At 41.0% G+C, this 113657-nt stretch overlaps 10 protein-coding genes and 2 long non-coding RNA genes across 21 annotated transcripts in view; 6 read left to right on the top strand and 6 right to left on the bottom strand.

Annotated features, from left to right (window-relative positions):
- Window positions 1-1656: 1656 nt before the first annotated feature.
- Window positions 1657-5285, top strand: tmem39b (transmembrane protein 39B). Its single transcript, XM_031279180.2, has 9 exons — window positions 1657-1847; window positions 2519-2720; window positions 2877-3096; window positions 3300-3383; window positions 3655-3809; window positions 3924-4257; window positions 4347-4534; window positions 4630-4750; window positions 4909-5285. The coding sequence occupies exons 2-9, from the start codon at window positions 2590-2592 to the stop codon at window positions 5140-5142; spliced, it is 1467 nt and encodes a 488-aa protein (XP_031135040.1). The 5' UTR covers window positions 1657-1847; window positions 2519-2589; the 3' UTR covers window positions 5143-5285.
- A 1658-nt stretch (window positions 5286-6943) lies between these two features.
- On the top strand, window positions 6944-13707 carry ccdc28b (coiled-coil domain containing 28B). 2 transcript variants are annotated; one of them, XM_031279182.2, is made up of 6 exons: window positions 6944-7201; window positions 8398-8822; window positions 10000-10169; window positions 10414-10568; window positions 11810-11832; window positions 11962-13707. In XM_031279182.2, the coding sequence occupies exons 2-6, from the start codon at window positions 8587-8589 to the stop codon at window positions 12014-12016; spliced, it is 639 nt and encodes a 212-aa protein (XP_031135042.1). In that variant the 5' UTR covers window positions 6944-7201; window positions 8398-8586; the 3' UTR covers window positions 12017-13707. The 2 variants fall into 2 exon arrangements, with proteins under 2 accessions (XP_031135042.1, XP_031135044.1); XM_031279184.2 differs by having other exon boundaries at window positions 6960-7201; window positions 8442-8822.
- LOC116035837 (TOG array regulator of axonemal microtubules protein 1) lies at window positions 13679-28586 on the bottom strand. 3 transcript variants are annotated; one of them, XM_031279176.2, is made up of 23 exons: window positions 28267-28586; window positions 26486-27662; window positions 24654-24708; window positions 23679-23807; window positions 23196-23459; window positions 22797-23092; window positions 22465-22682; window positions 21376-21476; window positions 21118-21282; window positions 20932-20997; window positions 20426-20589; window positions 20155-20326; window positions 19563-19796; window positions 19022-19145; window positions 18591-18696; window positions 18119-18354; window positions 17126-17284; window positions 16180-16306; window positions 15966-16081; window positions 15636-15822; window positions 15247-15466; window positions 15029-15115; window positions 13679-14936 (listed from the first exon to the last, which is right to left on the bottom strand). In XM_031279176.2, exons 2-23 carry the CDS (start codon window positions 27515-27517, stop codon window positions 14683-14685), a joined length of 4512 nt encoding a protein of 1503 aa, XP_031135036.1. In that variant the 5' UTR covers window positions 27518-27662; window positions 28267-28586; the 3' UTR covers window positions 13679-14682. The 3 variants fall into 3 exon arrangements, with proteins under 3 accessions (XP_031135036.1, XP_031135037.1, XP_031135038.1); XM_031279177.2 differs by having other exon boundaries at window positions 20155-20323; XM_031279178.2 differs by having other exon boundaries at window positions 22809-23092; window positions 28267-28585.
- A 937-nt stretch (window positions 28587-29523) lies between these two features.
- LOC116035454 (kelch-like protein 28) lies at window positions 29524-38248 on the top strand. 2 transcript variants are annotated; one of them, XR_004101371.2, is made up of 7 exons: window positions 29524-29695; window positions 31308-31568; window positions 31670-32307; window positions 32445-32888; window positions 34076-34284; window positions 34874-36856; window positions 36891-38248. XR_004101371.2 is itself a non-coding variant. In XM_031278505.2 (6 exons), exons 2-6 carry the CDS (start codon window positions 31308-31310, stop codon window positions 35035-35037), a joined length of 1716 nt encoding a protein of 571 aa, XP_031134365.1. In that variant the 5' UTR covers window positions 29524-29695; the 3' UTR covers window positions 35038-38248. The 2 variants fall into 2 exon arrangements, 1 of the variants encoding a protein (XP_031134365.1); XM_031278505.2 differs by having other exon boundaries at window positions 34874-38248.
- On the bottom strand, window positions 37462-42250 carry c18h14orf28 (chromosome 18 C14orf28 homolog). The gene is made up of 5 exons (XM_031278507.2): window positions 41945-42250; window positions 41159-41683; window positions 40040-40129; window positions 39815-39949; window positions 37462-39665 (listed from the first exon to the last, which is right to left on the bottom strand). Exons 1-5 carry the CDS (start codon window positions 42028-42030, stop codon window positions 39482-39484), a joined length of 1020 nt encoding a protein of 339 aa, XP_031134367.1. The 5' UTR covers window positions 42031-42250; the 3' UTR covers window positions 37462-39481.
- On the bottom strand, window positions 37518-49791 carry LOC116035459. The gene is made up of 3 exons (XR_004101374.1): window positions 49648-49791; window positions 42884-42887; window positions 37518-37533 (listed from the first exon to the last, which is right to left on the bottom strand). It is a non-coding gene; the product is annotated as an uncharacterized LOC116035459 (long non-coding RNA).
- On the top strand, window positions 42456-56180 carry mthfd1b (methylenetetrahydrofolate dehydrogenase (NADP+ dependent) 1b). The gene is made up of 27 exons (XM_031278504.2): window positions 42456-42717; window positions 45518-45602; window positions 45896-45955; window positions 46054-46107; window positions 46247-46383; window positions 46554-46654; window positions 46785-46921; window positions 47240-47351; window positions 47474-47601; window positions 48498-48595; window positions 48822-48995; window positions 49084-49220; window positions 50463-50509; window positions 50598-50705; window positions 50803-50877; window positions 50969-51071; window positions 51170-51246; window positions 51464-51604; window positions 51698-51766; window positions 51880-51991; window positions 52205-52344; window positions 53102-53143; window positions 53274-53374; window positions 53941-54118; window positions 54457-54564; window positions 54701-54853; window positions 55398-56180. Exons 1-27 carry the CDS (start codon window positions 42680-42682, stop codon window positions 55485-55487), a joined length of 2805 nt encoding a protein of 934 aa, XP_031134364.1. The 5' UTR covers window positions 42456-42679; the 3' UTR covers window positions 55488-56180.
- Window positions 56181-56831: 651 nt separating this feature from the next.
- si:dkey-248g15.3 (kininogen-1) lies at window positions 56832-58413 on the bottom strand. The gene is made up of 6 exons (XM_031278508.2): window positions 58295-58413; window positions 58159-58209; window positions 57420-57430; window positions 57286-57333; window positions 57149-57172; window positions 56832-57051 (listed from the first exon to the last, which is right to left on the bottom strand). Exons 2-6 carry the CDS (start codon window positions 58166-58168, stop codon window positions 56914-56916), a joined length of 231 nt encoding a protein of 76 aa, XP_031134368.1. The 5' UTR covers window positions 58169-58209; window positions 58295-58413; the 3' UTR covers window positions 56832-56913.
- Window positions 58414-61661: 3248 nt separating this feature from the next.
- Window positions 61662-62653, bottom strand: LOC116035457. The gene is made up of 6 exons (XR_004101372.2): window positions 62513-62653; window positions 62382-62426; window positions 62222-62232; window positions 62098-62136; window positions 61967-61990; window positions 61662-61866 (listed from the first exon to the last, which is right to left on the bottom strand). It is a non-coding gene; the product is annotated as an uncharacterized LOC116035457 (long non-coding RNA).
- Window positions 62654-66087: 3434 nt separating this feature from the next.
- Window positions 66088-86627, top strand: LOC116035629 (coiled-coil domain-containing protein 9B). Of its 4 annotated transcripts, XM_031278821.2 has the most exons (14): window positions 66116-66142; window positions 72220-72327; window positions 72503-72607; window positions 72789-72944; window positions 74813-74962; window positions 77570-77632; window positions 79608-79786; window positions 81364-81413; window positions 81553-81588; window positions 81881-81977; window positions 82833-82866; window positions 82964-83552; window positions 83633-83715; window positions 84049-86627. In XM_031278821.2, exons 1-14 carry the CDS (start codon window positions 66116-66118, stop codon window positions 84073-84075), a joined length of 1704 nt encoding a protein of 567 aa, XP_031134681.1. In that variant the 3' UTR covers window positions 84076-86627. The 4 variants fall into 4 exon arrangements, with proteins under 4 accessions (XP_031134678.1, XP_031134681.1, XP_031134679.1 ...); XM_031278818.2 differs by lacking the exon at window positions 84049-86627 and having other exon boundaries at window positions 66088-66142; window positions 83633-84017; XM_031278819.2 differs by lacking the exons at window positions 66116-66142; window positions 84049-86627 and adding an exon at window positions 69263-69521 and having other exon boundaries at window positions 83633-84017.
- Window positions 86628-90510: 3883 nt separating this feature from the next.
- On the bottom strand, window positions 90511-93552 carry LOC116035632. Its single transcript, XM_031278822.2, has one exon. The coding sequence runs from the start codon at window positions 93007-93009 to the stop codon at window positions 92326-92328; it is 684 nt and encodes a 227-aa protein (XP_031134682.1). The 5' UTR covers window positions 93010-93552; the 3' UTR covers window positions 90511-92325.
- A 2961-nt stretch (window positions 93553-96513) lies between these two features.
- plcb2 (phospholipase C, beta 2) overlaps window positions 96514-113657 on the top strand; it is an 18195-nt gene continuing 1051 nt past the window's right edge. The window contains exons 1-31 of one of the 3 annotated variants that reach the window (XM_031278816.2): window positions 96514-96715; window positions 97022-97099; window positions 97754-97822; window positions 98716-98856; window positions 99306-99385; window positions 99509-99562; window positions 99672-99747; window positions 100026-100126; window positions 100591-100751; window positions 100846-100992; window positions 101107-101264; window positions 102909-102991; window positions 103174-103258; window positions 103687-103900; window positions 104005-104084; window positions 104185-104281; window positions 104628-104712; window positions 104876-105000; window positions 105303-105454; window positions 105997-106161; window positions 106303-106402; window positions 106539-106643; window positions 106808-106872; window positions 107032-107122; window positions 107251-107793; window positions 108000-108183; window positions 108739-108880; window positions 109159-109223; window positions 109881-109940; window positions 110156-110213; window positions 111604-111687. In XM_031278816.2, coding sequence (XP_031134676.2) covers window positions 96632-96715; window positions 97022-97099; window positions 97754-97822; window positions 98716-98856; window positions 99306-99385; window positions 99509-99562; window positions 99672-99747; window positions 100026-100126; window positions 100591-100751; window positions 100846-100992; window positions 101107-101264; window positions 102909-102991; window positions 103174-103258; window positions 103687-103900; window positions 104005-104084; window positions 104185-104281; window positions 104628-104712; window positions 104876-105000; window positions 105303-105454; window positions 105997-106161; window positions 106303-106402; window positions 106539-106643; window positions 106808-106872; window positions 107032-107122; window positions 107251-107793; window positions 108000-108183; window positions 108739-108880; window positions 109159-109223; window positions 109881-109940; window positions 110156-110213; window positions 111604-111687 — 3732 coding nt within the window. In that variant the 5' untranslated portion in view covers window positions 96514-96631. Of the gene's footprint in view, window positions 96716-97021; window positions 97100-97753; window positions 97823-98715; window positions 98857-99305; window positions 99386-99508; window positions 99563-99671; window positions 99748-100025; window positions 100127-100590; window positions 100752-100845; window positions 100993-101106; window positions 101265-102908; window positions 102992-103173; window positions 103259-103686; window positions 103901-104001; window positions 104085-104184; window positions 104282-104627; window positions 104713-104875; window positions 105001-105302; window positions 105455-105996; window positions 106162-106302; window positions 106403-106538; window positions 106644-106807; window positions 106873-107031; window positions 107123-107250; window positions 107794-107999; window positions 108184-108738; window positions 108881-109158; window positions 109224-109880; window positions 109941-110155; window positions 110214-111603; window positions 111688-113657 lie in introns of all 3 variants that reach the window. The other 2 variants (XM_035994586.1, XM_031278817.2) reach the window with 2 other exon arrangements.

The following is a 113657-nucleotide window of genomic DNA, read 5'->3' as shown; positions in this document are numbered from 1 at the left end:
ACTATTTTAATCAACTCTGTTCTCTAGTACGGACTTAATCTGTCACTTTTCACATGCAACTAGTGAGATTTACTAAAGACAAACACCGGTAGACCTGTTTTTAACTATCACATTTGAAGGCCCATGACAAGCAGGCTACATCTAACTAACCGATCCACACAGATAATCTATGCAATAATAGAGATAAAAGAGATGTTTGGTACAACAGGCCTTGTTTTGCACTATATTTGTCAGGAGGTTACACGTGCGTACACCGCAGGTGTTGAACCAGTTCTGAATTTTTGCCGACATGCCCGAGTCTGGTCGATTTAGAGAGCTGAGGCCTGTACTGCGAAGCAAGATTTGGCGTTAACAAGGTAATTTAAAGGTTCTACCCAGGGTTTGCTGTATCACGACGGTGGATTATGCTGAACACCTAACCTGGTCGGGAGCAGGTTATGTTGGAGATTAGAGATCAACCGGTGTAAAAGCACCGCCTACCGACCAATCAATACTCGGTTGTTAACGGCGTCACCGTTCTTAGAAGATCCGGTGGAGCTCGGTGCGCTCAGAAAAGTTAAAACATTTAGAGACCGACAGCCCCGTTAACATTCCCTGATGGGTATTTTTATGAAAGATATAGATTTCCAGCAGAGGGAATTACGTAGGCTATTTATCGGCTTGTTGAGCCGTGTGTTGCCAATGCGCACATCGGTTTGACTTATATGTTTTATTTGCTCTCACGATCGCTTACCGCTGCCAGGGTTGCTTGCAACTGAAATAATAGGCAAAAGCAACGGCAGTTTATGGAATGCACAAGCGTAATTATGGTCAGATCTTGTTCCTGCACTGATGGGGAAATGATATTGATAAGCGTTGTGATTTACGCATCTACAGCCTCGGCTATTTTCCCCAGCTTTCTTCAGGAAAGCTTAGGAAGCAGCGACTGTATTGCGTTTTGCCTGTAAAACCGCGTCTGTGTACTTCATATTTATGTAGAATTAGATAAAATATAATATAATAAAAAAAATATGCGGCTCAGGTAGATGTTTGCGATTGGTCGTGCTGTGCAAACACCGCCTGTTTTATGAGCGCCGCTGGATTGGGAAACCCTGGGTTGATTGAACTAGTTGATAACCACCGTCGTGTCACAGGTTATGCGGGACCGGGTAACTGAAAGAAATCCAGGACATGTTGATCTTGATTCGTAGTACAGGCCTCGGGTCTAGTGCTGTGATATAGTGGGCCTGGGGGCCTTTGGTGGGGCATTACTACAATTCTGATCTCTTTGTGTTGGCAATATAGTATTTCCAGACTTAAATGTGGCCCAAAACCATTCTGGATATATTAGGTTCCACATGCATGTCCCCAGTTTATATATTTTGTAGTCATATTTAATGTGAGTTAATTGTGAGAAAAAGTCAATAAACGTTTAAAAATAATGAATGAGAAACTGTACAATCAGTGCACAGGTTGCACCAAACCAACTTTCTGATACACTCAATGCATAATTGTATACACACAGTATACAGTTGCAACAGCCCCAAATAAATATAAAGGTGTAACGTTGAGTACGTTACCTTGTATCGTCCAAAACCCATTGCTTTCCCTTTTTTGTTGCGGCCATTGGCGGCATTCTGAATATCGGCGGAATGTCCCTTTAATAAATGACTCTCCTCCCACAGGTCGTTAACATATCCGCGCCCCCATCCACCCAGCGGATAGTTTCACATCAACAATGACTGTCTCCGCTGATTTCAATAGAAAACACGCCAATATTTCAATAAATATTCTGAAAATGTATTGCGTTTAACTTGTTATCTATGCAACAGAGCAGCGTCTAACACAGACAACAGAGACTGCCACTGGTAAGCTTACATTTTGTAGTCTAGCCTGTTTGGTAGGTTGGTTGGACGCTAGCTAGCTAGCCAGAGATACAGTTAGCCTAGGCCTCAATCTTTGTATTTAATCAAGCATGGTCCTGGCGGACAGATCGGTGTCCATCGCTCATTGTACAGGTCCACGTTGTTTTCTCCCTCTAACTCATGTCTCGAACTGAAACGGCTCTCATGAGATAGCTAGTTGACCAGGGAAGAGAGCAAATTATGTTGCTACTTAGCTAGTTGTAATGCAGCTTCCGCAAAACTTGCACCATAATTAAAAGATGCTATGCAGCTAGTGCAAACTAGCGATAACGTTCAGCGGTTTGTGATGCATATTTATAAATGTGAGCATTTTTGAAGATCGATTTGGCTTTGCACGTGCTTTGATTGACCATAAAACCTTAAGCTTGCCAACATGTATTTATGTTATGACTGTGCACCACTCCTTTTTATTTCAGTAAATCTAATCACTCACAAAAATATAACTTCATTACTAACTGTTTAATGCTGTGCCAGTGAATTATATCCTATGAGATGCATATCACATACTGATTTAAATCATTTACACCCATTAGTCAATAAATATTACTTGTTGGCTGTTCTTCATCAGCCTTCTCAGTCACAGTGTGTCTGACCAGTTCCCTTGTTGTTTACAGGTACAAATCAAGGAGAGAAATCATAAAACTAGACGCATAGCTGGGAGAAGTGAGCCGTGGGTGTGTCTGTGATGGCTGGTGGAAGGAGAGGGGCGAACCGTACCACGTACTGCAGACCTCCACTAAGCAGTGAACCAGGCTCTGTGAGCAATGGCAACCACTCGGCCAGCTCCCCGGTCACAGGGGTGCGATCTCGTACAAGGTAAGCTCTGATCTACTGCTGCCGAACACACTGTGAGAGACAAGAAATGAACAGTGCAGCCTGAGAGTCTAATCCAAGCTTCAGTAGTACACTATGTGTCTTACTCCAACTGTCCCACATTATATTCCTAATAACAAGGCTTTGTTTTGTCTGCAGGAATGGTTCGGGAACATGCATGTCCAGCCCCCCACTGGCTGCGCAGACGGTGGTTCCTCTGAAGCACTGTAAGATCCCCGAGTTATCTGTGGATCGTAACGTGCTGTTCGAGCTCCATCTTTTCTTTTGCCACCTCATCGCCCTCTTTGTCCATTACGTCAACATCTACAAGACTGTGTGGTGGTACCCCCCATCACACCCTCCCTCCCACACTTCACTTGTGAGTACTCAGTGGTCAGCTGTTGAATGATCACCATGTTTATTATGGTTATCAGGCATTATTTTCAGCAGTTGTTTTGTCTGACATTGATTAGTGTATCTCTATTGTTTTGGAATTTGCATATCTTTAAGGCTGTGCTTATTTATGTTGACAAAATAATGTAAGTGGGAGCAATAATCCTGAATCAATGTTATTATTTGCAGAACTTTCACCTTATTGATTACAACATGCTGGTGTTCACAATCATCATACTGGCAAGGAGGTTAATTGCAGCAATTGTAAAAGAGGTAAGAATTGTAGTTATGGCTTCTACCTTTTTAGAATTAAGCTTTTGTCCCTTACCTGTTTCTATACATTCAAATATGAAACCATAAGTCATGTTACTCTGTATTTGATGCGAGGGTCCAAAGTAAAGAATTTCAGCCACTACAGGTACTAGACTTCCTGCGCTTTGTTTCTCTGGCACATCTATTATTGTGTTTCTGTGTTGAATAAAGGTGTAATGGCAAAATTGTATTAATGCATATGCATGTTCTGTCTCCCTCCTCTCTCCTCCAGGCATCACAGAGTGGGAAACTATCCTTCCCTCATTCGATATTTCTAGTGATGGCTCGGTTTGCTGTGCTGACGCTGACAGGCTGGAGCCTGTGCCGCTCCCTCATTTACCTCTTCAGAACCTACTCTGTCCTCAGCCTGCTCTTCCTCTGCTACCCGTTAGTAACCACAGGGAAAACAAAGAGGGCTGTATTCATAGCATCTACACGCACTGCAGTGTTGATGCAGAGCTTTAGGTATTGTAACAGTTAATTGTAGTTGTTTTTCCGCAGATTCGGGATGTATATTCCATTCTTTCGGCTGAGCTGTGACTTCCGGCGGGCAGGTCCACTTTCCCCCATTGCCAGCATCGGCTCTAAGGAGGTGGGCAGCGTGGGCCGGGGCAGGGACTACTTGACTGTGCTGAAGGAGACGTGGAAGCAGCACACCAGCCAGCTGTACGGCGTCGAGGCCATGCCGACTCACGCCTGCTGCCTCTCCCCGGATCTCATCCGCAAGGAAGTGGAGTACCTGAAGATGGACTTCAACTGGAGGATGAAGGAGGTGCTTGTCAGCTCGATGCTCAGTGCCTACTATGTGGCCTTTGTACCCGTCTGGTTTGTCAAGGTAAGAAACGGTCTCAATTGTAGCTTTTCAACATGTAATATGATTTTAATAACATTTTCTCATTTTTCCGCCTGTATATTTCCTCTCAGAGTACACAGTATGTGGACAAGCGTTGGTCTTGTGAGCTGTTCATCCTGGTGTCAGTCAGTACGTCAGTGATCCTCATGAGGCACTTGTTGCCACCTCGATACTGTGACCTGCTTCACAAAGCTGCAGCTCACCTGGGCTGCTGGCAGAAAGTAGACCCCTCACTCTGCTCCAATGTTCTTCAGCACATGTATGTAGTGCTTGTGGTTTATTACAGGGCTTCAGATCCATTTGGACTAATTTGATTCAAATCCTAATTTCACTCTGCTGTCTCTCCTTGCACAGATGGACAGAAGAGTACATGTGGCCACAGGGAGTCCTGGTTAAACATAATAAGAACGTCTACAAGGCCATGGGTCACTACAATGTTGCAATTCCATCAGATGTGTCTCATTATCGCTTCTATGTGAGTATTCCGAAATGAACAGGTCCTGTATAACAACACTAGATGCCAGAGATTCCTTGAACTGCCCGTTTTGTAAAATAGTTGCGCTATTTTAAAAAGGCAGCAACTTGCGCATAATTTATCTAATGACTGCATCCTGTCTCTTTCCCTCCCCTTAGTTCTTTTTCAACAAGCCTTTACGAATATTGAACATACTCATCATCCTGGAAGGTGCCATGATATTCTACCAGCTCTACTCGTTGATATGTTCAGAAAAGTGGCATCAGACGATATCACTGGCTCTGATTCTCTTCAGCAACTACTACGCCTTCTTCAAGCTTCTCAGAGACAGAATAGTCCTAGGAAAGGCATATTCATACTCAAACAGCCCGTCAGACCAGAAAGTCAGTTAGACTTGACTTATTATTGGTCGCATTCACTTTGGAACAACACAAACATGCCGGAGAGCTCTGTATTTTTTCTACAAACTGCATTTTGTGTCACGTTTTTGTTCTGATCTGCCATAATAAAATAAATATTTTTGTATTACTTTGAAGGTTTGCTTTAGTTTTATTTGGTTCTAAAATGTGTTTCCATTCTGACCACAAAAGGACTGTTTAAAAAAAATGATACTCAAAATTTTAACTCTTTCTCAGCAAATAGGTGTACATTTCACCTGACAAGGTGCACTAATTGATTCTTCATCGTTGAGAACTTGGTAGTGTTTGATGTTGCACAATTGCTGAATTACAATATGTTGAGATTTTCCCATCTATTTAGTATTGATATGGATCAAAGAAAAGCTGTAAGGATTTGAATTTTTTCTTGCACTATAACTAACTTAACTCAATTTAAGTGGCTTGAGTTTTGCTCTTAAAAAAATGCAGTTGCTCAAATTAAGTCCAAATATAGTTTAAGTTGGATTGGTGTACTTTGGGCAGGTTTACTTTAATCTTGATCGCGCAGAGGTGCGGATGGAGTAAACTCGAGCAAACTACGTTAGCTCTGCAGTGTTGTGAAGTCACAGTGAGCCACGGCTATGTCGATAAAGTGGTTTCAAGTGTGGTACAGTTTTTCAAAACTTCACACAGACAGCGTTTGCTGCGATATGATATTAATGGAGAGGCGAAAGCAGTCGCGGTGCTGTTGCCGTTACACTTCCTCTGAAACGAGCAGGTGCTCCGGTTTAACGTGAGACGCACGTTGATTCCCACAACATGCACATATCTTGTATGTTTGTCCAAGGTGTTTTCATTTTTTTATTTTATTGGTTTATTTCATAGGGACCATGCATATATGAACATTGTTGTATAAAAACACCATACCGTAAATATGCCATAATTAGTAAAAATAACTACTTTTCATCTGCAGTCCCTAGGCAGGTTACATAGGACTAACTTACAAGACATACAAGATATGTGCATGTTGTGGGAATCAAATAAAATAAAGACAATTTCTGAGTAAGGGCAAATTGTCAGTTATTTGCATGCAGTGTGGTCACGACTTGATCTGGCTGCCTCCTGATTTTAAGAGACTCTGTGTGATGTTTGACTTCATATGATGGCATGCCCACCAGCTAACAATGCGACGTGATGGTGCAGTGGGTTAGACAGCTGAGCTGAGTATTATTTAGTTTCCCACAATGGTTACCTATAGCAACCCAGCTGCAACATTAGTTATGCCTACACATTAATGCGTCACTAATCATAATCAGTGATATATATGATCCTAAAATGGGCCACTCTGCATAAGTAGTACTTTGATGCTAATACTATTAAGATTTTGAATACAGGACTTTTTTTACTTTTAACATAATTTTTTTTACCCTGTTGTATTGCTACTTTCACAGGCTAAGTAAAATATAAGAGTACTTTTTAGTTGTTCCACCACTGGCTTTTAAAAAAAAAAAATTGACTTGGGAGAAGACATTGATGTTTCACCGGCAGTGGGCTTTTATGTGTAAAATCCCCTTTAAAGCCACTAATCGAGGTGGAGGAGTGATTGTCATATTTCAAGATGTCAGAGAAAGTCGATTGTTAATAAAAGATGGAGAACGTTGGCGTCACCATGTGGCCTGTTTCTTGTAGTATCATATTATTGTATTGTAGTATCAAACCCTCCAGGCTGTAATAGAAGAAGGATATTTGCACCATCAGCTGATCAGTGTTCAGCAGTACCCAGCATGCTGTGTGCACCTGTGACAAAGTAACCTGTAGGGGCCAATATCTGGCACACACAGCGGGGCGGACTGGCCCTTTAAGACGGATAAAGACAACAGCCCCGCACAAGCCGAGCGCATCGATTGCTGCCGCGCTTTACATCAGTGTTCACACCAGTGCTGCAGGAAGAATTCACCACCGTTGCGCTATTTAAAGGTTAATTTATATAAAGTGTACGTAAACGTTTTTAAATGGCGGGAGAAGAAATGTGACACTGCTCAGCCGGTTTGGTCTCTGGTGCGTAATTGATTCGGTAAGTCGTAACGTTTTTGTCTTTCGTTCGTAGACGGTCTGTTTACACGCCTTCTCTCACACTGAATTGAACAAATATGGTGTAAAAAAAAACAAACAGTTGGCTCCATATTGTTCTTAAAGCAGATTTTCTACAGGATTGATATAATCCAAATAAAGAAGGATTTCGGCGTATAAAGTTGCCATTGTGTATTACTGTAGTGGCCATCTTTGGATTCTACTTTAAACGGAGGCTGACGCAGTGTCAAGGAGATAACAGCTACAGTGATTTCATCCCATTGTAATGGGATAAAGTGTTATTTAGTCTCAGTGCCGAGACCACAATGACGTTAATGTACTTACTTGGTGTTTGGATATAACAACGCAACCACTCTACTGCAATAGTTTAAAGGTACTAATATCACTGAGCCTAATATAAAATACATGTGAACAACAAACGAGAGGCAAATGCAATCCAATACATATCTTGTAATTCTACCTTTTTAATTTATAGTAAAATATTTTTGATTTATTGCAGGCCATTGTATTTAATAAGATCACACTGTAAAGTGTTTTTCTGGTCACTCAACTGTGTAAAGAGATATGGGTATAAGACCTTTAAACTCCACCATCCTACCAGTCTCAATAATAATGCAGTAGGCTATATTGATTTTCTCCTTCAGCAATGTGTCTGAAAGCTGTGTACATTAGGTCCATTTGTATAATGTATAGCCTACAGTATGCTCCTAAGGACTCATGCTACCTGTCTTTGCATTTTAATTGTTCATGTAGTATAGATAAAAACAAAGCCTACTGCAGTGCAGCTTGTTTGGATTGCTTGATCATTTGTCTAGCATATAATTGGTTTGGTTGGTTGGTTGGTTGGAAAGTGTTTTCAAAACCGTAATAGAGGGTGTCCTTCAGTTCACACATAATCTCTAAGGTCTTCACTCACTGAAGCTGCTCTAAAAATATCTTTCTATGTTACTGTTTCACTCCCTCTTTTTACCCCAGGGAAGCATCATGAATAAAAGCAAGGACATTGCTTTAATTTAAGACTTTAATCTAAATGCAACCCCATTTAGGCAGGTAGATTAGTGGTATACTGACTGACTGATTTGTCTGTGACAGATATATTGTTGCGATAACCTGTGTGAATGCTGTTTAACTAATGAAAGCATCACAAAATGCTTCTTCTTCTTTTTTTTTTTTTTGCAGAGGGGGAGAATCTGGATCTGCAGCACTCATTTTGGCACAGTCAGAATCCTCCAGAGAGTCCTCAGGGAGGGGAAGGCTGCTGCTTTTGAACTTCCTACCTTTGTTGCTTCAGGAAGTCCTGTGCACCAGCCAAGCAGTGCCCCCCGCCTCCATCTTACCCCAGAGAGGTTCACTTAAAAAAAAAAAATAATGGAAGACAAACGCAAGAAGCGGAGCCCAAAGGTGTCTCTTCCCCAGCCACCTCCTCCCCCAATCAACCCCCGCAAACTCACCGTCCTGCCTGCCAGCAAAAGTGCCACCTTCTCTCTCGGCCTGCCACAGCCCCCCTCCCCCAAGAACAGAGGCAAGTACAAGAGATCTATAGGAGCGCCAGGACAGCCCAAAGAGGTGTTTACAGTTGTCGTACCTCCACCAAAGACCACCAGGTTTGTGTCTTACGTATCAGGAAAATCCTCCAGAAAACACCAACTACCGCAAATGTTACTTGCATTGTTTTGTCCTATCATCTCATTTATTTTCAAATAACATAACTGGCTTTATTAGATGATGTCAGATCACATACAGTGTGCAGTATCTCCACCACAACTACACCTGAGTATAGTAGAAAGTGCCTCAGAATTAGACACACCAGACTCACCACTTTGCACTGAAAATTTAAAATTTAAAAATATAGGGAAAAGTCAACTTTGATAATATATATATGGGATATTAAATCAGAGTTGTTCTTTAAACTGTGACTGTGTAACATTAGCTGAACAACTGACATGTATTGGATAATAGTGAATGCAAAACTACTGTTTAGCATTTAGCTAAAATGCTAAGTCATTAAGAGTCAGAAAATCAGCAAACTGCCTCAGTAATGTCTGTTATTCAGTCACATTAAAATGTTCTAACATTAGCCTTCATAAGCTACTAGTCATACCAGATCAAGTAAGGCTGTAGCAGCTAAGTGTTTTGAATTAATTTTCATTTGAAGTGTAAGAAAGCTAGTCTCACATTGTCTAAAGCCATTCTGGAAATAGAAGAAATAGACGAGTCTGGTCGAATGTCACCTTAAAATGAACAAAAGTAAATAAATACTTATAAAAGATACTTTGTATGTTACGACCCTATAAACCAGAGAGTAGCCATTGATGTAACAGTGACTGAAGGAAGGATGGGAGGTGCTTGTAACAAAATTATCAGAACAATTTATTAACAAAACAAACAGAAATGTGCAACGCTGCTCCACAGCAGCTGAGGACAACAACAAACAACAAAGGTAAGCTTGCCACGGTCAGGCAGAGGCCAATACATGCTCAGGACAGCACTGTCTGCTGCCAGCTAGCACAACAAAGAAATTGAAAGTAGTGAAGGGGGCCAAGTGGCGGGGTCTCCTCTCTCCTTTATCCAGGGAGCTGAACACAGGTGTGCTCACTCAGCAATCACCAACCTGGAAAGGAGAGGGAGGAGGCGCACACACACACACACAGCAACAATACAAATCCCTACGTAACAGTACTGCGTGCGTGTGATGAGGCGATTCAAGTTTGGTCTTTTTTTTAAAATGTCAACGAGTGCACCAACAGATTGCGTATGATCGTGATGTTTGTTTTTCCTCAGGCCCCACAAGGAGAAGCCCAGGGCCCCCCAGCCTGCAGGGCCCAGTAAAGTAGTCCAGTCTTCCCCCCTGCAGCACTCCTTTCTCACAGATGTCTCAGACGTGAGAGAGATGGAGGGAGGCCTCCTCAATCTTCTCAACGACTTCCACTCAGGCAAACTACAGGCTTTTGGTGAGATAACCTCGATTTAGAGAGGCCTCCAAGGGAATATTCTGTTACGTGCTGAAAATAAAGCCAGCTGAAAAGTGGCTTTGTTACACAAAGAAGACTGAAATCAAATAGCTGTCGTGCTATTTTTACACATCTGGTGCCACTGAAATATTTATGACTTTACTGTAATCGTCCTGCAACCAAATGACATGTTTTGCCCTTTAGAAAAGTTACACCTGTCTGGTTCAACTCATCTGTTTGCTAGGTAAGGTGTGCTCCTTTGAGCAACTGGAGCATGTGCGTGAGATGCAGGAGAAGTTGGCACGACTGCACTTTAGCCTCGACAGCCACGTGGAGGAACTTTCAGAGGACCAGAGGAAGTGTGCCTCCGACCACAACCTGGAGCACCTGCTCTGTAACGTAAGCACCAACCACAGCAGCAAAAGGTCACGCCCATCTGTGTTGTTTCTCCTGTAAAAAAAGAGATGCATGATCTGTTTTCACCAGTTCATGAACCTTGATAAATATTTTTTTTAAATTCAATGTCTTTACATTTCACCTTTTGCTTGCTCTCTAAATTACAAGAAATCGTGTGTTTCATTATTGTCACCCAACATTAGGTTGATTCTAATTTTTGTTGATTAATATACATCAGCAAACCTCTGTTATGTTAAACTATAGGTCCAATTTTGTAATGCACTTGATGGATTGCAAGCCATCAAAGAACATCAGGGAATTTTACAGCTGATACTTTACAGCAGTGTAACATATATTATCCAGCTCGTTACACACATTGATGGCACGAAGTCTTCTGTTTTCATCCTCAACTCTGGCCGAAGCCAAACTATTTATTTACCCTTTAAAGTGATAACAATATAAACCCAGGAGATAATCAAATGATTAGGTCATGGGAGCACTCCAGTTTAGTTATTAACTGCCCACAAAGTGTCTATTTCTATTTCAGGAATATTTCATCAGGGGAATAGTGAAACACTGCAATGGGCTTTCATGTTTGTTCTTTTTAAGTGCCTCAAGGATCAAGACAGTAAGACATTTATCACATGTATGCAGTGTTAATGAGTCAAGCTCGAGACACAGTATATTGTATACAAACATTTATTTATTTTTAGCTGTGAGCCTTCCAATAAAGCAGATATGCCTGTCTAAGATGAGATTAGTCATATAGCAGTATTTAAATGTTAAATATTATCCAGCACAAACAGTGACGTGCAGTCCAAGAATGCCTTGAAAGAGTTTCTATTGTTGGCATGTTGTGTGGCTCCTAGTTACCCACGCCTGTGGCTGGTATGCTCGCTCAGGGGAAGTTGCAGTGCTATGTGTGAGTGAGGTGAGGGAAAAAAAAGCCTTCAGCTCATGTTACAGATACTGCTGCCAGGAATACTTGCCAGCTGTAGCAGTGGTGGATAATTGTGTCTCAGAGCAGAGCAGAGCAGGGCTGTGAAGTGACTTACTTTTATGTGGATAAGAAGGGAAGTTTGCTTTTTGTAAATAAGGTAGTCAAATGATTGGAGTTTAATTCAAATACTGACCTGACTTACAGCGGCTGTTACGTAATACCATCAGTTATTAGTCCCCTGTACTACAACATCATGTTCTATTTTCGATACACCTCTCACCCATTTGTTTATTTGTTCCTGCAGCTGGAGGAGCTCAGCACCTCAATGTATCCTTTTCATAACTGAATGACTGTTTATTTATGCGAATCACCCAGCACTCCAGGCGCAGACACTGGATTTAAATAGTTTTCAGATCAAACTCCGTCTGTGTGAATTCTTAATGTGTCCGTGTTCAGACAAAAGCTCCACTTGGCTGAGAACCAGGACCTGCCCAAGACATCTGGTCCCTGACAAAGCGAGGTGCGGAGGATGGCGACCAAACACTCATCTTCTCCCAACATCTAACCAGTCCAAGTTGCCATGGCATTGATCCCGCTGCCTTAGTAACAGAATGGAAAGATCTAGAGGAGGAGGAGCTATTTTTCCATTTGGTCGTAGTAGCAGAGGGAACATAGTGACTCAAAGCAGCAGAGCGTTAAATGAACACTCAACCAAAACCATAAACCCCTCATTCATGGCACAAGAAATGATCAGATGGTTTACTGAACAGTTGTGTTAGATGAAATATGTTGTGTCTAGGTTATCAGCATGTTCTTGGCATCAACTAACTTGGCTCCAGTTACTAGTTACATCATTGGGAACAAATAATTAAATCCAGGTGTAATCTTTGGTTCTCTATTTGTGATCCCATTTTCATCGCAAAAAGCCAATTTCATGACAGTTTAAGAAGTTGTGCTGATTTCATAGTATGCCTTGTCTATTGCATCGTTTCAGAAGGCATGTGTCTCTGTTAGCAAATTTGAGTCATATTTAAGTAGCAAACATATTTGGCCCTTGTCGACAACACCACTGTGGTTAGCTGAAACTTTAAAAGGGAGTTTTCACTTTTGCTATTACTGTGAATAAGCATTTTTATAGCTTTGCTTTTAAAGTTTAATACTGGGAAATTGACTGGATTTAGTAAAAGTTGGGTGAATCTTTGATATAGCTGTGCATTTTAAAGGGACTATGTGAGAAGTTACAAAATGTATGTTTGATGAACTTACAAGTACAATGGTTTATGTTTTTGCCAATGTGTAGTCCAGCTACTGTATTTGTTGACACTGATGGGATAAATTGTGTCAGTGCTTTATCAGGGTTGCCTTTAGGCTTTGTTTTTGTGGATGATGGCTGGCCCAGTAGCAGCATCCCTCAAAGCACAAGCTAGTCAACCTAACTACTGAAATGCTGTAAAATCACCTACTGTAATACGGAGGTCACGGGGAGTCTGACACGACAAGACATTCACTTGTCTCTCATGATACTGGATACTGGATAGCACATTCACAGAGTAACGCAGCTGGCATAAATCTGTACAGTACAATTTAAAAGTGGCAGCTACTTTTATAGTTAAACGTTTAGGGGGTAAGATCATGATGCGCATTGTATTTAATTCTAAACTTGGCAGCGAATCCCAAGCCATAATATTTATCCCTGACAAGCAAGTTCAAGTGATAATGTTTTTCAATCTGAAACGTCAAAGCGTGTCAAATATTTGGTGCATTTGGTTATTAAAAATGTAATATGAGACTTTTTTTTTTTTTTTTATACTGCTTTCTAAGCCTACCTCTTTTCTAAAGGAATGGTCTAGATAGCCTCTACAGTCACATATTACATTTCTAATTCTGGTTCCACATCAGAGGTCAGCAATTTTCTGTTATTTTACACATTAAGAGGGATAATTCACCATTAGCTTTACATATAAAATGGGCGCAGTAAAAACAACATAAAACCTGTGAAGTGTTTATTCAGTACCTAGCCATTAATTAAAGTAAATTATGTAACTTAAAAGGCATAGAATGTGTGTTTCTTGGATAAAATGTAACGGTCAAGATTAGACCTTAACAAATGTGGTCAAAGCCCCTCAATATTCCTTTTCCAATCCCATTAATATTTGAATGAAGCACCTGGAAGTTGGTTTTACAGAAATAAAACTTTATTTATATATCAATCTGTCTTTGCTCTTGTTCACAAACAACTTCAATATAACTTAACAATAGATGCGTTAAAAGGCTACTTGAAGACTGGCACTATACTGAGACAGAATCAGATCTGGGCCTTTACGGTTTCTCAGGCAAAGGCTGGAGCGAAACTGAACTCCTTTTCCTTTCACGCTGTCCCCATCCAGAAGAATCGGTTCCAACCAAACCTTGATCTCGGCATCAGTGTACATATATATCTCCTTAACAAAAATATAAACAATTTTGATCCTGCCAGTAAATTTTGGTCATGCAAAAAAAAGACAGATGGTACCAACTTAGCACATCATTAACAGGACTTTCAAACCATTACACAATAGATAAATTATAAACTGTACCATTATACAGCAGACAATAACAGATTAAGCTAATACTGTGCAAATACACATTTGAGCTGTACAAAAGTATTTTGTACTATTATGGTTAATCTCAATTCACATTAGATCAACTATATAAGACGTCTTGAAAATATCACATCATATTTTGACGAAACAGCAAAAATATACACTTTTCAGGTCCCTGTCTTCTTCCCTGTCTTTTTTTGTGCATTTCAATCTTACATTCTGCAATAGTGTTTCTGATTTGTCTACAGTACATGTTTAGATTATGGAGAAAAAAAAAGCAATGACAACCATAGGATGGTAAAATGTAAAACTCATTAAGTCTATCATAATGAGCTACCTTTTCAAAGTGCAAAGAGAGCAGGTTGAGTATGTGTAAGACCTGATGTCGGTATGTTACAATTGTCCATGCTTCTGTACCAGAGGAAATCTCACTGAGATAAGATTAAGAGCTCCTACTTTTTAAAAGGACTTTCTCTTTATTGATATAAAAGTGCAGGCACTGTAAGAAATGTAGAACATCTCTGTCTTCAAGTAAGGTCAGTGTTAATGTTCTTCTCTTCCAACATTAGGTTGTGTTCTGATTCAGTTTTACCTTTTAGGATAAGGTCCTCAGGACCTCATTTAAACCTTTATAGACATTGGCAGACTGGGAGGCAGCACACTCAGTCAGATTGGGCCCCATCTGGACGTACAGGGCTTGGCACAGGTTGGCAGTAGCACCCCTCACGCTGCCGCCCCGGCCATGGATGGTACCACTGTGGGTAGAGGTGCCCAGGAGGTGCCAAAGCAAGGGAAGCACTTTCTGCTCCACCATCTGGGGCTTGCGAGGGTAGAGCTCTGTCACAAGATCTGGAAAAAAAAAAGTGAGAAAACGGTGGTCAGACTTGCGCACCAATCTGAGAGCCAAGCTGAAACGCTGGTCAGATTTACTACCAACGTACCTGCAACCTTTTCGATAAGATCCACCTTTGCTTTGCCGTTTAAAAACTGAGCTTTGGTGCAGAAAGGCTGAAGAAGAAGTATGTTATCTGTCATGGAAACAAAGAAAATCACAAAGTCAAATAAAGACAATTCTCCAGTTAGACCGAGCTGTATTTGACTGCTTCACTGACTCCAATTTAACCTCTACCAGAAATATTTGAATGCTCAAAATGAGTACCAAGATTTGAGACAAGTGCATTGATAGCTCCGATAGCAGCAGAGTAGATGGCGTTGTTCTTGGAGTTGAGGTGATTGTCCACGATTGCTGGGACTAGGAGATTGACTACTTGGGACAGGTTGTCCTTCAACAAGAGGATGATTTTCTGAAGAGACTCAAGAGCATACAGGTTGACCTTACTGTTGGACTCCTGCAGCCTGGCCTTGAAGGCATCAAACACCTGAAAGAAGGGAACCCAGAGGGCAAAGAACAAAATGTGAAAGAGAGACATTTTAGTGAGGTTTTATTGATGAAAACAGCATTAGATGATGGTTACTGTGAACCATGACAAAGCACGTGACAAACAAATATATTGATAGGATTTGGAAGGGAAAAAAACTAGTCCTAACCGGGAATATATTATTGATGACCATGTTGGGGTTGTGCTGGCAGTCAGCTTCTAGCTGGTCGATTCCCTTGATCCTCTCTCTGAAGTCCTTTGAACTCAGCAGGCCTGAGATCTGCGTGATGTATTCGGTCTTGTCTGCAATACTCTGTGTCTGAGATCTACAGCTGTGGCTATGGCTATTAGACTCCCTGTAGATGAGGCAAAATACATCAAAAGGTTTAAACCTGTGATTAAAGTATGAATAACATACTTTCTATATTCATTATACAGTTTGTGTTTAGCTACACCTCTGCTCAAAAGGCTCAATTTCATGTTTGATATTTACACCCACCTATTGGTTTGGTTGAGTGGCTCTCTGGTGAGAGATGAGGCCCGGACTGTACCACTGCCTGGGAGGGAGCGTCTACCCCTGGCTGACTGGGTGTCTTGGGACATCTCACCAAGAGCCTAAAAAAACCCAACAATCTCCAGGTAAGATGACGGTGTGACCTTTAGCAAAAGCAATATGAATAAATAAATAAACACAAACAGAAAAAAAAACGTACCTTTGTCTTGAGAATGATGACGGTTTCTCTGACAGTCGGCAGGTCTTTGGTGGGAATATATTTCTCCAGGATCTTGTCAAAGTCAGGGTGGGATGACAGGGACAGCAGCATTCGACGCCCAAAGTACCTGTGTGTTGAACCACTATGATAATGAGAACTCAGACACTAAGTGCAGATATTAACAGTCCCTGTCTTGTGTAAATTCTGGCTTCTCGGCAGTGATACCATCTTTGGCCTTGAAGGTGTCATGTTCATAAATTACTGTAAGCAGGAAAAGCTACTCTTGTTTTTCTTCAATGTTTTCAGATTTCTATCTTAGTGATAGTAAAGCATGCATCAACCAGAATGCAGGTGTATTTTATATGTTGAAATATTGGGTTGTATTAAACTGCATTATATAGAAAAATGTTTCCAATTTTCTTTCTATTCCTAATAACCTAAATGGGGCAACGAAATATTACATACATTCAATCCAATAGACAACTACAACAAGAGCAACAAAAACTGAACATTACAAGTTTGGATTGCATTTTTCTGGTCACAAAGTGGATTTTAATGGCATGCGCGAACCAGTGTCTGCTTATCTAATTTTCTTATATGGTTGACCGCCCCTTTCTAAAAAAACAGAACATGTTGAAAGCACACCAAATCTTGTGGAAGTTTTTATATTTTCTATGTTCCCAATATTAGTTGTGTTTTATTTGTTATTTAATGGCCTAGAATTCTCTCCAAACCATGATAAGGATTATCTGTGAATCAGCTGGTAGAACCATCCACTCTGTTTCTTTCCATTTTGTAAAACAGGAAATATGTATGAATCTCACAAAATGTGCACAAATGCAAAAGTTAAAACAAAAAATCTGGCCGTACAAACAGGAATGAGGCCCAATGGCTCCAACTTGTAAAAACTGAAAACGCATACAGCAACAAATGCAAAGTGGCATACCTGGGTTCCTGTGAGGAGTCTTGTGCGAGTTTGGTGACGGCAGGTAAGATTCTGTCTGTGAGATCTTTACCTCCAGACAGAAGACGGGCCGCACCAACCTTCTCGACCAGATTAGCCAGGTTCTGGGCGGTGCATTTTCTAACCACTGCGTTGAGGTGACTATCAGAAGAGGGGGAAACAATTCAGCAATCAAAGATTAAAATGATTTGGTGTTACAAATAGGGCAAAAGTACACACAAAATGTCAAAACTGTATATGTGGTGAAACAGCACCTTGCTGTATGTGTATGTAGAGATTAGAGATGCACCGATAGGAATTGGCCGGTTTTCAAGTGCTCGGCCATGACCGGCAGGTCAGTCTGACATATGCCGATTTCATGCCGGTCAACGCTACAACTAACTGACAACATAAGTTATACGAGTTACTGTTCTCAAGGACGCACGCACGGACGCGACAGCACAGTCTCTTTTTCCTTTCTCTCAACTTTTCCGCCGTGTGTCGTGCGTACCCGCTCGCGGTGTGAAGCGCGTGTCCGCGCTATTTTCGAACATGTGGGGAACCTCGTGAATTAACCTGCAACATGTCAGCTGTTTGGAAATTCTTCAGCGTGTGTGCAGAAGATAACAAGTTTGCAATATGCAACACCTGCAAGGAAAAAGTAGGGCGTGGAGGGACGACACCAAAAACCAAAATCACATTTTTTTAGTTGGATATTGGATGTGAAAAGAAGGAAATGGTTCTAACATTGCACTTTAGATGTGTGTGAATTTCTCACACCAGGAGTAATTTATATAGTTCTATTTTATAGTGATCCATTATCTGTTCAGAAAATGTTCTATTAAAGAAAAGATAGAAAATAAATATTTGTGTGTGCTGTAAAGTGGTTAGAAAAAATGAAATCGGTATCGGCTGGCCTAACTCAAAGAAAATCGGAAATCGGAATCGGCCTAGAAAGTTGTAATCGGTGCATCTCTAGTAGAGATACATACTGACCTGAGTCCCCCAGAGAGTAAAGCATTGATGCTACGAGTTGGTGTGCAGTGCTGGACCATGCAGCCCAGGGCTGCATCCACATCCTGCCTAATGAAGGCGTTACTCTCCGCGGCCTTCAGCAGTAAAGCTTTAACTGTCCCATCCAGCTCCTGGTCCATTGCCTTCTGCAGGTGGGTGTACAGGTCGCCCAGCGTACATACAGCAACCCTGGAGACACTTGACCGCAGGTTCTTTACCTGAATGAGTTGGACATTTTTAATACTGGGGAAACTGGGTCATTCGAGCATTCCTGGCAGTCAGTCAGTCAAGGCTGACAATATGTAAACTGCTAATTACTAAGACACTGAGAAATGATATGCAAAATCAGGTAGCAATATATATGAGGAGCAAATCAGTTCAAGTTCAGATGGAGTGAAGCAACAAAATGCAAAGGTAAAATGATGTGGGAGTGTTATACAACAAGTTATACTACCTCTTGAATGAGGGCCAGGCAGACATCATGAAGCCTGGCCTGGAGTGTGTCTGAGTGGTGGTGAGCAAGACTGCGCAGGATCGTCAGACCCTCGATCTTCTTCTCCCTGAAGTAAAAAAAGAACAAGAGTTCGTAGACATTTGTTGTAGATTATTTTGACAACATTTAAAGACACGGTTCAGTGGCTGCTTCTTTACAAAGGTATTTATTACAGTAATTGTAAAGCTAAGGTTTTTCTTTTGTTTGTAATTTAATATTTTTTCCATTCATGTAATTCTTAAGCTAATAAATACCAGTGAATGGATTTTTCATGCTATTCTATATTCTATAAATCTCTGGCCCCCGGGATTTGAGTTATCAGGATGATGGATCAGAACTAGTCTCCTCCGAAACAGTGCAGCTGAGATACTGTACATGCAAGTGTTTCTCACCAGTCTTCGGAGCTCAGCAGGTTAAAGCTCTGTGCCAGCGCCAGGTCAGGCTTGGAAAACTGAGACAGCTCCGGAGGCTCTGAGAGATTTTTCTTGTGACCGGTAGTACCAGGGGACAGCTCATCTAAATGGCCCGTCAGACAACACACAACACACAACACACACACACACACACCTCAATCAGTCTGAAAACAACCAGTGTGTGTGGGCGGCGGTGCATTAACAGTAGGTTGTCAAAACAAAGCATTGTGGCACATTACCCAAAGCAAACATCTTATTCACCCATGCTCTGATGGCTCTGACAGACTAATTAATGTTCCACCATTTTCTATAAACAAAGACCTTTGAAAGCACTGGTTCATATATTTATAATGTGTCGGAATACTGCTAAATTGTAAGCCAGTGTCAACTGAGAGATGATACATGGCAACATAATAAACATACACTGTGACATTTTTTGCTGGTTTAAAAAAAACAGATGATTGAGCTTGACATTTGGTGCAGCAGGTAGATGAAGTCGTAGGTTTTTAGATCCACTAACCTGAGCTGTGGGACAGCGATGGTCGGGTTCTGTTGAGGCTAGGGGCCCTCCTAACACGGGCAAGGTTTTTGGGGTTGGGGGGCACTGTGGGGGGGCTCGGCTGGTGGGGCGGAGTGAAGCACTTGATGGGGCTTTGGGGTCCTGGTGGGCTGACAGGACTGGTGGGGCTGATAGGGGACTCATCAGAGAGGTCTGCTCTGGTGGAAGTCAGTGTGCTGCCATTCAGATGCAGATCTACATGAGAAAAAAAAATGTCAAGTCTCTTGGTGCAAACATCAGGAGCTGCATATTTGGATGGTTTCATTTATTTAAAGAGCATGAGGATACAATAAAGTACATCATAGCAAGATCCAATACTGAAGTGCAATATAGCAACAACAAAAAAGTGATAATGAGTGAAACATGTATACCTTATTATGTGCTGTGGTATTTGCTTTTTTTTTTTTTTATAACTAATAGTTAAAATCAGAAAAAGTTGAACTAGCTAGAATTTAAACTCTGACTTAAACCCACATTATGAAGAAATATACATTTAATTAAAAAATAAAATAAATAAAACCAGTTGGTTAAGGTTTCCAAATCTTTCTCTTGCCTTGGATGATTAATACTCTGTTCTCCTCTGTGGGTGAGTCCGACAGCATCTGTCTGACTCTGTGGCGAATCTTATCTCGCGTGTGGTCCACTTGACTGAGCTGACCCTCTTGCTGATCCAGACACTGCAGCCGCATCTTATCCCGGCTAAACCTTGCATTCTTCACCCTTGGCTGCACATGCATTGGTAGAAAACACACCAGGTGGGACTTTGGTAAGTGGAAACTTTGTATGATGTACTATGATTCACCACAGGGCAAAGTGTGACTAACCTTAACCTCATCTGGATGTGGGCTGTCATCACTGTCTAGGGGACTGGCAGCATGGCTGTAGATGCCTGCTGAGGCATCAGTGGGGGGTTTGGCCACAGAATCACCCTGCTCAAGTGACGAGGCGACTCCTGGATGGCTGGAGGACACTGCAGTGCCAAACATGCCTAAGACAAAGCACGAGAGGGATGTTTGCAGATAATTTAAATAAATGATCAGACAGGTGGACATTAAACATCCTCAAATGCTAAAAGAATCAGTAATGAGATGTGTTTAAACTTAGAATTGTGACTGTGTTTGTATGTGGCAAGGGGATTATGGGGAAACTTTGCCCACTGAAAACTTTGGCTATGCTTCTACGTAACTCAGACAAGGCTTTAGGAAGCATGTCACTTGCCTTTCAATCTGTTGTAAAACAGCACTCAGCTAGAACATATTGGCAACACAACAGAATATTGGACAACTGAATGAAGAATTGTGGGTCCAAATCAAGATCTGCAAAGACTGACCTCTTCCAATGATTCCTTCAGCCATATCCGTGGCCGGTGAGTTCCTGCTGCTGTGGCTCTGAGATCCTAAGAATCAAAGGAGAGGAATACTGATTGATTGATTTAATTATTTAAGCCCAGAAATATATTATTGGCAGGTAAATCCAGGAAAAAGCTCTGTTCTGTTTGATATCACCGCTGACGGACCTTTGGCAGGCTTCAGAGCTCTGACTGATTCACGGAGGGCTGGTTTGACCAACGGAGGGGATGGTCCTGTTGTCTCTTCCTCAGTTTTGATTGTTCCATTGGAGTAAGTGACTCTCTGCCCAACAACACCCACCTCAGACGACAGTTCGTTTCTCTGAGACAATCCTTGGAAAAAAAAAAAACAGAAAACAGAGACGTAAATAAGATAAACTAAACAATAAAACAGATTGGGCAAAAATCACATTATCCCTTTTATACCTTGAAGGCTGCTGAAGTCCATGGACACAGAAGACCTCAGTTTTGCAGAAGGCACTCTTGCAATGCGAGGTTTCATCCCTGAAGAGGCAGAGTTTCCTGGGCTGTTGACAGATGTGACAAGTGAGAAATTAAGAAACACATTGTCAAACACCACCAGATGGGTACCAGATTATCACTGCTTTAACTTGTCAGCATGTCTGTGAAAACATTGACTCAATTAACTGACATATAATAACCTGACCTAAGTACCTGAGCTGACTAATGTCCCGGCTTACTGTAATCCTCATAAAATAATGCATTATTTGAAAACATGTTACAGTATCTTTATGCATGTGTTTACATAATTATAAATCCAACTTTTTTTGGTATTTATAATTTGTTTTTTTTAATAACTTTTTTCCTTAAAAAGGAGAATTCCGGGAGATTTCAACACATAGCTCTGTTGTTTGTAAATTTGGAGTGCTGTCAGTAGCGAGAAAAACGAAAACAATCGGTGTTACCTACACCGTGTTATCCTGCAGTAGATGTGAAAGAAATGCATAAAATTTGTGCTAATTCAGCTCGGTTTAGTTCCGGTGTTGAGACGGCAAGACGAGTGCTTCGGGACCGTCTACAAAGTACAACACCGAAAAGAGATACAAAAATATGTATTAATTTAATGATTACATAAGGTAGTGTCTCCAAACGTACCTCATTTATAACTTGTCTCCTGCTAGTTGTACTAAAGCACTTACTTTAAAAAAAATAAGCATATGCCTATTTTTGAAAATATTTTTTTATCTCTTTTTGGTGTTGTAGTTTGTACACGGTCCCCCAGCACTCCAAATTTACAAACGACAGAGCTATGGGTTGAAATCGATCGGAATTCTCCTTTAATATTGCTTATGAGTTTTTGCTAAAGATGCATCAAGAGCTAATCTGATCATCTAGTCTACAGGAGGAACCTATGGTGTACGCATAAAGCTTATATCACAATATCAAGTTATTGTATTTAAAGTATGATTCTACTCAAAGACAGACGACATGTACAATAGTGGAGGGACTTCTAAAGCAATAATTGCTAAATGAAGCAAAAAGCAGATCCTTTACCTGGTTTTGATGGCATTGAAGCTGGAGTTGGCGACTGAGCTCAGACTGGAAAGACCACTCTCACTGGCTGAGGTGGTAAGCATTGGAGAGGTGTGTGATGGTGAGTCCAAACCCAGGTCCAGCCTCACAGCTGAGTCAGGGCTGTCTGGATCTGAACTGTTTACTTTGGCCCTCTTCTTGGCAGCGCTGTTGCGCAATGAGCGCAGGGAGTTCAGCATCTGTGAACAGCACAGAAATTGGCACATATGAGCATGGAGAGAAATATTATTTACGGAGCCAAACTTTCACAGCCTGGACTAGCAGACTGTGTGTTTCTTTAAGTGTGCACTGAGTGTTTCGCTGACCTCCTGCATGTCCAGAGGATCATCCTCTTGAGGATCTTGCACCACATTGATGCTATCAGGGTCCAGATGAAGGTCCCTTTCCAACTGCTGATTCTGAGGGCTGCCTGAAGCATTGGACTTCTGGCCATTATGGGACTGGACCTGCTCTGCTGTTGGGACAACTGGCGAGATAGATAGGGTTGCCCTGGTGCTGCTCAGAGCCCGGCGGAATGACGAAGTGGAAGAAGAACTCACGAGGGAGGCGCGAAGAGGCCGGGGAGAGCATTTGCTCAAGAGATGGCCTCCTAAAAGAGGTAGAACAGGGAGGATAAAAACAGATGATTCAAAGAGGCTACAACATGTTTCTATTCAGCTGACAGCTCACATGTCGACTTTTTACTAAATTACCTTTTGCTGTGCCTGTTGTGTCTCTCCAGGGGCTGGTGTCTCGCTGATGAGGGGTGTTCTCTCTCTTGTTGGGCCATGTGTTGGACATAGAGAGAGAGGAGTCTGCATGACGGCGGGGCAGCGTTGGAGTAAGCATGCCTCCTGGGAGCGTAGCCAGCGGGTAGGAGGGCAGTAGGAAGGATCCGGACGTGGTGGGATTCGAGGGCAGGGAGAACGTGCGCTCAACACTGGGGTTCCTTGAAAGCATGCGTCCCTTGGGTGCCACTGTGAGACAGAGTATTCACATGTCAGGAACCATGAAATACTGAGCAGATAAAAAGTAACAAGATGGTAACAATATGCTTAATGACATGACAATTGTCTGTTTAAAGGACTCAAGTACTTGTTATCCTGATTTTTTTCTTGCCATCTGTATGTAAACACTTCCAAAAGGAAGCTTGTTTTTTTTAACAAGCAGATCATTTTGAGGTAATGACTTCTTACCAACATCTGGGTCAGAGAAGTTGGTGGTTTTAAAGATGTCTGGCTCCAAGTTCAGGCTTCCACTTCTTCTGAGGCGGGCAGGGGACTCCTTCCTTCTGGAGGATTGTGGCTTCTGAGGCTGTGCAGAACCTAGATGGAAGGTATATTTTGCTATTCACACTATAAAACTGACAGGGTTGCTGAGGTGAGAAACAAAATCCCACTTTGAAAACATAACATTTTGGCAAGAATAATTATGTAGGCAATAATGCCTTACCTCTCATAAAACTGACTGCGCAAAATCTGTCCAATCTCCATCACTGGGCTTCTTTTTACTGCTTTTGCCAAACTGCGGGGTAGTCAGCTGCTGGCAGGTCATTTTTAACTTGACAGCACTGACAAGCTGCTATAAACCTACGATCCCCTGCTACAGTTACAGCAGCAGTAACACGACCCATTTGCTAGGCTTGATTTTCTATTGCATTCGGCCAATTGCAAGAGCTTCTTGCCACAGATATAAACCCGGAGTATAAATTCCATGTAACAGGGCCTACTTTTTTATAACATGAGTGAGATTTAGGGGTAAATAATGCTCACATGAAACCGTTTACTGAATGTGCTACAGTGTATCTGTCCAAGTGAACTTCTTAAGGTAAAATTATTAGCGTTTGATGTCTATTTTATGTTAGGATTCCTTTTGTCCATGACATTCCAGCAGGCTACAGTTTAGAGAACTAAACAGATGGTGAATGTAATGGCCTCTTCTGGCATGGTGTGAGACTAGTATGACACTTCTCTGCCTTGCAACCGTGCTCATCTCAGGACTTTTGGTGACATGTGGCATGGTGACTCTCTGACTCAGCATGCTAATTCAAGTTAAAGCCGCTCTAAATTGAGCCCAGCTGAAGTTGACCATGACAACCAGTGGTCAGCTGTACTTTTCACCTCATATGGAATAAATATGAGGGCAATGTTGAGAGAAGTATTGGCACTTACTGAAACTGGGTATGTAGGTCTCTGGACTGAGCTTCCTGGACAGGGGAAGGACATCCTAGTAGGCAGAAAATTAGTTCCATTAACAGCAACAATAGAGGATGAAGTTCTAAGAACTAATGTAAATCAATCCTTAAATAAACAGGAGTCTAAGTGTAATTCCATCCACTGGCCTGAACAAAGGTGTGTTGCATATATTTTCCAGCTCAGACAAGAGACACTTGGGTGGCATTTGGGTGGATCTTCTGCACTGTAAACAGACTTTACTGAATATCACGCCTACTGTTCGCATGACACTTTAACTGCCTAACTGCAACTGTTAAATCGTAGTCTAAGATGAATAAATCACGTAGAGACAGAATTATGACAGATGTTTGCATTCAGTGCATGCATCTCAGCCTCTGAGAGAGAGTGTGGCTGAGGTTTAGTCCCACTGCCTACAATCTGATCAACACTCATTGCGGAACACTTGGTGTGATTGCAATCAACACCAGAGCAGTAAATAAGCCATGTTTTACAAGCATAACCCTGTGGTATTACCAATTATGTGTAACGCCCCCTTCACTAAGTGTGCTGTGCGGTAATAGAGTTGCTGGGAAACAGACACTGCTGTAAACAGAAGGTTTTTCAAATGGAGGCTCTAAGCTGGATAATAGTTTACAGAAAACAATAAGGTCAAATAATAGCTTATGAAACAAAGCCACTCATCTAAACTAATGGACATTATTGGAATAGAGCTGCATTATGTTTAACAAATCATTCCAGTTTGTTAGCTAATAAAATATGATTAGTATGTATTCCACATTACATACTTTAACCCAACAAAGTGGTAGGTTAACCTTGAATTGATTTTTATTCTCAAGACATTGGATGCTCATCTTTGCAGTGACAGTGTCACTGTGCAGGGAAATGAGTCACCTACTGTATTTCTTCCAGAAATAGTGTCTGTGATCCGGGTGTGCTCTGAGATTTTACCTATCTATTTCTCTTTGTTTATAATAAGAGCCATATAGTCAAGGATACAATTAAGCCTATTGTTACCCTGCCAAAAGACACAGATTAATTTCTAATAATGTAAAAAAAGAACCCCTCTTATCAAGCCTTATGAGCTGTCTAGACAATATGCAATTATATGCACAAGCAGAGGTTGATTGAGGAGGATACAGCAGAACTCTCTCTCTGCTGCACTCCATCCATACTGCATCATGAGAGATCGTCCTATATTTAGGTTTTTTCCCCCGCAAAGTCTCTCTGTGGAAAGTGCCACCTCTAAGATGTCTTTTTGGACTGCTGCCTTTGGGTGTGAATCAGCTTGTTCAAACAAGAAGTGTAACATTCTGAAAGCAAACAAACAACACCCCCGACTTTTGAAGATTAATTCTTACCAAGGTTTAGCTTTAGCATTCCTCTGTAAACTAAGCAAGACTGAAGGGAGGCAGAAAAAAAGCAAGCACACAAAAATAACCACTCCTTTCATGCTCTTTGCAATGATTGCACTTGCTGACTGATTGGGAGCAAATCAACATAACTGCCTCGTCACTGAGATGCTCTACTGATTAAGCCCCAATTGATTTGGATTTCAAAGAGTATTTTTAGAAGGAAAAAAAGGTGATCCCTGCTTGTTGAATCAATAGCTGCTACATTAATGTCAATCAATGGTAACTAAAAGGACACCGTTTCCATCTGTTCTCTGGGTAAATGAACCTACAATATACCAGAATATCCCTGAAAGCTGTCTTATTTTAACAGAGTTAGTAAAATCATATGTTAGATGGCTTAATTATCACAAGAGATAAGTGAGAATATTGCAAGTCAAAGGTGATGATGGACCCCACCTTTTCAGAGCACTTTCCATTCAGAGTACTGCACTGCTGGTCATTCTCAGTGGATGAGAAGCTCGACATCTCCCAGGGTAGTTTGTTCTTCCCTTTACCTGCGCTGACAATCCTCCTTTGAAGTGGAAGGTCATCAGTGAGGGAACCTAAGCTGCCATAGCCATGCAATTGGTCACAGTCTGGTTCACTTCTGTTGCTCCTGGCACTGCTTATGCGCCCACCATTCATCACCCAGTCCAGATCAGCTCCAGAACCATGCTGCAGGGAGCCCCGATGTCCTAGTTTCGGGACCACCAAGCCATACTCCACTATCCCCTCTGAGGAGAGTTTGGGAAGGACGTGCCTCGCTCGTCTCGCCTGCACAGCTGCCATAAGACCGTCTGCATCCTCATTGAGTTCAACCATGTCCACAGCTTTCATTAGAGGCTGCTTTTTCCCTGTGTCAAGGCAATAGTCAAAAACCGCAAACAGCTCAAGGGCGGCTTGGCGGACCTTCCTTTTGCTGTCTGCCAGATAGGGTGCAACCTCAAAACAAAGCTTAGGGATGTTGAAATCTTTTCTAGGATGAGTGAGCATAGCTGCCATAATGATGTTAAGGACATCTTCCCGAACCCTTGAATTCTTGTGTTTCAAGGTGCCAATGACAAGATCCAATACTTGCTGTGGTGCGACAGTTTTCATCAGCTGTCGAAACACATTCATGTATTCATTTCTGGTGACGGTGCGAGTATCCCCTAGGGCCTTCAAAGCCACTGAGACTATCTGTTTGAAATATCTGTCTACACCTGTATCTAGCTTCTGAATGAGTAAGTTTAAAACTTGCAAGGTGCAATACAACACTTTAAAATTACTGTCATCCAGAAGTTGAGGGAGAAAATGTATGAACTCCACAATACTGCCAGATGGGACTGATTTCATGTCCACTTCTGAGAGGATGTGTTTGAGCTCTTCCACCCCATTTGTGCGATTTTGGTAATTGGTCAGGTCCAGAAGTAGCTTGTGTAACTCCTGGGAGATCAATCCAGGTATCATTATTGATGGTCTTGTGGTTGTGGTCAAATTTGAGAATCCAAAGAAAAAAATACAATCCTGTGAGGACAATAATATTCCTCCTCCTTACTTCGTGCTTTCATCCTGAGTGGTTTGGTGATGGAAAACCACTCTCCTATTTGTCAAGCTGTGAATGCAAACATGAGAAAATTAACAGGGGTAGCCACTTACTGAATCAATTCCAATTGGCGATTGAGAGTGAAAAGGGGAGCAAAAGGTTTCGTTATAATGTATATAAACATGTTACACATAGCCACGTAACTGTACATATTTTAACTGAGGGAGTCTTATTGCTCCTCAACATTACGATCGATCTTCATGAACTACGTTAGATTGGAGCGAACTGACACAACCACTTGTGGCTGTCAAGCACGGTAACGTTAATTATCAGCAGAATGGTTGAGATGGGCTTTCCTGCTGTACGTTACATTATTCCCTGCTATTACAACATTAGTAAAAATGTGTGTTGATTGCAGCCGTAGCCAGTTAACGTTATACGATACTTAGTAATGCCTTCAATGGGTTTAACGTTACAAGAATCAATCCCTGACTACACCGTTACCGTTAAGCAGCCTAACGTTACATTAGTTAGCTAACGTTACATAGAACCATAGCTAACTGCAACATCACTCAAACGGTGCTAAGCTAACTTGCTACTCTGCTAAACTGTGTTAGTGGTTATTGCTGGCTGACTGGGCTAGCAAAGTTAGAAAAACAGCAAAAAAATAGACCTTGCATTCCTCCTGGTCCTCTTCCGTGACGCTCGATGAGACTATCTAATGTTACGTCGTCCAAATTTCCATGTCATGCTGCGGCAGCTACACTTCTCTAAATGCAGACGTTTTCCGTGGTTGTTCCAGTTGGTATGTTGAGTGTTGAATGTTTGAAAGCTACAGAGGTATTAGAGAGAAGCCCCCCCCCACACACACACACACACACACCGAGGCAGCAAAATGGCGAATACATCTCGCAAACTGAGCGCTTCCATGGTGACGCGAGTTCCAGGCTCCTCCAGGCAGGATCATCACCACAGAGCTGCAGCGTAGACTGTGATGAAAAGTCAGAGTCGAAAAATTAAGATATAGCAGGACTTAAACAACGTACATACATATCCTTCATATCTATTTGTGCACATGTCAATTTGTTTACTTATAGTTTTTAACCCTGCACAGTTATGTAGAAATATGACATAAATATCACTTAAAATGTAAATGTTTCTGTTTGTTTTGTTATTTGTGCTATTGGTATATTCATAAAGAAAAGTATATATTTTCTCACATATACTTATATATAGTATATTATATTAGCCACCCATATATCCACGGATTTATTATTATTATTAATATTATTTTTAAAAAAAGGTTACTGCCTTAGAATAATGATTTACAAAATGTCATCCAGAGTTGCACCCATGCTGTGGGGCACAAATTAGGTTCACATTTACTGTTATTTATGCTAAAAATGATTTTAACAATAAAAGGAACAATGAAAATAGTATATTTACCAGTAGTGTACTTAAGCACACTTGTACTTTATGTACTGTATGCCACTTTATACACAATACCTCTACAACCTCTAAAACACACACACACACACACACACACACACACACACACACACACACACACACACACACACACACACACAATGAGTAATTTAAAAAAAAATGTCATTAAAAATATGCTGCTAAAAATATGTTGTACTTTTACTAAAGTTAAGTTGTTAATGGAGAACCTTCATTACTATAAAATTATAACATTTTTAAGAATCTTTTTTTTTTGGGGGGGGGGTGTTCATAAACACACTACTGCGGTGTGCGTGCGTGTTGTTATAAAAAAATGTCTGTAGAATAGTGTTTTTATTTACTGTAAAAAAAAATACTGGAAAGTTCACTATCGTTGTAACACATTTTCTTGGCTTGTCGCTTGCTGACAACTCTTCCTTAGAAATAGCTGTGAATGTCGTTTTATTTTGAAAAAAGCGGAAGTGGGTGTGCTGCTCTGATATTATAAGAGCTCATCTGTAGCTTTGTGGCTAGGTTGGCAGTAGGTTGTTTTCTTGAAAGCCTCCCGAGGTTCCCACTCGTCGCCGCTGAACTCCGCCACTGCAAAATCGGTTATTACAGCGGCGCACCAGACGGACTAACGTTATAGGTTACAGGTTTGTCTTTCTTGATTTGACGATATACACATTTTATCTGGCAGCTAGCTATAACGTCACGTTTTGTATGTGTCAGCCATGTTACTGTATATCAATCAATGATGCAGCTAACGTTAGCCACAGTAACCGTGTTTATTTTTAGCAGCTAACCTGCGCCGACTGCAGTGCAATGAAACAGATTGGCACTGTGTATTTGCTGGAGGCGAACCTTGTTGACGAGACGATGGTGACATGGATGTTGATGTTAATATAAATATGATATCCGGGGAAATTTGTTTCTGCAAAATCTAAGCTGTTAGTGGGCTTTACAGTGTGTAAGCTAGCGCACTAGCTGTTTGCTGCTCTGAAGCTAAGGGGTAATGTAAACTAGCGAGTTTTGATCTGGCCATGCCCTCCGTTCAAAAATTAAGCCTAGGCCCCAGTTACACAAAACTAACCGTTCCCGTTATTGTGACTGAATGTCATAAAGCATAAATGCACCGCAGCATTTATGCAGTTGGCTTGGGTTAAAACATGGTATGCTTAACGTTACTAGCCAGTACGGCTGGTTGACTTTAAGTAGCGTTAGCACTAGATTAAGAAAATCCTCACAGTAGACTGCTAACAGTCATAACTACTGTATTACTACAAAACATCCCTGAATGCATCATACTACCCAGTGGGGATGTCACGATACCAAAAATATCAGCGGTGGAGGAAGGTCGGTCAAAGCGTGTCATGTCACTCTTTTTTTTCAGTGTCAGTTGTTTTGTTTTTTTTCTTTCAACTTTCTGTCACTGTTTTGGAGTGGAGGGGGCAAGGAGAGCATGATTTACATGTAACCTGGTGAAAACGTCAGTCTTCAGCCCGCTGCTCTGAAGCCTGGCATCACCACACAGTTAGCATATGGTAACTTCTTCCATGAGTTCACCTGGAACTCCCAGACAGCAATTATGTGTAGTAAGTCTGTTTCTCTCTGCCATTGTTGCTTTTTCACATAGAACCAGACTGGCTAAAGTTAAGTTAACTAACCTTTTATAGAGGTCTGCTAAAACGAGCGCTGAACTTAGCTAATGTCAGTAGCTATCGAAGCTAACGTTAGGCTGTGACAGACAACGGCAGAGAGAAACAGACTTAACGTTACTTTATGTTTGGGAGCTCCAGGTTAAGTCGTTAAAAGCTATTGCTGTAGATATACAGTGACTGCGGTCGAGCCGTCAGTGAGCGCCGTGCACGAAGATGAGACGCTTTGTTTTTCTGTGCTGATCGGCCTTCTTCTTCTTCAGCATTTAGCGGAATAATTGCATCCCCTGGTACCTAAGGTACTTCAAAAACGAGTACCGTCACGTTTTCAGAATTTTGGTATTGACTTGGTACCGAAGTACCGGTTCTCATGACATTACTACTACTCAGGCATGTTTTTTTGACACGTGCTGTAATTACGTGATGTTGCACAGCCCTGTGTTTAGTTGACTTTTCAGGCTTGTAGTCTCAGGGGCAAGATGACAAATGGTTAATTTACAGGATTTCCATTGGCTGTTGGCCAAATGTTAGTTATTCATAACGTTTCACTGCATCAATAGCCTTTTACAAAATGTCAACAATGCACTGATATGTGGATTCCTGCTCGCAGATGGAACAGCAGGACCAGGCCTATATGTTTGCCAGTCTGAAACGGCCTCACTCAGAGCAGCTGCTGCAAGGCCTCCAGCTCTTGCGGCAGGATCACGAACTATGTGACATTGTCCTGCGTGTGGGTGATGCCAAGATCCATGCCCACAAAGTAGTGCTGGCCAGCATCAGCCCTTACTTTAAGGCCATGTTCACGGGTAACCTGTCAGAAAAGGAGACCTCCGAGGTGGAATTCCAGTGCATCGATGAGACTGCCTTGCAGGTATGCTTGGAGCCAGCAGACACCTATTAAACAGCACTGATTAACTTCTAATCTGTACCATAGTTTTTGTTTATGTGACGCTTTTGCTCTTTTTCTTCTAGGCCATTGTTGAGTATGCATACACTGGCACAGTGTTTATCTCCCAGGAAACAGTGGAATCTCTGCTACCGGCTGCCGACTTACTCCAGGTTAAGCTAGTACTTAAGGAGTGCTGCTCCTTCTTAGAGAGCCAGCTGGATGCTGGAAACTGTATAGGCATCTCCCGTTTTGCAGAGACATATGGCTGTCATGACCTGTGCCTGGCTGCAAATAAATTCATCTGTGAGAACTTTGAGGAAGTTTGTCTAACAGAGGAGTTTTTTGAACTGACAAGGGCTGAGTTGGATGAAATTGTGTCCAATGACTGCCTTAAGGTGGTCACAGAGGAGACTGTATTTTACGCCCTGGAATCGTGGATCAAATATGATGTTACTGAGCGACAGCAGCATCTGGCTCAGCTGCTGCACTGTGTTCGCCTTCCACTCCTAAGCGTTAAATTTCTCACTCGCCTATATGAAGCCAACCACCTTATACGAGATGACCACGCATGCAAGCACCTGCTCAATGAGGCCCTCAAATATCATTTTATGCCTGAGCATCGACTCTCCTATCAGACTGTGTTGTCAGCACGGCCCAGGTGTGCCCCGAAGGTGCTGCTTGCAGTAGGTGGAAAGGCTGGACTGTTTGCAACATTAGAAAGGTAATCATTTCTGGATGATAATTTTAAGCATTATTGAACAGGCAACTTTCCAAATTCTGTATTATCTATGCCTTCTTTATGTTCTGTGTTTTAAAAACAAACTGACAAACCAGTTCATACCTGTCTCTCTCTTGCAGCATAGAAATGTATTTCCCTCGGACAGATTCATGGATAGGACTGGCCCCTCTGGGTGTACCCCGTTATGAATTTGGAGTAGCAGTGCTGAACCACAAGGTGTATGTGGTGGGAGGCATCGCCACACACATGAGACAGGGCATTAGCTATCGGAGACACGAGAGCACAGTGGAGAGCTGGGACCCCGAAAGCAACACCTGGTCTTCTGTGGAGCGTATGGCCGAGTGCCGCAGCACACTCGGGGTGGTGGTCCTGGCGGGCGAGCTGTATGCCCTCGGAGGCTATGACGGCCAGTATTATCTCCAGTCGGTGGAGAAATATGTCCCCAAGTTGAAGGAGTGGCAGCCTGTGGCACCCATGACCAAGTCCCGCAGCTGCTTTGCCACCGCTGTGCTGGACGGCATGGTGTACGCTATTGGAGGCTATGGCCCAGCCCATATGAACAGGTAATACCACTGAGAGTGGATATGATCTTTTTGTTTTACCTGTGGAAATGTACTGTATGTTATGGGCTGTTAAACATTAGGAATGGGAAATGTTTAGTTATTAATAACTGTCTTGTCCTGTAGATTGCCCAGTTATTAGCAAGGCTAATAAGCTGCTCAGTTCTGTGTATCATATGGTACATTTCTTTCTCTTCAACTGTAACCTCTTTCATTGAAGTTTCTGTACAATGTGAAGACTGCAGAATGCCACATAGGATCAATGTGGTGCTCTACCACACCTTTTTTTTAATAGTCTGTGATCTCAGTGAAAAGCTTGTAGCTCTTTTAGACCTCGTCCTAAGCTGGTGTTCTCTCTCTCAAGTCTTGTTAGTTATTTAAAAGAACTGGTAATCAAGTGAAGGATGGGACCAGTGCCCTGTCAATGCGTCAGGAGGAGTCATAACAGAAGTGGTTGCTGAAGTTTCATGGGGAGGGTGCCCGACTGTGTGCTGCTGGTTAGACCTCTAGAGAGCAACACAGTGTTGGCTTGTTTCCTTGACTCCTGAAACCCCTCAGGAGAATGTGTTTGGACAGAGAATCTTTGGGGACTATTTCTTTCTTTCCCCAATGGCTTTTATGTCCTTGCTTACTGCAAAACAATCCCTGATTGCTAGTGTTCATGTTGCTGTTGCTGGGTTCTTTTTACTCTGGTCAAATTTAGTAATTCACCACTGCCATTGGTTACTAGTTGCACTGCGTGTGTGTATCAGACCACCTGAACAGTTCTCTTTTGTAGCTTGAAATAATATTTAAATAACATTTAAATGACTAAATATCGGTCCAATTAAGTACTATATATTTCTAAAATAAATTTCCATGTAAAGTCAGTTAGCTGCTTTTCAACTGAAATGCAACTTTTGAAGGAGTACAGGTGTTTTTGTATGTCGTAGACGAATAATTACAAATTGCATATATGTAATATAACAATACTTCAGGTCATTTTCCAAAGCATACCACATGAGGTAATATTGTTTCACTTGTGCCTGTATAATATAAAAAAAGTTTCTTGAAACTGGTAAATCATTACAGCATTTGGCTGGGGGCCTGTTGAGGAATTGCAGAGTGCTGGGACGTCGGATCTTTTTACATTTGGACTTTTTAAACCATTGTGTGCATTTTGTTAACTGTGCTGCATCTTCTCCACACAGCGTAGAGCGGTATGACACCAGCAAAGATGCCTGGGAAATGGTAGCCCCCATGGCAGATAAGAGGATCAACTTCGGAGTAGGCGTCATGCTCGGCTTCATATTTGTGGTGGGCGGACATAATGGAGTGTCACACCTGTCTAGCATTGAGAGGTATGATCCACATCAGAACCAGTGGACAGCCTGTCGGCCAATGAATGAACCACGCACTGGTGAGTTTACATCATACTTTAGCTAAAGCCCCTATTTGTATGATTGGATTTTGGCGACCCCTAGTGGTGTTATCTAAGGCGACTACATGTAGAGGCTTCAATGAAAAGTGGTTTTGGCCTGTACATGCAGACTCTGTATCATTTGGTAGGGGTGGGGGGAGAAATCGATAAAGCATAATATCGCGATATTTTCCGTGGCAATACTGTATCGATACAGACGGCAAGTATCAATCTGTTATTATATATGTGTTGGGTCAGTTGGTCTGCTTGATAATCCCATTTTTCAGCAATAAAATTGAAGTGCGATGAACAAACAGAGAAATGTATCTTTTTAGATAAAACATGTTGACAAAAATTTGAAGTTGGAAAAAGGTAATAAATTGCAATACATAGCAGAATATTGCAATATGTTTAAAATTGCAATAATATCTTATCGTGACATAAGTATTGTGATGATATCGTGAGGTCTCTGGTGATTCCCACCCATATCATTTGAGCGTATCATTTGAAAGTATTGCGCTAACTGCAGCTACAAAATAGTGAGAAATTCATGTAATTAGCCACATATGACTGTGACATTGTTTTGCAGGTGTGGGATCTGCCATCGTGGACAACTACCTCTATGTGGTGGGAGGTCACTCCGGATCATCCTATCTGAACACTGTCCAGCGCTATGACCCCATCTCAGACAGCTGGTTGGACTCGAGCGGCATGATGTATTGCCGTTGCAACTTTGGTCTGACTGCCCTTTGACCCATGGCCCAGCCAGCTAGGACCCAATAAGAGAACTTGGACACAAAGACGTTTCTTTTTTGTTGTCTGCTCCTCCTTCCCCACATTCATCCTCCAGGTGCAGAGGAGCGCTGCACACCAACGTGAACACCAGAGGAGAGGGAGCCTACTGAGTGGATGGATGTGCCGGGCTAGCTGGCTGGCTAGAGGGGGACCACAGACATGGCTGCAGAGATGAGAAAGAGCTACAGAGATGAAGATCATTGGACAGCTGTTGTCACGGGCACGAGGAGACGACCGCTCTACTGCTGCTGGACCACAATGAGGACTCTGAGCCATTTCCCCAGAGGATTGTGGGAGAAAACTTGTCACTTTTGTTTTAAAATTCTGTTATGTTAGCAGACATTTTTTTTGTTTTCCTTTATGCCATTAATTGTGTCTAACACTCAAATATTTTTTTTATTAAATTCCCTGCTGCAACTGGAACCATGTGTTCAGATTTTGTAGAACACCGCAGTCGGCAGGTGTTTTTGTATGAATATGTGGTTGTTGGCCATGTAGTGTGTATGCTCGAGAGGTACATGCATGTCAGATAGGATTGTTTGTTTTGTTATGTGTCCGGGTGCAGAGCTGATGCTTGGGCTCAGCGACTCAGCGACGCAGGAGTTCTGCATCAAAATCAGTGCTTCACAAAAAAGAGAAAAGTTGGAATCTTTATATTTTCAAAAAGGGCTGCCTTTTTCTCTCTTGTAAATAGTTTAAATAAAATATATGGAATATATCCTCTAGTGCATTGCCTGTAAAATGTCTTTCTGCACTGGGTCACTAGTGTGCGTGCGGATGTGTGTGTAGTTTGATTCCGAGGTTCAGTGTAGAGTTGAGACTGTGACAAATTCTCCTGAGAGTGTTTATCACTTAGTTTCTGCTTCATCCTCGGAGCCATTTAAAAAAAAATCCCCATCTTCTAGCTTCTGTTACATCTTCCTAAGGTCAGGTCATGCACTTGCTACTCTTTAGTTGAAATCGACCGTGGCCCTTTTTTCACCCTTTGGTCTGTACAGTATACCAACTGGTGCTATATTTAGGATTCAGGATTCAGCTGTTTGTCTGTGTTGCCTCACACAATTAGCTCAACCTCTGTTACTTACTACTGCGTAAGATGGTAGTTATTTGATGTATGCGCATTTAAATGCGTATAATTGAATGGCCCCCAACCATGCAATAAATATAAATTCCTACTGCAAGGGAAGCCTGTGGTTGGAAAACCGCAAACTTCTGTCCTCATAAATATTTAAAAAGTCTGAAAATTGGCACTGTTTGGTTTGATTTTTTTTTTTTTTTTTTTTATTTAAAAAAATATATCCTAGTTAGCATTCCCCTTCCTTACATCGTCCCTGTTGCTGGATATGAGCATGCTTTGTCATTGTCTCCATACCTGTTCCTGGTACAATGTCACTCTTGGCTATGAACATGACTTTTTCTGCCTGTGATTGGGTCTAAGCCTGCTCTTTTCACTCACCAACTCGCTACCAAACGTGATTCTCATGTATCCATGGTCTTGCTTGCAAGCTCAGGTTTGAGGTAATCTGTTCACAGCTTCATGTGAAGTGCCAAAACATTTTTTGGTTTCGCATCTTTCCCACCTCCTGTGCTAGAAACAGCTTCCTTTGTGTGCCACGATTGAATTATCTTGTCCTTATTGCTAATGTATTAGTATGACATTCTTCTATGCTGTCATATGGAGATGGATGATAAAGCACCAAGGGCTGTGCCAGCCAAATCGGGCCATGTACCCACTGTCACCAGTCCTGTGTCCTGGGAGAGAGTGCTCCCCAGGCTGGTTGAGGGTGTCACTCTGTGCAGACTTGGGTTAGGCTAACGGATAGGTCAAGCAATGCACAGCAATAGAGGGCACTAGACTAGGAAAGGCTAGGTGTGGTGTGTCTTGAGTCACTTAATGTTCAAGTCTAGTTTGAGTTGCTTTGTGCACTGATGTTTGCACATAAGTGGAAACTTTAACCAAGCTCTGCGTTGCACTTACCAAACTATTTGATACATATTGTAATTTGTACATATGCTTTAATTTAGAATAATGGCATTTAGATAATGCAATAAGACTTCTGTTCTCTCTGTGGATGAAGGTTTTTTGTGTGTGTTTGTCTCTTTAAAAAGCCAAGGCATCTCATATTGCTGTAACAGAACATGGCATGTTTATTGATTCACACTGTTTTTCTGGTAATGTTGACATCTGATGAAGAAAAAAAAAAAAATGAAATTGTACCATTGACTTTGCCTCATCCTACAGGACATTTTATGTCGTCATTTTGTTGTGCATGCTGGTTCATTTGTACAAGGCATATGTTTGAGGCAGATTCAGATGGGTTGCTCACAATCATTGCATTAATTATGATAAATGGCCAAATTCGAGGTATACACCTTTTTTAAAAACAATTCAGCCCTTTCACCACATAAGTCTTGTAAAACCGTTACCTGTTAAACAGGACGTGTGCTCTTCCACTTGTACTCCGAACTTCATGCGTTTGTGAAATAAGGGAAACCATTACTACAAATGAGGACTTTAATGACATTTCATTGGTGAGACATTTAATTTGTTGCATCACTATATAGAGTACTTTCCTTTTACTTTTAAAAGGCATAAGCAAGCCAAGCGTATTTCTGCAAATATCTTTTTTTTTTAGAAAGATGTGAATTACTTTTTTGTATTTATAATTTGTATTATTTATGTTGTGTAACCTGATTTTGTTTGCTAATTCTGTATTGTACTAGATTTTGTTTGTCACATAACAGCCATGGCACAAATCACGCAGGCGTAATTATGTGCTACAGCCATGATTCCTCTAGCATCAATGTTATGTACAGTGTCATGATTTCTGAGGTGTATATTAACTACTGCTTTAATCAATTTTGGAGAGACTCTGAAGAAAATCTGCAAACGTTAATCTGCAAAAAGAAGGGATGTTAAAATCAAGTTTGTATGCATTTTCATTATGGCCTAACCAATGTCATGTTTTTGCCACCACTCTCACCAAAGTGCTTGTTCAAAGAAAGCAGATGGATGACTAACACCTTGGTCTGCAATGGACTGCCACTGTTTGTGTCTGAAAGAAAAATTCTTTGAAACTGATGTCAATGTTAGCCAAATGACCACTCTGCTTCTTTTACATTTCCCATTGTGTGTCTGGAGTAAAGGTGATGATCTTGAATTTTCTATCCTGTGGATTAATACTGGAAGTACAAGATAACCTTAAGTGTAGAAACAGTAGCTTTTCACATTTTATCATGTTTTGATTGAAGACATTTTACATACATTTTAGTCTGTTTGTGTGGTGCAGTTGTACCCAGTTTAAAATAAATGCCTGCCTTAAAAGGTACTGTCTGCTTTTATGTGGCTCTTGTTTTACACATCCATGCAATGCAAGTGCAACACAAATAAATCAATACCAGTGTACTCCAAAATATTTGTATTTGTATTCTGCATAGAAAAACAGCAATTGACAACTGATCATGATCAAGGTTTTATACTCGAAAGGATTCACTTTCGTAAACCTACCTTGGCAGAGGCACTGTGTGATACCAGTTATTCTTTAAGGTTAAAAAAAGAAAAATGTAATTAGACATTACCTGTTGTGACTGCAATGTGTGCTGAGCTAGTGTTAAAGTGCTTCAATTTGTTGGTATGGACAGTAATATTTAAACTTGTAGTTCAGAAAAGAGGCTGCCCTCAACCTTATATCATCTAAGAACTTGGTATTTTTTACATTCATTCACTCATCGTATTAAACGCTTGCCTCCAATTTAAGCATCCTAACAAAAAAGTTAACCTGACATAGGCGTTGGCTTTGTTTGGTTGTTTCTTATCCGTTCAGACCACATGTGACAATAGAAATAGCACCAATTTAATTTAACGAAAGGGCTGATCTGCATGAATGTAAAATTATACTGCCAAAATTGTACACTAGCAATTTTGATGGAAATGTGGTATACAGTCAATGTCATCTATTCAAGGCTGATTAAGAGCAAATGCACCCTCAGAGTGTAAATTAACCATGGAGTTTTTAAAATCATATCAATCTCCCTGTTTGTCGGGTAACTGTATATGCATACGATGTGTATTACTCACTGCTACTATGCATATCAACCCAGAACTATTATAGTCCATTATATTCTTGGATTCCAAGCATGCCCAAAGAGAAGTAATTTCCATTTTGCACAGTAATCGTTCTGCAAGCATTCAGGTGAAATGGAGCATGTGTCATGCAACTATTTTACAGGTAACAGAGAAAGCAACAGCTGACAGGAAGAAGAAAAACGAATGATGCGTTAAGTAGAGAAACACGATTACAGTAATGTAATGCCATCCATGGGGTTATGACAAAATAATCGCAGGAAGGCTGGATGAATGAATGCCTGCTCATCTGTGTATCCACTTGTGAGAAACATAAGTTCACTTGTCAGAGGCACGGATGTAGACCAGAGAGGACAGCAGCAGGAGCTCTGGGGGCTTGTGTAACAGGATCAGATTGTCACTCCTCAGACCGTCATAGTGCATCCAGCAGCCATCTATCTGGAAGGCTGCAGAGTAGTGATGCTCCACCTTGTTGAAGAGCGTGGCACCCTCTAGTAAGTATCTGTGGAGAAAGGAGTTATTACCATTTTCTTTATACTGTAGATATTTTCTTTTGGATCTGAGACAAAGAGAGGCAAGATAAGAAGGTGTAGAAGAAAAAGCAGTGTCTGGTCCCATTTACCTAGCCAAAACACACTGGAAGCTCCATACCTGTGTTGGCAAAGAGCCAGATGGTAAGGGACATAGGACAGCTCTTCTGACTTCCACTGCTGCATGTTGAGAATGACAAAGGGTGGGGGTCCATGGCAGAAAACCCTCTGAGAGAACTCCCTTAGACCATCACACCTGTTCAAAAAAAAGATTATCAATTTGTTAAGGAAGTGGAATAAGACTGGACAGAAATAGAAGATGATGTACGCTGTCCCTACGTCTCACCCCAGCTCTGAGCAGAGTAGGAGTTTGGGGCAGAAGAACTCGTCCACGGCCGACTGAATGGGGTCTCTGTGAGGCAGCTCATGAGGAGGGCTGGAGGAAAAATGTCACAGGGAAATCAGAAGAAATGAAAATCATGTATACCATCAAACAACACACATTTAATAGCAGTGACCTCCTTTGTAAAATGAAAAATATCTCCAAAGACAATTAAGAATCTTAATTGCATGCATAGACACAAATACATTTTAGGTGGCGATAGCGATGCATGCATGGTCTTTATGTGACCTCAATTAGACAGGTGGAGATTTTTCGAGGTTAGTATGTCAAGGGGTGAAAATAAACCCATTTTATGATGAAGCAGTGCACCGGCTAACCTGACCTATTAAAGTGGTGACAAGGGTGGGACAAAGTCCATAAGGACATTTGATATTTTTAAAAGGTCCCATGACATGGTGCTCTTTGGATGCTTGTATATAGGCCTTAGTGATCCCCTAATATTGTATCTGAAGTCTCTTTCCTAAAATTCAGCCTTGGTGCAGAATTACAGCCACTAGAGCCAGTCCCACAATGAGCTTTCCTTAGGATGTGCCATTTCTGTGTCTGTAGCTATTGAGGAGGAGAGGGGGGGGTGGCAAGGTGGAGAGTGGGGGTGTGGCCTTGACCAACTGCCACTTTGCTCGTTTGAAAGCCATGATGTCTCTCTCTCATGGGTGGGCCAAATTCTCTGGGCGGGCAAAGCAGAGAAAGGGGAGATAACCTTGCTCCTTATGACCTCATAAGGGGAAGATTCCAGATCGGCCCATCTGAGCTTTTACTTTCTCAAAGGCAGAGCAGGATACCCAGGGCTCGGTTTACACCTATCGCCATTTCTAGCCACTGGGGGACCATAGGCAGGCTGGGGGAACGCATATTAATGTTAAAAAACCTCAAAGTGAAATTTTCATGCCATGGGACCTTTAACATTTAATACAGAACACTAGATAAAGACAGCTGGTGCTAAACCTGTCCTGAGTTTTGAAAGACAGTCTCTGCTAATGTTCACAGAATGAAACGTTGGGAAAAGTTGGATAGAGTTCACTTTGTAGCATCATGATATCAAACCGCCTGTACGCAGTATACCTGATGTTGATTGTAGTCTTGATGAACTCCTGGAAGTGGGCCGGGCAGTTCCAGTTGGTGCACAGACTCTCCTGAATAGTCGACATTAGGTTCTCCAGGTTCTCTGTGAAGTTCTCATGCTCGTTACCAAACAGGTCAATCTCTAGTGCTGCCTGGTGGATCTTAGAGCGGTACTGTCTTTTAGACATCCTGTCCCAGATCCACAGCATCTTCACTGTGGTGTAGTCACAGGAGTCCATCAGGGAGAGGAAATACTCCACAAAGTGCTTGCCCAGGAAGACAGCCAGCTCCCTGGGAAAGCCCTGGTTGTCCCGCAGAATCACATACAGGATCATAAGGAAGCCATCGATGGTGCAGGTGTTTTTTAGGTTGATTTTGACGTACAAAGGGGTGCATGATATGGCTTTCCGTCCTGCCTTAATGGCGAAGACGCCCCCCCAAGGCAGCACAGGCCTCCAGAAGGAGTGGTCCTCTTCGTCATTGTTGTTGATGGAGGCACGGATTTCTTCAAACAGTGTCTTAGATCTAATGAGACATATATGAGTTAGCAGATGCTTAGAAAGAGGTGGTTGAATGTGTTTGTTGCACTGATGGATATGGACCGGATAATGTTGAGAGACTGCGGCCTTACCACAAACTATGGCTATGCAAATAGGTGTAAGCTAGCTCGCAATAACAAAACAAGCCACGCAATGACAAGTAATTAACGTCCACTTATCCTCCAGGGAATACACATAGACCCCAAAGCCCGCTAGTTTAACAAATTAGCAGCTGCTATCAATTTACCTTTCGAAGTGGAGATTGTTCTCAGTGTTTGAAATTAGCGTTTGGAGGTCTTCGGTGTCGCTCAAAACACAGAATCTACTCTCCATTGCTCTCTGTATTTCTTCATGTCTTACGTCGGACTTAAAGCCAGATATGTAAGTATAGTATTTTCTAACACTTTCTGGTGATTTCCTGAGTGATGCAGCTTGGCAATGATCAAAACAATTCCGATCAAACGTCAAGTTGGGCCCATATAAACACTGCTGTAGAGTTTTTGACGGATTACGGTGACGGTGTGTAAATACAGCGCTGTCCTCTGCTGGTTCTTGACGTAATTACACCCTCTGAAAACCCGCCCATTCCCCCATCTCTCGTTGGTGGGTTCATAGATATATATAAATATATATCTATGTATATAAATATATATCTATGGGTTAGCAGAACTGTGAATGCTATTGGTTTAGGGGTTCTACTAACAGGTTTTAATAGGCTGTCAAAGTTGACAATAGCCACGCCCTTCTCAATCGTCATGCCCACTGGCGAGGCCACGTTCTACGTTTGACGCTATTCCTGAAAGTTAATGCGCTGATTTTTAACCTTAGTGCTGGATTTGTGAATAGAGCCTGCGCCACCCCCTTTAGTCCCAACGCTTTTTGACAAACTTTAGTTTTTGGCACTACTCACCGCACTCCTCTTCTTGTTAGGCACCTCGTGTGCAGGCGACACCATTAGAAGACGGACTATCAGTACCAAAAGATGTCAGCTCAAATCATAAGCGGGAAAGAGGTTTCAGGGTAAGTATCAGATCTTTCAAGCACGTTTATTGATGCACATAGAGCCTGGAAACATGTGTCTGTGTAACGTTACTGGCTAACTAGTCAGCTAACGTAAATTAGCCATTTGAGTTAACGGTTTTTATACTGTTAATTGCGGATAACGAGCAGAGAAGTCACAGTGGACTCTCCTCAAGTGGCATGGGGTATTTGTCTCCTGACAGTTATATCTAAATGTGTCCACACTGAATGCACTGACTTGTGACTGTCGCATTTATAATATAGTGGCAATCCATAAGGTTAGCTAGATCATTGAACATTTTGGAATGAATAGTTGCAAATCCTGCAGCATTATGTAAGAAGCTGTGGGGTGGGATATGATCTTTGCCCTATTGGTCCAGTGACCTCAAGTGATGAGGCTAACACACACCACTTATGAAACTTAGAAACCCCAAACTAACCCCAAACTAACGTTTTAACAATCGTTACTGTTTTAATATTTGAGTACAATCTGCAAATGAGTTTCTTGTGTTTTTAATAGTTCAACGTTTGAATGAATCCAAATATTGCTCATACAAAAAGTTTGGGAGAATGTATTTGGCAAAGAGGCAAAAAAAACTTTGATTAGTTGCATGTGCTTGTCACAAGACATGACCGCCTGCACCCTGATAACTGCTCCTCACAGTACTCATTAGTTAAATTAAATCCACAGATCTGCTGTGCCTTTTAGTAGGGGGATTTACATTCATTATCCATGAAAGTTTATAGGAATATGGCCCTAGTTAATCAGTAAGCAGGAAGACATGCTGAGTATCATCAGATTAGGAGTGTTGTTGTGATGCAATATGTAATAATGATTGGTTTTATAAAGTCTGTGAATGATGATATTTTTACTGATAGCCCTTTGTTTCTCTGGACTCCTTTGTGAATACATAAAAAGCATTATCATGCAGGTCATATGTAAAATAATGTACCTGAATAACAGTTTCAACAGTAGGTCTATGTTATATATGATTTGCACTATATCGATTAAAATGTGTATTGTCATTGTTTCACTTTGCATCCTAGCCCTTAGAAAGGCTAAGGTGTTATTGCCATTGGAATGCCTGATGTTTTAAATTGTGCTTAACTTTAATATATATATATATATATATATATATATATATATATATATATATATATATATATATATATATATATATATATATATATATATATATATATATACACGCACACCTTTGGATGAAGCTTTTGGAATATGAAACACAAATTTTGTAAGGTTATCGGTTTAAAAACACTCCGAGTTACTTGAAAAATAGTTCCAATTGGTGTCACACATCCATAATCAATAGTAATCACGTGGTGTGTTCCATTATCACTGCTAATGAAGTTCATGTGATTCACAAAGACACCGTGCTTCAATCTAAATCTGTTTAGTCGGTCAGAGTTTTAAACACAATCGTCAGTGTATCTTTAGCAGGGGTGGGAAAAATAATTGATTCTTAGATGCATCGTGATTGTCTCTAGAAGGATTGGATGCTCGATTCTGATAAGTTAATAATCGATTACAATTTATTTATTTATTTTTTTAAATGTGTTGATTTTTCTTTAAAAGTTACTGTCTCCAGACAAGTACAAATCAGAAAACGGAGTAACTGAAAGAGGATGGGATAATGGACAACAACTTAGAGTTTAGGCAAGAGTGCAGAAAAAACACTCACAAAAATGGCCAAAAGGAAGAAATAAATACATTTTGTATATATACACATGATCTAATAATACATACATAAAATAATTAGGCAAAACACATATAGGCTGTTCATCTACTTTATCACATTACATCTGACCACCTCATGTTTCATGTTCTAAGAAGCCAATTCTCCACCTTTAAACATGACTGAGCCTCTGACATGGAAGATTACTGGGAGAGAAGGTGACTTTCACAAGCACGTTTAAGGCTTAAGCATGGAATGACTACAAAATAAAAACCTCAGTAGACAAAACATTTCATTAAAACTTGTGTGTGACAAATACTGTATATGTCAAAATCTAAGCTTTGTCTAGCTGCTTTGTCTAGGAAGTGATTAGCAAACTGAGTAGCAAACTCCGATTTATATGTATATTTTTAAAAATCACGCATGGAAATGTACATAGAAAAATTGTTGCATCGAGATGCATTGATAATCGGTTTAGAATCGAATCGTTGGCCTCTGAATCGGAATCGAATCGAATCGAGAGGTGCCAAGAGATTCCCACCCTAAGCACCTAATCTTTAGTGCTTCTTGAGTAACAGTTGATGAGATCAATAAAGGTTATTTGTTGTGTGATTGATTGTGTGAATAGAAAACAAAAGAGAAGCAGTCAGAGTTAAGCTTTGTTTAGACAGACATGCTAGATCTTAAAATAGATTTTGAGTGCTATGCTATGCTATGCTATGCTATGCTTAACTTTTTGTCACTGCTGTCTGTCTTGTCTGATTGGTTGAGTTGACTTTGCCTAATCTACTGTAGTATATGTTGATTGGGGACAGATACACCTCCACCCCATTAAACAAATAAAGATAAAGCAAAGACCAAAGATAAGACTTTCTATTGACCTGGCTTTGCATGTACAGTGGAGATTGATGGTTGGGGGATTGGAAAATGGTGACCAATTTCACAATGAGATAGCCACATCTGTAACAATTGCAAGGGAGGGGAATGGGTTAGGCATGTGGCTTGTGTACCATATGATCCTATCCCTTTCCCTTTGTTATAATGGCTGTCACTGCATAGAGATTGGAAATCCAGTTGGGTTTTATTTTGTTGTCTTGTGTTCTCAGGCAGGTGAGGGGGCGTCTGAAGAAGGATGTGGAGCAGATGAAGCTTCAGGACCCAAACTTCAGACCCGGTCTAGTGGTTTTACAGGTAAGTGTAAGATGGGAACTAAATTAGAACGTATTGGGGTAAAAGCACATTTTTGGTTGTTTTATTTGCTAATTTTGCCATGTGCTTTCTCGTGGCCTTCCCCTGGAGGCAGTCGGCAGGTAAGGACTTTGGTCACATGTGCCATTTTGTGCCCCTGCATAGAGTGTATAACTGTGTTCCACTGAAGTCCCCTTCTTGTAGATGGAGACATTTATGGAAGTGCTCTGTCATCAACAGTAGGATGGCCATTCCTTCATATAGGCAGGTGAAGTGATGCTTTGTGTCTTTTGCAGGTTGGAGACCGCGACGATTCAAATCTGTACATCAGCATGAAGTTGAAGGCAGCAGCAGAGGTAAAAAGATAATTTACATTCAGTATGTACACCACACTTCTACTTTATACTGTTTGCGATCAGCCCTAACTTCCTAATCTCTTCTTCTGTGTAAACAGATCGGAATAAATGCCACACATATGAGACTTCCCAAGACTGCAACGGAGGAGGAGGTGAGAATGGATTTGAAGTATAAGTTCAGCCCAGCTTTTATACACACACACACACACACACACACACACACACACACACACACGGCAAATAACAAACTGAGAGTACCTCAGAGTGTAAAGGCCGTCTGTCTGTCCGTAGGTTCTTCACAGCATCACAGAGGTGAATGAGAACTCGTCTGTCCACGGCCTCATCGTGCAGCTGCCCTTAGATTCGAACCACAAGATGGACACAGAGAAGGTCACCAACGCCGTGGCCCCAGAGAAGGATGTAGACGGGTAGGTACAGACATAAACTAAAGATCAGGGTTCTTCCTTCTAATGTTTGCTTATTTGTGTTTCTTTTCTTTCTTTGAGTCTGGTTAAAAGAAGAAAAAAAACTCTTGGATAATTTAAATTGTTAGACCGCTTGAATTTGCAATTTTCACTGTGTTCTGATGCATTTACAGACTGACCAGCATCAATGCAGGGAAGTTGTCTCGTGGGGACCTGGGAGACTGCTTCATCCCCTGCACACCAAACGGCTGCATGGAGTTGATCAGACAGACTGGTAAAGGCAACATTTAACACCCCAAAACATTCAATGCTAAGTAAAAAAAAAAACATCTGTGCTGTGAAAACGTACAACACAAAATTGAATAAGACCAGAATAAATTGATGGATCTACTGCTTCTCTACAGGTGTGTCTGTGGCAGGAAAGAGAGCGGTAGTGATTGGTCGCAGTAAGATTGTGGGCGCACCGATGCACGACCTGCTGCTGTGGAACCACGCCACCGTCACCACCTGCCACTCTAGAACCGCTGATCTGCCTGGAGAGGTACAACAGTAACCCCTCCACCCAACCCAGCAACATAGTTTCAGGATCATACTCCCATCAGCCATTATGTGTCCCCAGACCAATATGAGCAATGTGACCACTGATGTTTTCATGTTGATGAAACTCTGAAAACAATCGGTGATTACACGCAGGGAATTACAGATCTCTGCTGCCATCGTGTGGCATAAACAATAATCACATTTTGAAACTTTCTGTGAAATCATAAAATAAATGTCCACCAAGCCTAGCATCATTTTTACCCATGCTACCCCCTTATTCATGAAACGCTCACTAATGTCCATCGCTGTCTTTGCCCAGGTGGGCAAAGCAGACATCCTCGTTGTCGGCATCGGGAAAGCAGAGATGGTGAAAGGAGAGTGGATCAAGAAGGGAGCAGTGGTCATCGACTGTGGCATCAACCACATTCCAGGTTTGACTCTGCGTTCCTGAGGCTTTTCAGTCTGCTTTAGTCATGGCATTCTGGAGTTTAATTAGTTATTCAGAGGTAAAAGTGTGGTATTTACCTTAAAGTTTCTTTCTGTGTCTTTTTAGATGAGACTAAAGCAAGTGGGAAGCGGGTGGTGGGTGATGTCCACTACGCCTCAGCCAAGGACCAGGCCGGCTTCATCACTCCTGTGCCCGGTGGTGTGGGACCCATGACTGTGGCCATGCTGATGGCGGTAAGGTCCATCTGGAGAGTGTAATCCTCAACTAAACTCTATGTTGGCATTAACTGACATTTTCTAATTTTTAGTGCTGTCAGTTAAACGCGTTATTAACGGCGTTAACGCACACCCATTTTAACGGCGTCAATTTTTTTATCTCGAGATTAACGTTCTTTTTGGCATAGCAAACTTTGTAGTTTTTTTTCCACATGCTGTTGCAACAACTAGTAACGTTAGAAAAACAACACCACCACACCGGATCTAGCTAGACCGGAAACAAAACAGGCACGCTGCACACACTTGTTTGGGCTTGCGAGCCGGCCATAGAGCAGTAGGCTAACGTTACGTTTTGAGTGGATGGCGAGCGCGAGACGCCGAAATGGATGCCAATAAGATTCTGAATGGAAAGTTTACTTTTAAAAAGTTGCCAAATGGTTCTGTTGACAAGACCAAAGTGATCTCTGTGTTTTGTCGTTGTGAACTGAGCTATCATCGCAGCACGTCCAGTCTGAAATACCACTTGATGGCCAAGCACACAGCTGATGCGAAATCTCTGCCCCCTCGTCAAAGCCAGGCGACAAAAGCACAAAGCAAGCCAATCCACTTTTCCATGTTGATGAGAGCATTAAAATGAGAAAAAATAATTGGACAAAAAGAAATCTAGGTACATTTAGAATAGATAAAAATGTGCGATTAATTGCGAGTTAACTATAACACTAATGCGATTAATCGCGATTAAATATTTTAATTGTTTGACAGCACTACTAATTTTCAATGCTAGCATACTTATGTGAAAACACAGTATATAAGGCTAAACATTTACACTCTTTATCCAGAGGAGGAAATAGCGATTAATTATTTCTTTCGCCTCATGTACCCTAGATGTTAAAAGAATGACTGTGTGTTTGTAGAACACAGTGTTGAGTGCAAAGCGTTTCCTGGAGAGCCACCAACCAGGGAAGTGGAACATTTCTTACACCAAACTCAACCTCCAGAAGCCCGTGCCAAGGTTTGTCTCCTTATCTTCCCCTTCCCGCAATGATGTGCTCTGTTAACTTGACTGTCACTGAAAGATTTGGTCAATTTAATAATCCACACGCAAGAAGAGCGGGTTTAATTCTTCGCCTCACGTTAGAGCTCTCTGAATGCGCTCTTTGTCTTTCAGTCCTCAGCTGTTTCCTCCTCTGGTCAGATGAAAAAGTGATTTTGTGTGTTGTCTTTATAATTCCCAACAGCGACATTGTGATTTCTCGCTCCTGCGTGCCCAAGCCTATCGACTGTCTGGCAAGAGAGGTGGGCCTGCTGTCAGATGAGGTGGAGCTTTATGGCAAGACTAAGGCCAAGGTCCACCTGAGTATCATCAAACGCCTGCAGGCCCAGCCAGACGGCAAATATGTGGTGGTCACCGGGTATGCAGCAGAATTTAAAATTATCAATTGTTCATCTCTGACCCTGCTGATGATTATGTTCCATGCTGATAAGATTTTCTGTCCACAGCATTACACCCACCCCTCTGGGTGAAGGAAAGAGCACCACCACCATCGGCCTGGTCCAGGCCCTGGGAGCCCACTTAAAACTCAATGTGTTTGCTTGTGTCCGACAGCCTTCTCAGGGACCCACCTTTGGCATCAAAGGTGAGCTTTGGAATAATGTACACTCAGTGAAAGGTTGCGCAGTACAGAGCCCCCCTGGTCCCACTTTGTCAAAAAAATGTATTATAACTATCTCGTGGCTTCAAGATAGTAACTCGTGGCATCAAGATAGTATCTCGTGGCCTCAAGATAGTATCTCGTGGCCTCAAGATACTATCTCGCCGAACATCGGCATTAAGCCGGCCAGCGGGGGCCCTCCGATGGCGGGTCACGTTTGCAAATCGGTCAGTGGTCAGAACCGTAGCTGCGTTACGGTAAAAGCTGTCAAAAGTGTCCGGCCGTGGTCCCCAGAGGTCGGTCTCACTGCCCCGAGACTCCTCGGTGCAGTTCTCTGGAGGCCTATGTTTTCAAAAACTGGGTTTCCGAAATCGTGCAGAAGGTGGCTGGGAGAGTGAGCCGGGCTTCTTACCCATTTAAAGTTTGAGAATAGGTTGAGATTGTTTCGGCCCCAAGACCTCTAATCATTCGCTTTACCAGATAAAACTGCGAGACTCTGAGCGCCAGCTATCCTGAGGGAAACTTCGGAGGGAACCAGCTAGGGGGAAGTGGCAGACCTCTGCCCGCTTATGGTGCACCTTCCCTGGGGTAAATCGAAGGGTGCTTCGGTGGGATTTTCTTCCAAGTTTTTGGACCGGGGAAGGTCCTCCCTGAGCTCGCCTTAGGACACCTGCGTTACCGTTTGACAGGTGTACCGCCCCAGTCCGGCAGGGCCGGGCGCTTGACACCATAAGAAATCTTGTAGGCTGCATATCCATAGTCCTTTATAATTCTTCTTCATATTTTATAGGCTATATTTATACTTTTTACATGTGTGTGTATATACTTGTTTATTTACCAACTTCTATTATATTCCTTTAAATGTCTTGATGTGCACATCAAGTGTGACACAAGAATTGTCCCCCAGGTTATCAATAGCATCAATAAAGATCAATAAAGTATTTCTGATTCTGATTTTAAGTTAGCCTATAGTGGAGTGTGCAGACTGGTTCATTAATTATTGAAGTGTTTCACATTTTTGGGGAGAAAAGCTGCTCCATTGTGCATTCTCCTTTTTATATACACTTATCTTGAGGCCACGAGATAGTTATAATTAATTTTTTTGACAAAGTGGGACCAGGGGGGCTCTATAGCGCAGCTTTACAAGCCGTTGAAATGTAAATTTTTTTTCGAGTCCTATACTGGTGTGTGTGAGTCTATATCTGTAGTTTTGTCTTCTGTCTGCAGGCGGTGCTGCAGGAGGTGGATATTCTCAAGTCATTCCAATGGAAGAGGTACTACACTGCTGTGTCAAGTTAGAAACTAGGCAGCTAGAAATACTAAGGGAAGATTTGCATTAATTAACGAGTCTGTTCATTTTAGTTCAACCTCCATCTTACCGGCGACATTCACGCCATCACAGCTGCCAACAACTTGGTGGCTGCTGCCATCGATGCTCGCATGTTCCACGAGTCTACACAATCTGACAAGGTGGGTACTCTATTTTGTCAGTGCTATACAAGAAAATGCACTTTTTGTAAAGAAATGGATTGTGACCGTTATCTTTCTCTCTGTATGCATCCTCCAGGCTCTGTATAATCGCTTGGTCCCGCTCAATGGAGAACAGAGGAAGTTCTCTCCCATCCAGATCAACAGACTGAAAGTAAGTTATTGTGTCATGGACTTGTAGGTTTTGGCTCACATTGCAGAGTATGGCGTACATCTCACACATAACGTCTTCTGTATTTGTTTAGAAACTGGGCATAGAAAAGACAGATCCCTCCACTCTGACCGAAGAAGAGATTACCCGCTTTGCCCGCCTGGACATGGACCCAAGCTCTGTCACCTGGCAGAGAGGTATGAAGTCTCTTAATCCTCATGACATTACATTGTCCTTAATCTGCCATATTTATGTTAGCAATTGTGAGTGTATTGGTCATTGCGTGTCAATTTAGTGTTGGATACCAATGATCGGTTCCTGAGGAAGATCACGATCGGACAGTCACCAACTGAAAAGGGATACACGAGAGAGGTAAAGACATGAGATCCACAAAGTTTCAAATTTCTGTTAGACAGTTTCTTTGGCTCCACCCAGTGGTTGTGTCTAAATGACGCTGTAGGTAGCAATGCAACACACCCCATTTGAAAGTGAATTTCTGCCTATATACTGAATGTACCCTCTCCGAGCCCAGTTCGCTGCATTGCTGTTGATGATAAGGTGACATCCATTTTGTCTCTCTGTCCTCCAGGCCCAGTTTGACATCACCGTGGCCAGTGAAATCATGGCGGTGCTCGCCCTCACCACCAGCCTGCAGGACATGCGTCAGCGCCTGGCCAAGATGGTCGTGGCCACCAGCCGCGGCGGACAGCCCATCACCACCGAGGACCTGGTGAGTGGTCTGGACTCTCCTTCATGACGGGATCTTCTCTATAGGTATTGTGGAAGCAAGGCTCCTATAATGAATTATTGTTTTTCTTCATAGGGCGTGAGTGGTGCTCTAACTGTGCTAATGAAAGATGCCATCAAGCCAAACCTGATGCAGACCTTGGAGGTGTGTGAAACACGCATGCTAACTTGTATAGTTGCACTGAAAATAACTTTACAAGCTAAAATAGTTGCCTTCAGTTATGGGTTTTGTATCATGTGAGTCATTTGAATCCACAGGGAAACCCTGTGTTTGTCCATGCCGGCCCGTTTGCCAACATCGCCCATGGCAACTCCTCCATTCTGGCTGATAAAATAGCTTTGAAGCTGGTTGGACCCGAGGGCTTTGTAGGTAAGTGGAGCTAAGAAATGGCTTTATGGAAGCATGTTTTCCTCAATATTCACTTTTTTGGGGCTTGATCTGGTACTGGAGTGCTAGTAGATTGTTTGCTGTGTTGATGGTACAAGTGATGGAGTAGCAGATGTGATATTACCCAGTATTTCATACAGTTGTGATTCTGTTACTGTTCTCTTTGTCTCACAACCTCCCAATTGTGCCCAACAGTGACGGAGGCAGGCTTTGGTGCTGACATTGGCATGGAGAAGTTCTTCAACATCAAGTGTCGCTACTCAGGCCTGAGACCCCACGTGGTGGTGCTGGTGGCCACCGTCCGAGCCCTGAAGATGCACGGAGGGGGACCAACAGTGAGTTTGCTTGAGTTTTCCGCAGCACCCCAATAAGAAGAGAATTACTGATTTTTTAATTTGAAATAAAAAAACAAAACCACTTTTGCTTTTACATTTCTATATAATTTTACATGATGGTTGAACAGCATCCACACAGTCACAATGAATATTACCTCTGCACACCCTCCCTCAGTGGACGTCACAGAGCAATAGCTCATTCAAATTCTCCTCTTCATTCACACAATTGTTAGCTTCTTAACCCTCGTGTTGTAATCGGGTCAAATTTGACCCATTTTTATATCAGAAATATGGGTTTCTTTGAACCAAATTGCCCCAAAATAACATGAATGCGTGGATGTACATCGTATGGAAGCCATGTAACATTCTTGGCAGGTAAAATGAATGATTATTTTCATTGAATTGTGGGTGTTTTGTTTTTTTTTCAATTTTATAGCATTTGAAATAAACTGTTATCCACTCAACATCCCCTGATCTTAACTATCAGTCAAAATAATCCACAATATCTTTTTTTAAACCAAAAAAATAGGTATTATGTCATTTAAATTATGTTTTTTGACCATGTATCTAAAAAATCGTCAAACGTTGGAAAAAGGGCCAAAAAAAGTTAATTTGCAATTTTGACGCGGAGGGACAACAACTTCACGGTCTACGGGAAGACAACACAAGGGTTAAAAATACTGAAGGAAACACTTCAAATAGTCTCTGCTGTATAAGATTTGGTTGAGGTCATTCTTTCATTTCACTTTTTATTTAGGTCACTGCTGGGATGCCACTGCCTAAGGAATACATTGAGGAGGTAACGCATAACAGAAGCCCACCAAAATGTGATCTTTATTTGAAATGAAAGTTTTCTGTCGATGAGCTGTACATTACTATTGGGTATCTTACAAGCTTATTTAAAAGTGTGTTTGTGAACCCGCATGTAGAACCTTGAGCTGCTGGAGAAGGGCTGCAGCAACATGAGGAAGCAGATAGAGAATGCACAGCACTTTGGCGTGCCAGTGGTGGTGGCTGTCAATGCTTTCAAGTAAGTGGTGAATGGCGACACAGTAGCCAGTCTATATGACCACAATAACAGATTCAGAGAACTTGTTCTGTAACACATTGTGCGGTATTTAGCTGCTGAAGAGTCATATTTCTTTTCTAAGGAGACCAATAACAGAGAGAAACAGAAATTGAATATTGGACTTAGATTTATCAGGAGGCTTTAGGTGAGGGTGAAATATGTCCGTGTTGTTTTTACAGCTTGTTGTGCTGCCCCGAGGTGGTCAAGTCAATTAATGCATCTTTGAAGCAGGATCAAGAGACTGTAAATCTATTTCTTTTGTTAAATTATTTTTTTTTACAAATAATGCATTAGGGTCGACAGGCTGAATATAAGCAACGGTAAGTGTTACCCTTGCTCGAGGCAGAAAGGTCCTCAAGGTCAATAAAGAGGTTAAATCATAAACAATGACACAAATGTGATATAGTTCAGACATTTTTCTTGTGTGTTCCTGCATTGTCAAAAGCCTGTCTATTTCTCCGCCTTGTTTTTGGATGGTTGTGTCTGTTTATCTCTAATGCCCTTTGTTGTTCTGACCTATCCTGCAGGACAGACACAGAGGCTGAGCTTGACCTGGTCTGCAGCATGGCCAAAGCTGTCGGAGCCTTTGACGCCGTGCGCTGCTCCCACTGGGCCGAAGGTGGAGCCGGTGCGGTGGCTCTGGGTCAGGCGGTCCAGAGGGCCTCTGAGGCCCCCAGCAAATTCCAATTCCTCTATGATTTGGAGGTATGGGCCATCACATTTTCTGTTTTTCAAAAATAGTCCAGGTTAAATATGTGAATGAATTTGCCAGAAAAAGTGCATGTTATTATATTAATTTGGTCTGAAAAGGGAAATAAAGATGTCAGCCATACTGAAGATAAAAATAATGTTTTCACCCACAAGAAATGCCCTCTTGCATATGTACCAAGTCTCAGTGAAAATACATAAAAAGAGTTTGAAAATGTATCATGTATTTGGACCCTAAACTCAATCAAGCACTGAAAATGTGCTAATTTTGTCTGGTTGGCATTAGTGGGCCAACATATTGATAAGTTTTATTATAATTTATAATTCCTCTCTAGCTCCCTATTGCTGACAAGATTCGAATAATCGCCCAGAAGATCTACGGAGCGGATGATATTGAGCTTCTCCCAGAGGCTCAACACAAGGTGGAGCTGTACACCAAACAGGTCAGCATCTGTAGTCGATTTGTTTTCTTTCCTCTCTCTCGTCAGGCCTGTTTGTTGTCCGTGGAAATTATCCTAACTGGGTGGAGAATGCTTGATTAGGCCTTGTTAAAAGATCTAATACCTTTTCTCCCCTCAGGGTTTTAGCAATCTGCCAATCTGCATGGCGAAGACTCACCTGTCGCTCTCTCACGAGGCAGACAGGAAGGGTGTGCCCACAGGGTTCATCCTGCCAATCAGAGACATCCGAGCCAGTGTGGGCTCTGGCTTTCTGTTCCCGCTGGTCGGCACGGTAAGCTTTCATTAAACAGTGCCTTTCTTTTTCAATGTTTTGCTGCAGGTTCACGCCTGGTCGGTATTAGGGTGTGACTATTAACGGCTCTGCGTGTACGCACCATCAAACCACATCCCAATGTAACCTCATGTTCTACATTCATTCAGCTGTCTTTCTTATGAAGTAGTATTCTATTAATAAAAACATGGCGGGACCTGTAGCACTCTAATGTCTTAATCTTTTAATGTGTGTGTGTGTGTGTGTGTGTAGACATTTGCCCTTTTTGTGACATGTATGTTTACTACAATACTATTTGTCTCATCTTGTCTCTTTTCCGGTCTCTCTCACTAAATGCATTATCATCTACCTGTTTTTCTGCACGCTTTAAATTTGTGCATAACAAACATTTTACAAACGCTAGAAAGTCGAAATGTCAAATGTATGGATTGAAATGGCGGCTGACCTAAACATCAGATCTGTTTGGAGCGAAGTGTGTGTGGTTGTGTGTGTGTGATTGACGGTGTATATCATTAAAACTGCTTTCTCTTGCTGTTCCTCCTAGATGCCCACGATCCCTGGTCTGCCCACCAGGCCTTGTTTCTATGACATTGACCTGGACCCTGAGACTGAACAGGTCAACGGGCTCTTCTGAAGCACGTAGTAAGGAAGGTAGTTAAGACCTACAGATTCCAACCTCATACTGCATTTGGCAGACACTGAGCCTTAAATGTGATGGACTAATAACTGGAGTGCCATGAGCATGTCTGCTAGAGCTGTTCTTGTTTGTTGTTTTTCACTCAGACACTGACATCTGTAAATAATTGATTTGCTTTGCCCTGAAGGCTGCAGATGGTTCATTAAAGAAACCTAATTTATCACCGAACAGTTTATCCCCCTGAGATTGTCAGTCTGTGATGTATTTTTTGCAAGAGGGAACTGTCCTATTGACAATTCTTTCAGTTACATTGCTCGCTGCACATAAACAAGCCCCGCTTGTATTTCACATCCCATAACCCCCAATGACAATAATAAGCCGAGACTCTCAAATTTGGACTCTTGTTTAAACTACTTGTGTATATTTTGTGTGCACTACACCAGGGGCATCCCCTCCAGGCCACTGTCTTTAACAATTGTGTCTGTCTTTGAGATACATACATTTCTTGAGATACATAAAAACTACTTTTTGTTTTATTTTTGAGCAATCTTGTGACTATTGTCCTATTTTGTCTGTCCTGTATTCTAATTAATATTACTAGCATTGCTGGAGAAAACGGATGTTGTAAATTAGTGGCTTCAACTTTTCTGTCAGAAAAGATCAAATAAAGTGTCCTTGATGGAACGCCCACGTATCAACCCTTTTTTTTTTTTTTTTTTTTTTAAATATCTGCTTACATATGAGAAATGTGCCACTCTTACACATTAGATTGCTATTAATCTTCGCATCTAACTCCTGACAGGAAAGCACAACTAACTTTGCGAAGCAAAGTCCCCAAAATAAACTACTCCTTAAAACTAGTTGACAAGTGTGTGCTAGTTAATGATGATTTTGGATCTTTAATATTCTTTTATTTCATTTATAGCATATATTTTAAAATGTTCCTATAGTCACTCATGTTTCTGTCAGAGTATTGGTGTTTATTGAACTTCATCTTATCAGTAGTATATTCTGTTGTAGCCACATACCAGTGAGTTAATGCTATGTTTCATCATGTTGTTTCAGTATGATATTCGTTTATATCAAACTGACTTTTATTGCATTATATTTCACCAACTTAATATGCCACATGATGTTGTCATGGCTGAAATATTCATAACAAACCCACATCCTCATATTCCTCTGCAAAACGATGCTCTGCATAGATATCAGCCAGCTGTGCATCTTTACCACCCTCAAATTATAGAGACAAGTTCATATGCATCTGTTTTGGATACATGTGTTGAAGTTAGAGTCTGCCACCGATTTTGATTCATGTTAATAAACCATAGACTAGTCTTGTTTTTTTCTGGATTAGTTTATTAGAGATTATGAATTGAATTCTTTACGATCATTATTACAGAATGTCGATTCAAGGAGTTCTTCATTTACCAGGACCATGACCATGACCGTGACCATGACCATGACCTCCTTTCTTTTCATCTGATTTTCCTTCTCCCTTGTCTTTATGTTCTTTCCCATGATCTTTTCCATGTTCTTTTCCGTGTCCGTGTCCTCCCCCCTGTAAACAATAAGAACAATGGTTGATACATTTTCTTAAAACACAGAGGGATAAATGGCTGCATAGTTTTAATTCAAAACAGTTGTAAAACTCTTACCTTTCCACACTTTCCTTTTCCTTCCTGTAAAAGAAAATGGGAAATTAACACAAGTTCTAGAATAATTCACGTTATTGAATCAGCCAGTGGGACAATCCAGTATGAAGCACACATTAGGAAGATGAAAGATGTCTTACTCCGTCTGCGTCACATCCTTTCACCTCTGGCCCCTTGACCGTCTCGTCCTAGGAGAGGAAAAAAAGCTTTTTAGGTACACATGTTTTCATGCTGTTAGTCACAGACCTAAAACACTGTAAGGAAACAAACTCACCTTTGTTTCGGCTGTGATTGAAAGACAAAGAACAAAGTCAAAATTGCAAATTAAACGAGAAGTTACACATGAACTAAAACGTGGTCAATAGCAGTTGCAAGTGAACAGTTTAATAAAAACATTTTGAATGCAGTCTTTGTTGAATTTAAGCCAATGCTGCCTTTCAAAAAACAAGTTGATGATCTTATTGCACCACAGAATGAAATCATTCTCATCAACACATAATTGGAAATGGAATTTTTCTGTTGTTTAAATTGTCTGTGACAATGAATGAAATGCTTTCACTCATTTGTGTGAAGTATTTCAATTCCTGGGAACCAAAATTCTGCCATGCCCACACCGTATTTGCTTTTAATAACTTTTCATCTTTAAGGTCTTAAGATGGCACAGACCAAATTTGAAGTCGATCGGATGAAATCTCTAGGAGGAGTTCGTTAAAGTACGACACGTGGAAATGGGCAAAAACGCACTAATTTCGAACTTTCAATTTACAAATATATATGCACACTTTTGTGTGTAGAAACAAGCATGTCAGCAAATCTGAAAAATCTAACATGTAGTTACTGGATAAAGAGTTAATACTGAAAATACAGAGAAATACTTATCATTTTTACAAAACGTGCTCATATACGGATTTAGTGCCAGGTGTGTGCACAAACATAACATAAAAAGCCTACCTATATTTTTCTGCACAGAAAACTAGCATTCTTAAAAGGAAAAATGAATCAAAGTGACTTACTTCCACTCATATTGTCTAGTCTTGTTGATAAGTGCCGTAGGAAGATTTTTCCTGAATAGAAATACAATGAAGGAGAATCAGTAAGTTACCTAGCAGTCATTACGAATAAGCAACATTCTGCTATTCCATTACATACCTGGTGCAGAAACCCAAATGATCCGTGTCCGATGTGCATGTTCAGTGTGTTTATAAGGAGGTGTATGAGGTGACGAATGTGGGTGTGTTAGTGCTGCAAACAAGCCTCATGTTCTGAAATGTGATTGATAGTTGGAGAACAGGTAAGACTTGAGTTTAGCCTAGAAAACAACTGACAGTGTTTTTTCTCTCTGAGAGTCTAGTTACACCCCAAAATGAAAGAATTTTCACAGACACTTTGGAGCAGGGTTGAAACCTGAGAGAAAAAACTGGTCCAACCTTAACATTACAGGCCAGCTTTTTTTCTACTGATTCATCAAACCTGTTCCCCATTTTGCACAACTAAAGTGCCAATTGTCACTTAATCATGAACTTAAACTAAGTAGACAAATCCTTGCAGAAACAAAACGTTTTAATTAAATTAAGTTGAATTTGCCAATTCTAACTAAGATCATGAGCATACAGATGCTAAACGTACTGGCTTGTTTTCTTTATTATTCAATCCTGTATTCAGCAAAAGCTGCATACACTGTAAGCTACCAATTCTAGGTATTAGTCTCACATGTTACAAGTATGAGAGCTTTGTTACTGATGCATTTATTTAATTATACCTCATGCAAACAGGTTCTGCAGGGTGCGGCAGGCCTATCTTGCAGGATATAGAGTGGCAGCATAATTACGGCACAAACACAAATGTTGAATCTCAACAGAACACTTGCATTACAAAACCAAATTCTCACGGATTGAGCAGTGGTGGACGTATTGAGATTGTTTTAATCAAGTAAAATAAGCAATTCCTCACTATAAAAATACTCCATTACAAGTAGAATTCCTGCATTTGTATTTTTATAGTTTTACTTGAGATCACAAAGTATATCAGCAAAAGTTAAGTGTCCATTGGCTGTCAGACTGGCCCCTGTCTGAGTGTCATATTATTAGATTATTCTTACTGATGCATTATTATGTTTGTAACATTTTAATGTTTGGCTAGTTGAGTTGGAGTTGACTTTTTATACTGTTGGAAAGTTCACCTATAATCATGCATCATCTTTTATAAGCTGATTATATTTTACATGAAAAATACTGTTCATTTAAAGAAAAAATGTAATAAAAAGTACAGTATTTGCCTCTACAATTTAGTTCATTACAATTAAAGTAGCATGGAATAAAAACACTCAAGTACAAGCATCTCAAATATGCACTTAAATAGAGTGCATGAGGGAGGAGGACACCTCACCAGTCATAAATGCAAAAGCAGTCATGCCCATGACTGCATGTACAAATGTTTTTGTTTGTAACCGCCAGTTCAAATGGCAACAATAATAACAACATTGTCACTGTCTGTCTGTGTTTTTACAAAAGGTAGGCTATACAGAGCACAGCTCTAGGACACACCTTTCACTGTCTCAAGACATTCATACAAAATTAAATCTGTTACGTCACATGAGGTGATCCAGAAGTAGGTTACTAGAGGACAGGCCAACGTGTCTGTCCAGGTGAGTTTTGCAGTTTTGAAGTTGACACCCACATCATTATGACCTGAAATTATCTTTTGTTTTATGAGCTGCAGACGTGTCCAAACATTTTCTATTCTCATATTTTCATCTAGCTCTGTCTCATGTCATAGCTGAAAGAAAATAGGCACATCTGAACATGCTCCAACTTGAATGTTTGTAGTGCATACCTTACTTACATGCAAATAACCTCACCTGTAAAACATTATGACAATTATATTATGTGGAGCATCTGTTTTAAAGCTGCAGCATCTCTCATAATGTAGATTATTGCACCTTTGTGACTTTTGATAATTATTTGTCAATAAATCAGGTGATGAAAAGAAATAAACAGAAAAACGTGGAAAGCAGACATGAGTAAATAAAGCCTGAATGAGTCTGTTGATCATTGCTATTCACTCCACTGCTGCTAGCAAAACAAGCAATTCTTTCTAGTTAAGACAATTATGATCAACTTTATTGATCCACATTTTTATTCTACCATAAAAAAATATGTTCTGTTTATATGATGCTGCAACAGGACATGTCTAATCACAGTTTACAGTGAGCAGGGCCCCCTGGTGGTGAAGACAGCTCACAGGTTATTGATAAGTGAAATGATGAAAAAACATGGGATTTTCTAATATTAAAACTATAAAACAGTGACGCTAGTTTATAATGCAAATGCAGTTCATTCAAATTATACCCAGTCATTTTTTGCTCTCATTTCAATTGCATATTCTTTTTCATTGCTTTATTGTTTAATTTATTCCAGTTCATCTCCAGTGGTTTTGAATTAAAAGAATAAATATGGAATATTTATTTTATAATATTATAGTCACCAGCTGGTGGTGCTAGCTTCATATTTCACAAAAACACATGAGAGTGCTATCAATCTTCTCATCTAAATCTAGACAATAATGTGGATAAGCAAACTCCACAAAATATCAAACTATTCCTTAAAACTAGTTTTTGACACAGAAAATGCCTACAAATTTGAAAATAAAGCAAAAAGCATCTTAAGGCCCCTATTATGTAATTTATTATTGTGCTTTATTGTGTTTCCAAAATCTGATGGGCCGATTGTTATGACATTTGCTGAGCACACTCACCAAAAGGTATTATAATCAAACAGGAAGTTATTATTACATTTTTGCACATTCATCCTCCCAAACCCTTTTGGAATTGTCTGTCTTCTTGCACCACCATCAAAAGAATTTACCACACTTTATGAAATCTAAAATCTCCTGGTTTAGTTTTTGTTGAATGGACTGTTAATGGGAAAGGTTCACGATAAGCCCAGTATAATAGTCCAATAAATTCCATAAGGAAACCTTAGGAAGTGTCTGGTAGTTTATGATGGCTTTGGATCTTTTTCTTTTCTCATTTATAACATCACTGTAATATTTTAAAATGTTCCTATAGTCACTCATGTTTCTGTCATTGAGTATTTGTGTTTATTGAACTTCATTTTATCAGTATATTTTCTGTTGTAGCCACATACCAGTGAGTTAATGCTGTGTTTCATCATGTTGTTTAAGTATGATATTGGTTTAGTAGGGGTTGATTGATTTGTATTGTAGCATATCAAACAGACTTTAATTGCATTTTATTTCACCAACTCAATCTGTTCGTCCTATGCAGAGGTTCTCCAAATATTTCTTTGCCACATGATGTTGTCATGGCTGAAATATTCATAACAAACACATATCCTCATATTCCTCTGCAAAAAGATGCTCTGTATAGATATCAGCCAGCTGTGCATGTTTACCACCCTCAGATTATAGAGACAAGTTCATATGCATCTTTTTGGATAAATGTGTTGAAGTTAGAGTCTGCCACTGATTTTGATTCATGTGAATAAACAAACCAGTCTTGCCTTTTTCTGGATTAGTTTATTAAAGATTATGTAATTAATTCTTTACAATCATTATTACAGAATGTTGATTCAAGGAGTTCTTCATTTACCAGGACCATGACCTCCTTTCTTTTCATCTGGTTTAGCCTGTCCACCTTCTTTTCCTTTTCCATGATCTTTTCCATGATCTTTTCCATGATCTTTTCCAGGTACTGCTCCCCCCTGTAAACAATGATGAGAACAATGATTGATACATTTTCTTAAAACACAGAGAGATAAATGGCTGCATAGTTTTAATTCAAAACGGTTGTAAAACTCTTACCTTTCCAGGCTTTCCTTTTCCTTCCTGTAAAAGAAAATTGGGAAATTAACACAGGTGCTACGAAGTTATTGAATCAGCCAGTGGGACAATCCAGTATGAAGCACACATTAGGAAGATGAAAGATGTCTTACTCCGTCTGCGTCATGTCCTTTCACCTCTGGCCCCTTGACCTGGGAGAGGGAAACAGCTTTTTAAGTACACATGTTTTCATGCTTTTAGTCACAAACCTAAAACACTTTAGGGAAACAAACTTACCTTTTTATCACCTGTGATGGAAAAACAAAAAAAAAACAAAGTCAATTAGAGTAGAAATTACACATTAACTAAACAAAAACATATTTTTTTCTGCACAGACAACTCTTCACAAAACATTCTTAAAAAAGTGTAATAATTAATCAAAGAGACTTACATCCACTCATGTTGTCTTGTCTTGGTGAGAAGTGCAGTAAAAAGTATTTTCCTGGGAAAAAATGAAAGGTAGGAGAATCAGTAAGTTACATAGCAGTCATTACGAATAAGCAAAATAGCTGCTATTCCATTACATACCTGGTGCAGAAATTCAAATGATCCGTGTCTGATCTGTGTGTTCTGTCTGTATTTATAAGATGTCGAGAAGCCGAATGTGGGTGTGTTAGTGCTGCGCGAAAGTCTCATGTTCTAAAATGTGATTGTTTGATAGTTGCAGTTAAGATTTGGGTTTGGCCTGGAAAATAACTGACTGTGTTTGTGACTGACAGTCACATGTCAAAACATGAAATGTGGGCTCTTCACAGACACCGGGGCGTATCCAGAGAGATGAAACTGGTGCAGACTAGACCTTACAGGCCAGCTCTGGTTCTACCCTGAATCATCAAACTTGTTCTCCTTCATGCAAAACTGTCTTTTGTTTGCTAAATAGTATATGTTGTAGGGGAAACATAACATGCTGCCTGGATTACATTTTATGTCAATTTAATATTTTAACATATTTGGAAAAGGTTTACAGTCAGTGTATTTTGCTGATTATTCATTGTGGATGTACCAAATGTTTAACATACATCCCAATTGTCACTTAATAGTAAACTTAAATGGCTACTTCCAGGTACTGCAGGTGTTCCTCAGAGGCAGGGTTACATTTTCTTGCACAGGCACATGTTGACATACTGCTCTGTTTTAAAGCTGGGGTAGGCAGTTTATTTTTGGCATTGTTGGGGAAAACTTCCTTATTAATCTTTCAGCATATTGTAATTAAGGTGGTCTGAGAGAAAACTAGACTTCTGCATCTCCTCCTTGGCTCTGTTTTCAGGCTTGAGAAAATCTGGCCCATGACGGGAGACTTTGGCCAATCACAGGTCATTTCAGAAAGAAAGTTTGTTCCTATTGGCTTTTCTACAAATGCAGATGCGCATGCACGTCCCTTCGGTAAAAGTAACTGCAGCTAAAGGCTCAAGTCTGCAGCTAATTCAAGGCTAAACTATTAAATAGGATACTTTATTGTGATCAATCTATACACAGTACATATAGGAACAAAATTGTGTAAAAATGTAGACCAGTTTATTGTCCAGGGAGCAGACATTCGCTGTGAAAACAGGAGAGCTGGTCAGCTGGGGTCGTGTTTACGTTTCTCTCACAGAGCCTCGGCGTCTCCTTGTTTGGATGACAGCATGAGCCTGCTTTACTAGGACCAGAGGCCGCAGCCACGGCACCGTCTACTGCAGCCATTTGAACGAGGAGACGCCATAGATGGTGTGAGAGGAAACGTAAACATGGCCGGTAATTTAGGCTTCTGCTAACCGGAGCTCACGGCGGATTCAAGTTCATGTTTCTGTAGCTAGCTAGAGCCTCAAATTACAGTATCTCATCTCATAGGTCTTTACAAGGAAAAAACAGGACCATAAATATCATAGAATTGTCACTTTATGACGGCATTGGGATGAAATGAATGACTACTACTTGTACAGGTTACTTTATATACCTTATATGCTTGAGCTCATCTGATGGGAGGGGCTGGACAGAGATGGGAGAGGGAGTACTGCAGGAAGAGATCTCACTTTACTTCAAATCCTGGCGTTGTTTTGCTTTCTACCTTCTGCAGCTTTAAGGGATTCTTTTTAAATGAAGAAATGAGCACTCAAGTGCCAAGTTATAGCAAGCAAGTCCTTGCAGGAACAAACACATCAAGTTGAATGTGTTCTAACTAAGATCATGAGCATACAGATGCTAAACGCACTGGCTCGTTTATATTAAATCCTGTATTCAGCAAAAGCTGCATACACTGTAAGCATGTGTGTATGTTACAAGTATAAGAGTTTTGTTATTGATGCATTTATTTAATTATGCCTCATGCAAACAGGTTCTGCAGGGTGCGGCGGGCCTATCTTGCAGGATATAGAGTGGCAGCATTATTGCGGCACAAACACAAATGTTGAATCTCAACAGAACACTTGCATTACAAAACCAAATTCTCGCTGATTGAGCAGTGGTGGAAGTATTGAGATAATTTTAATCAAGTAAAATAAGCAATTCCTCACTATAAAAAAACGCCATTACAAGTAGAATTCCTGCATTTGTATTTTTATAATTTTACCTTAGTTCACAAAGGTATCAGCAAAAGTTCAAGTGTGCATTGTCTGTCAGACTGGCCCCTGTCTGAGTGTCATATTATTAGATTATTCTTACTGATACATATGTATGTTTGTAACATTTTAATGTTTTGCTAGTTGAGTTGGAGTTGACTTTAACTACTTTTTATACTGTTGGGAAGTTCACCTATCATGCATCATATTTGATAAGCTGATTATATTTTACATGAAAAATCTTTTTTTTCAAAGAAATATGTACTAAAAAGTACAGTATTTGCCTCTAAAATTTAGTTGAGTAGAAGTAAAATAGCATGGAATAAGAACACTAAAGTACAAGTATTTCGAAATTGTACTTTAATATTGCTTGAGGGAAGAAAAAACTCCACCAGTCATAAATGCAAAAGCAGTAACGCCCATGATTGTGGTAACACTGTTGGCATTCATACAAAATTAGATCTAAACATCACATGAGGTGATCCAGAAGTAGGTCACTAGAGGACAGGTAAACGTGTCATTCAGAGTGAATTTAGCACCGAATCGACACCCAAATCATTATGACCTTATATAATCAGTCTTTTGTTTTCTAGCTCTGTCTCATGTCGAAGCTGAAAGAAATTTAGGATTTTTGCACTAACTGAAGCTTGGCATACATAGGCACATTGTTGTGGCTCAGGTATACAAAAGTCTGATCTCATTTTCATCTGAACATGCGCAAACTTGAATATTTGTAGTGCATACCTTACTTACATGCAAATAACCTCACCTGTAAAACATTGTGAAATCATATTATTTGGAGCATCTGTTTTAAAGCTGCAGCATCTCTCATAATGTAGATTATTGCACCTTTATGATTTTTGATCATTATTTGTCAATAAATCAGGTGATGAAAAATAAACAGAAAAACATGTAAACCAGACATGAGTATATAAAGCCTGAATGAGTCTGTTGATCATTGCTATTCACTCCACAAGACAATTATTATCAACTTTATTGATCCAGATTTTTATTCTACCATAAAAATATGTTCTGTTTATATGATGCTGCAACAGGACATGGCTAATCACAGTTTACAGTGAGCAGGGGCCCGGTGGTGAGGACAGCTCACAGGTTGTTGATAAGTGTAGTGAAGAAAAGTATATTATTATATTACTGTATAAAAAGATATATACAGTCATTGGAAAAACTGCAAAACTATTTTCAGATTATATAAAACAGTGACGTTATTTTACATTCCAAATGCAAAGTAGTCATATTATTATCATATTATATCATATATATGATATAATATTATATTTGGTCATTTTTGTTCATTCATTCCATTTATTTTTTTTACTCATTTTTACTCATTTGTTCAATTGCAAATTCTTTTTATTGCATTATTGTTTCATTTATTCCAATTAATCTCCAGTAGATTTGAATTTAAAGAATAAAGGTGGGATATTTATTTTTTTACGACCTCAGCCGCCATGATTAGATGGTCCTCTCAGGACTCTCCTTTAATGGTTGCAGGTTGCAGGCTCCAGTTAATTTGGCTCCATCTACTGGACCGGATGTGAAACTGCAGTCTGCTGCTTCTACTGTTAGCTTGATGACGGTGAACATAGCTGATGTGGAGGTCAGGACAGTTTTACTTTGATGTCTCACTTATCTATCAAGAGAAAAAAAGTAACTCTTTCAACAATATATGATTTTGACTTACTGTGGGCACTACAAACATGCTAATATCAAAGTTGCTGTGTCTTCCCTGCGTTATTAAGCTGCAGTGTAATTGTCCTCAAAGCTAAATTGTGCGAAACTGTAAACAGTAGCTAAGTGCAATCATTAACATCAATAATGCTAGGTGTGACTGTAAGTGTGAATGAGTGTCTGTTCGTATGTTTTAACCCCCGATATAGACTGGCAAGTGGCAGCCTGCTTGTATGGAAAGGTAAACAGTGGTGTTATGGTAAAGGCAAACAACTTCAATATTTTACTACATATCATGAATGGTACTCCCAAAAGGTGTTATTTTAGATAGATTGTTACTGGGCTATACGTCTTGGGGGAATGTCTGTTAACAACTCATTGCCATCATCGTGAAGTGGTTATTGAAAGAGCATGCACTGTGGATGATTCTGTCATTTTTATAGCTAGAACAGTAAGTTTTCCAATTTATATCATGTTTCTATTGTGGAAAATGTCGTTTCACTAGGTTTTTACGTGGGTTAGGCCACTGCACATCCAAATGAGTGCCCTTAAAGGACAATTCCGGCGTAAAATGAACCTAGGGGTTAATAACTTATGTGTACCTAGTCGAACGTTCTCTGGGACATGTTTTCATGCTAATCGAATGTGTCTCTAGCTTTTAACAAGCTACCGCAAAACCGGTGATTAGCTGCTAATGCTAGCTTTCGGGGCAGAGGGTAAATCACTATTTTCTACCACTAACAAGGCTCAAATAACGGACGCTGTGTTTGAGCTATTGGTTGCACGGCATTCGTGGTTCGACTGCTCATGACTGTTTTCCAAGATGGCGGCCGAATGTAAACACCAACGCTACTGTCTTTATAATCTATCTTTGTAATAAACTGTCTGTACACTTACAAAGTTGTCAATGCTTCGGTTTGCATGTAGGGACCCTCGTTATGCTACTGTTTAAGTGTGGTGCTATTTTGAGCCTTGTTAGTGGTAGAAAATAGTGATTTACCCCATGCCCCGAAAGCTAGCGTTAGCAGTTAACCACCGGTTTTGCGGTAGATTGTTAAAAGCTAGAGACGCATTCGATTAGCATGAAAACATGTCCCAGAGAACGTTCGACTAGGTACACATATGTTATTAAAGGTTCATTTTACGCCGGAATTGTCCTTTAATGACCCATAGCCCGTCAGTCTCCATAGGATAACATGGGAAAACTCGACCCCATACCTAGTGGGCCCAAATATATTTTCATCTTTCTAAAACTGCTATTCCATGTCTCACCTGCATACATTATTGTATAAACACAGATATTTGTGCATTTACTTAAAATACATGGAGTTACAGCCAGGACTGGATGGCAGAAACAGCTGTTTCAACCCTCCCGACATAGACATATGCCATTATAACCTGTTTTGCTTTCCATGTAAACAAGCATGCAATATGAAAGTGTGGGATTGTGGAGAACAGTAAATGGTCTACTGAATAAGCATGTAGTCAAACCTTTAAATGAAAAACACTCATTAATAATCGAAAAAAATGTAACCGCTAATGAAGTTTACTTTCGACCATCAAAACTGGTTTATCGCCTGTAACTCTGTGATAAAAGGAAATAACAGGAAGATATTTGACTTATAGAAGGAGGTTAACATGCTCTATGTTTTGAGCTAAGGAAGTCTGTCTATCATCATTTCACTCGGAGAAAACTGGAATGTTTCATTCATCCCGCATTTCAATTGTCCCGGCTCTCCCCTACTTAGTTCACCATTCAGAGCAATCATTTCCAGGTATTATAGTAGGGGCCAAGACAACATTAAACACAACCTTTTTTTTTAAAGGCATTTCTTACATTAATTCTAAAATAGCTAAAATTCTTGCAGGCTAGAATATTGTGTAAAGAGCTTTTGCTCATTAGCAGGATTGATCCATGTAGAATGTAAACTATTTGGACTTTGCTAAAAATGTAGCTCCGACTGGTAACTTTCAAAGATGTGTTTGTTTCCATAATGCAGAGCACTGACTCGGAGTCTCAAGTGACTGACTTCACTGCTGCTCATTCTCTCCTTGTGGCATTTGTCTGCCAGTCTGCCTGTTTGCTGCATGTCATTAGCTCTCAGACTTGGCAAAGGCAGCATGCCATGTATGAAGAATTGTAGGAAATTTGGCAGAATCTCAGCCACACACACACACACACACACACACACACACACACACACACACACACACACACACACACACACACCTCCAGTCTTTCGGAAGCTTCTTTAGTACTCTAAACATGTAGTCTGGAGCTCGTTGGAGACGCAGCTGTTGAAACCACAGTGGGAACAAACAACACACGCATCTCATCTGTGATGTCTCGATTTATATAGTGTAGCCATGTTAAGATGTGAATGAGGGCCTCATCAGAATGGGAAGAAGCTGTTCCTTCTTTTTTATTGAATTTTTAACAAGTAGTCTCACAATACAGTAATATGTGGGATGTATGCGGTACAGTCAATATGTTATATCCCCTCCACCATCTATCCCCTATCAGTATCCCCACTGGCCAAAAAAAAGGAGAGTATGTCAAATATGTGACAAATGTTAAAAAAGTATTGGCGGTTCTTAATAAACCCAGTCTGGTCAGGTGATATGACAGCAGGAAAGGCATCCTTTAGCCAGCTGGCCAGTATCTTAGCCAGTCGTTCCACAGTGAGATTCTCCTGTAGGAGGCGCAATCCAGGGGATCTTTTCCATTTTTAATCAACAAGGAGATAAAGGCTTCATTTAGCATTCGTGGCAGAGCTCCAGTCAAAAGAGACTCTGAAAAAACTGAAACTAAGTGAGGGGAGAGTTATGATTTGTTTTTTTATATATATGTATATGTATGAGTTATAGATTTACTGTGGCTACCAAACATATGTTGACATACACAGAAAAAGAAAATAGTGTTAGTTAGGCAATAGTGCTAATGTACTTTATAATTCACAGAGTGTGTGTATGTGGGGAGGGTGACGGTATTTAACTAGCATGCTTTGAGCAGTGGATAAGTGAGGAGGGGAAATAGCAAGTGCTTTAGAGAGGGAGTGAGAGAGCATATGTGCAGGAGGGTGGGAGGTTTGGAGAGAGAGAGCGATAGGGGGGGAGAGGACAAGCGGATGGGTGCTGTGAAATCCGTCAACAGGGGAGCTCTGCATTTGTTAGACGTCTTGGCTGCTTGCCCAACTTGGCTCATTGTAATCGAGGCATGATCGTCGACTCCAGGCAGCCCTCTCTGCTGCCTCGGCTGCCTTGCGCCTGGACCCAGCCCAGCTCTCACCGCTGACATGGAAAGACCTGTGAGTGCCTTCTCTCTCCTTTCCCTCTCCCTTCTCAACCCACACTCTCCAGCTCTCTCTCTCTCTGGTGTTAGGTTCCCCCTCTTCCTCTTCTGCTCTGTCGCAGATTTAGCTGTGGCTACATGCAGCGTTTTAGTTACATCTCTGGCTCTTTCTCTCCCCTGTTGTAGCTCCTGTAGGTGGCAGGAACGCTGGGTGGGGAGGAAGCCTTGGCAGCTTTCTCTCTGCAGGGCCCCAGCACCCCTCCCTTTCGCCTGCCTGTCCAGGCATGGGTGCTGTCCGCTGGCAGACCCACAACGTGTGTTTTGTGGTGGTGTGTGTATGGGTGCACGTTAGTCTTGCTGCTGCACAATCACAGAACTGGCCGGCCGAACCCAGAGGGGTACCGTCCCCACACAGTGTCCCCCGCTTTGGTTTGTGCAGGCCGGTGTTCACTTCAGTCTCCGCCATTGGCCTCGCTGAGATTCAGATTCGGCTCTCCCTTGCGCCTATTCTTGGTGGTATGTCCTCATGGTCTGTTTTGTTTGGATACCCTGACAACTAGAAGCGGTGAGGTGACCACTTTCAAGCTGGCTACTTCTCTGAGTGAGTCCCAACTTTTCTAATGCTCACTGTGTCTTTGCAGGTTTGACAATGCACAACTGCATTCATGATGTGTAGTTTTTGTTATTTTACTAAGTCTGTGCTGACACCTTACGTTTAGTGACAACATCTCAATGGCAGCTATTCTTTGCAGGCGTAACAGTGGCGGCGATGGAAAAAGCACTAAAGAATGTCTTGCAGTCCCCATGTGATGGTCTTTATGCGCTCACTAGCCGTGAGTCATCATTCTGTGCTTGTAATATCACATAGAAGCAGCCTTGACTCTATTGTCGTCACTGGGGCAACAGTGGAGAATGACTGACCCACTTTTGCACATCTTCTTTCTGTCTCTGTCAAGAAGGTCTGACCCCTCCGAATAATGCATACAGAGTGTGGAAAATGGAATACTTCAAAATTAATCATGTGTTTTCACAGTTATAACAAGCAGCAGTGGCAACTTTTCTATTGTTACTCCTCAGCTGTGAACAGTCAGTGATGCCAGCATTAATTCAAAGTGGGAAACTTGTTTTAGCAGATTGAGTCAAGAGTTTATTTTCTTACAATGAGTGTTGTTCATTTAATATTATCAGAGAGCTGTTGTTTGTGTGCTGAATAAAACTTTGTGACAATATGAAGAGAAATGCATCCACCAGGAGGGAGACGGAGGGATGAAAACGGCAACAAACTCATAACTCTGATCTTATCTTTTCAAGGTTTTTGGCACATATATATCACTTTCTGTCAATCCCAGAGAATTATTACTAAAACTTACATTTTGGTTTCTTCAAGCTTCAACCACAAGCTGAGTGAAGTGAACCGATTGCTTGAAAATAGAATTTTAGCCTGGAGCATGTTTCTTTGAAACAATATGTTGCCTTTTATATGAGGTAGGAGCTGCCTTGTGACCATTCCTCGTGCTGGCATTTTATGTACTGGTGTACCAGTTTAAAGGAATAGTTCTACATTTTGGGAAAAATTGTTATTCACTTCGTTGCCGAGAGTTAGATGAGAAGATTGATACCACTCTCATGTCTGTATGTTGAATATGAAGCTACAGCCAGCAGCAGGTTAGCTTATCTCAGCACAAAGACTGGAGACAGGGAGTAACAGCTAACCTAGCTCCATCCAAAGGCAACACAATCCACCTACTAGCACCTTTTAAGATCACAAATCTCAATCTTTTTTATTTAATTCTTACAAAAAACTCATTGTAAAAATGACAAGTTGTCTGCTGCTGCCTGTCAACTCTACAGTGACGACAAGGCTTCAGAAAGTTACATATGTATGCTAAACCACATGCTGCAGGAGGAGTTCCTTATTCAGTCTTCTGAGAAAGGAACCACACATCCCCCACTCACACATGCAGAAAGACTACGCAGACCAGATTGGGGAGGGAACATTAAAGGGAACATTAATGTTGTTGCAGGCTAAAGGAAATGAGATCTCTGTGTTGGACATGGTTGATGCCTCCCCATTATCATTCTGTAATATTATCCTAATCTTGCCTCTTCTGAATATCTGTGCACATTTACTCAACTCAGCAGCTCTCTTGCACATGTTAAAGAGAGATTTTCATGAAATGAAGTGCTAACAAGCACCTAGTTGCTGTTCCATGAGACATATAGATTTTCAGTATGGGGCCTCTTATCGTGTGAGGAGGCATGTCCTGCTGACCGCACTGGGATGTTTAGTATGCTCCGCATATGCATTCTCCCTGTGTAACCAAGCTTTGTAATGAATGCTCCATCTGTGGTGGGTGTGAGGGTGTGTTAGTGTTGTGTGTTATCACATTGAAAACCCTCAGAAAGCTGGCATGGCATGCAACATGTGGTCAGATTTGTAATCATTGTTTTATTATTCTCATCAGACTTTAGAGGCAAATGTCTTGCACAGCTGCTTGTGTTTAGGCAATATTTAACATTTGAGAACATTGGCTTCTTTTATTTAAAAAAAAACCATTTTGTAGAAAAAAGTAAATTTTTCTCAAAGTAAGGTAAAACGAAAAGTTGTTTTTTTTCCACACCTGTACCCTAGACTCAAATATCATAGTAGACCTAATTTTGAAATGTGAGTGTATCTTTTAATTGTATTAAGGGTTTGATGTGTCTCTTCCCAGACCCCCAGTGACATGATGCCCAAGAGGGATAATGAAAGGGACCTGGAGCTGGACAAGAAGATTGAGGCTCTCCGCAGGAAGAATGAAGCACTAATGAAGAGGTACAAGGTAAGGACAAGTGCTCGCAGGCACAGAGGCTTCTGTGGAGTCCAACATTTCTCTGGTTGTCATCATCGTCATCAGGTGTAGATATGCAAGTCTGCGGCATGTGTGTTTTCTGTGAAAGCCTGATGCACTTTCAGGCTTCCTGATTAGTCTGTTCTTATCATTGAGTTGCATTTAGGAGGTGGAGGAGGACAGGAAAAGGGCAGAAGAGGAAGGAATGGCGCTGCAGAGCCGCAAGGGCAAAGCTGAGGATCTTACCATCACAATCTGCAAGTCTACCAGTGTGAGTTTCTCAATATGAAGTGACAGACTTAAGAACTGTAAAAATACTTGACAAACTAATGCCTCAAAGCTGCAACACATTGTTGCTGACAGCACATTTTAGTTACAATTCTTTCTGAGGAAAAGATGCTACAAACTATATGAATATTTCATAACATGTTTGTGTCTTTGGGTGGGAACAGGACAGTCGCGTAGTGGTGACGAAGCCATTCAGCGGTGGTTCACCAGCTGGGAAAGGACAGCAGGATTCCGGGCCTGATATGGGGGGAGAAGGCCCTCCGCAGGGTGCTGGCAAAGGCCACAGGAAGCAGCTAATGGTCACCATGGCTGGCAAAAAGGTAAATACACTGCAGAGCCAATTTCCAAATATAGGAGACCCCAAAACCCCTGTAGTTTTACTGCAATAAATGAAAGAATAACAAAAAAGCAATTCCTTATTTAAATCAGTAAGTACTGTGACGACGGCTGGGGTCGTCACATTACACCAAGCTGAAAGCGATGTAATAAGCATTCAACCAACAGGTAGAGAACAAGTACGATAGCCGGAGCACTTAGAAAGATGGATATGCAGTGTAGACTTTACGATGCATATGCAAAAGTGTGCCCTCCTAGCTAAGATGGGACAGGCAACAGACACAATTTGAGGCTACTGAATTGAAAATATTATGGTTATTATATAATATGATTTATTAACAAGACCTTCATATATATTAGAACCATGGTTGAAGCTTTGATGGCACTATGAGAAAATGTTCAGCTCACAACAAACAGTTTGCTGTCAGAGCTTTTATAGTTGAGATTACTATATGTATATCTGCTACTCAGCAGGTGCCTTACATCATTTTCCAGAAGGTTTACTTAATATTTTTATGGTTTTTAATTAACAGTGCACTCTTCGGTGTTTGAATTGGGCTAATAATCAAAGCATGTTAAGATTTCTGTCTAACTGAATACCCTTACTTAGGTAACATCTACACTACTACGTTTTGAATTAAAAATTAATATCTTTTGCTGCGTTTACGCCTCGCGCCTACAATACTCTGGCGTTTCCGACTAAAACGGAGACATTTGGAAACACTGCTGCTTTAGTTAGAAAACTCCGGGGTTGCTTTGTAGCGTGAACAAGCACAAACAAAGACCTTTGGAAACGACGATGCACGTCAGTCAGATTAGGTAGGTTTACATACCTTTGAGTAACAGTTCCACCTTGTCGACGGTCCAAGCTAATAAGTCCTTGGTCTTACTTTTCGCCATTGTTGTTCTTTCTCCAAAGTATTTTCTGTATTTTCAACTTATACATCCATGATTTTCAACTGCAGAGTAACCTCAGACAATCTGCTTCCTGTTTACACCGGTACGCACGTGCCCAGTGTATGCAAGTGGTCATGTGATATGTATTCTAAGACGCTTTAATATGGATGGAAAATAGTTCTGTTAATGGAGATAATATTCCTGTGTGGACAGATATCGTTTTTGTCTCAAAAATGCTGCTTAAAATTGAAAACATAATAGTGAAGAGTAGATGTAGCCTTAGTCAGTACCACAACTGATTACTCATGGTGTAGTTAACAAAATAGGCTAAATATGCCTGTTTCCTGCTCAACCAAGCTGTGAAAGTAGTCCATGAGACTTAAGAGACTACAGTCAGGCTAGAAGCTTTGTGAGCCACAACAGTGCTTTGAGCTAAAAACGTCGGCAAGCTAACATGCTCACAATATAAATGCTAGAATACTGCTGTTTATCAAGTAATAATTACCATGTTAAACATCTTAGTTTAGTGTGTTAGCATGCTAACATTAGCTAATAAACAGTAAACACAATACCTCATTTAATGGCAATGCATCCAGTAGTTGTTGAGATATTTCATTCTGGGGGACTGAAGTGTGGTGGGCTGACCGGCAGACTGACATAGCTATACAAAGAGACACGCCACTAGCATGGCTAAAAATGTAATACTGTTCAATCAGAGAGCTGCTGGATTAAAGTTTAGGTTTGTGCTAGCGCTATCAAAACCCTCTGTCTATGAATGTGTCTGTACAGAGGCAGGGGTAAATGTTTTTTGCACATGAATGATTGTTATTTATTGCATATTAGTAATGTAAACCCTCAAATGAATCATTCTTGTGCACATTTTGGACATGATAAGGACCGGCACATGCACATTGCTACAGTTATGATACCCTAATATGAATAACTGTCTCTCCAGGGTAAGAGGGTGGTGAGTGAGAGGCCAGAGAAGAGGCCAGGCCCTGCAGACATCAAGAGCCCTACAGATGACAGACAGGCGAGGCGTGTGGAGTCAGTGGGGAGGGGCAAGCAGCCACTTCACATGACCAAGAGAGACACAGCACCACAGGTCAGAATCAGACACTCTGAACACTCCAGTGATCCTCGCTTCAGCATTTACAACCCGGCATGCATCCTCCAGTCGGTTTCCACTCTCTCATCCCCCTTTGTTCATTCTCTCGTGCTGCACCGACATGTTTTACATAGATGTCAGACATGTCGGCTGGCCACACCCCTCCAGTGATGGAGCACAATGGTTTGTGGACAGGAGGTGAACTGGGGCTGTGACTGACTGTGGTGGGATTAAAGGAGGGGGGCTACTATAGAGCTGTTGGTTAAATAGATGCACTGTAGAACTACATCTTTAACCTTCAAAAGGCCTGAATGACTGCTTCTACTTTTTTGTGTAATCCCACTCAGATCTGATGGTTATTTATCTTCCTTTCTCCCGCTAAGCAGCTTTTGTTGTATTTTTAGCAAAAGAAAAATCACTCAACCTCTGGGTGTAGATGCCTTCAGGCGTATGGAACAGGCTGTGAGGTTCACAGTGTCCCTCTAGGGCCATTAGAAATAGATTGATGCTTTAATAGTTCTTGTCCTAACAAAAGGCCTTGTTACCGGTAGTATGAGATCGGAGATGGCATGTTTAACATCAAATAGCTTCCCCATACTGTAGGTCTCCTGTTGTGGTCATGTCTGTTGTGGTCATGTTTAATGCGGATAGGCAGAGACACATGTGCACATGCACCATCGGCAAGACTGTGAAATGCCACACTGTCATTGACCTAAAGCCCCCTGGGTATGTAGAAACTCTGGAACAGCTGCTCTGACACACACACACACACACACACACACACACACACACACACACACAAGCTGCTCAATCACTGAGTTAATGCACAGCACAGACAGCTGATCCTCACCACTGTAAACACAGACACAGTCTGGTTGCGGGAGGGGTCTAACGACACAACGCCAGTGGAGGCTCTTGCTAAATATGTATGTATACATCTGCCTCTGATTGGCTGATACACTAAGCGTTCACTGGCCCATCTGAGTTAATGTGCACTAAATCTATGGGCTGAACACGCTGTTCTCTTTGCCTTTATTTCTGGCCTGCGTGGTCTGTCCGACTTTATTTATCACATGGACTGAATCAGCACTTGAACAGTAGCCAGCGCTCCAGTGCACCAGTCATCTGTGAATCCCAGAGACCTGGTTTCCATGTGGTCACTGTTTACAAAACCAGTATTATTTACTGTGGTTAATGAGAGCTGCAGGGAAAACACTGCAAAAGGGTGTTGATGGGAGGAAAAAAATGTCATGGCTCTATCTGCAAGTGTTTAGAAATGATAGATATTTGTATGGAAAAGATCCATGATGAGCTACACATTTACATATGGTTTTGTCCTGCATCTGAAATAGTTTTCGGATGTGTGGGACACCCTGGAAATAAATAATGACTCTGTGAGACGGGCGTGATTATTTGGCAGTGTCCCAAGCAGATTGTAATGCCTGGAAGTACCCAATGACTAGACTGTCAGTTTACAGTCATGAGAGGGAGAGACAGGAGAAAGGAAAAGTAAAGGGAGAGGGTGAGAAAAAAAGGGGCGGGGGGAAAGAAGGGGAGAGACTTCTGGCAGCCCACCGTGTGTTTCCACCCTCCATTTATCCTCTCTGGAACCTTAAGTGGTCTGCTCTCCTCTGGCATGATTGTTTCCCCATTCCCACCATCCTGAAAGGACCGATTAGATCTAATTAACATTCGACTGCCTTCTCACTCTGAAAAGGTTCATTATGCTGCCAAAGAGACAGGCCTGGCGAGGTGCCAGGAAAGGGTCAGAGAGGGAGAGGAAGAAGGAGTGAGAGGAGAAAGAAAAAAAGAAACAAGATAGTCAGGGGTCTTTTGTGTTTGTGTGTAAGCCAGGCTACATTCGGGTGTGGGTAGAAGAATGTGCACGAGTGTGCATATGGGTGTTGTTGTCTGTAGATGCACCAGAGCACTCTGTCCAGCCTTTATTGCCATTTCCCCATACAAGTGTTGCTGATAATGGCAACATGACTTATCCACTGTGTTCACCGGAACACATCTTTGGAGTCAGAAATACACTTGAATCAAAATTCACACAATTCTCTACCCGAATCAGAATCAGAATCAGAATCAGAAAGGGCTTTATTGCCAAGTATGTTGCACATACGAGGAATTTGTCATGGTGTTGTTGGAGCATGTCACACATTCAAATATAAGAAGGATAAAAAGAATATAAACAATATAAGTATAAACATATACACACAGTATGTATTAATAACGATAAAATAAATTTAAATAAACTACCTGCAATAAGATGAGTTTAATTTTCCAAACCAATGAAATGCGACCAGCTGCAAACTCTGCACTCTTCTCTGATGACCTCATTGCAGAGTGGACATTTAATACTGAGCCACAAGGACCAAATTACGCTGTAGCGCCATTAGTCCACTTAGGGGCAGTGTAGGCCTCTTAGTAATCCTTCTCAATAGATGTGTCTGTGCTCTCGCTTGATGTGCTTTCCCTGTTTATGGTGGCAATAATGTGACTCTTTACAACCATGTTTAATTGGCTGGCAACAGTTTGCTGTGTCACGCTTATTGTTGCTATGCTCATCTTCCTTTTTTTGTTGTCTCTCCTCTGTGACAGGATGAGGTTAAACAAGGGCAGAAGCACGCTGAGGAGCATCACAGGCTTTCAGAGCAATGCCAGGTACCGTAATGCCTCGGTTGACATAAACACACACTATATATTAACATGCATATTGTCACTATCTCTAATATGTTCAGGTTGTATCTCCAGCTCCCAGTGATCACCTGATTTACTGAGATGAAAACAAATGTAAAATAACAAGGTTTCCATATGACATCAACAATGTGTGAGCACACACAAACACAGAGAAATGCAATATGCACCTCTATCCTCCTCATCACAAACACACATGCAGACAGGCACAGCACGTTACCATGCACGTATCCCCCTCTTCTCTAGCGCTAGAGTGTCCCCATGTGCCTCCTGCTGGCTTGCATGTTAACGTTGCTGGAGTAGCTCAGAGCTGTCTCACAGATCAGGCGTGCGACAAACAGGCTAACTAGGGAGGGCGGGCGGGCTTCAAAGGCTTGCCGATTACGCTACATGACAAGTGATGCTGTTCATGCCTCTCTGCCTCTCTGTACCTTGCCTGCTTTGCAGCCCGAGCCAAGTGAGTGCTCAAGGAAATACCATGCTGAGTTGTTTTTTTAGGTGTTGTGTAAGGGGTTAAAGTCAGACAGCCCTTGGCTTTGTTAGATGCTTTGTTTAACAAATGTACTGGAAACCTTGCATTTTCAGGCCTAAACCAGTGCCGCTTTGGAGGATGAGAGAAGGCAGTTCAGCAGTTGAGAATAAGAGCATGATCATTTGTATTGACCATGTACCAAGCTATCTAAATCCCTGCTCTCTCTCAGCCCTGGCCAGACTCACTTTGTAACGTCTTGCCTTGGCTCCTGACAACCTCCCCTGCGAGGCCTCGCAGAGGCAAGAAATTAAAAAGTGCTAATTAGCAGGGCGGCTGGGGTGTCAGCAGGAGATTGCCTGTTGGAACATGCGAGAAGCACCCTCCCTTGTGGCCCCTGACGTCCTCCAGGGGTCAGAGGAGAGGAAGGGGTGGGGGGATGGAAAACAGAGGGATGAGCACAGATGCCATGTTCTCCAACAACTGTACACAGGAAGGCAACATGTTTACTTGGCTGTGATTAGTCCACACCTGAGGGGAAAACATCACCCATCATGGTTACTGGCACTGTGCTATTTCTCTCTCTCTGTCATAATATACACGTTGTTTTCCATTTTACTCACACAATTGTATATGTTCTCTAAACAGCATCATCTCCCTCCTGCTGTATAAAAAAACCAAAAACCTCCCACTGATGAGCACTTTCTCTCAGAGATCACTTGTCTTTAACATGGTTTCCCTCGGAGCATAGCAGTGTTTGTAGTCCAGGTCCGCTCCAGGGCTTTGTAAGAGCACACGGCCTCTGTCCCCTTTGATGTGTTAAAGAGCCTGCATCAGATCTCTCTTTAGTATTAGCAAGCAATCCTTTCTGCTCTCATCGCAGTAATCAATAAACAGGTTAAAAGGGGAATGGAGGAAGGGGACCTAATTGCATTTACTTTACACTGCACCTTTCCTGGAATATTGTCTCCAAAGATTGGATTGTGTTGCCTTGCAGTCATCACGGTAGACAAACAAGAAGCTTTTTGTACTCAAATGGAAGCTGACTGGAGCCAACACAAATAGTCCATCATTAATCTTTACAGTGATGCAGTGTTTGGCATTCACAGTAAAGTAAGATGCTTGAAAATACTAGACATTTTGTTGTTTGTTCCTTTTGAACCCTACTGATGTGTATATTGCTCTGTTGCTGTTTCGTTATTTGTTTAGACATGAGAAGCTGTTCTTGTTTATGACCACCCATGCTTAATGTGAGGCTATTGTTGAGCTTCACTGCTGATTATTGTGTAGAGTGATGCTTCAGATGTATTATTACGTGGCACTCAGGTGGTGGTACGGGTGTTTAATTTAATCATGTTTGAATGCCAGTTCTTCATCACTGATGAGTGGACAGTAACATTATATACATGTACATTAAGAGGGCTACTTGTTTTCATGCATTAAAATACCATAAACTGTTTTGTGTCTGCTCAGGAGCCTGAAAGCCTGCAGGGCAGCACAGACCTCAACATCCCCACGTCAAAAGAGGAGCAGGAGGAGTATGTGCGGTGGAAGAAAGAGCGCGAGCAGATCGACAGGGAAAGAGTGGCACGCCACAAAAACGCCAAGGGTCAGTGGAGGCGGGCGTGGGACGTGGACAAAACTGAGAACATGTAAGACTTCTTAGCACTCAGCCTTCCCATGGCACTTCGTTTTCTTGCAGCTGGGTGATATTTCGTTGGCTCCCTCTTTCTTTGATATTGGAGAATTCAATTCCAGGAAATGTTGACCAAACCTTTGAATCTTCTGCACCATTGCACAGCTTCACATTCACACTCATCTTCCCAATGGCCACTTGGTGGTTAAAGGAGAGTAGAGTGTTATTTGACCAGTTAGGAATTGGAAATCTACTTCTCTAACCACTAGTCTTCAGTTCCCTTAGTTATACAGTACACTTTGTTATAAAATAAGATATAAGAAAATAAGTCTTCATTCTTTTACTTTAACCTTCTAATTTAAATAAAAAAATATATAAATGCATATATAAATGCAGCACTTTTTTCCAACTTTCTTTAACCTTACATCATGTAATTTAATAATGTTGGCATAGTGCTAATAATCCCCCTTCAGGTTTTTTTTTTCTTCTATCAATGCCACTATACTGGAAACTGCTAGCATGGCTCTGTCCAAAGGTAAACAATATGCCTACCAGCATCTGTAAAGATCACAAGTTGTATATATATTATACATTCAGATTTTGACAATTTGTGGTTTTATTTTTATGTTGTTTCTAGGCCACAAATGTACATGTTTTAACACGTGAGATAGCATTAGAGGTGCTGCTAGATTAATGTTTTTTTCTTTTCTTGTTACCGTCGTACAGAGGCAGGCTAGCTAATTGCCCTGCTTCCAACCTTTATGCTAAACTAGACTGTAATAATATAGTACCTTCCTTTTGAATGTGGTCTGCTAATTAACCAGATATTAGCTAATCCCCATGCCTAGCTAGCAGTTATTTTAATAATCAAAAATGTGCTTCTCTCTTCTTTTACTTCTGAAGTTAGTGAAAAGCTCCATTCACTTCCAGTGCAGATGTAAATAACAAAAAACTAACCTTGAACAACATCCTCTTTCTTTCTAGTTAGATGATTCAGTGGAAGAATCCATTCAATGAGGTGCTTGGACTACATGTCCTCCGTTAGCATAACTTATTGTGTATTCTCACATTGTAAAGACTCAGCATCCCAAACTGACTGGAGGAAAGAACCCATTCATTTTAAGTGTTTGTTAGATTTCAAACTAACCAGGCTGCGGTACAAAGAGTTGCAGAGTAAATGAATGTGCTGTTTAAAGAAGCATCAAATGTAAAGAGACAAGGGAGGAGCAGCTAATTTTAGGTTGAGATAAGGGATGGAATTCCTTGCCTTATTTGGTGAGGCTTAAAGACCAAGGCCCTCGAGTAAGAATAGAAGAGGAAATGTGTTTTTGATTCAACAATGTAGATGGCTTCTTTGGATGTAAAATGCAATGGGTATGACTCATGGAGCAAAACCTCTCAGTGATTCTGCAGAATCTCAATTTACATAATACATGTACGATAATGATACTTGAATGTCAGAAGAGCCTGTTGATGGAGTGGAGATGGGCTGTTATGTCACCTAACCAAAAAGTGATGAACTATTTTGAGACATGACCAAGACACTGCCTACATTGGTTTTTGTTTCTGTCTTAACTGAACCTTCGCTTTTAGGTTTTCAGACAAATCCCTCCCTGAAAGAGACTGGGGTCCTTCCAGCAGAGGTGAGACATTCACACAGTCCAAAGTGAGAACATTAGGAATAAGACCGTTCACATCACAATATGATGACCACATGATGTGTTTCATTATCTTGGTTGTTTTTTCCTTGTTATTTAATCCATTTTTTTTTTTTTATCCCAGGTGGACGAAATGCTCGAAGAGGACAGTCCAGGGCAGGTGGGGTAGTCAGTCTGAAGTCTCAGTGAAACTGCATTTGGAGAGCATCTCGCAGCTATAAGTTTGATTTTTTGTTGTTATATTGAAACAGGATATGGGTGTGGGACTTAATTCACGTGGGGTTTATTGAACTGGGTAAACTGGTGGGATATCTGCTAGGAAGAAAAAGAAATGTAAGCCCACACAGCGAGGAAACAATTAAAGATGTACTGTCTCAACAGAAATGAGAAATGTTTTTTTATGTAATGTGTAATTTAACTGTGACTTAAACTTTCTGTATTTTCTGTCCTAGGTCACGAGAAGCGAGGAAAAGACAAGGGAGCCAAAAACGTGCTCGTGATGAGCAGTAAAGCAAAAGGCATAGATCGTCTGACTGGGAGAGCCAGGAGGTCAGTCACATCTAAAAAAAATAGTGCCACGCACACAGCAGCCTGATGTTAAAGTTGATTCAACTAATGATATGTCTCTCACCACAACCTGTTATGAGAAAACATACTATGACTAATGAAATATATGAAACGAATGTGGGAAGGCACTTTGTTGTTTTCTTGCACTGTGCCCTAATGTACAAATTCCCCTGGATGTCATGAGGCTTGATTTAGAAGTTGTGGCAGCTGACTTAATAACCCAGAAGGCCTCATTGGTGTCTCACTGCATTCATTTTTAGGTAGTGAGGAGGCTTCCAGGGTGTGTTGTTACACAAGCATTGCCCATAATCCCAAAAAGGCCATTTTAGTGTGAAAGTGTAATGTGCCAGATGATTTCCTCTCTAGTAATGGAAGTAGGTAAGGGTCAGATGTGTCCAGACGGATTCTTGTTATCAGGCTGACAATAGATTTCAGTGTAAAGAGAGGCCGCTACAACAGTTGAGACCAAAGCTAACTAGAGCTAACCTACCTACAGCTTTCTATCTCCACTTTTCTCTCCCTTTACTTTGTCTGACTTGACTATGCAACATTAAATTAATAGTTTGATATTTTTGGGAAATGCACTTATTCACTTTCTTGCCGAGAGTTAGATGAGAAGATTAAGACCACTCTCTGAGATGAGAGTGGTATCGATCTTCTCATTTAACTCTCGGCAAGAAAGCAAAATAAGCATATTTCCCAAACTGTCAAACTAAATCTTTAGCCTTTGTACAGAGTTTATTATAAGTTGCATATGGTAATGGAGAAATAAATAAAAACGCACTCTTTGTAAGTTGTTTCAGAGTGGCTTTTAATAAAAGTCCCTTTATTCTTTAGATGGCAGGCAAATGAAGACAGAGAGAACCTACAGGTGAGATATCGAACTTGTGTGTGTGTAAACGTGACATTGTTCACAAATGTTACTAAAGAGGAAAACAATGATTTGTTGTTCTAATCTCATCCTTTAGTCCTCTGACACGACATTAGAGGAATTCTTGGAGGAACTCGACGCCCTCACAGACACTGAGGTAGAAGATCAGAAAGAAGAGGGCTCGAAAATGAAGCTGTCGCCCAGTACATCTGAGGAGGTAAGTGGATCCACAGCTACCCTGAGAGAGGACGCCACCACTCAGGAGAAGGCAGAGGCCTCGCCCGCTTGGGGTTCGGAGAAGAAAGTACGCTTCTCAGAAGAACTCAACCTGGAGGCTCACACAAGGCAAACCACAGGCTCTCAGGACTCTGCCAGCTCAGAACCAATGAGTGCGAGCTCCTTTAAAGCTTCCTCACATAATAAACAACAACAAGAAGTGCAGGAGCCACAGCAGCCTCTTGAAAATGCCAAGCAGTGCGATGTTAGTCCTCAGGATCAGGGAGGTGGTCCATCTGCTCCTTCTGTTGCCCAGCAGCAGGCTTCTGAAACTGAATGTACTAAAAAAGACAGCACCCTCTCCACAGCTCCCAGCTCCCCCTCTGTTGAAAAAGCCTGTACCTCTCTGCCAGAGAGCTCTGTCAAGCCTGTAGAGCTTGCCAAGTGCAACATCAGCAACACAAACACAGGTATGCAATAGCTTCAACGGCTCTGACTTTTCTACGTCTGGATGGTATATAACTAAGCTAACGTTGGTTTTCTTTCAAAGAGGAACTAATAGACTCCGGCCTGTCTGTCCTGAGCCTGGAGTCAGGGGAAACACACCCAACACACTCCACCAGCAATGACAAGGTCAGTGTGCGAGACAGGAAGAGGGATGGGAGAATCAATAGCTGTGTAAATGGACTGATGGAGGGATGTGCAAATGGATGAGTTAAATGGATAAGGAGGAAGAGACAGGCACTAAATCTGCACTGCAGCCGTGTGATATCCAATTTCAGTACATTACATTCCCCACCTCTGAGGCCTGTTGAAGTGCAGCAGAAATAGTCTCATAAGAGAATGCCTTTATCTCATCTACCACTGAAACAGCTAATATATAACCACCTGCTTGAATCATTGAATTATGAAAAAGAATTCAGCTTTAACTAATACTTTTGTGTACATTTCTTTCTTTTTTTGCAGGAAAGAGAACATGGGAAGATTGTTTGACGTTTTCAGGATGTAAATACTGAAACCAAATCACAGTGACACAGAGCCTTGCCTCTTTGTATTTGCATTTTGCTTCAGGTAGCTCATTTGAGATACCCTGTTTGTGGCTTATACACAAAATAATGGTTTACTTTTTGCTGTGGCGTGTCCCACCTGTGGAAGTTTTCAAATTGTCAACAAATTTGATGAAGGAATGGTGAACGTCTTTCCTGCTCAAATATTTTTTACATCCAAGCACTTTATGAGTATAAAAGTATGCATACTGACACATTATTCAGCATGTTAGTACACTGCTTGAGTGCAATATCATTGAATGTTTACATTTGTATGAAAATGTCAAGGTACATATCAGGAGGCTAACTAATCACTTAGATAGCCCTTGAAAAAAAACTTCAGCCACTGTCAAATGATCTAGTGCCTGATTCTGCCTTAGAGGTATTTTCAATAAATGAAGTCTGTATTATATGATGATTCGGTAGTGAAAGAGCTACAGTAGAGTCTGAATTTCTACACTCTACACTTGAGTAGATATTGTTTATTAAAAGCTTCCATCAGTCAATGGCCTTTCACCAATTTAGAAATCAATACACTATTAAAGGGCACATTTGAGATTTTTGAGATTGTCTTATAGAGTGTGCACGGATGTTTTGACTTATTTTTGTATTTTTCCAACCCATGAGTTTAGCGTGGCCCTGGTTGTCTCGACAAAAAGATTATTGATTTTGGATTATTGCAGAAAATAAGCTCTGCAGCAAACAAAAGTTTATGATACTTTTTGTTCAGCAAGATAATCTTCACAAATGAACAAGAAATGTTACTAAGTTTATTATAGGAAATGTAGTATCCAGGGTTTTTGTAGCTTGTCCTGTACTAGGGACTAAAGTCAGGATATCTCAGCCTCTGCTACATAGATTCAGACTATTCTTTTTTAATCTGTATCTCGAAAGTCCCGCAACTTTATAAAATACAGATTTAAATTGCTGGAGTACCCCTTAAGCTAACAGTCAAGTAATAGCAAAATCCACATTACTGGCATAAAAAAATGTGCCAAATCTTGACAAGTAATCAGTAACACTGTAGAACTAAAATCTCAAACTTGCCCTTTAACACATTGTTACTCTTTTCCTTGAAATTGGCACAGTTTTACAGCTGAATCCCAATTATCTGGTCTTCCTCAGACTCTGTTTCTTCCTAATATTGAATTGTAAGTTATGTCTGTAATTTTATTAATTTAAACAGTGGACAGCAGAGACATTTAAGTCAACCTTTAGTGTATCAAAAACTGATTTGGGAACTAATTTCTGTAATAGTTTGCTCATGCTGTTTTTAAAGGCGTCCCAGAAGATAACAGTCTCCAACCTTTTGCTCTGTAGAAGCTTTTGGCCCCTGTGGGACCGACAGCCTTGAGAGTTTAGCCTTTAGTCCACAGTCAAAACACTGGGAATCAGCTGCATTTCCCTTTTTGGCATTGTTTTGTAATTTGTTCTCTTTTATAATCATGAAAGACAACTAATATTTTTGAAAAGCTGATGATTGTTGATTGTTGTGCCTTGCATATCGGCTTCTTCAAGTATTGAAGGTGTACCTTTATTTCATGGCTTGTACCTGAACATACAGTATTGTTAAATGTGCTGTACTAACAATTTAGCATCAGCATTGATTTTATTTATTTGCCTCTCCACTTGGACAACAGAATGTTAACTAGAATGATTTATACGTATCTGAACAATGTCTATGTGCATTATGGTAGCTGTTTTTGCTCTGTGACAAGTATGGATTTGTTTGTATTTATTGCCAGTTTATGACTTTATTTTTGGTATCAAGTGACAACTATAATAAGAAGCCTTACAAGACTCTACTCGAATAAGTTTTTGGCTTTCGTCAGTGCTACAATATAGTAAACAGTTATGTAACCGTAAGTAGAGAACATAGTGGACATGCTCTGAGCTTCGGGGCCCTGTCAGCTTCAACTGTGGTTACATAAAATACAAATAATCAGGAATCTAGGAGAAGCACACTGGGAATACCAACAAGCAAGTCACACAGTTTTGGGCAAATCTAACCATCAAGAAAGAAAGAGAAGGGGCCTTTTTATATTTTTATTATATATGGATTTTGAATGGGTGGAACATCTGTTTGAAAAACAGGTCATACAGATTACCTGTGAAATATTTAAAATTCCATGTGGGATTCAATTTAGTGAAATGAAATTTAGGACCTACAACCATAGAACAGTTGTGCATTTTGTCCTTGTTTAGCATTTAGTTATTAGATATCTGCATTGTCAACCTTGCTTAAATGTCAAATTAATGAGGGTTTTTTGCTTTTGCTGCACCTGGGTGTCCACTGCTGTCCTCCATTTTTTTCACATACACTCATAAAGGAAGGAATAATTGTGAGTGCCTGTGTTTGAGAGTGTGTGTGTGTGTGTGTCAAGGTGTGATCCATGCTAATTTAAATCTGTGTGCAACATAGTTTAATTTACTGTAGATCAGCTTGGAAGGAGGCATACAGGACATCAATAAAGTTTTTCTGTATTTCAAACTCTCAAATCATGACTGGCATCGTTTTTGTTGCACTGTCACCCTCTCCTACTCTCTCCCTCCCTTGCCTCTCACTCACTAATGCACCACAAATATGTATGCAATCCTATCTCTGGAGAGTTGTTACATCTTAAGAAAAGAACAAGGCCACTGTGGTGAGTGTCAGAGACAAAAGAGGTCAGATGTGACAGAAATGTAGAGCACTTTGCAGCATCAACAGTCCATAACGTTATATCTCGGTTCACTGAGCCTGCCTTCATGCTGGATTTGATTAATTTCAGATGCGCTCTCTGCAGGGCTGTTGCATTGGAAACACTCCCTCTCAGCCCTACAGGGGGGACCTCCCATAGGTGCTACTATTTTAATTATCTCCTCCCAAGGCTATCTCCATAGCAGCCTTCTGCCACTGAGGCTTTTGGGCTTGTGACCTACCGTGATTACAGCAGGCTCATTCTCCTTGAAAATGAACTGCAACGCTTTGTTTTCTATAGTTATTCTTTTTAACACAAGCCCGAAGGTTTTTGATTCCTGCAAATGATATCGTAAAAACACAGTTTCAACACTCCTGGTTCACTTTGGTGCTAACTAAGCTAACAGTTTGAAGGGTCTGATGCAATAGTACAGTACTACAGTGGGGGTGTTGATATTATGAAAATGAGTCCTGTAGGCTGTTAGAGGATTGAAGTGCAGTGTAGGATTATGTCAGCTTGCCTTTCTGACGAAAAAAAGCAGCTCAACTGTTGAACAAAGTAGCTTAAAAGCAAGGTGGTGCTGAGATCTGTCATTGTAGATCGCACAGAATCCTCGCTCACAGCAGCTTTCTCTCTACTGTCACTAAATCAGGCTACGATAATGCTCGAGGTTAATTCTAACTTTGACTGCAGATTGATTTGGTAGTTAGCATAAAGCAATAGTTCTAGATTTAGGGAAAAAACGCTCTCAAAACAAGTGTTATAAGATGATAAGATTGATACTATTCCTATACATGTCTGGCAAATTTGAAGCTACAGCCAGCGACCAGTTAGCTTAGCTTAGCATAAAGACTATAAACAGGAGGAAAAAGCTAGCCTGGCTCTGTCAAAAGGTGACAACATTCAACCATTAGCACCTCTAAAGCTCACTTACTACTTATATTACATTTACATTGCACCACATTACATTCATTTGGTAGACACCTTTGACCAAAGTGACTTACAATAAGTGCATTCAAAACATGTGGGAGAAAGAGCTAGATATCATCCAAAATTGGGAGTGGATCTTTTTTAACAAAAAGCATGTTCAGTGTCACAGTACTAGTGCGTAGAGATGTAAGTGCTAACAACACGTATTTCGTCAACCTCGTGGTGAAAACAAGACTCCAGGAAGTCACTGTGTCTGGCCAAGAAATAGCCCGGCACATAATCACGTGTAAAAACAACAAACTGTCTTTTTTACATGTCAGTTTTTGCACAGATTGAACAAACAAGATATATTGTGTTAATTTGTAAGCTTTAGAGAGAAGAAATTGAATAAGCATATGTCCCAAATGTTGAACTTTAGATAAAATCTGAATTGCTATAATAATGTTCTTCCTGAGTCTATGATGCCATCTATTAGCCATATACACCGTGAGGTAACAGTCAGAGGCTCTCGAGGTGTTTCATTACATTTGATGGATGTAGGTTAAGTGGAAGCGAGGTCTGGCCCGGCCCTGCGACCCTGACAGAACCTCACACAGACAGGTTGGCAGTCCCCACTGAGCGTGTGCGTCATCCACCCCTGGGCCAGACTTGAGCTGCGTTTCCATCAAACACTTTTAGTAAGGCAGCTTTATTTATAGGCATATTTATATATATTAGTATAGTACCTTTAGAACCGTAGGTAACCTGTACGGAGTCACGTCTGCACCAATCATGGACTGCAGTGTTTCTAGCTCCGCCTTTTAGTGCTAGATACCTTAACAGAGGGGTAACAAAAAAACAGGACGGAACTGAGCGGTTCTGTTGGTACCATCCACAACGTTTGACAATGGAAACGCAAAAATTACCGTTCTAATGTGTAACGAACTGAACTGAACTGGACTGCTTGGTGGAAACAAGGCTATTATGTCCCACTTAGTCTTCCACTTCCGGGATTGCTCCGATGCTGCCGGAAATTCCGCCGTATGTCACTCTTTTCGGGCGGATGTTCGTTACCTTCCGCTTTCTTTGTGTTGGAATCTTAAACTCTGGTCAATTTATGAAAACTATGGTTAACTGCTCTCTGCAGAGTAAATCCAGACAGCTAGCTAGACTATCTGTCCAAGCTGAGTTTTCTGTTGCACGACTAAAACAACCTTTGAACATACACATGTTCCACCAAAACAAGTTCCTTCCCGAGGCTATTTTGCAGCGACACTGGGGCTCCGTCCGGCATTTAGCACCGCCCAAGATGATTGTGATTGGTTTAAGCAAATGCCAATAAACAACGTTTTTCTCCCATCCCAGAATGCTGTGTGGACTAGCCAGACCCTCCTCCGCAGTGCTGTGGAGGAAGGTCTGGCAATGCAAGACTGTGTCCCACCTCACAGTATAGCTTTAGTCATGTATTCAATGTTAGCCCCAATTGACCTTTTAACATATTTTCTCTGAAGTTTTCATTTAATCCTATATAATAATACCATATTTCTTTGTCCTTATGAATATACAGTATATTTATACATCCTCATTACCTACATCATAGAAATATACAATTATGTCAACCTGCTGCAAACTTATAATGATTGGAAAATGAATGCCATTCATTTTTTTTACATTATTATTAAACTCCCTGAAAGATGACGACACAGTGCCTATATCCACACCGCTTTACTTTGGGTTTTATAACGCATCACTCCATGCTTTTGCCCTTTCATTAATTGAAAAAGGTATTGTTTTCTGCCTTTATATTGTTCTCCATGTATTGCAAGACATCATGTTAATATTTCATAACTTTTGTGATGGTGTCTTGCTCACACAATGGTATGTTGAAAGCCATTTAAATCTCCGGCTTTGTTGGAAAGGTCTCTTGGTTGTAGTGTGTCACTCCCAAAACATGTCAAATCTGATGAGTAGTTTCTGAAAAGCCCTTCTCCACTCCAAAAAGTGTGTTCTTTATTTTGTTACATCCCTTGGATGTTTGAGCTTCACTGTTCAGAAGTACCTATGTGCAGAGTTGACACTGACACTGAGGCTGTTTTCACATTCATCTGCTGAAGAGGGGAAATGTCTCTGTTCACCTTAAATCTGAGTTTCCGTATGATTTTGTGACATCACAAACCAGTTTGAAAGCCAATCATGGTCCAATATGAAACTTTCATCAGTGTGATGTGGGAACTTGAAGCCTCCAGCTCACACTTTGAATGAACGAGTAAAGCTTTTCAAACATTTGAAATGAAAAATATTTCCATATTTATAGAGTCTGTGTTTTTCAATGAGGGTGAAGGAGTGGAGTAAGAATTTTTAACCAGGTAGTTCAACTTTTTTTGTGGGAATATCAGTCTTTATAGTGAATAGTCTTACATTGTCTCAATTTGGATTGTCTGGTGGATGATGCCATTTTTTAGCTTTTTCTTGATCTAGCATTAAAGTAAGCAGTACAGCTGCAGCCACCGTTTATAATCTGTATTATAAAAAGGGCAGGGCAAGCAGCTTTTATTTATTTTTTATGATTTAATAAATGTTTTCTTTGGTCTTTCCTGATTAGAGAAACCATGTGATGCTCTAACCTGGCTTGAGCCACAACAACAAATCTCATACTGAACCCTATTCGCAACATATTGCTGAGTTTAAATCAGGTAATGTAATCATCTGCCTGGGTGAGTGGGTTCAAGAGTCATAGGGTCAGATGCTGTGTCCTGACTCAGTCATAGTCTTCATCAATAACTGTCAGGAACTACATCAGTAAGTCGGTCTTTACTCCTCTCATATATCACAAGAAGCCATAAAATATACAGAAACCACTGCAGCATTGACAGGCCTGTCACTGTGTTATGGACTCTGTATTACATTTTTCTGGTATGGTTTATGCTGTGATGATAGTCTGTTTGTATCTTGTGCTGTCTTCCCTGATGAATGGAGATCCCTGTTTAGCTCACCAGACACATAGGTTGGCATTGGTTCTGAAAATCTGTCATATTATTACAACTGTGCTTGTCATCATCTGTGCAACATTTCTGAGACACTGGCTGCTCAGCGGATACCAAGTGGTTTTATTTTCAATGTGATGGTGAATGATGCTTGCCACTGCTAGAATACAGTATATACACCAAACAGTCCTCCTTTTGTGAGAGAGTTGGATCAAAAATAGCACCAAGCGGTATTGTGTAATGTGTTCTTCTCTGTTTTGAACAGTGCAACAACAGAGCTCTCAAATCGATACACCTCCCTCACATGCTTCTGAGAGGGTGCACAAGGGTTGGTCTTAGTTCCACTTCATAGTTCCCCACATGTGACTGTGTGAAGTGGTTTCAGTGAGCGATGCAGCGACTGAACTGTGGCGGACTGGGAGATGAGTGCTTCTCTTTGCACGAGAAGCAGACAGTCCCTCTGATCACACTCTGGTCAGTTCACTCAGATTATTAAAGTGCCTCCGGCATGATTTGATTAAATGTCCAGCTTACAAGGATGTCCATAAACAGAGTGCTCTTTGTACTCACACAGTTATTATTATTTCTGTCGAACCTACCTCTTCATCAAAAAAATTGGGTTTTGCAGATTATACTTTACTTAACTAATAGCATGAAGTAAACCACAGTTCATTTAAATCCATCTGTATTTTATTTTTGAAATAAAAAGTGAGATGTTAGGAAAAACCCAACATTTATTTGAATATATATTATCCATTCTGGCTCTGAATAAATAAAATATCTTTAACATACAGGATAATGGCAGCTATCAATTCATGGTTTACATACAGTAGATCTATTATAAAAACCATAGAAATGAATCATTTTCTAAGGATGTTCATTTGTACCTTGTGTTAATGTTATTTATACCTTGTATACTACTACCTTTAATAAAAATTCATCTTATTACACCAGAAGTTTATCAAGGCCCAAAAGATGTATGCCTGCCAAATATGTAACCAAAAACACAATACATTTACATGGTTATATGCACATACCTGAGCATAACTCATTAATGCAGGTTCTTCTATTTGGAATCCAGGTTTGATCCATGAACAGAAAATACAGCCTATGCTAAAATGCAAAAATGCAGTATTGATTTAGACCAGCTGAGGAATGGCAGTGATGTTATAAGCGCTGTATGCCTGTGAGAAATATTGATGTCCTGCAAAACCAAACGCATCTCCGGACCCCGTGCCCTATTTTTTAAACAAAATATCTATACCAGCGTTGTCCACGCGCACAGGCAGGTCAGTGGCCTCAGAAGCTGTCCGAGGTCAAGTAAACACACATTGATTTAAGGCATACAGATGGCCTAAAACCAAACAAAAAACGCATAGTTAGTGTTGAAGGGTAAACAGTGTTCACTGCGAGAAGCGAGGTCTCCTCTTTTCTTAGTCATGAGGGTTCAGAGTGCCAGTTAATATATGCAGTTAAGCATCCATAAAAAGGCTCTGCAAAATGTTAAGGTGAAAACCTGTGTGTTATCCGACCTGCGGCTCTGATTCTGTAAAACACTCCTTCTAGGGTCAGTTTATGTGTGTGTGAGGGGGGGGGGAGTGTGGTGGCGCGGATGCGGCCCGATCAGTCTCCTCTCAGGCCAGCTCGCCTCTTCGCGGATGTTGGAGGTACAGTGGCAGCATCTGCAGCCGCCTGGTCGGGGTCGCTGTTGTTATTCGCCTCGTCGCCCAGTCTCTGCGTCTCCCTGTTGCTTGACGGCATGTAGTGGCTCACTCCAGGTTGAGACGCGCGTGTCTGTTTCCCCACATTGCCCGATCTTCCCGCGCTTGCGTGACCGTGGGAAGATGCGTAGAGTCCTTTTTCCTGCTGCGAGTGCGCATTTTTTGCTCCAGCACCGTGCGGAGAGACGGCCACCCTCTCGACTCTGTCATCCCACTGAAACGCCTGACTGTACGGGGCTGTGCCCTGCCTGGTCTGGTTGAGAGGTAGCTGTCCAGTCTGTGTAGAGTTCCACTCTGAGACATTGTTGCTTGTTGAAATATTTGTTGAGATGTTTGCGGTGGGGGTGACCTCCTCGGGCACTCCCGGCTTCCCCCCAGATGAGGATGCACTGGTTGGTTTCCAGATCAGGCTGTAGTAAATTGCCAGGATAATGGCTGCTAAGGACACGGACAATACATATGCAAAAACAGTGGCTAGTCTCACCCACTTCTTGTTAGTCTTAGCAGCCATCTTAGCCTTTTTGTCCCCCGTATATGTAGCAGGTTTGCCCCTCTCCATATTGGGCATGAAGTCCCGCTCTCTCATATTGCCCCTATTTTTTCCTCGATGCTCCACCACCCCCTCCGTCTTGAAGGCTTCTAGTTATCCACAATCCAAGAGAAGACAAGAAGCAGAGGACTGAGGAGGATGAGGAGATGCTGGACCACCTTGACCCGTCCGCACCACAGGACTATTTTGCAGCTAAACTGATTTCTTGTAATTCATTTGATCTCAAAAGCGCTGCGCCTAATACTCTGTAACCAGTGCAGCATTGCGTTTCATAATGGACATCAAGCATCCACAGGCTGATTGCGCGATTCAGCATCCGACAGCGGCGGGACAAATGACAATCCTATACGACATTTCCAGAGAACAGCTGGCTGTAGGCCCACGGCAAATACGCAGTAGCCTATAACATTTGATTTATTAAAACGATTAAGTGAGATCATACGGCACACAACTGTCTGTCTTTTCCAGCAAATGAAGTGGCTGGCTCAGCTAAAAATACAGGAGAGGGGGCGGGCGGTGGCTCTTAAAGAAGCAGCAGCTGTGCACCAGCCCTCGGAAAAAAACAAAAAAACACACACATCATCTTCACATCAGGACGCTTGTGCCGCACATTGAGAGCAGGATGTTGTAGCGGGGACGAACATCTGTCCAAGTGACGCTGCGAAGTGTTTACCTTACAATGTGCGCACCCATGTGGAAACGATGTCTGTTAGATATATGTTGAATGAGCCAAATAAAGTGGTGATTAATTAAATTTGACCGGAATTTATGAATTATGTAATATCCAATCCACTGATACACCAACGGCGTATATATCAGATATTTGGTTGATTTTGATCAGTTTGGACCCGATCCTACCTGTTGACTGGTCCACTTTACAGCGCGTCATTTCAGCACAATGGACAGTGCCCGCGATTTGTCATTGCGCATGTCCTCTGGGAAGCTGCAGAGGTGAAACAGGTGAAGGACAGGGGCAACAGCATTTGACTAGTGATGTGCCAAATTAAAAAAAAAGTTTAAACTCAGTTGGTGATCAACATAACTCCCATGCAATAAATACTCAAAGTATTGTGTCTTACATGAGCTTGATTGTATTCAGTAGGCTATGTATAGGTGCTATATGTCATCTTAAAAATACAATTATTTTCAGTTGATTTTACCCTTGATTACATTCCTGTATCTAACATCCAACCATTTACAAGCAGTGGATAATTATGGGTGTTGACCATTTTCCTTTCCAGTGTCACAAAATCTGATCATACACAAAAAAAGTAAAATTATGACACATGACTGTGTTGTAACATCCCTACACATTGAATGGCTACAAGTAAAGTGTACATTTGCACCTGGTAGTCACAAATCTAGCCGGTTAGCCAATTCTGCTGTTACAGCTGTGACTGTCCATTGGTGATATATATATGTTGGTCATACAAGCAATCCTCCCACAGACCGGCATGCACACACATTCAGGTATTTATAGGATGTTTGATTGTTTTCATTACTATGTTTTATCATATGGAGATCAGAAGGAGGATGATGATCAGTATCAGCTGTAATGTGAGTTTTTACAGTATGGCTGCAACATAAAACATTGAAACAATGAAATGACACTAGAAATGGAGGAAACAGGATGTAAGAGCAGGCTTATTTGATTGTTTTCTTGTTCAATGTAAATAAATGGCTGCTGGCATCTCCACATACAGTAGGCCTATCATTTGCATTAACAGCAAATCACCTGGGATTCATCATCATCTTACTATTTTATTAAATCATGCCACAACCACCTGTCCAGGGTCAGGGTCATAATGCAGTGTCATTTATCACTGCAGGCAGGACACTAGGCTGCTGTTTCAACAAAAGAGCCCCGGTCATTTGGATATCATTCAAATTAACCTCAAGACAATGCAATATCTAATGCAAACATTCAGCCAGTCAGGGACCGGAGGAGTGTCATTTGATAAACCACCAATGATGGTTTTTTTTATATAAACATTTTAAAGGAAAAAACAAACATACTGTACCAAGAAAAGATTGACCTATCTTTTTAATCTGTTTTTTAATTTCTAGTAATGTTAGAGCCTTAGTTTTTAAGTTTTAATCATTGGTTTTCAATTCTTTTATTTAGTTTTATTCTAATAACTTTTATTTTCTCGATTTTTGCTCTTTTGCATTGCAGAATTGAAACAACCTACAAAAAATGAAAAAAAAAAATGGAATAGAAATAATACTATAATATAGTAAATACAATTTTGTAAGACTAAAAATTACAACAATAAACTTACCCAGGGTTATTAAATAACCCTGTTAGTTTATTCTTGTAATTTTTAGTCTTGCAAAAAACTAATTGTTTTGTTTTTATTTTATTTTTTTGTCTGTGTTGTTTCAATTTTGCTATGTTAAGCACTTTGGGTCTGCATGTTTATATGAACGGTGCTATATAAATAAAGTTGAGGTGATATGCTAGCAAATGGCATCTCCAAATTACTATGGGAAAAGCAACTGTGAAAATCATTTATTAAGGGTCAGTTCACCCAAACTACAAGATAAACATTTTCTCACTTATCCCCAGTGGTGTCTAGAGAAGCCATTCAGGTGCTTTTGAATATATTTGCCAGGCCATTTCCGCCTCCACCCCAATACAATGTAGGTAAATTGATTTTTGTGTGTGTATATATATACTACCGGTCAAAAGTTTGGGGTCACTTAGAAATTTCCATTCCACACCATTACAGACAGAATACCAGCTGAGATCAGTTGCATTGTTTTAAACAGGGCAGCAGTTTTCAGATTATATTATGTGCTTACATAATTGCAAAATGGTTCTCCAATGTTTTCTCAGTTAGCCTTTTAAAATAATATCAGATTAGTAAACAGAATGTGCCTTTGGAACATGGGATGAATGGTTGCTGATAATGGGCAATGTAGATATTGCATTAAAGATCAGCAACTTCTTTCTACAACAGCCGAGAACCCTTTTGCAATTATGTAAGCACATAATGTAATCTGAAAACTGCTGCCCTGATTAAAAAAACAATGCAACTGATCTCAGCTGGTATTCTGTCTGTAATGGAGTGGAATGGAAATTTCTAAGTGACCCCAAACTTTTGACCGGTAGTGTGTGTGTGTATATATATATATATATATATATATATATGAATATTTATTTAATTTATTTAACATCTCTGTTGAAACATTATCTCTGTTACTCAGGCCACAGAACACAGTGCCAACACTTTTTATGTGGACAATTGGAAAGAGATGTTGCTTTTAACCGTTTTTAATACTTCTATTTTCAATTCTGTCAGCACCACAAACAGAAATCCTTTCACCTCTCTTGCCCTTTGGATGAATTATCCCTTTAATATCAGTTATTTTTTTCAAATACTGCCTGCTCATTTTAGACTTCTAAGGTAGCTTGAAAGCGGCACTTATACTGTACCTTTAGTCAAGTTACGTGTTTGTTAGTTTTTGCAAACTTAATTTGCAATGCATATTTCTCAGGGTGTGTCCTGAATACAGTCAGAGGCAATACGCTAAACTCCATTAGTTAGTCTTTTGGATTCAGATGGGGGAGTAAGCTAGTCAATGGTTATGACCATGGTGGATTTATTTCACTTATTGCATTGAGCTGTCACAAAAGTCCCTCTAGAAAGACAAAATGAATAAGAAAAGACACTTTCTGGAGCCTCCAGAGGTCAAAGACTACCTGGTCAAAGGAGAAAGATTCACCAAGTGGTCAGAGGTGAGTGAATATTTCAGTAAAATCTGAGCTGTATCTTTTTTCTTTATATGCAAAATCTTTGCAACTCTACCAGCGTGTTTTTATATTTCATTGCCTGATGAGTGACATGGGAGTTTTTTTTAAATTTAAATCCCACTATAGTAACTTCAATCACTGATTTTGAATTAATGAACTGTTCTGGAAAATATATGTAGTCCTACAGCATAATATTTTAAATTAATCAACACATCATCATCATCAAACAGCTCTTTTCCAGAGATTTGAACTCAATAAATGTCCAAAACGTATTCCCTTGTCTCCATCCAGGACTCTACAAAGACTGCTCCCGTCACCATGAAAATGGATCCGAAAGGTTTTTATGTCTACTGGATCAACCAAAGCAAGGTAATCAATATTAAGAGTCTGGGGGAAAAAATGAAAAAAAGCCCCTGCACAATATGTCAGCGGTGTAGGGAAGTGTTGACTTTCATTTTAGGAATCAGTGGCTAACAGAAATGCAATGGCTTTTGTGCATCAGACAAACACAACCTGCCAGATTAAAAAGCATTTTAAATAGAGGTGTTCATGTTTTACTGATTCAAATCCAGAGTGTGTAATCTGCATTTGATTGGGATCTGCCAAAGCTGTGAATAGATAAGAGCAGCTTTTGGGGAATATTGATTGGTGCTGATGTGGGCTCCCCATCTCTCTCTCTCTCTCTCTCTCTCTCTCTCTCTCTCTCTCTCTCTCTATTGAGGCACCTTCTGGTTTCCACCACATAACAAAACAAGTGAAGCCTACATAAAATGTGTCTCATGTGTTATGGGCTGAATCATGTTGCCATGCTGATGTTGACTTTAAAGCGTTTATGGGAATGTTAAATGAAAAAAGCAGTGATCTACTACGCAATGTTTCAAAACATTGCAGTCAAATATTCTCCACACAAACAAAGTAAATCCCATAGTTTTTGCACTTTGCTAAAGAATGACTTGTATCTGAATCCATATTTGGACTGTCGCCTACATTGAATTGAGATGATTCTCTGCTTCTTGTTTCTAGGAGACAACGTTCCTGGATGTTGCTACTATCAGAGATACCAGAACAGGAAAATATGCAAAACTTCCCAAAGTAAGTACAGTATTACAGTATTAGTTTATGTAGTAACCTGCTCTCTGATCCAATTAAGTAAAACTGGTGTGTTCATTATGTAAGAATCTCTGCAGGCATGCAAATATAGTGTCAAACCCTTAGTTTGCCCATAAGTAGGAGAGGCATATTTGCTTTGCAAAAACAGCAATGGACACATGCACCCAGGCTACTCCCCCACTACAGAAACACACACGCACACATACACACGTGAACATACACTGTACCACACACTGAGTCATGATCTGAGCTTTCTGTGAGTGAGTTTTCTTGTCGTTTTTTTTTGTTGAAATCTGACAGCTGTAGTCCTTTTTTCCGTTCCTTGCTGGCATCCACAGAGAGTTGAAATATGCAGCCATCGTCTTCCCTTATTGAGGGTTCAGAGGTGAAATCTGAAATATTTTCCCCTCAAGGAGACCACAGAGCACTGCATCATCCCAGTCGGGGTGCTGTTGCAAGCACATCTTCCTCTCGGGTCCCTGATGAGTTTTTTTGGGGGGGGGAAATGGCTCCAGTGCTAATGTTAGCTCTGCACTTCTGAAAGTAGCAAGTGATTGATTATAGAGCAGCAGATACAGGAAGGCAGAACCTAATAGACTGGTCTTCTTGCTGCTGTTTGTGTTGCACATGAATGTGTGTGTGTGTGTGTGTGTGTGTGTGTGTGTGCATGTGTTTGTGTGCATATGTTTGCATGTCTTGGTCAGCAAATTTGCCTGTGTTGAACAAGCTCAAGTGCTGCAGACATGATTTTAATTCTTTAGGCAAACAGAGGGTGAACAGATGAAAAATAGTTAGCTTAAAAATGGCACCATGTATTTTGAGCCAATTGGCTATGAACACATCAACACATATTCTGTCTCTTTTGCCTATCACAGCACCCCAAGGTGCGCAACGTGTTCAACCTGGACTTCCCAGACAGCAACCATCTTGCCAAAACTCTGACCATCGTCTCAGGTCTCGACACAGTGAATCTGACCTATCATCACTTCTTTGCCTCTAAGGAGAAAGTGACACAGGTGATAAGCCACTGTGTATACACTGACTGTGTGTGTGTTATTTGCACTGTGTCCATCCTCTAGCTGTTTGCAATCCTCCCTTTCTGTCTACTCTAATTGTTTAAACACAGCCCCAGGCCATTAGCCATTACACAATGAGCCTTTGCTTTCCCCCAATAAGGCGTCCTCTGTCTCCCCTTTAGTCTGTATTAGACTTTATGACTCCAATATCCAGATTTAATTAACTGTAATGAAATCACAATTGTGCTTTGTTCAAATGCAACATGCACTACTTTCATTTCCTGAGGCACTATTATATTAATGCCCTCTAGTGGTGAATTTGTGTCCATTTAAAATCTTTTATTAAGACATTTCCAGCACAATTCATGTTGACATTATATAATATAAAATATATAATTATATATATATATATATATATATGTTTGTATTTGTAATTAAATGCACATCAGAACTGGGCAAACGACATTCTTGCAATCGCCTACAACGCTGCAAGGAGCAATGCGTGCAGACACGTCTTCCTGGAGAAAATGTAAGTGAAGATCATATCAGTTCAGCTGGTATTGTTGCTGCTGAGTGAACACGACACCATGTAATTTCACCATGTATGACACAGAATCATGTGGTAATGGGAAGCCTTTGTGCTCACTCTTAGATACGTCCGCATTTCTCTTCACACCAACAAGGACGGCAAGATCCCAGTGAAATAGTAGGTCACAGTTCACCCATCAGAAGGTGTAGGATGGCATGCATAAGTTAGTTTGTACAGTAGATTTCCACATTTCCTACCCAAGGTTTCACTGATTGCTTTTTTTCAGTATTTACAAGATGTTCCCTGCGGATAAGAAGAGAGTGGAAAGTGCCTTAGCATCAGCACATCTCCCTAAAGGAAAGGTTAGAAAAAATAATGTCACTATAGTGTCTACTCTAAGTCCAACTATCTTTCAAGATTTGTTACTGCACTTTTTGTAAACTCTCATTATAATGTCCTGGTGTTTGTTGTGGATTTGTTATTTCGCTGTATAATAATGAGATACCCAGACTTCTGCATGCTTCTACTGAAAGTACAGTTAGATTGGGTCAAATGTTATTTTGTTTTGACATACACTATGCAGAATCACAAATGGGCATCTCTTTTAAAATGATGTGGATAATGTGTTTTTACATTTCAGCATGACACCATGAAGCCTGACGTCTTTACTGAGTCTGCCTTCAAGGCCTTTCTAACAAACCTCTGCCCTCGGCCTGAGATCTATGAGATCTTCACTTCTTAGTGAGTCAACCTCCGCTGTGCTTCACTGATCATCTTCTAATGTGGCTGAAGAATCATCAATTATCATCTTATTTCCTGTAGTTTTTCTAAATATACACCTACTTTAGCTCAAATAATATATTATTCTTCATAGTTTTTTTTTAATCCTTCATTCACTTTTTTGAGACTTCCACAAATTTTCTGCCAAAAAAATCGATTGAATTTTGTCATGATTGTCTTTATCATCGTCATTTTGCCCTTGTGGCAACATGGCATCTAAATCCTCTTATTCTAAAAGACTCAGCTAGTTATGAAGCCAGAAACTTGCTTCTTTACATATTCTAAATTGGTAGCACAAAACCAGGAACGCCTAATTTAAATTATATATGATGCCTGCGTCATACTTCACCAATCCAAGCCTTCAGTTCATGCATTAGCTAGCTGGCAGCGGTCATGTGATTGTCACACCTTACTGTGGCCTGCAGCTCCAACAAACCCACCATGACGAGGGAGAATTTCACCAAGTTCCTCAACGAGAAACAGAGGGACTCTCGGCGCAACGAGGAGCTGTTTCCACGTCTGCGGCAGGACCAAGTCAAGGCTCTGATGGACAAATATGAACCCTGCTCCTCTAATTCAAACAGAAGTGAGGTTAATTGATGATGTGTTTTTTTTATACGAGGCTAGATAATGCTTTTGTACTTTTATTATAAATACTACTCTTTCTTGTTCATCTGCAGGTCTGATTTCTCCAGAGGGTCTCTTGTTGTTCCTGATGGGGCCGGAGACATCCGTTGTCATGCAGGACACGCTGGCCAAGTGTCAGGACATGACCCAACCCATACCCCACTACTTCATCAAGTCCTCCCACAACACATACCTGACAGGTCACTATTTCGATTTTAGCTTGAAACTTCTCATACCTGATTAACTCAACACCTCAGAGTCATTTAGCTGGACATTTAGCTGGTATTTTAGTCTTTCTGTCTGTCCCCCTGCAGCCGGTCAGTTCTCTGGCGTATCCTCTCCGGAGATGTACCGTCAGTGTCTGCTGTCCGGCTGCCGCTGTCTGGAGCTGGACTGCTGGAAGGGCAAACCTCCAGATGAAGAGCCCATCATTACCCATGGCTTCACCATGACAACTGAGATCCTCTTCAAGGTGGTTACACATAGTTGTGGGCATTCCTTCAGTGGGGTTTTCACATTTCACTCTAACATTTTACATATTGACATTTTTGTCTCCTTTTTTTAAACATTACCCTTCTGGTTCTTGCACAATCTAAACAATAGGGATGTATACAAATACAAATACATTATTTACATATGAAACGGTACGGGAAGCTAAAGACCTCAAGTTAGGTACTGTCTCAGAAGTGTATGCCAAAAGGCCAAGAGAGCTTTTCATATTTCTGTCATTAGCTTTCTCTCTTTTAATTGGTAATTCAATCCAACTTTATTGAAGTCTGGACCTGTCATTGCAGGCACATCCTCCTGTAAAAAAAATAATGCAATATACAATTTAGCCCAGTTAGATAATATGACTACATTGGTATCATGTACACTTCAAACCAACTTTAGATTCATCTGGACCTCCTCCCATTACATACACCAGCCCCAGACAAATCATGCAATATGGCCATTGGGACCATAAACAGTTTATTATTTAATATTATTGTACTTCATGTAGACAACTCAACTAATAGATGTAGGCCTACCTAAGAGCAGTGGAAAACTATTGAACCCAGAAAATGAAGCGCTATAGACGATATAAGGATAAACTACTTTTTTTGTAAGACTAACCCTCTTCCAGTGATTATTTACTTGGTGTTGTCTCTAATACATCTTGGGCCTTTTTAGGAAATGGCCATCCACTAGTTTCCTATGAGCACAGATTACATTGTTTCTATATGACATCTTCACACTTGCCAGAAGCTGTTCATGACCAAAGAGTGCCACAATGTGTGTCATGGATATCATAACAAGACAATAAATCCACCTTTTATTCATTTCCATGCACACACACACACACACACACACACACACACACACACACACACATAGTGCGTGGCACTATCTCTGTGGGGACCCGTCATTGACATACTGCATTCCCTAGCCCCTTACCCTAACCTTAACCATCACAACTAAATGCCTAACCTTAACCCTTACCCTCACCCTAACCATAACTTAATTCTAACCCTAATCCTAAAACCAAGTCTTAACCCTCAAACGCCCTGTGGGGTCCAGCATTTTGGCCCCACAAAGCTGTCCGGACCCCACAAGTATACTGTATTCCCGGTTTTTGGACCCCACGAATATAGTTAAACAAGAACACACACACACACACACACACACACACACACACACACCCCCCCCCCCCCCCCCGTCATCCTCTCACTCTCAACACTTCCATTTAAGGGCAGCCGGAGCTCCACAGTCCCAGGGGCCGGGACACATCACTTCAGTTCAGTTAACTCTCAGCCTCTAGATGTGATAGGTTTTGAGCTGACTTCAGGGCCTCTGCACAGAAGCAATAGCTCTGCAGTTTGTCATGTTTTCTCTTTTTATGTTTTGTGAGTATAGTCATGATTGGCTCAGTCTGCTGATTTTATGCTTTTGTGCAATATTCATGATTTTATTTGTACCCATGTTTTTTGCTGTTTGCTGCTGTGTCATTGACTTATTTTTTTATTTTGTATAGCTCACTTGCCCATTGGATCTCTTTCATTGTAATCTAATTCACATAAAAGTCTAATTACTGTAAATGCCTAGAAAAACAATAATGCCTGTTTCTTTTTGATGTCAGGATGTGATTGAGGCCATCGCTGAGAGTGCCTTTAAGACCTCACAGTATCCTGTTATCCTCTCATTTGAGAACCACGTTGACTCGTAAGACCTGAGCTTTTCAATAAACTCATGCCATGTAATGTTATTACTGTAACACAATGTAATAATGTTCTGATGCCATTATCCCAAATGGAATATTGATGGAACATATTGAAGATGCATTTGAACCTTTCGTTATGGAAGTAACAGCAGACAGTAGCAGGTGTTACTCTACTTTGTTCCAGGGTGAAACAGCAGGAGAAGATGGCCAACTACTGCAAAACCATATTTGGTGATGCCCTGCTAACAGATCCGCTGGACAAATACCCTGTGAGTACACTGCTGCAACACAGCTCGCTGTCAAAATAATAGAGCTGGATGAAGTTAATAGATGGGGGTTTGTTCAACAGAACACTTTGTTTGATAAATGATTATTAGATAAACGAATTATTGTGGTATACTATGTGACTGTGTCATGAAGGCAATAAATGGAAAATAAAGTTCTCTTTCTTATCCCTACAAGACCCTCATAGTCTCCTGTACCCATCCAACTGATTTATATCAACAGCCAACGCCTGTGTGTGTGTGTGTGTGTGTGTGTGTGTGTGTGTGTGTGTGTGAGATAAGGAGAGGACATTTCTTTTTTTTTAAAAGATTATTTTTTTGGGCATTTAAGGCCTTTATTATATAGGACAGCTGAAGATGTGAAAGGGGAAAAGTTAGTTTTAGGTTTTCTTCTATTTGTCTGTACTGTCCAGCTGAAGCCGGGCCAGCAGATCCCGAGCCCATCTGAGCTCATGGGTAAGATCCTCATCAAGAACAAGAAGGGCAGCCATGAAAAGCCAACCCAAGCTAAGAAAACCAGCACGGCAGCCACTGAGCAGACCACAACCACAGCTTTACCCACCCAGGACCCAAACACCACTTCCCAGGATCCTGCTAACGCAGTACCCAGCACCCAGGAGAACCAAGGTGGACGATGAACCTCAAGCTAAATCAGATTACTTTTCAAAAATAGGCCTGTTTAGTTATGTTTTAGGAGTGATTGACATCATGTTTATATGTTTAACAAGAAGGGGACGCAGTTGTGGAGGACACCGAAGAGCAAGAGGAGACAGAGGAACAAGATGAGGAAAAAATGAAGACATCAGATGAGGTAGAGTATGCGGTTGCGATGACAGTTTTATTGCTATACATCATCCGTGTCCAGCTAAAACAGCGCAAGCATCAGTTAACTTCCTGTCAATCCCCCACAGGGCACAGCTGGACAAGAAGTCACAGCTTATGAGGCGATGTCATCCCTGGTCAACTACATCCAGCCCAACAAATTTGTGTCTTTTGACAATGCCAGAAGTATGTACTGTATATTCTTCATAAATTTAACCCAAACACAGATTTAATAGATTTTACAAGACATGCTTTACAGGTTAAAAATCTAAGTCAGTGTGAACCTTTCGTTATGGAAGTAACAGCAGCTCAACTATTTATTTAAATTTATTTTATCATTATTAATACATACTGTGTGTATATGTTTATACTTATATTGTTTATATTCTTTTTATCCTTCTTATATTTGAATGTGTGACATGCTCCAACAACACCATGACAAATTCCTTGTATGTGCAACGTACTTGGCAATAAAGCCCTTTCTGATTCTGATTCTGATTCTGAGTTATGCAATTCTTTTCTTCCTTCACAGAAAAAAACAAGAGTTACGTCATCTCATCTTTTGTGGAGACCAGAGGAGAAGCAATGATTTCCAAGACTGCTGTCGAATTTGTCGAGTATCCTTTAAGAGTGCTGTAGATGCTCTAAAATATGACAACCTGTGTTAAATAAAAAATGACATACAATTAGATCAAAATATGTTCCTTTATGCTGTCACAAGAGTATCCTGGTTCACATACAAATACAGAGATATACAACTTACTAACCCGTCTTTCTCAGATACAATAAGAGGCAGATGAGCAGGATTTACCCCAAAGGAACAAGAATGGACTCATCCAATTACAGCCCCCAGCCTTTTTGGAATGTAGGATGCCAGATGGTGGCACTCAACTACCAGACAATGGGTAGAAATGGACACAATGCACTGATAACCACTTAAAATGACATAAACGTGTTGCACTACATGAGAGGATGTAACCATTCACTGTTTCTCTTTAATCACCACTTGAGTCCGACACATTTTAAAATGTCATGCTGTGTCATATTTTTTTTATTTTTTAAACCTGAGCTTTTTTTCTTCACCACAGCAGGTCAGTGTTGCACCTCTTTGTTCTGTGCGGGGCCTCTGCTGTGCTTTGCATCCCAAATGCTGCTTCTTGTGCTGAAGAGAGGGGGCATGAATGGGCTGTTTTGTGTCTATTTTCAGATTTCCCCATGCAGCTGAACATGGCTCTGTTTGAATTCAATGGCAGAACGGGCTACCTTCTCAAGCATGATGTTCTGCGTCGCAGTGACAAGAAATTCGACCCTTTCTGTGACAGGATTGACACGGTTGTGGCAAGCACACTGACCATAAAGGCAGGTTCACAGCCTTGTTGTTATTATGCTTCTCTCACTTTAACCATCCTTGTGGTGTTAGGCATTGGTATGCTGATATCTGTGCAAACTAACTACAAAAAGTTTAAAAATGTAAATATAAAGTCTTCAAATGACTGGAAACATTTCACATACTAAAGTTGCATCATTTTTGTGTTGCACTGTAGGGAAACTGATGCAATATGTGTGTAGCTGGGAGCTGTTTTTGCACTTCTAAATTGAGCACTAAATTAGTCTCACTAGTCTTGGGCAGTGTGTGTGTGTGTGTGTGTGTGTGTGTGTGTGTGTGTGTGTGTGTGTGTGTGTGTGTGTGTAGATGAAGAGTCTGTAATAATACAAGCTTCCCGCTGAGACTGAAATATGGTTCCTAGTATTCAGCAGACTCTGCTTGAGTGAAAACCTGAGGTCTATTTATACCCACTATGTTCTGAACACGGGTCCACACAAAAGGACACATCCACATCCAAACTGCCAGCCACTTCATACATGTATGTCATCAAATCTTATTCGCCCTTCCTCACTAGATCTATTCGGGCCAATTTCTGTCTGACAAGAACGTAAAAACGGGAGTCGAGGTGGAGGTGATTGGGTTGCCAGGAGACCCCAAGAAGAAATATCGTACTAAGTGGTCCACCACACCCAACGCCATCAACCCAGTGTGGAATGAGGAGCCTTTTGTTTTTGAGAAGGTGTGTGTCAGAAGACAAACACGTTCAAATATGCACAAATACATGTGCGAGTGAATGTGTTTGTGTGAACTCAGCCATTATAACCCACTGTTTTGCTGCTGCTGTTGGTATTAATATATTTGTTGCTGTTATGATGCATAGATCCTGCTCCCTGAAATGGCCTCTCTAAGAATTGTAGTCCATGAGGAGAACGGTAAATTCTTGGGACACAGGATCATCCCACTTGATGCCATCCAATCAGGTCAGTGAAACTGAGGGAAAAAACACCTCACTTCATGCTTGATCTAATCTCCATAATTTAACATGTTTTAGCCAGCTTCTAGATCAGAGGAGCTGCCCTTGTTTTCAGTTCACGAGGTTTGTTTTATACCCTGCAGGTTTCCATCACATATGCCTGCGCAGTGAGAGCAACATGCCGCTCACTCTGCCTGCTCTCTTTGTGTACATCGAGGTCAAGGACTACATTCCTGCTGCCTTTGCAGGTGCTTTGCTTTTTACTTTGTGTTTCTGCAAAAGATAAAGCCTCTGCGGCAATTGAATACATGTTGTTAGAATTACAATCAAGGACAAGACTGTTTAGTTTGGATGTGTGGAGCTCAGTAGCATTTCCTTTTAAATATGACACATATTCTACCTTCTACTTCAGATTTTACAGATGCCTTATTTAACCCAACAAAGGGAACAGAGAAGACCACAAAGGCCACAAAGGAGGTAACAAAAAGCAGCTGAAGGAAACTTAATTCAGCCGTCATCTACATAATCGTCATGTTTCCAGTTCTCTTTTAAATCATAAACATCACTAATCCACTACCTGGAAGATAACCAGCCTTGTTAGATTGTGATGTTCCTGTCCTTTCTGTTCCCACGCAGTCACCCTCTGACTACATTTCTCCCTATGAGTTGCCTCTTGTGGTCCAAACCCCCACGGACAAAGCTAAGGAAAGTGAGACCCCTGCTGCAGGTAATGAAGCTTGTGAATATGGGACACAGTTCAGAGTTTATTTTTTGAAAGCTACTGAGCTTTATTATTGTTCTTGTAGTAGGTGCTGAATTAAGAAGCTGTATTTAAACACTTTCCACTTCCTGTAGAAAAGGCCACATCTGAACCTACACCACTGGTTGATGCCAATGACCAATCACCCCAGTCTAACCCAGAGGCAAGTGCAGAAGAAGCTAAAGAAGAGGCTGAGAACAACTCACACACTCCACAACCTGCAGCAGAACCTCCTCAAACTCCTGACAACACTCCTGCTGAAGATCCAGCCACGGACGCAGGAAGCGCCACCACTGAAACCCTTCCAGAAGCCTCTGTTTCCCCTGAGGAGGAAGCCCATGAGGAGGAAGCAGTTCCAGAGCCACAGGCAGCTCCTGAAAACAAAGAGGAGCCCATGAACAACTCCAGTACAAACCCTAAGCCTGCTTCAGATGACACACCAGGCACAGAAGCTTCCAGCGCTGCGGAAGAGCCTACTGCTGAAGAGCCTGCTGCTGAAGAGCCTACTGCTGAAGAGCCTGCTGCTGAAGAGCCTACTGCTGAAGAGCCTGCTTCTGTGGCCTTGTCCTGTCCAGCAAGTGCATCACCCGAGTCCACAGGATCAGGTGACTCATCTCAGCTGCCGACATGCAGTGAAGGTAACACCAAAGTGCTTAATGTGCTGCACTCACAGATTCCATTTTATCAGATTCCATTTTATCAGTGCACTGTAGGTCACTAAGAAGGAAAATATAGAAAATGTCATACTTTTTTTTTTGGAATAAATCTATTGCAAAAATAAACATCCACTGCTGACACAAGTAGGAAGATTGTCACAACAAAGCCTTGTGTGTTTATGCTGCAGAGCCTTCGACTGTGACTACCGAAGAACTGACACAGCACAAGAACTATCTGAAGGTCACCAAGCGGCAGGAGAAAGACATGAAAGAGGCAGAAAAGAAGTATCAGAAAAAAGGAGAGGATCTGATTCAGAAATACTCTGACTCCTTCAAGTCCATCAAAAAGAAGGCCTCTGTGAAGAAAAAAGAGTAAGGGGATTAATTTCTTCCTATTTGTTTGTCAGTTTCTGGCTGAAATATGGTAGTAAAACAAATGTTTGACAAAAGACGATTAGATAGTGTTTGCGGTGGAGTACTTAGATCTATCTGTCCAATTGTTAACGTTTAGTCATTTATCAAAGACAGTTCAGTTTCCAACAAAGTAGCAGTGAATTCAACAGCGTATTAATACTGACCCACTAATGAAGTTGTTGTTGTTTTGGTCAGTGTCATTAATGAGATGATATTTAGAGGCATGGAGAATATTCCTCAGCTAATGTGTTTTTCCAGCTGAAGCAGGATATTAGAGGATAAAGAGAACAACTAAATGAATATGGGCTGCAGTGTCTTTTGTGCACAGCTCTTAGCTTTCAGGACAAAACGCGTGTTATTCAAGGCCAAATGAGCATCGCTGTAGGATTTCCAGTAACCACGCGGTTGTACATTCATTTTTCTGTACTTGGAGGGATAGTGGCTGTTAATCGATAAACTTTATTCCCCTTGCATTATGTCCTGTTATGTTGTGCAATTTTATGTTTCCTCCAGGGGAGGAGGAAACACCTCTGACTCCAGCGTGATGACGGAGCGGGTGCAGGAGCAGAAGGAAAAAATGCAGGTTGAGCTGCAAGCTATGTGGACGGAGCAGTGTGATCAGCTGAAGAAGAAGAAAGAGCAGTGTGCTACAGAGGTTAGTAAAATACTGGTTAATGTTGGCTCATTAAAAAGTCTGTATTCTATTTAAAATGTGAAATGTTAGTGTTAGAGTTAGTGTGACAGTATCCTGCAAACAGGTATTGGGCCAAGTGCTCTCATTAAACTTAAAGCTAATGTTCATGGAAATTAGGGCTGGACTTTTGTTTGGAGAGAGACTTTAATCACACACAGTGTGGACATTGTTATTTAAACTACTCAAGTCTCATTTTTTAGCTTTATCTTGATTGTGTCACTTCCCTCCTATTGTGACAGAGACTGGCCAAACTGTTGGAGATGGCCACAGAGAGACATACCATTGAACTGAAGACCCTGGAGAGGTGTGAGCACACATAAAACACATTTGGGACATTCTGTACACACTGAGAGTGCAGAGGGCTTGCTGTTGTCTGTCCAATCTGTGCCCTGAGATTTTGGTGGGGCACTGCGTGTGTGTGTGTGTGTGTGTGTGTGTGTGTGTGTGTGTGTCATCTGAGGTGAAACATTTGACATTTTGCAAAGACAATACCATCAAATAATGCATAAATCACCTCAATGTGCGGGTCTTCCAAAGTCCTTGCCTGGCTTATGCTGTTCTGTGCGTGCGTGTCTGTGTTTGTGTGTGTGTGTGTGTGTGTGTGTGTGTGTGTGTGTGTGTGTGTGTGTGTGTGTGTGTGTGTGTGTGTGTGTGTGTGTGTGTGTGTGTGTGTTATCCCAAGTCCCCAGCTGGCGGATGGTTATCTCAGGACAAGCATTATCCAACAGGTGTTTAAACAGCAGTAGGGAAGCGAAGGTAGCCTTGGTAATCTACCTGTCCACACAGACATTATAACCTCACACTTAAGCCTTCCCGTCACTGCAAAGAAAAGGTCACATCAAAGACACACAGCCCAGCATCTCTTGTTTAAAGGGAAAAGGTTGTTATTAAGGACACTTTTCATTTTTAGGATTTGAATCAAGCTGGAGTCCTCAATCTCTGTCTTTGCCTTGTTTTGCAGTGAAACCAAAGAGAATAAGAAGAAAACACTCTCAAAATGTTCATCCTCAGAGAAAGCGAAGTGAGTTCACAGACCTTGCCTTCAGTTACTTTGTGTGTTTCCATTCATTGCCGTTTCTTTCACTTTGTTACAGCTTCCTGACCAAAATGAAGAAAAATGATCCATGTTCTTACCCCTCCGCCACATGGCATGCACATTAAGTCTGGCTTGATTTGATGAATGTTTAAGATTATGTATAAGAGCTCTAATTGAAAATTGTAATTATCTTCTCTTAGGTTGAAAAGGGCAATGAGCATAGAGCTGTTGGATGAGCCTAGTCAGTCTGATGGTGCAGTAAGTAATCTTTAAAAGTTTGAGTATGTATGTACAATTAAATGAGTAGTTTGACATTTTTGGAAATGCGCTTATTTGCTTTCTTACCGAGAGTTTAATGTGAAGATTGATACCACTCTCATGTCTGTGCGGAAAGTATGAAGCTGGAGCTAGCAGCTGGTTAGCTTAGCTTTGCATAAAGACTGGAAGCAGGGGGAAACACAGAGCCTGAATCTGTCCAAAGGCAACGAAATCCACCTACCAGCATGGCCGGCTTTAGCTTTATATTTAACGGACAAACATGAGAGTGGTATCTATATAACCGAATAAACATACATCTCAAAATGTCAAACTACTCCTTTAAAGGAAATAGCAAATTTCATGGCAATTCTCACCTGATTTTAACTAAAGTTTGAAGCCACATGCATCACTGCACATGTACCATAAACAGCATCAATATCACAGCTCACACTTGACATCCACAGGCTTGTTAAACACGTGTTGTATTTAACTGTGTAACTATGGTTACGAAAAGACAGCAAGTGCCTCAAGAACTGAACAAAAGCACGCTTTTCTTTTAATACATCTAAATACATACTCCCACGTGTATGCTTACAGACATGCACACATTGTTGAACTGTAAGTACACTCACACATGTGAGCATGCACACCCATTCACCCACAAACCACCCACATAGACAAACACACACGCACACACACACACACACACACACACACACACACACACACACACACACATACAGAGACATACCCTTTTACCCAATGAGTAAAGTTCAGTGGGCTCTGACCACAGGCCAGGCTTGTCCAATACTCAGAAGCTGTTTCCAGGGAGCAGACTAATCCACGTGTGGTCGATGACTCACTGGGCTCCGCTCTAGTTCCTCTGTTGGCTCATTAAGATTCAGACCTGTTGTATCTGGGTTAAAGACCAGGCCATTTCACTCTGCTCCTCTCCAATTGACTTCATTGTAGCAAACCCCACTCACCCCTATGCACATTAGGGTCACATTACAGCTCATTTTGATCTACTTAATCAGCATTTGCCCAGTAATTACAGCAACTCTTTTAAACACAATCACTTGTTTAATCAGCACAGCCTCAGTATTGAATGGCCCGGTGTAATAAGGAGAGTGTAACGGAAGTGGACAAGTCCAACCTGTTGTGACTTAACTGTATTGATTCTCTTGCTCGGGTTGTATCCCATGGGTGCATTCCTCTATAGATATACACACACATACGCACACACAGGGAGAAACATGAGCAGAACTGCTTGTAGACATGCAAACTCTCACTTGATACCACATGCACACATGCTCACACAGACTCAAACCACGAATCAATTGTGTTTTACAGTAGCCACATGTTGTGTTGTACTTTTGTATTGTTACAGTCTTCAGATTACAGCCCACAGCAAGTGGCTCTGATGATAAAACAGGCTGCTACACTGGAGGAAATCAAGACCCTGACTAATCAGGTACACACACTGACACCAGGGTACACTTAGACAGGAGTATAATGCACTTATAACCCTTTCTGAACAAAAACATGAAACTCAGGAGCTAAACTACAAACGAAAAGTCCCTTTTGCACATTCCTGTTTACGTTTCCATTGCATCTGAAGATCTGTGAAGTTGATCAATGACAGTTTTACCAATCAGCAAATGTCCAGCACTGCAAACCCTGATGATTAGTAAGCATCACAAAGTACTACCCCCTGAGGAAGGACTTTTTTGCTGTCTGAAACCATCGCACAGTGACTACATTTAGTCCCTGGTTCCTCCAGTCAAACAGGAGATTTAATTCCCGAGTTCTTTAAGATCCTTTAAGAAAATTCATGTGGTGGAAACATCCTCCCAAATGGTAGGTGTGTCCCCACAATGTGATTAATACAAGATGTCAGCAACATATCCCCTTTTTCAGTGATTATACGTAATGTTTAAGGAGGACACATCCAGTTTAGGCAATTGAGAAAGTACATACCAAGCTCCCACCATTGTAAATGAAACCAGAGCACTTTTATGACAATGCTTTGCTTTGAGTTAAATTGTTGAGAAAAGAGGTGTTAGATAGTTTAGACAGTGACGCGTGAATGCCAGATGGATGGTGTGTTTTTAATGTCTCACTATTAGTATTAACTTACAAATACAAACAGTTTTTGATATTGAGAGGAGCTGTGGGATGAATTCAAGCATGTGCAAAGAGTTTTTCATTCATCATGCAAGCTAATCTTTACTGTATATATTTAACAGCATTGATTGAGCATTGCACCATATCCTTAAGGTCCCATATTGTAAAAAGTGTCTTTTTAATAAAGCAGGTCAAGGTGCTATATAAATACTGTGAAGGTATCAAAATCCTCACTCCACAGAGAAATGCACACAGTCCGTATTCAGGAACTGTGCCATTAAATGAGCCGTCAGGACTTCCGTATGATTGTGATGTCACAATTAAACTATATAAAGGTAGAAAGTGCCGCTACAGTCATTTCCCGGCTGCAATGACGCCGATGTAGAAGACCCGGAAATGCTGACCAATCAGAGAAGAATGGGCTTTTTCGGGAGGGGTGGGCATAAGTATGCAGATGCTTAAAAGGGAGCGTTTCAGACAGAGGGTGAATACAGGTATATTCAAGGCATTGGACACCAAGCCATTTCTGAGCGTTTTTTGCCACTGTCACATTGTTAATCACTCATTAACAAGCACACCCATGGCCAGAAGCAGGAATAGCTCCTAAATGTCTTTTGAGCAGAATAACACAGTTGTAAGGGCATACAACTTTAAAGAAAGGCAAAATTTCTTTGATAATTTATTTTACAAAAATAGAAAAACAGTTGAATCAGGCAATACAACATTTCCCCAGTGTTACACATGTATAGGCTATACAATACAGGAAAAATGAATTTTGGCTGTATATCATTCTCACAAAGAATTATTTAATTTTTACAAACTTTACACTAGGCAGTCTACAGTCTTTGTGCTTTGGTTTGCTGTCTCAGTTGCGGATTGAAGGAATTTTTGCACATGGCTATACGTCACACAGTAAACAACTATGACTGCTACCGTTAAGCTAAAAGAGCATAGAACTTTATGAATTGTACAGCTTCTTGATCATGCAAATGGTTGATTTTTGGCAAATATTTGAAGATAGACATGTACAATGTGAGATTTTTATCCAGTTGTTGGGGTTTGGCTTAACTTTGGAGCTTTTTTCAGCTTCTTTCTAGGGTAAGTGGTTTTGTTTGGCGATGTTTTAAACAAAACATGCTTTTTCAAACCCAACGGCGGATTTTGGTGTAAGGAGGGTTAAAGCATGTAAACATGTTCTAGTAGAAAACCAAAATACAAGTGGACATGAAATTGAGCATAATATGGGACCTTTAATACAGGCACATTGCCACTATATTAAATATCCTAAAAACAGCTCATCATCACTCTTGTTTGAAA

This window comes from Sander lucioperca, chromosome 18 (assembly GCF_008315115.2).
Source record: "Sander lucioperca isolate FBNREF2018 chromosome 18, SLUC_FBN_1.2, whole genome shotgun sequence".
NCBI lineage: Eukaryota > Metazoa > Chordata > Actinopteri > Perciformes > Percidae > Sander > Sander lucioperca.
Note: the sequence above shows the minus strand (reverse complement) of the source record. Positions and strands in the feature narration are given on the sequence as shown.

Bases quoted from the DNA above. Each gene is read 5' to 3' on its own strand.
- tmem39b (XM_031279180.2), top strand. From the start codon at position 2,590: ATGGCTGGTGGAAGGAGAGGGGCGAACCGTACCACGTACTGCAGACCT. The intron at 3,384-3,654 runs GTAAGAATTGTA...TCTCTCCTCCAG, and splicing joins TTGCAGCAATTGTAAAAGAG to GCATCACAGAGTGGGAAACT. The intron at 4,258-4,346 runs GTAAGAAACGGT...ATTTCCTCTCAG, and splicing joins TACCCGTCTGGTTTGTCAAG to AGTACACAGTATGTGGACAA.
- ccdc28b (XM_031279182.2), top strand. From the start codon at position 8,587: ATGGAAGACAAACGCAAGAAGCGGAGCCCAAAGGTGTCTCTTCCCCAG. The intron at 10,569-11,809 runs GTAAGCACCAAC...TTGTTCCTGCAG, and splicing joins TGGAGCACCTGCTCTGTAAC to CTGGAGGAGCTCAGCACCTC. The intron at 11,833-11,961 runs GTATCCTTTTCA...GTCCGTGTTCAG, and splicing joins GAGGAGCTCAGCACCTCAAT to ACAAAAGCTCCACTTGGCTG.
- c18h14orf28 (XM_031278507.2), bottom strand. From the start codon at position 42,030: ATGGAGAGTAGATTCTGTGTTTTGAGCGACACCGAAGACCTCCAAACG. The intron at 41,684-41,944 runs GTAAATTGATAG...ATGTCTCATTAG, and splicing joins AACAATCTCCACTTCGAAAG to ATCTAAGACACTGTTTGAAG. The intron at 40,130-41,158 runs GTATACTGCGTA...TTTTTCCTCCAG, and splicing joins AAGACTACAATCAACATCAG to CCCTCCTCATGAGCTGCCTC.
- LOC116035454 (XM_031278505.2), top strand. From the start codon at position 31,308: ATGGAACAGCAGGACCAGGCCTATATGTTTGCCAGTCTGAAACGGCCT. The intron at 31,569-31,669 runs GTATGCTTGGAG...TTTTTCTTCTAG, and splicing joins TCGATGAGACTGCCTTGCAG to GCCATTGTTGAGTATGCATA. The intron at 34,285-34,873 runs GTGAGTTTACAT...ATTGTTTTGCAG, and splicing joins AATGAATGAACCACGCACTG to GTGTGGGATCTGCCATCGTG.
- mthfd1b (XM_031278504.2), top strand. From the start codon at position 42,680: ATGTCAGCTCAAATCATAAGCGGGAAAGAGGTTTCAGG. The intron at 46,108-46,246 runs GTGAGAATGGAT...GTCTGTCCGTAG, and splicing joins AGACTGCAACGGAGGAGGAG to GTTCTTCACAGCATCACAGA. The intron at 53,144-53,273 runs GTAACGCATAAC...ACCCGCATGTAG, and splicing joins CTAAGGAATACATTGAGGAG to AACCTTGAGCTGCTGGAGAA.
- si:dkey-248g15.3 (XM_031278508.2), bottom strand. The intron at 57,173-57,285 runs GTAAGACATCTT...TTTCTTTTACAG, and splicing joins AAGGATGTGACGCAGACGGA to GAAGGAAAAGGAAAGTGTGG. The intron at 57,052-57,148 runs GTAAGAGTTTTA...TATTGTTTACAG, and splicing joins GAAAAGGAAAGTGTGGAAAG to GGGGGAGGACACGGACACGG.
- LOC116035837 (XM_031279176.2), bottom strand. From the start codon at position 27,517: ATGATACCTGGATTGATCTCCCAGGAGTTACACAAGCTACTTCTGGAC. The intron at 18,697-19,021 runs GTGAGAAACACT...TTTTTACTTCAG, and splicing joins CTGCTGAGCTCCGAAGACTG to GGAGAAGAAGATCGAGGGTC. The intron at 14,937-15,028 runs GTACGTTGGTAG...TTTTTTTTCCAG, and splicing joins TCTTATCGAAAAGGTTGCAG to ATCTTGTGACAGAGCTCTAC.
- LOC116035629 (XM_031278818.2), top strand. From the start codon at position 66,116: ATGACGGTGAACATAGCTGATGTGGAG. The intron at 77,633-79,607 runs GTACCGTAATGC...GTGTCTGCTCAG, and splicing joins GGCTTTCAGAGCAATGCCAG to GAGCCTGAAAGCCTGCAGGG. The intron at 82,867-82,963 runs GTGAGATATCGA...CTCATCCTTTAG, and splicing joins AAGACAGAGAGAACCTACAG to TCCTCTGACACGACATTAGA.
- LOC116035632 (XM_031278822.2), bottom strand. From the start codon at position 93,009: ATGAGAGAGCGGGACTTCATGCCCAATATGGAGAGGGGCAAACCTGCT.